Below are 139,708 nucleotides of genomic sequence, written 5' to 3'. Positions count from 1 at the left end.
TGGACCTCAGTTTCTTTTTCTATAAAATTAGAGGCTTAGGTCAGATGACGAGTCCTCATGGAAGCCTACTCTCTAGCTTCCTATTTGAGTGCTAAGCATCTGACCTCCCAGTTCCTAAAGCCCTGTTGATTCGTGCTGGGCTCTGAGGAAGGAACGCAAAAGGGTGAGATCTGCCAGCCTGTTACAGCAACACAGCCATGTAGAGCCCTCGCTGGAGCCTCTCACCCACCCCCTGAAGGAGGCAGCTGAACCATCGGCACCACCAAGAGGCTCAGAGCAGGTCAGTGCCTTGCCCGATGCCAAGCAGATATTAGATGAATGAGCCAGGGTTCCAACGCATGCCTTAGAACTCTAGGTTCAGTGCTCATTCATGGAGCAGAAATCCACCCCTAAGCTGAGCACTGAACAGCTTATTCGGGAGGACAAAATAAGAACGCGTGAAACCAAGGAGGGAGGGACTGTCAGCCCTCTAGGGAGTAGAAGTGCTGTGATAAGTGGGAGGTGGCCCCAGGCACAGAGGCGATGTGGGTCTGCTGCGGGTGGGCAGCAGGCCTGCGAGGGGTCTGAGGGGAAGTGCTACCTATGAGGATAAGCCTGGAGGAACAGAGAGGGTAGCAGAGGCAGAGCCACAGGACCAAAAGCATCACCAGCACAATGACACATCCAGGAGCACTGGGTGCAGGGCTCTTCAGCACAGTAAGTGCAATTGAGAGAGCACGGGAGACTGACACACCTGGGTTCAAATCCCGACGCTGCCCCTTAGGACCCGTGCAACCTTTGGCAAGCTACTTGACTTCCGTGAGCCTCAATTAACTCCTCAGGAAATGATGCCGATGATACAAACCCACCTTGCTTGCTGTTGAGGGGAGGATCAAAGGGGCGACCAGACAGTAACCGGCACGTACCTAGCTCTCACTCAGTCATGGCCGCTGTCACCCTTCACAGGTCCTGCCCTGACAGAACAAGGTCTTGAGAACAAAGACCCAGTTGAAAATGTGTTTCCACAACGACTGCAGGCAAAGCTTCTGCCCTCTGGCCAACACACAGTGCTTACAGCCTGACCGCAACTTCTCACCATCAGGAGGAAGGAGGCCAAGTCACTCTGTCAGGCCTTGTTTGGCCTCCTTTCCTGAAGCACGATTCCCCTCTGCTGTACTTCCTCCTCTCCCGCAGTTCGTCTCTTCCCTCCAGCTGGACTCAGACAAGGGGTGTCCTGATAGGAGTTCTGACTGCAGAAAGTTCCCCTGATGGCGGGTTTTTGGCTGCACAACCCGATTCCTGCACAACAGATTCAACTTCAAAACTGGACCTGACTTAGCCCAACCTTAGGTTACCCTCAACCTGGACAGGCCAGCTGGGTTGCAGAAGAAGGCTACTGAACCTGCCGATGGAAGCAGTGAGCAAAGGGAAAGCTACTGAAAACCTAATGATAAGCACTGCAGTCCATAGGGAGCCTGGGATTTCAACACACTTTCACACTCCTGAATGTCCTGCACTGGGACGCTCCCCCAGGAGGGAATCAAGGCAGCTATGACTCCAGCTTCCCACAGAAGGAATCTGAGGCTCAAGGAGGGTGAATGATTTGCCCAAGGCCAACTGCACAGTTAAGAAGTGGCAGAGCTGGGACTGGAACCCAGGGGCCCAGATTCCTAGGGCCACTGCCCATCAGCAGGTCACTCTGCCTCCAGGGACGTTCATTCCAGAGGTGTGTGACAGAGCAGACCTGAAAACAATGAGGACTAAAGTCCACAGTACCTCTGAATGTTAGACTACTGTGCTGTCACTAAATTGACTGCACGAATTGCAACTCTGTGGAAAACGCTGTGTTTAAAAGAAAATCACGACTTAAAATTATATGCACAGATCTGCAATCAGGAAAATGATGAGCTCTGAACAAGGCGCACATCAAAATACGGCTCTCCTAAGGCTGGTGTGATTGTAAGTGATTTCCATTCAGTTTATACTTTCCTTTTCTGCCAACGTTTTGTCACAGTCGCGCACGCAATTCTTCCATAAGTTGAAAGAAGAGTCTTAACGTTTCTCTGGGCTTCAGCATTCTCATTTTGGCATTCAGGAGAGCCAGTTCATCGGGCAGCCAAACTTTGCTGACAAAGACCCTGGGGTACACCTCCCCATCCAGGGCACTTTGTCCCACCCCAGGAGCCGAAGGAACCGAAACGAACCATGAGGCGTATGTGAAAGGAAGAAAAACTTCTACCCTTTTTCACTGTGGGTGAGGACATGAAGCCAGGTTGAGAAGCAATGTTTTGTAAAAGGCAGCAGTGAATCACGAGGTGTCCACTCAGCCCCAAGACACCTCTGCGGAGACAGCCCCAACCCCAGGAGGAGATCCCCGGACTCGGGCAAGAAACAAAAAGGAACCCAGACTTGTACAGCAAGCAGTACCAGGGTGAAAGACTTTTCCAACCGACATGGTCACGTAGCCATTCTCCTTGAAGTACTGGGGGATGGTGGAGAAGTTTCCAGCGTGTACCCTCCAGTAGGAGTTGAAGTCATACAGGCGTGTGGTGTCGGGTCTCCTCCCGGTGAGGAAGGACACGCGGCTCGGGGCGCACACTGCTTGCTGTTAGGGAGCAGAAGCAGAGGGAATTGCCCTCAGAGGAAAACAAGCTGGGAGCTGAATGTAACCAGGCAACCTCCGGAGTCCTCAGCAAACAGCTGGACAGCTGAGTCATGTGGATCTCAAAGCCAGTCAGTGGGATGTGGGCCTCTCCTACTCAGAGAAGTAAATCTCCCGGGAGAGAGGGAGGGAAGGACTCAGCCCCTCAAACCTGGAGAAGACTGTGTCCTCCTCCTACAGGACACTGTTGCACGGAGCACATAGCAGGCAAGGGACCCAGGACTGGCCCTGTGAGGGGTTCAGGAAGTTGTGCCACCATGGCAAGCTGCCTGGCACTTGCCCAAGGTCAGTCTGCGGACGTGAGGGTGGCACTGTGCGGCACCCCTTCCTTGTCAGCACCAGACAACCCTTTCCCTAGGGAACAAAGCTGCTCAGGACCATCCTGAGCACTTGAGGGCTGGGGCACGCCCTGCACCCGAGGAGGAAGGGCACCCTTGAAAGTACAAACTTCCTTGTCAGTGGATGAACCGCGGTATCGCAAACACCATTCTCCACATGATTCTTCCCTCTGACAGAGAGACGCCTGGCACAAGCAGTGCCATCAAACAACAGCTGAGGGGACCCCACCCCCACCCCACCCTCAGCGCACAAGGCACACATCCACACCTCAAGGGCCCCAGACATACCTGGGCAAAGGCATTCTGGAAGAGGAGACTGCGGGATGCCAGTTGGTCGATGTTTGGGGACCTTATGAGCTTGTCCCCATAACAGCCCAGGGAGGGGCGCAGGTCGTCCACGATGATTAGAAGGACATTCAGAGCATCTGCACTGGAGGGTGGGGCTTCGGTGAGGTCAACTGCACTAACACTGAACCCCCAGCCATGGTAGGTGCTAGGGTACTGGCAGGCCCAAGGAAGTCCCCTGCACCTTGACAGCCCAGCTAGCCAGGCTAGAGAGGGTGGGAGAGGGTGATCAGAGGAAGGCCCAGTCCTGGGTGGCAGGGTTAGGCTTTGACCATGCAGGCCTCAAGCCAGCATGAGGGAGGGACAGAGGGAGGGACAGAGGAAGAGACCAAGGGAGAGACCAAGGGAGAGGGAGGGAGAGAGGGGGAGGGAAGGACAGAGGAAAGGAAAGAAGAATTTAAGGGGAGAAGTATGGCTAGAGGGGGAGAAAGCACTGTGGGTGGGAGGGAGGGAAGGAAGGAAGGAGCAAGAGGATCAGAGAGGGAGCAAGAGAGAAAAGGATGGATATGTACAGGAAAGAATGCAGGGGACCTGAGAGGGAGGAAGCCCTCCTCCCTCTTCCCCCCCACCCTGCAATCTGGGACAGGGCGCAGGCTTCACCTTGGGCGTTGGATGGCACGGCAGACCCTAGCGAGGCGCAGACAGAGCCCAGGACCAGGCCTAGCCAGAGCTGACTCCGACCCGGCGGCGGCATTTTTGCCTCCGTGCGGCAGCTAAGGGTGCGATGGTGACCGGCGACGAAGCCAGCGTCCAGCCGCAGCCGCCACCGCCTCCGCAGCATCGGGCTGCGTGACAGGGAGGCTGGGAGGCCAGGACGCCGCTGGAGCACGATTGCGCCTGCGTGTCTTGGCCCCCACTTTCTGCCCCGCCCCGCACTGCACCTCGGGGGCGGAGCCTGGTGGCCAGCGAGGCCCGTGCACCTGATCCTCCTTAAAGAGCAACTGCGCGGCGTCTTTCCAGGTGTCTCCAAAGATCTGAGATACAACCACTGTCTTTAGCCAACAGTTTCCTGCCTCTTGGGCCTTGGTCGTGCTTTGCTTTTCACCTGGATGCCCTTCTCTTTCCTCATTTCTCTCTCAAACTCACTTTTCCTTGCACACAAGCCCAAATGCCATTTTCCTTCAATCAAGCCCTTTCAGAACCCTCCTGGGTCCATCTCAAAGAACCCCCTTTCCTATGCATTTTTTTCAACAAATACTCTAAGTACTGCAGATGTGCTTACCAAGCACTGCTGGCGGCATGGGGAGTTTTAAGTCCTGCCCTCCGGTAGCTTGCAGACAATAGGTAACCAAATAAACAGAGTGGCAGTGGGCATGCAAGATCTGCATGGGAGGAGTTGTTACTTCCTATGAGGGTGGCTAGTAAAGTGACATGCAAACAGAAACCTGAAGGACGTGCAGGAGCAAACCAAGAGGATGTCTGCACGAAGGGGGCTCCAGGCAGAGGGAACAGCCATTGGGTGGCGCATGCTTGAGAGTGTTAGAGGACCACAGAGGCCAGGTGTGGCTGGCAGGTAATGGAATGGGAGCAATGAAGGTCATGACTTCCAGGCAAGGATCATTCACTGTCTGTGGGGGCCTGAAGGTTGGGAAGGACATCACAGTCCGTGTTTCCCCTCTGACCCACCCACACCCCCAGTAACATAACCTAACACACGCGAGGCAGACTGGAGATCTTCTCCGCATGAGTATTAGTATGGTTATTGGGACTTCCTATGCCCCGGGCAGCATGGTAATTTTCTCCTCACAGCAACACTGCAAGCTACATGCCATCATTCCCATTTCACAAATCCAGAAATTACAACTCAGAGAGGCTGACTCACTTGACCAAGGACACACAGCCAGCAAGTCGAGGAGCAAGGTGTGTCTCCAGGAGAGCCGTGCCTCCTCAAGAGGGAGCCAGAGCATGGTCATCGCCTGCTGCCACTGCTGCTGAGCCTGCTTTGCTGTTTCTTGGGGCTGTGGCAGGGCACCTGCTCACTCTGGAGCCTGGCTTGCTTCCCCCCCCCCGGGAAGGGCCTGCCCCTGCCTGCTTTCCCCAGGCCAGAGCACACTCAACCCCTCCGGGGTTGGGGGAGGCCAGCCCCAGCCAAGGCCCAAAGCTCCCATGCTTCAGCTGGCCCCTCACTGTCCCTCTCTCATCCTCACACTTCCCTGGTTATTGGTGGCTGCTCAGGGTCTTGCCCTTTCCCTCCCAAAATCATGGCCTTAACATTCCAGAAACGTGAGCCCAAAGCCAACAAGGACTCCAGTGGATGTTTAGAAAAGCGTCCTTCCTCTATTTCCTCTTTCCTTGGCATCTATACTACTTGCTCATAGCAATAGGTGCCACCTATGTCTTGTGAACTAATTTTATACTTGTCCCTATCAAAAAACCATTAAGGAAAAATAATTCAGTATACCCCATGGTTGACCAAAGAAGAGAATGAAGCCAAAGTCAAACACACTTCCTGCCTCTGAAAATGTCCATGGTTCTTTGGTGCATGAACTACCTTCCTATCCAGGCCCAGGGGCAGGGTCGGGGGAATGAATACACGAGGAAGGAGGAGGCAGACTGGTCCTCACCTGCCCTCCTCCCCACAGATTGTGCACTTCCGGGGAGGAGGGGCAGCAGCACTACCTGATCGCAGTCACACAGGTGGACTTTTGATTTATCAAAAAGAAGGGTTTCCCCAGAAGAAGCAATGGATGTGAAGACCAGTTCTCCCAGCCCAACACTGATTCAAGCACCTCTGACATGGGGCTGATGTGTTGGAGTCCACCAAGAGGGGGCAGGTGGAGACCCAGTTCTGAACAGCAGCCGGGACTCTGATGACAGATATGAGAGAGCAGACATGCAGTCTCATCTGTATCTTTCTGGGAGAGTTTAGATTTGAATCAAGGTGAACAGCTGATGTTCACTGACAGCTGTGGCAGACACACCCTAAGGTGACCCCAAATGAGTCACGCCCTTGCATGATCCCCTCCCTTTGGGTGTGGGTGGAAGCTGTGCTTCTAACCAATAGAATATGGTGAAGGTGGGATAGGCTATCCACACCTGTGACTAAATCATGATGGACATATGATTCCATCTTGCTAGCAAACACTAGAGAGATTCTCCTGCTGGTCTTTGAAAAGCCATATTGTAAGTGTCCATAGAGAGAGCCACATGGCATGGGACAGCGGGTGGCCTTTAGGACCTGAGGGCAGCCTCTAGCCAACAGCCACTAAGGAGTCCAGAATTCGGCCCAAGAACCACAAGGAAATGGATTCAGCCAACAACCAGGTGAGCTTGACAGAGGAATCTGAAAGCCAGAAGGGACTGCAGCCCGACCAACACTTCAACTGCAGCCTTGGGAGACCCTGAGGGGAGGATGCGGCTGAGCTGTGCCTGTCCTTCTCACCCACAAAACTGTGAACTAATAAGTGTGTATTGTTTTAAGATGCTGAATTTGTGGTCACTTGTAGCGCAGCTATTGAAAATTAACACAACAACATTATTCATTCGTAACATGAATAGACTTTGACCCCAAGGTCACATTTCTTCCAAGGGTGACCCTAACAACACTTAAGTAGATGTAGAATTGGCTTCCTATGCCTATGAAAGCATGGACGCCAAAAAAGAGTCCATGAGAGCAGGTTTGAACAGTTCCACAGAAACTACACCCATTAAGACCAAGCCACGAGCTTCACTGGGGTACGTGTTGCCTACACAATCGTGCAGAGAAAAAAACAGCCTTTCTGTCCTCAATCTACCTATGGCCATAATCAAAGAAAAGATGGAGGGAGAGGGGGATGTCTTCAGGTTTCTGACAAAGCCCAACAAGCCACAGACACAGCTGAACTTGAAGTTGCAGAGCAACAGATTGGCTTGAATGGTCAAATGCAGAAGTCGAAGCAGATGATGATGCAGGAGAAGTGAAAGTGAAAGCTAAAGACTGATTTTTTTGGATACATAACCCTTTGGAACACAAAGCAGCTCCGACTGCTAGAGACATTCTAGACTTCAATGATCCCCACTATTGAAATGTCAAAGATGATATTTTTTCAAAGTACTTGAACCCCCCAACTGACCAGAAGGTGAAACTCCCTCTTAAATATCAGTTGTATTCACACAGTAGATTTCAATGCATGGAGCAGTTTATAAGGGAGTAGCCTACTTTCACTAAATCTGTTTCGCTGAGAGCATCATACAATCAGATTGCCGATGTCTCAAAATTGGCACTGCTTTGTAGATCTGAGCCCACATGACATTTCATACGGGCCTCTAAAGCAAACAGTTCTAATCTGGCTATACAAAATATATACAAGCAAATATTAAATAAACTTCTGGAAAATTCAAGAAATTATGACTGGTTCCACTTCCACTTTGAGTCAATTAACCAGACATACGCATTTATTGTCTCTTATGAATTACGTTCATCAGAAAGCACCTGTGAAGCAGAGTTAAGTGTGCAGGAGGATGTCTATGAGGGGGTGCCTTTGGGGCAAATATCCCTGAAACAGATGGAAATGGAGCAAGACTGGACAGAAGAAGCAAATGAGCTGTGATACAGGCCTGGGCTAACCTCACAGGGCAGTCTGGAGCAGGAAGAGCCATTCAGAGTTGTCTCCAGTTAGGCCGAGATGGCCAGGTATTTCTATATCGCCTTGATAAGTCATTAAATGTGGCTACCCTGCGAGGAGTCTGATTTTGGGCAAGGTGGCTCTCTGAAGCTCAGGCACAACCTGAAGGAAGGGGTGCCCTCTCAGAAAATGGGGCCAGGAGGCCTTCATTGAAAGGGAGTTTAGGTGGCATATGTTTATGTTAACCACTCTTCACCCGTGGCAGGAGCAGACTGCAACCCGCTCAGGGCCTCAGAGTGAAAGAAGCACACAGGGTGGGGAGGAGAGGGACAGCGACCTGCAACGGCAGGTTCTCCGATGGCCCTTGGGGACAGTGTGCTCTGCCAGTTGCTTCCAAGGGGACAAGAAAGGGAGGCCGACTCTCAGCAGGTGCCCGGGGATCAGAAGAGGAGTCGACATCCATGGGCACAGTCCCCTAAAAGAACAAGAGCAGAAATGGCAAGGATATCCTAAAGGGAGAATGGGTTGTGTTGCGGGGAACAGCTTGAGTAGGACCCTCTCTCCCGTCCCGGGAGACCAGGAGAGTGGGAATAGTGTGGGGGGGGGGCAGCACCCCAGGCACAGTGGCTCGAGGAAACAGCAGGGGCCCCGAGAAGGCCCCGATGTCCACTGACAGCTGTCGGGGCTCTGGGACGCCCGAGGAAGGCCAAGCACTGGAAGGTGTGAGGGGGCCGGGGCCGGGAGACGAGGGCTGACCTGCCTGGGGAGATGACCAGAGGGGGAGGGAATGAAGGCCTGTCCCTGTCCCTGCCAGGACTGTGCCTGAGAGGGAATGGAAAGCAACTGGTGAAGGGAATGTCACCTGGAGGTCACAAATCAGATCGTCTTAGGGTTTGGCGCCAACGTCTTATTTGTACTAAAAATCAAGTAGCCACTGAGTAGCCACTTGGTCCCTTTGACAGGGCAGCCCGATACCATGCCACCCCCGCCGGCAGCATGGCCAGGCCACTTCCTGGACCCCCACCCAGAAGGGACCTGGCCTTGCAGCCACTTCCCTGAGACTTACCCCTCATCACACCACACTCCCCACCTTTACTGTTCCGCTGCCCCAGGCAGATTGTCACCTGGTTCTCCGCATACACAAGGGTGAGAAAACGGAGTCCTTCTGGAATGCCATCACTGCTGCCCCACACTGGCAGCCATGGAGTGGATGCCGCTGGCTCACTGGACACTTCTATTTCTCCAGTCCACAGGATTCGGGAGGAACACCAACAGCCCACCATTCAGGGGACCCTCCCACGTGACTTGAAACCCCTAGGAGGCAGTTCTGGGGTGTTCGACAGCGGCTGGTAACCATTCTTGGGGCGAGGATTGAGGACGGGAGGCCGGCAGGGATGGAGCTGGACCTGGTGGTCACTAAGGGCCCTGCAGTGCTGAGGCCCAAAGCCCACGAAGGCGCACTCGGCCCCTCACCTCATCGCCAGCATTGCTGTTGCCTCGAGCTTCTGCAAGGAGAGAGTAGGTGCAGCTCACTGGAAAAGAAAGAAGTCCTCTGCTGATTCCACATTTACTAAGCAACTACTGTGTCTCAGACGCCTGCCTTACAGAAACCAGTAAGACACAGGCCTTGCCTTCCAGGAACTCAGAGCCGAGAGGGGGCCAGATTCTCAGCAGCCAGTAGTTACAACCCTGGGAGATAAGCGCCCAGGGAAGGAAGGTGGGTGAGAAGGTACGGGGTGCTACCAGAGCTGGGAGACCAGAGTGCCCGATGTTTGGGGGTGTGGAAGAGAAGAGATTGTTCAAGTTGTGCCTGGAAAGAGGACAAGAGTTTGCCAGAGCAGGAGGAGGCGGCATTCCAGGCCTGGGCAACCACAGGAGCCAAAGGGGGTGTGCTGGTAGCACACGTGTGTGCGCCCAGGGTGCAGGGAGTCTGCAGCACAGTGACCCAGAGTGGTGGGCGATGAGGGAGAGCGGGGGACACTGGAAGGAGCATCCCAAGGCCCCCAGGTGTTTGGGCTTAAGCAGGAGAGGACGCGGTGGGGTTTTCAGTCCAGGCTTGATGGGCCACTTGTGCAGTTCAATGGCGTGTGGAGGACCCTCTGCAGGAGGAAAGACAAGGGCGTCCCGGCCAGAGCGGAGCCTCGGGTAATAGCACTGGCCCCAGACCATGAGGCCTGAACTCAGAGAGTAGCAGTGGGGACAGGAAGAGGAGCATTTATGGTGACGGGGCATTTCAGAGGCAGGGACACAGGGCTTGGTCATCAAGTGAGAGCGAGGAAGGTGAAGGTAAGAGGACACGAGGAGCAAAGTGTGGAGGCACTGAGAGGGCTGAGCCCTACCTGAGAGGTAGAAGAGAGGAAACAGCTCTGACAGGGAAGCTGGCTTTGTTTGGGACTGGCTCTCAGCTCTGAGGGGCAGCAGGAAACAGTGGGGATTTTCCTCCTGGCCTGCAAAACAAAGGCAATCTGCTGGCAGTCCTGGGGGTGGTGGGGAGCTGGCAGGTAGGACAGCTCGGCTGGGCATCCTGTCCTGAGGTGCAGGACTCAGCCGAGAGGTCCTGCCCTCTCTCCACATCTGTGTTCCCGGGGTCCATTCTGAGGGTCGGCTTAGGTCACTGAGGAGACTGGGCCGCCACTTTGAGTCATGCTTATGGTGCAGTGCGGACTGGGCACCACATGCCACCGCAGTCTAAAGGGCACTGCTCAGCCCTAGCCCACCTGCCATGTAGTTCCCAGGGCCCAAAGCTACCTCGAGGCTCCATCCCCGCTCAGCTCGCTCCTCCTCCTCAGCTTCCCCCAGCTCCACCGTGCTCCCCCCGCAGCTAAACCCAGCTGCATCCTCCTCCTCCCCAATGATCGCCCCGCTCTGCACTGCTCCTACCTAGCTCTGCCACTCCAGCTCTTGCCTAGCTTCGCCTCCTCTTCCCGGAGCTCCGACTCCCCAGCTCTCCTACCCCATCTCTCTCACAGCTCCGCCCACAGCTCCTCCCAAGCTCTTTCTCACAGCCCCGCCTCCTCCTCCCGCGGCTCCTCCTCCCCAGCTTTCTCACAGATCATTCCCCAGCTACTCACCAAGCGCTTTCCCACAGATCAGCCCCTAGGTACGCGTCCGTCCGCGAGCTCTGCCTCCTTCCTGCATGTCTATGGCCAGGCTCACCCACCCCACCCCGTCCCTTCCTCTCGCCACCCTGCCCCGCAGTTACTTTTCCTCCGTCCTGTCACTCTCACAGCCGCCAGTCTGGAGCCCTGGACTTGGCCGGGTCGTCCCGCGCACCTCAGCCTCTGGCGAGTCCAAGAGCGTCTCCTAGCAACCGTGGCCAGCGTGCATATTAGCCTGTGTACGTCTGTGCGAGTGCTGGTCACTCACTGCCTGGCTGCTAGCCAGCTATGGGCGTGTCTGCTGTGGGCGTGTCTGCTGTGGGCGTGTCTGCTGTGGGCGTGCCTGCGAGGGGCGTGCCTGCTGGGGGAGTGCTCCGTACCCCCGTGTGCATTGCATATAGATGGGTAGCACCGCATACCAGAGGGTTTCCTTCCTTAATGGTGGGCTGCGTTGCGTATGGGCATGCTGCATTTTGAACCGCTGGGTTGTGACTCATAAGTAAGGGCACCCTGCGTTGCTTGCGGGCATGCTGAGTGCATATATACATGTGTACGTGCCTTTTGAAGGCACGCAAAAAAGGGGGCATATTTGAACACCATAGGCACCCGTCATCTGTCAGCAGTCCCAGGTCCCTGAGCAGAAAAGGCACAGCCAGGAAGCAGCCTGAATGCTCTATAGTCTCTCTACACCCTGCGTGGTCACCGCACCTAGGCATAGGAGGAGGTAGTTCTGGGGCTGTTGGAATCGCCAGGCCAAGGGGTGGCCGCAGCCCGGTTGGCTCAGCGCATCTGTGACTTGCATGGCAGGTGGGGTAAGGAGACTAGCCTCACCACAAGGGAAGCAGGATGTGCAGTGCTGCTGCCGGCCTGCTAGGCCCTTCCAAGGGACAGTGATTGTGATTGGGAGCGCTCGCAGGACGCCCGAGGGCACACTTTCCTCTCCCTACCTCCCGTCACTTGCCGCCATCCTTGTGTGTGTGCCTGTGACCTGCCACTGCCCATACAAACGCGAGTGTGTTGGTCCGCATGCACAGGTCCGCCCTCTCCTGCCCTCCCCACGGGACCCTTAGGCTGTGCTGGGCTGGGCTCAGCTGGTTGCCCCTGGCACACCTCCCAGTGGGACCTACTCAGGATCACATTGAGAGGAGCTGGATTGTAGGGTGCCCGAATCCATCCCATGTGACGATGTGAGGGGAGGTGACGTTTATCTCCTGTTGGACACGGGGTCTCCTGGGCTAGAAGAACACGACCCACTTAAGGGAAATGATTTTCTAGGCTTGGGGCGGGACAATCACGTGGTCCCTAAGCAGGCAGGGGACCAGAGAGCCACTGGCATGATCAGTAGAACCAAACCATGAGTGAGAGGCCACATGTGTTTCCCATCAGTGGGAAGGTCCTGGGTCCTGGTGGTCTTCAGTCCCTGCTGAGTAGAGGACTGACTGGTGCGTTAGGCGACATTGTTGTCTTGTCCCTAATGACCTGTCGTCTTTGTTCCTCTTGTCTGTGCAGATGCAGAAGCTGACACAGGTGGAAGAGCAGTTGTTCCTCAGGCCGCAAAGCAGGTACTCGGTGTGGTGAGGCAGGAGGGCACTTCCTGGTTTTCCATACAGTCACCTCAGTTCTCTCGAGGAATTCCATCCACACACTTCAGGTCTCCTTGTGATCGTGTGGTGCTGAGGATAAAAGGGCCAAGAACGTGGCTGGTGGGAACCAGGCAAAGCTGCAGTCCAGTCATCGACCCCAGTGGAAGAATTAGAAATGGCCAGGCTACAGGGGGCATCCAGCCTCCCTCATAAAGAATCCAAACCCCCAAACTAGGGTGACCCTTTGCTCCCCCATCAGGTGGGCAAAGGTTAAGCTCAGTGATGCTGCTCAGGGCTGCCAAGCTGGTGAGGAAGTGGCACCCTCGCCCGTGGTTGGTGCAGCATACGTGGGTGAGCCCCAGGGGAAGGCCGTTTGCTGACGTGTACCGGCATCGCAGGTGTGCACGCATGTGACCCAGGCCTCCTCCTAACGTATGTTCAGTCAGCGAGGGTTTGCGGTAATGTCCTTTATAGTGGCAGAAGGTGCAAAGCAGTGCGTGACTCTTCACCCGCAGGGGAAAGTCGGAACATTAGGGGCCAACTAGCAATGGGATACCATACAGTCTTCAAAAACTAGGATAGATGAAGCTGGACAGACATGAAGGCACGTGCTGGATGTGCTGTTAACGGCGAAACCATTCTGCAGCCTGTGGAGATACATGGGAAAGAGCTTACACCTCTGTAGTCGTTTGCTGGGGTGGTCGTATCAAAGTGACACAGCCCTGGTGGCTGAAACGATAAACAGGTGTTGTCTCACAGTTCCGGAGGTTGGAAGTCCGAGATTGAGACATTGACAGAGGATGTGTCTTCTGAGGGCTGAGAGAGAATCTGTTCCATCCCTGTCCCCAAGCTGCTGGTGGTTTGCTGCCAAGATTTGGCATCCCCTGGCTTGTAGATGTCAGCCTCCATTTTCACATCTCAGCCTTCTCTTCCATGCATGTGTGTCTCTCTAGGTTCCCCTTTATATTAGGACAGTAGTCATAGGACGAGGGTCCACCCCAATGAGCGCAGTGCAGCTTGATTACCTCTGGAAGGACCTTTTCATTCTGGGTAAGGTCACGGGAGCAAGGTCCTCGAGAGAGCAAGAGGGGTGGGGTCCAGAGCACAGGGGAGGGCGGCTCAGCCTGAGGAAGGGAAGGAAGGTGGAGGAGCTGGGCGCAGGGATGGGCAGGACGGTGGGTTGGGAAGCGAGTGAACAGCAGGCCACGTTCATCTTCCCGGGCCTTGTCTTCCTGAGTGGGTGGGTTTCCATCAACACAAGGACTGGGTGGGTTTCCATCAACACAAGGACATAGCTGAGGTGAGATTTACATCCTTGCAGATGGGAGGATGGAAGCAAACCAGAGTGGGGGGACTCATGGATGGAGTAGAGAGTCCACGCCCCATGATGGTGATGATGACGTGATGGGTAGCCACCAGGTGTGACTGTCCTGTTAGGGGCCAGGTACTCACAGCCACGTGAACTCTGAGGCTCTGCCAGCTGCTGTGACTGGACTGACATTCGGCCCCGGGGCCCTGCTCGTCGCACTGCACAGCTCTGTCCTCCAGCAAGGAGGAGGGCCTCCCCAAGTACAAGGAAAGAAGGCAAGGACAGGGGGTGATGCAGTCAGGGCCCCTGTGATCATGGGCCATCACTTCATCCCTCGGTGCCGCCTTCTCAAGTGAAGAGTGAGGTGACAGTGGAGCTGCCCCTATGAAGTTATTTGCTGACTGAATTCTTGCAGGTCTGGATCATGCCCATCCCAGGTTCTAGCATGGAGACAGTGCATGTGTACCAGGGCCAGTTGTCCTGCTCCCCTTATTCGTTTCTCTGGGCTCGGGTCGGGGCTGGGGGTATCTGCTGACAGTGGACAGCAGTGGTATGGGAAGGGGATGGAGGAGGGTGGCACCCAAAGGGGCCGGGGGGAAACAAGGAGTTAGATCCCAAGGGTTTGTGCTCAAGAGCCCTGGGGGAGGTACCAGGGAGCTCAGGGACCTGCAGTGCCTTGAGGTGGCAGGGCCACGGAGCTGAGTGTTGGGGTGGTGGGGGAGGGAGAAGAAGCAAAAGCCCAGGATGGTCCCTGTCTGTGCTGGGAGGGGCTAGAACCTGCCCACTGGGTATGAAGCCAAGGGCCCCTCCCTCCCTGCGTCCCTCCTCTGTGCTCCACCTGGGCTCAGGGACCTCCTCTGCAGAACTGACCACACGCTGTGCTGAATGTCTTTCTGTAGCTGTCCCTACCCTGGTCCTTGAGCTCCCCAAAGACTCCATCTGATGGATGAGGCATCCCAGTGACCAGCCCCTTCCTTTGGGCCTGTCAGCCAACTGCCTGGTGATAGAAGAAGGAGCCAGCACTCTCTGCTTCCCCTCCCCAGAGTCAGGGGTTTCAGGGCCCTGAGCTCGGAAGGCTGGTGCCTGATGCTTACTGGCTTTTGTGCTTGTGTTTCCGCAGGCCGCCTGAGCCCCACGGGTCTCCGGGAAGATGAAGTTCTGCTGCCTCTCCTTCCGGCAGCCTTATGCAGGTTTTGTCTTAAATGGGGTCAAGACCTTGGAGACCCTTTGGCGTCCCCTGCTGAGGAGCCACCGGCACTGTACCCTGGCCATCCACATTGCTCGCAGGGATTGGGAAGACGCCTCCTGGAGGGAGCTGCTGCTGGAGAGGCTGGGCAGGACCCCCGCTCAGATCCAGGCCTTGCTTCAGGAAGGGGAGAAGTATGGCCGTGGAGTGATAGCCGGCAAGTGACGGTGCCCTGAGCTGCTCAGACACCTGCAAGGGACCCCAAGGCCTTGCTCAGGAGTTTGCGGCTTGTTTGCTTTTGAACCTTTTGGGGTGGGGCTGTGGTGTGTTTAAGCAGCACAGCTTCAAAAGGGGCAGCAAGGCGCCCTGGGCTGGGGGGTGGTGATCCGAGTTTCCCCGACTTGTGGTGACTCCCTTGTCCACTCGGCCTCAGTTCCCGTTGATGACCTGAGAGGCAGCGAGAGGTCCATGTCTGCATGTGTGTGCGTGTGTGTGTACACGCACATGTGTGTGTGCATGTGACAGATGAGGGGAGGCTGCACAGCACTCACAGAGGGCCCGCTGGCCTCCAGACTAAGGCTGCCAGCCTGACCGCACTCAGCGGCCCCACTCCCACTGCCCACCTCATCCCACCCCTCACTGGTTGAGGTCCCACATCAGCTCCTTTCACCTGATGGCCTGTGGGTTCCCCGCAGCAGCCGAGGCCCTTCTTACCTGTACCTGCGGCTGGCTGCAGTCTGGCTGGCACCTGCCCAGGACCAGGTGGGGTTGTTGAGGACAGGCTCTCTTCTCTTCATGGCTCTGCTCAGCCTCACCCAGAATTCCCAGAACAGAGTTTGGCACGTTGGAAGTGCTCAGAGGGCCCTAGTTCACTCCATGTGCATTGGGTGACACCAGCTTAGTCTCTCGTGGTTGTCACTTTGAATAACCGTGTTCTCTCACAGGTGGGCCTTAGTTTACAGAAGGAAACACAGCTGTATGCTTCTGTCTTGCTGCACAGGGCTCGTTGACGTTGGGGAAACTTTGCAGTGCCCAGAAAACTTGGCTCCAGATGAGGTCGTGGAAAATCAAGCTCTACTGACCAACCTGAGGCAGAAGTACCTGACTGCACTTTCAAACCCCAGGTGGTTGCTGGAGCCCATACCCAGGAAAGGCGGAAAGGATATCTTCCAGGTAGACATCCCAGAGCACCTGATCCCCTTGGGGCAAGAGGCCTGACGGAGGCGGCTCTTCAGAGAACGGGCACTGAGGAAACAGCTGAATCATGACCGTCCACTCACCATCGAGCTGCGGATGGACATACAGATCGGGTTCAATCTCAATTGGCCGCGCTACGGGGAGCACTAACCACCACGTGCTGTTCGTGTACACAGATTTCTCCACTCAGATGCAGGGGACCTTCTTATGGGGTGCCCTTCTGGGCTCATTGACAGTGTCGAGGACTTTGAACTTTAGGAAACAGGGAAAGCTGCTGCCAGTAAATGTCTTGGCGTTGCCACTCATTTTGGTCCTGCTGATTCCTGGGTTGTACAAAGAAATATGTGTTAAGAGAACTGGTTAGTACTCGGGGCTCCCTTACACGTTTTCCCCTCTCTGCTCTGGTCGTACTCCCAGGATGTTTCAGCAGCACCCAGGGAGCGTTGTGGGAGGGCTGGGAGTGGGCGCTGAATGACTGCCTGCCAGAGGGTGACCAGCCAGGGATGGACCGTTCACCGGGAAGAGGCCATCAGACTTGGAGACGGAGCACCTGTCTGTCCCAGCAAGTGACTCTTGCTCTGTTGTAAAAGTGTCCCTGTCTCATGAAGCCATGTGGTAGACATGTCACCCAGCTACGTCATGACCAAAGAAGGATCTGAAATACAGCTCTGATGAAAAAGTAATGACCAGTGTTGTTTGTTTTGTGGACAATCTTTTATTTGTTTGGGGTCAATTCTTGGCAAAGTGATTCGTGGTTACTAGCTGTGAGGATTGTGGGCTCTTCCCCCAGGCGATGATTGGAACCTCCCGTCTTCTGAGCCAGACTGTGGTGGTCATGCACCCCCTTGGCAGATGGCTTGGCCCTGGTTTTAGGGGCTTCTTTGGAAGGCCCCTGGAACTTGGGCTAGAGTCGCTCAGCTGCTGATCAGAAACTCCCTGGCGTCATAGGGGTCCCATGAGGAAAGACACTCCTTTTTCTAGATGCATGAATAATATAGGGGGATTCCCCCAGGTCAGGAGCCAGGCTGTTCTGGGTCCTGAGCAGCAGGTGAGGCTCAGCGGACCAGGTGCTCCAGGGCTTGCCTAAGGGCATCCCCAGCAGATCCTCAGCTGAGTTTGGGAAAGTGCTGCTGCTTCAAAGGAACGAGGACAATGGGGACCAAAGCCTGTCTTGGCCAGGATTCCCAGCCTCCTGGGTCTCATCTGATGAGGTGTGTGTAGCATGGGAACAAAGAACAGACTCACAATTCTCATTGGATTGTTTATTGACTGACACGGAGTTTTGCTTTTCTTTATTAAAGCTGAAAATCATCCACGGTTACACAGTGGTGATTTGATCTGTCACCAGTGGCTTGTGAGCTTAGGGAATTGGACTGTCCTTGACATGCTCGCAGAGTGCACACTTGTAATCTGAGTCGCCCTCCTCTTCCTCGTCCTCCTCAGGGGCCTCGCGCGGGGCCTTGACTGAAAGGGCAGCCAGCAGGAAGAAATAACAGCTGTTATACAAAGACATCACCGAACTATGACCTGGGGGGGGGGTGGGCAGTTCCCCGGTACCATCCCTTACGGCAGTAGCCGTGGGTGCAAACATGATGTTACTGGATGTGCCCTCCCCTCTTGGGCCACCTGGCTCACTTGAGGAAGGGTCTTCCATGTCACGTCCAGCTATATTGCCCATAAACCAGGTATCAGGCAATATGAATGACCGGGTGCCACTGGGTCCCCGAGCATTTGGGCCTTCTTTCTGGGCCCTTTTGTCAGCTTCGTTGGTGCGTTTCTTGAGTTGGATTCTTTGGGAGCGTCGTGTAGGGGGTTCCTCCTTCTTTCTCTTTGGAGGTGTTACGCTCGTCCCTGGGCAGGTTATAATCATCAGATTACATTTTCTCTTGATGTTCTCGACGAGCAGAGGCTTGTGTCTCTGAAAGTTGCAGTGGCGGTAGATCTGAAACAAAATTAATCATGTTAGTCATTCTGGGAGAAAATATATCTATTTGACATTAATTGGCCCCTCAGGGTCTTCAGTCATCTCATCAGGTTATCTCTAAGGGGTTATAGTTTCATAGGAAAACCTAGACTTTCTCATCTTTCGGTAGATATTGTCTCCTGTGAAAAAGAGTTATCCTTGGAAATGAAACCCTTTCAGGATAGCGCTCTTCTCGGATAGCATTGTTCCCTGTTACCCGTACTAAGAACGCGTTCGGGTAACAGAGAACATGGGGAATGGGAGGATTTCTACTTTACCATCATTGTGTTGTTCCCTGGAGAGCAACCCGAAGGGTCGTTTGGGCGTATTTTGCTGAATCCATAGAGATTCAGCAGCCGGATGAAGGTCTTCAAGCTGTCTGTTTCAAAGATTCTTTCTGCGCCCTTCCGGTTAAGAACCTCCGTCTGAAAGAGATCTTTATCGATGATCACGGCGTCTCCATCGTCATTCCAGCACACGGAGGTGAAGGTGTCGTCTTCCACTAACATCCAGAGCTTTCTAGGGAAGGAGAGCCCAAGAATGGTCCTGTTTCCTTCCACATCGGCAGCACCTTCGTTTGGGTCCTGCGGTTGTGGGCTGCCTTGGGGACCTGGACCTTGGCTCACAGCGTTTTCGCCACGGGTCCCCAGAATCTCCCTGGGATCCATATTTGGATCCAGGGATGAGACAGTTGGGACACCTGTCGCTGGCTCTCCTTCCCCTGAAGGGGCCAGCATGACTTCTTCAGTCTCATTGGTACTTGGACTAGCCATGGAGCCAGTCTAGATCAGGAGCTTTTGCCACCTGGGATACTCGGTCACAAATGCCGTTGGTCACAGCAAGGATGCCCAATAAATAGGTTCCCAAAATTCTATTGGCTCGGTCGTGGGGCAACCAGCTGCTTACGTCACAGTCCACTTAGTTTGTCACAGAATGTCATGAAGGCTGGTCTGGAGAGGGGACCCTGGCCAAGTGTGGGGGAGGAGATGGGGTCAGGACCCCAGCTTCTCTCTTTTCCAAAAGTACTGCAAAGCAGGGTTCAGGCTCAGGTACTACTATCTGCGGCCAGGCACATGGTTTCATGTTGCTAGGCAGCGGATGGCTGGAGAAGCCATGACTCTTTCCGCCACTCCCACTCCTACAGATGGGGGAGGCCTGTTGTCGGTCTCTTCAACTGCTCCAGGGCCAGGCCCTGGTTAGTCCCAGCTTGGCTACCCCCAGGACTGCCGGGGTCGGGGGGGCCCCCGGGGAACTGTCCTTCCCTGAAGGTGGTGGTTGGCCCAGTCTCAGTTGGTAGCGCCCCTCTCATACCCCCCTCTGCCTGCTTTGGTCTCTTCTGCCTCCTCCTGCTGGGTGGTCAGTCTTGCTCAGAGGGGCCCAAACAAAGCCTCCTGTGTTTCTTGCCCCTGGTCAAGTTGTCCCCGGAGCAGGGCTCTGCTCCAACATGGTAGAAGCACTCCTCTGGTTCGTCAAACTCAGTGTTACCCCCAAACAGCTCAGACATGGTATGACCCACGGCATCTGCCTCCTCCTGCTGGGTGGTCAGTCTTGCTCAGAGGGGCCCAAACAAAGCCTCCTGTGTTTCTTGCCCCTGGTCAAGTTGTCCCCGGAGCAGGGCTCTGCTCCAACATGGTAGAAGCATTCCTCTGGTTCGTCAAACTCAGTGTTACCCCCAAACAGCTCAGACATGGTATGACCCACGGCAACAGCATGCCGGTGGACAGCCCCACCTTCCGCTGCGGGGGGGGGGGGGTCCCCTCTTGAGCTGTGCTTGCCCCCAAATCTCATCCCTTTCCAGATCACAGCAGGATTGGCTTTGGTTTCGTGTCTTCCTCATAGGATCTCTTCTCTTTACCCAAGTTGGGCTCATTTTGGGACACCTGTGTTTGCCCTTCTCAAATCACACCCCCCCCCAGGCCCTGAGGTTCAGCCTCCCCACGAGCCTCCTCTAGGCCCCATTTCCTTTCCTCACTGAGGTGCTTTGGCTTTTGCTCTCCCAGATTTCTGGCCTCCCACTTCCAAAGTGGGTCTGCTTTGGTACTTCCCCTTTTAATGACTGAGTCGGGGACCTGGCCTACATTCAGCTCTGTTGAAACAAAGCACTTACTGACACGCTCATGCCTGCCCTGTTCTTGCCCAAAGGCCACCCCCAGCCCCCAACTGCAGGGACAGGCAGCAGAGGAGAAACTTACCTATCTGGTGATGTCTCATTTTGTACTTGTCCAAAGCTAAGGGGACTCTAGAAAGTGAATCCTTCGAGGCTAAGAATGGTACCGGCCCATTGGGTGAAAAGGGCTTTTCCGCAGGGACCACGTCCCATCGTCATTAACAGCCAGTCCCCACCACACCCCCTCCTTGTGGGCCCGGAGACCTGATCTCTAGGGATTTCTTCTAGTTTCTACAGTACCTGCCAAACCACCTCTCGGGACATCCCCGACCCCCCCCACCCCCACCCCCCCCCCACTCCCGCAGCCACCACCCAGTGGAGTTGTGGCAGTAAAGTCAGTCTCAAACACTCTGTCTGGAGTAAACTCTTTGTATTAGAAACAGAACAAGTCTCCAGAGGAGTTTTGTGCGGGACTAGCCGGGTTGGTGGCAGTTGGCAGCAAGGACTGACTGATTGCCTGTTTCCTCATGTCTGTCCTTGTTCTCGCACCTGTATTCATGGAGCCGTCGGAGAAAGGCACCGCCTTTTACTCTACCCCTCTCTATGAGACCCAGGTGTCAATTCTTTGGGGTATATACCCAGAAGCTGGATTGCTGGATCATATGCCAATTGTTTTTAGCTTTTTCTCAGGAGCCACCATACTATTTTCAACAGCGGCTATATCATTTTACATTCCCGCCAACCGTGTGCAAAGGTTCTAATTTCTCCACATCTTTCTCAACACTTGAGATTTTCTTTTTTTTTTTTATGGTAGCCATCCTAAGGGGATGAGGTAATATCTCATTGTGGTTTTAATTTCCATTTCCCTAATGATTAGTGATGTTGAGCATCTTTTCATTTGCTAATTGGCCATGTGTGTATCTTCTTTGGAGAAATGTCTGTTCAATTCCTTTGCCCTTTGTGAATAGGGTTGTTTGTCTGTCTTGCAGAAGTGAGGTAGGTCTATGAGTGCTGTCATGGGAATATCCGGCATCCATCTCATTAAGTGGCAAAGGCATCTGACTGATCAACATGTACATCATGGATAATGCCACGTATGTGTATTTCATAGCACATCTGTGTATGAAAAATCCTAGAATAAGTTTAGCAATCCTACACAGCGATCCTTGTGGTGACCTCTGAGGAGGGGCCTGAATTGAGCAGGAATTTTGTAAAGCGAGAAATTGTGATGAAGCTGTATTTTTAGAGGTATTTTTTTTGCAACAAGAATGTATGCACTGTATGGAATACACACTAAATGCAATATATCGTAATCTTTATATTACATATTTATGTAAACCTAATAATAGAAACAGTAGAATAGAATAAATTCTGATGCGGTTTGTCAGGGGCCCTCTGCTGTAGGTGACCCAAGGGTCCAGGCTGCGTCCATCTTGTGGTTCCCCCATCTCAACACACAGTTGCTATGTTTGCTGGTGAACCGAGGCAGAGAGCATTGAATTGGCCTACTGGCTCTCACATGCTTGTATGTCACAAACAATGCTCTGCTCTTGTCTCAATGGCAATGGTCGTCACATGCACTTCAACTCCAAGTGGACTGGTAACGTAGTGTCCCCTGTGTCCAGGAAGGAGAGCAAGACAAGATACGGACGGGCGTTGAAGTCCGTCCCCGCCACACACCGTTACATTGTAGGAGCTCAACAAAAAGCAACCGTTATCATTTTCATTGCTCGGAGGAGTTCCTCTGGTCAGCTGTGCCTGGAAATTCTCTGAATGCTTAAGTGCCTGCTACGTGACCGATGCCTTCAAATACAGAACTCCATGTTATTCTAAGAGGATCAGGGAAATCTCAGCCAGGAGGCTTTTGCCTTCTCCACTCAATGGCACCTTCCTGCCCTTCCCTTTGCAATACGGCCTATAATGTCAGTAGGCTAAGAATTTTCTCCTTCTTTTGGTTGCATGGGTCAAATTTTAACCTGTGAGTCTCTGCTACCCTCCATGTGACTGAACTTGAACACGTGCACGTGTGCCATCAGGCTCACTGAAAGTCAGGACTTTCCTGTGGGGCAGATATCAGAGAGGACACAGGTGGAGGATGGCTAATTCTTTTTTCTTTTAAGTTTGACCTCACATGTTCACCAAGGAACCATTTCGCATCTCTTAACAGCATTCCAGGTTTGTTTGTTTTTCAGAGGAACTTGGTTTTACTCCATGTTTGCTCCTCATCTAACATTTATGATGAGGCGTTAATTTCTGACCACCTAAAGAAGCTCTTTCATCTGGGTATGTATTCAACTCCAAGCTTCAAATAAGAAGCCCATTGAAGTCCTACTGCAAACACCAGGGTGGCTTCAAAAGTCCTGTGTGTAGTCAGGGTTATGTCTCAGGGCCCAGCAGACGATAAGCACAATCGGGCTCCACTCACAGCCCACTGGGAAAACAGAGTGTGTTGAAGACCCCCAGGGCGGGATGACCAGGGATCTACACAGGCTGGTCCAACGTCACACTTTCCACTCAGAGGCTGTGCCTATCACACCGGAGCCACGGTGAGCTCTGGGAGAGCAGGGGACTTGTGCAGGAAATAGGAGTGCTCTCAGTCAGGACGAGGGCAGCAGATTCTGTGCTGCCTTCAGAGGAGGCAGCAGTGAGCAGCAGGTCAGCAGGCCTGGTTCAGGAGGTGGACAGGAAGGCACACAGGGGAAGCCCAGGGGAAGGGTGCTGGCATGTGGGAAAGTGCGGGCACTGGGCAGAAATGCCAGCACCTGGCAGAGTTAGCCCTCAACAAACCTCACACAACCCCCAACTTGTGTTTGATCCTCACTGTCACCTTCCTTCCTTAGGCCTGCTTTTACGACCTGGGCCTCAGGGTCCTACTGTGTCGTCTGAGAGAAGTCATACATAGTACTGGGAAAAGAAATGAACTGTGAGGTAGAAGGTCGGCCACAGGCTGGGATGGGTGGGAACAGCATAGACTCTAGATGAATTCAGGCCAGGGGTCTGTCTCCGACCTGTCACTTACTAGTCACATGACCTTGAGAAAATTACCAGGCCTGTGAGCGTCAGGTTCTTCATCTGTGAAGTAAGTGGGTCTGATGAGGCCTGTCCTGTAGGACTGCAGGAGAGTATGGAGCGTTTGTAAAGCGACTCGCACAGGGCCTGGTGTACATTGCAGCGTTGGTGAGTGGCAGTGATGTCTAGTATTATATCACTCCCACGCCCTACTGCTCTCTACTCTGGAAAATTTGGTTTTTGTTTGGTTGTTTCTCAGACCTCAGAGATTATGCAATGCTCATTTATACAGAATATTAAATTACCCAAAAATACTGCTTCACAAATAAAACTCAGGACAATTTCCCTCCTAGAGGACCTATTATTTAATTTGAGTGTAGGGGAGTCTTTCCCAGCAGGATACAACTCAAAGCTCCTAGAATTTGAGTCAAAGACCAACCTTTTCCCTCCCACCGAGCTGTTCTTACCTCCAAAGCATCATTTTCCTTCATGCACCCTCACCAACATCTAGCCCTTGCTTAGAGTTGTACAAATTACACACAAGATAATGTAATTAAAATATCCTCTTTAATGCATTGTGGCTGGTGTTCCATGGCCAGGGGAAAGACTGTCAGTCTAGAGGCTTCCGGGCATCACTTCAAAGGAGCATGACTGTATTTCTGCAGAAATCCGTGCAGGTGATGGGTGTGAAACATCTAGTTTGTACCCTGTATTCACCTGCACTGGAACAAGCGTGTGGGACCCCTTCCCTATATGCCCCAGGTGGGGATTGCTCTCTGGTTCATCCACTATCCCCCAAATGACTGCTAAGTGCAGTTTTCCTTTCCAGGTTTTCCTCTCACGCCCAAGACACACCAGCTGCCCACTCTGGCCGCTGCCACCACCAGCTTCATCACAATCGTCTCCCCCAGAGGGAACCAGTTTCCCAAAGCCCCAAATGGCCCTGGCTCGGGCCTTTTACACTGGAGTGCTCTCCCCTGGAGGCCCACCGCTTCTCCCCTTCTTTCACTTATTCTCTAGGACTGAGGGGACCCCCTCACCACCTTCCTCATAGGACTAGGGCTCCCACACGATCATTCTATGTGTGGGTGTGTCCTGCTGATCCTAGTGTCCCCGCTACTAACACAGGGCCTTCCAGAGGACAGAGGCTCAGCGAACCTCAGGGGATAGAAATGAGCCACTGAGTGGGGGTCGTCCTTATTCAGATGAATTCTCTCTAATTTTCGTGGATGAACCAAGCACATCAAGGTATGAATAGATAATTTATTTCACAGAACAAATGAGAAGAGATAACAAGCAGAACTGACAGCCTTTTACTTTTATTTCTCTATTTCTTAACCCACAGATTGTACTGCTAAGGTCTTTCACATTTCCAAGGAAATCCTGCTCCAATGCCATGGGATCTAGTTTGGGATCACAGAGTAGGATGGAAGGGGTCCCAATTTCCAATTTGTGTTACACAATAGCACAACTCTTACTTTCAAACTGCTTAGCACAGTGCACGTATGGTCAAAATTATTCACAAACTTAGATGCTGAACCTTATTAAAACTTGTATTAAAAAAGAACAACATTTGAGAAATCCCTAAAGGAAAATAGATCAATTTCTATGTCATCACAGGAGCCAAAAATGTCACACGCATGTTCCCCAACTTGCCCTGGCCCTCACTACCTAGAACACTGAGGACTCTCTACTCAAACACAGAGTGAACAATAGGCCTCACTTCGTGCCCAGCAGGAGAAGCTACTGGACGTGGGCCTGAAATGTGCCTGGATGCAAGTGTGGCTCAGGCCCTCTCTTCCTCATCACTCTCATCCTCTTCAGACTGGAATGGGATGGGCCTGGTATCCATGCTACTGACCCTGAACAAAAACTGAAGGACTTTTAACTTGGTAGTTTCAGCGTAGGCCCTGGGACCCCACAAGAACTCATAACGAGCAGGATCACTGTTGGCCACCTGCCGATACTCCACATATTGTTCCTGTACCCACACCTTGGTGATCAGCTCCCTGGGCTCCCCATAGATGGAATGCTCCACCCCATCATGCACCTGTATATCATTCAGTGCTTCCCACACTTTCTCCTCAGGGACACTGTCGCCCTCCATGAGGATCACAAAGAGGAGCATGACCAGCAGGCCGTTCTTGGGCATACGGCGCCCATCACTCCCCATCCCATCATAGGTGAGCCCCAGCGAGTTGACCAAGACATAGGAATGGTCGCTGGGGTCCACTTCCTTCACATCAATGCCAAAGACCCTCTGCATGCACAGCGAAGCTTGGCGGAGGATCTCAGTGAAGTCGTCCTCGTACTCTTTGATGACGCTGCTCAGCATTTCGGCCTTTGTGGTCAGCTCCTTTGCACGGTACTTCTGGAGCAGGAACTTCACCAACTCGGACATCTTCAAATTCACTGCCCGTCTGAGAGAGGACTCGGATTCATCCAGGTCCTCCATGGTGCTTTGCTGCTCCTCAACTTGGCTGCTGGAGCCCGCTCCCTGGATTTCGCTCAATGGAAGTGCCTCCGTGGCCTCAGGGGAGGGACAGGCGCCTGGTGGGTTCTGAGGAAGACTAGGTACCACAGCAGCAGCCACCTCCTCTGGACTGTCTGGGAATACAACAGAGGGGGAAGAAGATGAGGAGGAGGAAACTGATAGGACATCCTCTTCCATAGCCCAGAAGACTTCCGCCTCCAACAGGTCCTGGTACTGTCTTGGCTCCTGATGGTCTTCCCCAAGCTTGCGTAGCTCATTCATCTGACGGTGAGGCATGATGAGTCCTGTCAGGAGGCAACAAGAGTGTGGGCGATGGGGACCCACACCTGGGGAGAGAGGGAGAGTGAGTGACCTCAGCTGAGAAATGCTCTAGGCGGCTCTGACCAAGGCAACTTACAAAGTCTCCTCTTTAGGGGTGCTCTCAGGCCTCACGGGGTCTCTCCTTTGGGGTGTCCTCTCCTCTAAGAACCTGAAGGAGCAAGACAGATGGTACCTCACGGTGCAGCTGACACAGCCCAGGGTTCTGGGGCTGACAGTATGGTGGGGGTAAATTTAGGCACTGTGGGGTCCCTTTTTCTGGGGTCAGGGAGCCACTGGGTACATTTTCAGGGTAGACACTTCACCTTAACTCCCAGCACTGCCTGGCCTTCCTCTGCTCTGTGACTCGAGGGCACAGACCAATCTGGAAATGAGGGGCTCAGGCTAACAGAACATCTAGGTATTTCCAGGGCTGACAGACAGTGCGAGGCAGATTTCTATGGGGATCCCTCTTTGTTCTGGGGATTCGAGTAAGCTCACGCCTCCCACACCATCCTCACCTTGATTCTTGGCAGGATCTGGGACTCCTCCCACTGTGGACAAGACGTGGCCCCTGGGATGACCTGACGTCGTCCGTTCAGACCAAGGTCCTCACCTTCCAGAGACCTCAGAGACAAAATGAGAAAGAGCCCCGTAAGCCCCACCCCCCGGCCTGGGTTCCCCCAACAACTTACAGTGGGGCCTGGGCCCGTCTGTTCTGGGGTACGCGTGCCGGTATTCTGTCCTCCAGATATGGGCCTCCATTGCTGGCTAGGCATGAACCCTGCCGACCTGATTTCACCCTGAGTAACTGTCCTTAATGAGAACCCCTGATAACAAGTATGTGGCAAAGGGAGAGCAGGTCACATCCAGGCACCCCTGCCTGGGCCCTGAGGATGAGAAAGGGGCTCCCACATGAGGAGTGGCTTCTTTTCTCAGGGAAAACGAAGATGCAGTTCTCTCCAAGGAAGGGTTCAGATACTTCCAACCATGACAAAACCTCGATTCCTCTTTTCATGACCTGAACTCGTCTCTTTTGACCAAGGCCCTCACCTTCCTGAAGGCCCCGAGACAAAAGTGAGGGGGATCCATCTATGTAAACCCATGTCAGGGGTCTCAAAGGGCTGATAGCAGCACACAGCGTGTTTCAGTGGAGCCCCATTGTCTGGGAGGGGTACTCTCGGTCCTCCCCAATTTTCATGTTACTCCCGGAGGGCCTGGGCCCGTTTCCTTCTGCTGCCCTGAGAGGCACAGTGGAGACTAAGGCCACCATCTCGCTGAGACCCCCACACAGGGAGGAAGTAGGGGAGGAGTGCCCTCCCGACCTCCTGCCAGGCCTCCCCTGGATACCTGCAGGGGTTTCTGGTGTATGTGTGGGGAGCCTTCCTGCCTAGGGTGGAACCCCCTCAGTCCTCCCTCAGGGTCCTCACCTTTAAGTCTGTAGGGCCTTGGACTCCTTTCCTCCCTCTGCTGAACGGAGCTGCACCCCTCAGACAAAAGCCCTCATTTCTGTAAGCACTCCGCGGTGGACTTTAGGACACACCGCATCTGCTCCCATGCCCCAGGAACCCAGCTGAGCCCACAGGCCATGAGCTAGCTGGTCCCTGTTATTACCGAGGTGGGCGGTGCCCTCAGGCCTGCCTCAAGGCCACATTTCCATTACTGGCAAGGCCTGGGCCCTTCCCCTTGTTGCCTGGCATCTGGCACCGTCAGGTCAATGCCCTCAGGTCGTTTAGCCACCCCTCAGGCAGAAGAGCAGAAACACCCCAAACCCAAAGCTCTGCCATGAGGCTTCCCCTTGTGGATGACAGGGGTGGGGCCCCTTCAATTTGTGCTAAGGGGCTGGTTAATCCCAATTCGGGTCCCCCCCTTGCGTCCTGGAGGAGCCGGGCCCTGTTCCTCTGCCTCCGTGGAGCCTGACCCCTAAGACCTCTGGTACCAGAGTCCTCCAGTCCTCCCTCAGTGTCCTTGCCTGGACACCAGATGGACCGGGGATCCTCCCCTCTGCTGTCTGAGGCCTTGCTCCTTATACCAAAGCCCCAGAGTGTCTCAGACCCTGATGCAGAAATCGGGAAATGCCGCGTGAGGAAATACCCACACACACATACCCGGTGTAAGGACCACCAGAATCGCTTCTGTTATGGGGGCCAGGGTCACTCAGTCTCCCTTAGGGTGTTGCCCTTGACTCCTGGCAGGTCCTGGGCCCTCCCTCTGCCTGACTGAGGTTGATTCCCTCAGGCCTTGTCCTTGACGCCTGAGTTCGATGAGGTGCGGTAAAGCTGGCGGCGGATGGTGGACATACTCCACAACACAACCCAACCCTGGCGACTGAGAGCCAGGCAAACCTGGATTCTGTGGGGCCCCTCAGCACCCCCGTCAGGGTCATACCTTGAATCTCTGCTGGAAGGGACTAGAATCTGTACCCTCAGACGAAAGATGGATTCCCGAGTTTCCTGAGGAGGAGGGGCTTGGGGGAGGGGTGCTCAGCCCCACGACCCTACCCAGAGTCCACCAGAGCTAACAGTAGCGCCCTCAGATGGATTCTGCAAAGCCTGCTTTGCTGGAGTGCGAGGAAGCCTCAGTCCTTACAACCCTTGCATAGAAGGCTGCAGTCCCAGGACAGATGCTATAGGGGGCGCTGCAGGTTCCACGACCTTGGGGGAGGGTCAGAGAAGAAGCACCTCTTCCCCTCGTGTGTCTTCCCCAGTCCAAGTGAGAATTGGAAACAATGTGTTCTAAAGGTTTACTTTTCCCTGCAGACGCTGAGCAGCGGCAAGGATTTGGGGAGGTCCTGCAGCTTTGCAGTTGTCTAAGTTGGGCTTGTGGAGAACCGCGATTTTCACTTTTTCATCCTCATTCATTGTTAAGTAATACATTTTACACCTCTACGTAATCTGTGTGTCCATTTTATGTGTGTATATAAACATAACATAAACGTAGATTAGATCTGCTTGCATACCCATATGTATACATACCATGTACAGAAACATATATATGCAGCGTGTTTATGTCATACATATTTATATGTACAACACAATTTATTTTATGGAAGACTACATAGTCTTACTATTCATAGCTTGGGGAAGATGAGGCTACCAGCACCCCAGACAATGGGGGCCCCAGTGAAACCCGCTTTATGCTGCTGTCAGCCCTTGGAAACCGCCGTCATGGGTCTCTGGAGGTGGGTTCCCCTCACTTTTGTCTCGGGGCCCTTAGGAAGTCGATTGCCTTGCTCAGAAGGGATGAATTCAGGTCATGAAAAGAAGAACAAGGTTTTGCCATGGTTGGACATTTCTGAACCCTTCCTTGGAGAAAGTTTTGTGTTCCCTGAGAAAAGAAGAAGCCACTCAGCATGTGGGAGCCCCATTACTAGATGGGATCCTGTAACAATAAAAGACTTTTGGGGTGATATTGGTTTGTTAGATGTGACAAATATGTCATACAACGCATGATGAAAATAATCGGGGTGGGGCCTGGGTGTAGGGCCTATGGAAGCTCTCTGAGTTGTTCTTGCAAATTTCGTGCAAATCTAAAACTATTCTCAAATAACAAAGATTATTTTTTTAAAGGCACTGAAAAGAGAAAGGGGGGAAAGCCCCAGATGGGGAGAAAATATTTTAAATCCCGTATCTGATGAAGGACTCATATCCCAAATGAATACAGAACTTTTAATATTAGAAAAACAAACAAGCCAATAAAAATACGTAACTACCAGAGGGTAAAGGGGGAGGGGGGTGGGAGATGAGAGTAAGGGGGATCAAATATATGGTCATTGAAGGAGAACTGTCTCTGTGTGGTGAACACACAATGGGATTTATAGATGATGTAGTACGGAATTATACACCTGAAATCTATGTAATTTTACTAACAATTGTCACCCCAATAAATTAAAAAAAAATACGTAACTAATTTAAAGACACTTCACCAAAGAGTGTACACAGATCACAAAAAAGCATCCAAAAGATGCTCAGCATCACTTTTCATTAGGAAAATGTAAATGTGAACTGAAGAAAAGGTTCAACGACAAACCTATCAGAATGGCTAAGGTACCCAAACCTGAAAATACCAAATTTTGGAGAGGACCTGGAAATCTTCTTCACTGATGATAGGAAGGACAAATGTTACAGTCACTTTAGAAGACAGTTTGGCAGTGTCTTATAAAGTTAAACCTAGACTTACCACTAGACTCAGCATCCCTACTCCTTGGTCTTATCTAAGTGAATTTGGAGTGCACAAAAAGCACCCAAACTGTACATGAATATTTAGAGCAGTTTTATTCACAATTGCCAACCAAGACTTCTTTCAATAGGTGAATCGCTAAATAAGCAGTGGCACAGCTACAGACCTTTGAAACTTGTATTCAAAGCTCAAGCCGCCCTGAAATGTTCCAGAAAAAGGCAATGTTGAAAGCCAGTCCTATCCAATGGTCAGTGAGAACTCATCATCTATGGCAACTCCTCCAAAGTCTATCAAAAGATTGGCAATTGTTCACCTCATCCTCCCAGGCTCTCTCTCCTTTATTCAAAATCCAGATGAGGAATTCCGTGAAAAGAACTCTTAAGACAAGCTCATTTACACAGCAGAAAATATCCTACATATATTAATGGCATGTTCAACACAACATTGAATTAAATGAACAAGCAGCCCATACTCAAGAAATAAAAATAGGGTTTAATGTTACCAAAAAAAAAAAAAAAGGAAAAAACCTGAGTTGTAATTACCTACATACAAAGTAGAGTAGGAAAAATATTTCGTCATATCAGTGGGTACATAGGAAGTCTCGGAAAGAAATTCAATAGAGTTCAAGGTAAAGAGTTTTTTTAATGACTATTTCTCCTTGTACTTTTGTTAATTTTTAAAGTTCTCATATTTGCTTATTGATTTCTAATTTCCATCACTATCTCTTGTAATTTTTTCCACTATAGTTTCTGTATAATATGCCAGCATTTAGAGGCGTCATCAAAATGGCGGCGTGACATGAGCCTCTAGAAATCTCCCCTGGAATTTATAACAAATTAATCAGCTATAACTGCACAAAGGACTCCCTGCACAGCAGACAGGCAAGACGAAGAGGCCCACTACTGAATTCACCGAAAGATGGGCAAATCGCGCGAGCGGGGGAGGAGGGAAGGGAGAAGTGCGGAGATGGAGCCGCGCGGGCGGGTGCAGGACGCAGACCCGGCTCAGTGCTCCGAGCTCGCTGCATCCCGGAGCTACCGCAGCTGCGGGACAGGGAAGAACTCGGGCTGCTAGGGCTCCGCTTATGGCCCACAAGGCTGAGGGGGCAGCACATGACATGGCTGAACCCAATGCTCAAGGCAGAGACCTTGGAGAAAAGACTGAGGGAAGAAGGCTGAAAACGGTGGTTTAAGCCCTCACTGCCGAGCAGAGAACAGAAGCCTTAGGCACTGAGACTAGCCGCCCCCTCCCACCCTCCCAGAGCTCGCCCCGCCCCCGCCTACCCTGTGCTACAAGCGGGAGAGTAGCAGTGTCAGATCAAAAGAACAGAATATTTGCAGTTCTGAGAACTGTGGTCCGCAGACACAGATTTGCAGCCCAACTAGTTCTGGCAAAGGGGAGGGAGCTGTGGAAGCAGGACTGGCTGTGGTGGTGGTGGTCGCCGCCATTGCTCTGGGCCACCTGTTCACAACTCACCCCATCCCTGTCCCCACCTATCTGGGCGGATCCCTGCAGTAGTAAAGAGAACTGCTGAAACACACAGGCACTGAATCTGGTGCAGGAAGAGCTTTGGAACTTCAAAAGCTCTCCGCATCCCCACAGGACATGGCGCCATATGACCCAGGCGAACTGTTAACAGAGAAGAATCCTGCCTTCCAGGGAATACCCCCATTGTGTGCAAAGCTGGAATAGTGCAGAGAAAACATAACACTACAGTGTGAGAGAGAAAAAAGGGCTGCAGTCGGAGCGAAATAAAACATTCTACAAACACGTACTGGAAAATAAAAGAAAGACCTCTTCCTATCAACCTGTTGCAGAACCCACTCCTGTAGATGTCTAGGAAGAGAAATAATAAATCGTTAATTGCCATGAATAACCAAGGTAACTGGACAGCTCAGAAAGAAAGTGAAAAGTCTCCAGAAAGTGAACTTAAAGATATAGAAATATGTGACTTAAATGACAGAGAATTCAAGATTGCAGTTCTCAAAAAACTCAACGAGGTGCAAGAAAACACAGAAAGGCAGTTTAATGAACTCTGAAACACAATCAAAGAACAACATGAACATTTTACCAAAGAGATTGAAATTTTAAAAAAAGAACCAAATAGAATTTCTGGAGATTAAGAACTCAATAGAAGAAATTAAGAATGAAATAGCCAGCTTAGGTAGTAGAGTTGACCAGATGGAGGAAAGAATCAGTGACATCGAAGATAAAAACCTGAAATGACACGGATGGAAGAAAAAAGAGATGCAAGACTTAAAAGAAATAAAAGAATTCTACAAGAACTTTCTGATTCCATCAGAAGGAGCAATATAAGAATAATGGGCATACCAGAAGGAGAAGAAAGAGAGAAGGGAACAGAGAGTATATTCAAACAAATAGTCGATGAGAACTTCCCAAACTTGTGGACAGAACTGGATCCTTGAATCCAAGAAGCAAATAGAATACCTAATTAACTCAACCCCAACCGGCCTTCTCCAAGGCACATTGCATTGAAGCTGTCTAAAATCAACGACAAAGAAAGAATCCTCAAGGCAGCCAGGGAAAAGAAGACAGTAACCTACAAAGCAAACCCATTAGATTATTATCAGATTTTTCGGCAGAAACTCTACAAGCCAGGAAAGAGTGAAACCAAATATTCAAACTATTGAAAGAGAGAAATTATAAGCCAAGAATAATATACCCAGCAAAGATATCCTTTAGATATGAAGTAGGAATAAAGACCTTTCCAGACATACAGAAGCTGAGGGAATTTTCTAATACAAGACCTGCACTACAAGAAATACTAAAGGAGGCTATTCAACTGTGGGGAGCCATGATTTTCTTGCAGACTGGCTCAGTTTTAGTTCCTGAGGCATTGTCTCTGCCTGCAATTGGAGGGTGCTTGCAAGCTGCTAAGGAATGAGGTGGGAACAGCCAGTTCCCGGACACAGATCACTGATGATTATCAGGGTAATTGGTGGGCTTTGTCATTGAGATAATGACTTTGGGAAAGTTTCAGTGAGTCTGTAGTTCATATGTAAAAGTTGAAAATTTTACTTTCAATGAGGCAATGCACATTCGTGATTGCTAAGCTGCACGTACACAGGTGGTTTAAATTGGTAAAGGAAAGTAAACTCCGCGCTTCAGGATCACTGAAGACCGGCCGCATCATCATTTTGTGTGAGTGTCTTTTTTCATTCCCACTCCCCCATTCAGGAACTGTTCGATTTGTGGCGGCTGGCCCGTCACATTCAACCACCATCAACAGGGACAATTTGTAGTGACCAAAACATAAAAAGGGGGAGAATAAATGTATGAACCGGAATATGGGAATGGAGAAAGTAAGCATGCTGAAGAAAATGGAATACTCTAAATATCAAACTTTCTTTTACATAAACTTAATGGTAGCCACTCAAAAAAAATTCAGAACTGAAATATATACTGTAATAAAAGAAGAAACAGAGGGAAACATCATAGAATACCACTACACAGAAATAACACACAACAACAAAAAGGCAAAGAAACAATGGAGACACAGCCTTACCAGAAAACTAAAGATAGAATGACAGGAAATCCTCACATATCAATAATCACCCTAAATGTAAATGGACTGAACTCACCAATGAAAAGCCACAGAGTAGCAGATTGAATCAAAAAACTATTCCCAACCACATGCTGTCTCCAAGAGACACATCTCAGCTACAAGGACAAGCATAGACTCAAAGTGAAAGGGTGGAAATTGACACTCCAAGCAAATGGTATCCAGAGAAAATCAGGTGTAGCTATACTGATATCAGATGAAATAGACTTCAGGGTGAAAAAGGTAATAAGAGACAAAGATGGACATTTCATAATGGCAAAGGGGACTATACAACAAGAAGACATAACAGTCATCAATATTTATGCCCCCAATCAGGGAGCACCGAAATATACCAAGCAACTACTAACAGAACTAAAGAGAGAAATTGACCAAAACACGGTTATACTAGGGGACTTAAATACATAAATGACAGCTATGGATAGATCATTCAAACAGAAAATAAATAATGAAATAGCAGCCCTAAATGACACATTAGATGAAATGGACATAATTGACATTTATAGAGCACTTTATCCTAAAACAATGTACATGGAACATTCTCAAGGAGAAACCATAAATTGGGACATAAAACTAACCTCAGCAAATTTAAGAAGATTGAAATCATACCAAGCATATTCTCTGATCACAAGGCTTTGAAATTGGATATCAACTGCAAAAAGAACGCAGGAAAAAACACAAATACATGGAGATTAAACAACATACTTTTAAAGAACGATTGGGTAAAGGAGAAATTAGAGGAGAGATGAAAAGATACATAGAAACAAATGAGAATGAAAATACATCCTACCAAAATTTTGGGGATGCAGCGAAAGCAGTTTTAAGAGGGAAATTTATATCATTACAGGCCTATCTCAAGAAACAAGAAAAATCCCAAATACATAACCTCACATTACACCTTAAAGAACTAGAAAAAGAAGAACAAATGAAACTCAAGGTCAGCAGAAGAAAGGAAATAATAAAAATCAGAGCAGAACTAAATGAAATAGACAACAAAAAGACAATAGAAAACATCAATGTGATAAAGAGCTGGTTCTCTGAAAAGATTAACAAAATTGACAAACCCTTGGCTAGACTCAAGAAGATAGAAAGAGAGAAGACACTGAATGACAAAATCAGAAATGAAAAAGGGGAAGTTATCACGGGCGCCACAGGAATACAAAGGATCATCCAAGCATACTATGAAGGACTACATGCCACCAAATTCAATAACCTAGAAGAAATGGACAAGTTCTTAGAAACATATAGCCTTCCAAAGCTGAACCATGAAGAATTGGAAAATCTAAACAGACCGATCACCAGTAAGGAAATTGAATCAGTCGTTCAAAACCTTCCCAAAAGCAAAAGTCCAGGACCAGATGGCTTCACTAGTGAATTCTACCAAACCTTCAAAGAGGATCTAATACCAATACTGCTCAAACTCTTCCAAAAAATAGAAGAAGTGACAGTACTCCCTAACTCATTTTATGAGGCCGACATTACCCTGATATGAAAACCTGGTAAGGACAACACACACAAAAAAGAGAACTACAGACTAATATCTCTGATGAATACAGATGCAAAAATCCTAAACAAAATTCTAGCAAATCGAATACAACAATGCATTAAAAAGATTATTCATCACGACCAAGTGGGGTTCATCCCAGGGGCATAAGAATGGTTCAACATTCGCAAATCCATCAATGCGATACATCACATAGACAAAATAAAGGAGAAAAATCATATGATTATATCAATTGATGCAGAAAAAGCATTTGACAAGATACAACATCCATTTATGATTAAAACACTTAATAAAATAGGTATAGAAGGAAAATACCTTAACATAATAAGGGCCATATATGACAAACCCTCAGCTAATTTCATTATTAACGGTGAAAAACTGAAGCCCTTTGCTCTACATTCAGGAACACGACAGAGCTGTCCCCTATCACCTCTGCTTTTCAACATAGTGTTGGAAGTTCTCACCAGAGCAATCAGGCAAGAGAAAGAAAATAAAAGGCATCCAAATTGGGAATGAAGAAGTTAAATTGTCACTCTTTGCAGATGATATGATGCTATATATAGAAAACCCTAAAGACTCCACCAAAAAGTTATTAGAAACAATCAACGAATACAGTAAAGTTGCCGGCTACAAAATCAACGTACAAAAGTCCATTGCATTCCTATATACTAACAATGAAATCTCAGAGAAAGAAATTTAAAAAACAATTCCTTTTGCAATTGCAGCAAAAAGAATAAAATACCTAGGAATAAACTTAACCAAGTTTGTGAAAGACCTATATGCTGAAAACTACAAGACATTTTTAAAAGAAATTGAAGAAGACGGAAAGAAATGGAAAGACATTCTGTGCTCGTGGATTGGAAGAATCAACATAGTTAAAATGGCCATATTACCCAAAGCAATATAAACATTGAATGCAATCCCCATCAAAATCCCAATGGCATTTTGTAAAGAAATCATCCGATTTGTTTGAAACCACAAAAAACCCCGAATAGCCAAAGCAATCTTAAGAAAAAGAACAATGCTGGACGTATCACACTCCCTGACTTTAGCTTGTACTACACGGCAACAATAATCAAAACAGCATGATACTGGCAGAAAAACAGCCACGTAGACAAATGGAATAGAATTGAGAACTCAGAAATAAAACCACATAAATATGGACAGATAATTTTTGACAAAGAAGCCAAAAACATACAATGGAGAAAAGACAGCTTCTTCAATAAATGGTGCTGGGAGAATTGGAAAGCCACGTGCAAAAGAATGAAACTGGGTTGTTATCTGTCACCATGTACCAAAATTAATTCAAAATGGATCAAGGACTTAAGTATAAGACCTGACACAATAAACTGCACAGAAGAAAACACAGGTGCTAAACTTATGGACCTTGGGTTCAAAGAGCGTTTTATGAATTTGACTCGAAAGGCAAGGGAAGTAAAAGCTAAAATAAATGAATGGGACTATATCAAACTTAAAAGCTTCTGCACAGCGAAGGAAGCCATCCACAAAATAAAGAGGAAACCAACTGAATGGGAGAAGATTTTTGCAAACAGTGCCTCCGATAAGGGGCTAATATCCAAAATATACAAGGAACTCATGCAACTCAACAACAAAAAAACAAACAACCCAACTGAAAAATGGGCAGAGGGCCTGAAGAGACGTTTCTCCAAAGAGGACATACAAATGGCAAATAGACATGAAAAAATGCTCAACATCACTAATCATCACAGAAATGCAAATAAAAACCACAATGAGATATCACCTCATCCCAGTCAGAATGGCTATCATCAACAAGACAACTAGTAACAAGTGTTGGAGAGGCTGTGGAGAAAAAGGAACCCTCATACACTGTTGGTGGGAATGCAGACTGGTGTGGCCATTATGGAAGGCAGTGTGGAGGTTCCTCAAAAAATTACGAATAGAATTACCCTATGACCCAGCAATCCCTCTCCTGGGTATCTACCCAAAAAATCTGAAAACATTTATACATAAAGACACGTGTGCTCCAATGTTCATTGCAGCTTTGTTTACGGTGGCCAAGACATGGAAAGAACCAAAGTGTCCTTCGATAGAGGAATGGATAAAGAAGTTGTGGTATATACACACAATGGAATACTATTTGGCAGTAAGAAAAGATGAAATGGTCCCATTTGTGACAATATGGATGGATCATTAGAGTATAATGCTAAGTGAAACAAGTCAGACAGCAAAAGCAGAGAACCATATGATTTCACTGATACGTGGTATATAAACCAAAAACAACAAAAGAATAAGACAAACAAATGAGAAACAAAAACTCATAGACACAGACAATAGTTTAGTGGTTACCAGAGGGTAAGGGGGGTGGGGGTGGTAGATGAGGGTAAAGGGGAACAAATACATGGTGATGGAAGGAGAACTGACTCTGTCTGGGTGGTGAACACACAATGTAATTTATAGATGATGTAATATAGAATTGTACACGTGAAATTTATGTAACTTTACTAACAATTGTCACCCCAATAAACTTTAATTTAAAAAAAGAAATATGCCAGCATTTTAAAAATTATTTTTTTCAGTTCCAGTTGACTTTCAGTATTATTCTATGTTACTTTCAGGTGTACAGTACAGTGCTTAGACATTTTTAAAATTTGTGCAGTGTCCCCAATTAGTATAGTATCCATCAAAGACTACACATAGTTGTGGTAATATTATTGACTTATTGTCTATACTGTATTTTACATCCCTGTGACTATTTTGAAACTACCAATTTGTATTTCTTAATCCCTTCCTCTTTTTCACCCAGGCCCGCAACCCCCCTGCCCTCTAGCAACCATCAGTTTGTTCTCTGTACCTATCAGTCTTTTTTGTTTTTCTTTGTTCATTTATATTGTTCCTTAAATGCCATAAGTAAGTGAGAAAATATGGTATTTGTCTTTCTCAGTTTGACTTATTTCACTTAGCATAATACCCTCTAGGTCCATCCATGTTGTCCCAAGTGTTATGATTTCACTGTTTTTCATGGCCAAATAATATTCCATTGTGTATATGTGCCGCCTCTTCTTTATCCACTCACCTATGGATGGGCGCTTAGGGTTCTTTCTTATCTTGCCTATTGTAAAAGGGAGTTTCCCTTCCTAAAATTGACAGCAATCTACTTGAATGTGAAACGTTAGAAGCATTCCCATTACTGGCAGGGAGAAGTCAGAGATGTAGGCTGTCTCCTCTACCACCCAAGACTGTACAGGAACACCAAGCCAGAGCTATGGGTGTCAAAGTGAATAAGAGACATGAATATTGAAAAGAAACAAATAGTATTTGTTGATCATACAATCATCAATCTAGAAAATGTAAAGGAATAGATACAAGGTTATTCCAATGCATGAGAGACTGCAGGAGAAGTGTATAAAAACCACTATAGCCAAATCAAAAACCTTGCCACACAAAAAGAAAAAACTAATTAGAACATGTACTACAAAAGATCCCATTCACCACAGCAATAAAATCCAAAATTAACTAAGAAGCCTAATAAAAATATACAAGGTCTTTATGAAGGCAAGTAAAAAAGTTTACTGATAGATTCAGGTCAGAAAAAAAAAAAAAAGTCCCAAATAAATGGAGCAGTTACCACCAGATTCATTCAAGGGAAATAGAATATTGCAAATATGTCAATTCAACTTAAATTATTGACAGATTTAGTGCTTCATTGGCAGTTACCAACCTGACAATTAAGCTTGGGTGGTTGTCTTCTACTCCCTAAATCAAAACTAGAAAAATATAGATGGAAGCTGTTCGGGGTGGGTGGAGTAGTTGAACAACAAAAAATCTAAACAATAAACATGAGAAAGGCCTGGGGGAGACTGGAGGCTGTGGTGAGCTGGTCTTTGTGTTTGGGGTGGGGGGGATGGAGGAGAGGTAGCTGGGAGGGGCAGTAGTTTGCATGATGCAGACGACAGGATGGCTAGGAGGAAAGATTTTAAACCTCTAACCCAACTTCATTGCACAGATCTGAGGCCCTCAGACCACACGTGCCGGTAGCCCTGGGACAGACAACAGCAGGACAGCGGGAACATGGGAGCACTGAGGCATTTGGCTCGAGTCTGTGCTAAACCCAGGAGACCATCTTAGTGGGTGAGGACTGGCTTTTCAAAAATTATTGTTTTAATAGAAGGTGAAGAATAGACAAGAATTAGAATAGTAAATATCACAGTGAACCATGCACAGTAAGAGCAGGTATCCTTCCATAAAATAACTTATGTAGCACATATAAATATATATGACATAAACACGCATGCATATATACATGTTTCCCTACGTGGTATGTATACATTAAGGGCATATACAAGCAGATCTCATCTACGTTTATGCTATATGGTTATATACATACACAAAATATACACACACTAGGTAGAGGTGTAAAATGTATTACTTAACTATGGATGAGGATGAAAAAGTGAAAACCCCGGCCATCCACAAGGCAAACACCGAAAACCTCAGGACCTCCGAAAATCCTTGCTTCTGCTCAGCGTCTTCAGGGAAAACTAAACCTTTAGACACACTGTTTCCCACTCTCAGTTGGGCTGGGAAAGAGACACGTGGGAAGGAGGCTTCTTCTCTGACTCTCTCCCAAGGTCGTGGAAGCTGCAGCGCCCCCTATAGCATCTGTCCTGGGACTGCAGCTTTCTCCTTGAGGGTTGTGCGACTGAGGCTTCCTCGCACTCCAGCAAAGCGGGCTTTGCGGAATCCATCTGAGGGCGCTACTGTTAGCTCTGGTGGACTCTGGGTAGGGTCGTGGGGCTGAGCACCACCAATCCCCACCTCCTCAGGAAACTTGAGGAGTCACAGCCTTGGTTTGAGGGCACAGACTCAGGTCGGCAGAGGACGGGGACCCAGGTCCTGCCCGGTCCAGGTTGGAACGACAGGGAGGGCTGCACGACCACCAGGGAACCTAGTCCTGCCCCTCCTATCAGCCCTGGGGAACCCCAGAAATGATGCTTGGACGTGACGTACACTGACTTCCGCCTCAGAATTCTGAGAGCGACTAGGGCACCGGCTGTGGCGCCAGCTTCAGGTCGGCAGAGGGCAGGGGTCCCGTCAGGCAGAGGTTTAAGGTATGACCCTGAGGGAGGACTGCGGGCCTCCACACGATCCAGCCTTGCCCTGCTGGTAGCACTCAGACTCACAGGGACTGGGTTCTGTGGCCGAGTACTACCCCATCCCCCACCCGTCCCGTCACCAAACCGCCACCTCCTTAGACAACTCTGGAGTCGACGAAAAAGTTCAGAGGGGAGCAACCTCAGGTCCACAGAGGGAGGGCCCAAGACCTACCGGGAGTCAAGGGTAGGACCCTAAGGGAGGTTGAGGGACCCTGGACCCCAGAACAGAAGGGAATCTCGTGAGTATTACGGGCAGAGGCCCACACACGGCGTTTCCCGATTTCTACTTCGGCGGCGTCTGGGACACTCTGGGGGTTTGGTGTACGGCATAAGGCCTCAGGCAGCAGAGGGGAGGATCCCTGATCCTGCTGGAGGCAAGGTGAGGATTGGGGGCCCTCTACGCCGATCGGTCAATCCTGGCAGGCCGAGAGGGCAGGATGACCACAAGTGCCGTTCTTGACGAGAGACTCTGGGGGCTCCGTGTAAGAAAAAGGGCCTTAGGTCATCAAGGAGGGACCAAGATCGCCCAAAGTGAAATTGAGGACCAGGAGGGAGGACTTAGGGGACCCAGGACCCCTCAAAAGAAGACTTCACAGAAGCCCATACCTGCTGTGAGCTCTGGGAGGACCCGGGGAGGGAGGACCACTAATGGCCGATTGGAGGTCCCAGGGCTGGCTAGGAAGCCAGCTGAGGTTGCAGACGGAGGACTGAGGGACCCTGGATGCCAGATCACAGGGAACTCCATAGAAGCTCGCTCCTGCTGTGAGCCCTGGCATACCCCAGAGCTGGATGACCATACGCGGTGTTTCCTGAACATTGCATCTCCTTCTGAGATGGAGGACTTGGTATAAGGAGGAGGGCCACAGGTTGGCAGAAGGGAGGGCCCAGGCCCTGCCCTAGCTCAAGATGAGGACCCAGAGAGAGGACAGAGTGACCATATACCCCAGAACAGTCAGTCCCGGAGTCCCCATGGTGGCATGATATGAAGCATGTCCTGAATCCCACATCCGGGTCTCAGACTTAGGACATTGTATGAGGAAGATGGTCTCTGGATAGTAGAGGGGCTGGCCCAGGTCCAGCCAGGAGTGAAGGTGAGGACCCTGAGGGAGGACTGCAGGACTCTGGTGCCAGAAATCTGAAGGTTCAGGCTCTGGGCAGGCAGAGGAAGGGGGCCCAGGCTCTGGCGGGATGCAAGGCGATGACATAAGGTGGGATTACTCAGGCCCCCTAGCACACATTGAAGGTGCCACACTATGCCCCACGCTGCCATCAGCACAGGGAAGCCTCATGGCAGGGCTGTGGATTTGGGGTGTTTGCACAATTCTGCCTAAGGAGTGGCTAAGGGAGCAGATGACATTGACCTGAAGGGGACAAACGCCAGGCAACAAGGGGAAGGGCCCAGGCCTTGCCAGTAATGGACATGTGGCCTTGAGGCAGGCCTGAGGGCACTGCCCACCTCGGTAACAACACGGACCAGCTAGCTCATGGCCTGTGGGCTCAGCTGGGTTCCTGGGGCATGGGAGCAGATGCGGTGTGTCCTAAAGTCCACCGCGGAGTGCTTACAGAAATGAGGGCTTTTGTCTGAGGGGTGCAGCTCCATTCAGCAGAGGGAGGAAAGGAGTCCAAGGCCCTACAGACTTAAAGGTGAGGACCCTGAGGGAGGACTGAGGGGGTTCCACCCTAGGCAGGAAGGCTCCCCCCACATACACCAGAAACCCCTGCAGGTATCCAGGGGAGGCCTGGCAGGAGGTCGGGAGGGCACTCCTCCCCCACTTCCTCCCTGTGTGGGGGTCTCAGCGAGATGGTGGCCTTAGTCTCCACTGTGCCTCTCAGGGCAGCAGAAGGAAATGGGCCCAGGCCCTCCGGGAGTAACATGAAAGTTGGGGAGGACCGAGTGTACCACCACCCCAGACAATGGGGCTCCACTGAAACACGCTGTGTGCTGCTATCAGCCCTTTGAGACCCCTGACATGGGTTTACATAGATGGATCCCCCTCACTTTTGTCTCGGGGCCTTCAGGAAGGTGAGGGCCTTGGTCAAAAGAGACGAGTTCAGGTCATGAAAAGAGGAATCGAGGTTTTGTCATGGTTGGAAGTATCTGAACCCTTCCTTGGAGAGAACTGCATCTTCGTTTTCCCTGAGAAAAGAAGCCACTCCTCATGTGGGAGCCCCTTTCTCATCCTCAGGGCCCAGGCAGGGGTGCCTGGATGTGACCTGCTCTCCCTTTGCCACATACTTGTTATCAGGGGTTCTCATTAAGGACAGTTACTCAGGGTGAAATCAGGTCGGCAGGGTTCATGCCTAGCCAGCAATGGAGGCCCATATCTGGAGGACAGAATACCGGCACGCGTACCCCAGAACAGAGGGGCCCATGCCCCACTGTAAGTTGTTGGGGGAACCCAGGCCAGCGGGGTGGGGCTTACGGGGCTCTTTCTCATTTTGTCTCTGAGGTCTCTGGAAGGTGAGGACCTTGGTCTGAACGGACGACGTCAGGTCATCCCAGGGGCCACGTCTTGTCTACAGTGGGAGGAGTCCCAGATCCTGCCAAGAATCAAGGTGAGGATGGTGTGGGAGGCGTGAGCTTACTCGAATTCCCAGAACAAAGAGGGGTCCCCATAGAAATCTGCCTGGCTCTGTCTGTCAGCCCTGGAAATCCCTGGCAGTTCTGTCAGGCTGAGCCCCTGCTCATTTCCGGATCGGCAGTCTCAGGGTGGGCAGGGTCTTGGTCTGAGGGTCTGGACTCAGGTTAGCTGGGGCAGGATCCCAGGTCCTACCAGGAATCATGGTGAGCACTGAGGGGAACCAGAACACAGAGGAGCCCCAGCCTGCCCTGCCCCTTCTGTCAGCCAAGAGCAAGCTAAGATGCTGCGTGGATTTGCTCTGCTCACTTCCGCTTCCAGTGTCTAATAGAGATGAGGCCTTTTTCTAAGTAGAGTGGGCTCAGTAGAGAGAAGGAGTTTTCCAGGCCTTTCAGGGTGTCCAGGTGAGAAATGATCGAACCCCTATCCCAGCTGAGATGGACCCAAAACTTTGGTGACCCCTTTTTGACTCCTTGGGAGGTTCTGGCAAGGTGAGGTCACGTGTGGGGCCCTTTTACTTCCTTCTGTCTAGTCTCAAGGTGTGTGTTCTCATTATGAGTGATTTGCCTCATGCCAGCGCAGCAGTTGTGGGGAGCTTCTGGCAGGGGAAAGGTGAGCAGCCTTTGTGCACAAGGAAGTGACTGTTCCCCCAGAACACAGGTGACTTTTGGGAATGTGGCCCCAGTCCTGTCAGCACTAGGGACCAGGGCTCTGTTTGCCATCTGTGCACTGAGGTGCCTTTCCTTTCTTCTTACATGGCCTCCAGGAACTTGTAGGTTAAGCCCTTGTTCTGAGTTCCATGTTCTCAGGTCACAGAGCAGTGGAGAGCTAGGCAGGGCCAGGAGTTAGGAGAGGAGCTTTTGCCGAATACGTAAACAGGTGCTCGTGCACCCTTGATCAGAAGAGACACCAGAGTGCCCAAACCTATGACACCCCACTGTCAGCCCCCAAACCTCGGGCTGTGCCACCTGAACCCTGAGACACTATCTCACTTCCTACTTTAGATTCTTAGTGGACAGGCTGCCCGGGAGAGGAGACGCTGTGAGGCCTGAGAGCAACTGTAAAGAGACCTGTAAGTCGCCTTGGTCAGAGCCGCCGAGGGTGTGTTTCTCAGCTGAGGCCACTCACACTCCCTCCCCGCCAGGTGTGGGTCCCCATCGCCCACCTCCTGCCCACACTCTTGTTGCCTCCTGACAGGAGTCGTCATGCCTGTGAATCAGATGAATGAGCTCGGCAACCTTGGGGAAGACCATCAGGACCCAAGAGAGAAGCAGGACCAGTTGGAGGAGCCCCTGTTCTGGGCTGAGGAGGAGGAATCCTCCTCCTCCTCCTCCTCCTCCTCCTCCCCCTCCTACTTTATCTCTCCCTCCCCCTCTGTCCTGTTCCCTCACAGCCCGGTGGCTGCTGGGAGTCTTCCCCATAGCTCTCCGGGGGCCTATCGCTCCGCTTCTGCCATGGAAGCCATTCCATGGAGCCAGTCAGAGGATGAGGGCTCCAGCAGCCAAGATGAGGAGGAGCCGAGAGCCTCGGAGGTCCCGAAAGGGGCCAGTTACTCCCCGAGAAGCACCCAGCGTTTCACCACGAACAGGCTCTTGGCTTACCTGCTCCTGAAGTACCGTGCACAGGAGCCGACCACACAGGAAGAAATGCTGAGCATCATCCGAGAGCATGAGGACCGCTTCCCCGAGCTCCTCAGACAAGCGTCGCTGTGCCTGCAGCTGCTCTTTGGCATTGATGTGAAGGAAGTGGACCCCAGCGACTACTCCTATGTCATGGTCCCCACCCTGGGCCTCACCTATGATGGGATGGGGAGTGATCGGTGCTGCATGCCCAAGACCGGCCTGCTGGTCATGTTCCTGTGTGTTATTGCTGTGGAGGGAGAATGTGCCCCTGAGGAGAGAGTGTGGAAGGCGCTGAATGACATGGGGCTGCATGATGGGGTGGAGAATTCCATCTATGGGGAGCCCAGGGAGCTGATCACCAAGGTGTGGGTGCAGGAACAGTATGTGGAGTATCGGCAGGTGGCCAACAGTGATCCTGCTCGTTATGAGTTCCTGTGGGGTCCCAGGGCCCACGCTGAAACCACCAAGGTAAAAGTCCTTGAGTTTTTGCACAGGCACAGTACCACTGATGCCAGTTCATACCCATCCCTGTCCGAAGAGCCTGAGAGTGATGAGGAAGAGAGGGCCTGAGCCACACTTGCATCCAGGCACATTTCAGGCCCACGCCCAGTAGCTTCTCCTGCTGGGCACGAAGTGAGGCCTATTGTTCACTCTGTGTTTGAGTAGAGAGTCCTCAGTGTTCTAGGTAGTGAGGGCCAGGGCAAGTTGGGGAACATGCGTGTGACATTTTTGGCTCCTGTGATGACATAGAAATTGATCTATTTTCCTTTAGGGATTTCTCAAATGTTGTTCTTTTTTAATACAAGTTTTAATAAGGTTCAGCATCTAAGTTTGTGAATAATTTTGACCATAAGTGCACTGTGCTAAGCAGTTTGAAAGTAATAGTTGTGCTTTTGTGTAACACAAATTGGGACCCCTTCCATCCCAGTTTGTGATCCCGAACTAGATCCCATGGCATTGGAGCAGGATTGCCTTGGAAATGTGAAAGAACTTAGCAGTACAATCGAATGGGTCATGAAATAGAGAAATAAAAGTAAAAGGTTGTAAACTCTTGCTTCTTATCCCTTCTTGTGTGTCATTCTATGAAACATTATATATGTATACCTGGAATTGCTTGGTTCATTCAAGAGAGTCGGAGAGATTTCATCAGAATAAAGAAGACCCCCGCTCAGTGGTTCACTCATCTCACAGACGTTCACTGAGCCTCTGTCCTCTGGAAGGCCCTGTGTTAGTAGCGGGGACACTAGGATCAGCAGGACACACCCACACATAGAATGATAGGGTGGGAGCCCCAGTCCTACGAGGAAGGTGGTGAGAGGTCCCCTCAGTCCTAGAGAACAAGTGAAAGAAGGGGAGAGGCGGTGGGGCTCCAGGGGAGAGCACTCCAGTGTAAAAGGCCTTAGCTAAGGCCTTTCGGGCATTGGGAAACTGATTCCCTCTGGGGGAGACGATTGTGATGAAACTGGGTGGTGGCCGCTGCTGGCATTGGCAGAAGGTGTGTCTTGGGCGTGAGAGGAATGTCGTCAGAAAAGGAAAATTGCTCTGAGAAGTTCCTTTTGGATCGTGGAGAAATCTCACCTGTAACAGGTAGCGATGATGCCCTGCACATTTCTCCCAGTGCATTCGAAAGCAAAGAACAAGGTGTTTTATTCCCATCATCTGCAAGGACTGCCTGAGCAATCAGGGTCTTGGTCCTTGACGGAAGGAAGTCACTGGACGTGCACTCTTCCATCTGAACAGGGAAAGGTAGAACTGACTCCACTGAAATAAGAATTTATTTTGCTTACCTTTAAGTAAGGGCTACATTTCCATGAAGATGAAATGAAATAAAAGTAGTTGTTGCTATGGAAAAGAAGTCGCAAAGGGGTTAAGCAGTTGGTCTTTGACTAGAATTCAGCAGGGTTTGTCAGTTTCACCTTCCTGGGGAAGACCCCGGCACCCACATCGAATATTCTAGCTTCTTGGGGGGAAAGAGACCAAATTACATTTTTGAGTGCTTTTCTGTTTAGATTCCTGTTGAGTTGCAAATTCTGTCATAGGAAAAGAAATTTTCAGAGGAGGGAGTGGTAAGGCCTGGGCTCAAAATAATACTAAAAACAACTACCTATCATTGAAGATCCAATATATGCCAGGCACTTTGCCAGATGTTTTAATACCCCCCACCACATTCCAATAGTCCTACAAAAACGGTTTTATCAAACCCATTTTATAGAGCAAGAACCTAAGGCTCACAGTGCTGGGTAATTTCCCCAAGATCACAGGGTTAGTAAAGGACAAGGCTGCCCTGAATTTATCTTCAGCCACACTGTCCGTGGTCCTCCCAGCCTGTGGTTGACCTTCTGTGAACTAATTCATTCCTCTTCTCACCACTCCATAATGTCTCTCAAGGGACAAAAGGTCAGGACTCAGTTTCTAAAGTACTAAAAGCAGCCCTAAGGAAGGAAGTTTAGACTGGGAACCAAACAGGATGTATGGACAGTCTGTGGCCTGTAATCCTAAGTGGTCAGGCAGAGCTGGCAGGACGTCATTTATCTTCTTGGTGAGGCTCCTAATATCTGGTAAATAATAAACATTGCCATGTGAACCTGTGAGTAAACTCTGTGAATACTAGTTATTTTGAAATAATTCCTTTTGTAACACCCAGACACTTGATTAAACCCATGGCCTTGTTCAGGTGACTATGAGGTTTTGCTGTGTGGGGCAGAGGCAGACAGGGGGGCTGGCGTGTCTTTTCATCCACCCACAGAGTCGGTCAGGACCTTGGTAACCCAAACAGGCAGTTTGAGCAAAGGAAAGGCTGTCACACATGGTAGAGGTATTCACCAGGACTCCCCCTCAGGGCTCAAACATCCCAGCCTCAAATGAGGATTTGGTAAGGGCCTAGACGGCGAGGGCTTTGGGGTCCCAGGAGGCAGACTGTGAAGGGGGTCAGTTGTCCTGGGAGAGGTGGAAGGACCAGTATCTAGATCCCATCTGCATTGCCCTGGGCTGGCCTGGGGAGGGACATGGGGAGAGATGCAGCAGGAGGAGAGCTACTGCCCTGGACCACATCGTGAAATGGGTGCTCTTGGGACAAGTCTCTGGACCAGAACCCTGTGAGACTCTACAGGATGGAAGCAGGGACTCCGAGTGCCTATCTTTGGAGGGAACTGACTGGTGTAGGACAGTGCTCACTCCGGGAGGCTATGGACCGCAGTGTGGCGACAGCTGGGATGGTCCTTCAAGGAGGCATTTTCAGGGTACAGCATCTTGTCAAGCAGCCTGTTTTGGCACACGCCAACCAGGTAGGTGCCTAGCCAGTCCTGACCGGGGGTGGGGGCAGAGCACTCAGGAGTTCCCTGCCCATCAGCGGTAAAGTTCTGACATTCTCTAGATGCCTTGAGCCTGCCCTCTGAGCAGCTGGTGTCACTCACTGGTCTCTGCCATGGTCCTGCTGTCCTGAGAAGTCCCCATTCCCCAACCAGGTCAAAAGCCTGCTCTGAACTCCAGCCTCCTTGGCAAGGTGCTGACCTTCAGCCTGGCTCTCTCCTGCCCTCCTCTGTGGCAAATATCCCTGGCAGCTGTCCCGGGACCTTCGGGAGCAAGTAATTGGTCCTATGTCTCTGCCTGTCCTTGGTTCCTGGGCTGGGGCTGGGGCTGGGGATAGGGCTGGGCTGAGACAGGATGCAGGGTGTGATGCCACGGGATGTCCACAAGGGAGAATCAGGGGCAAAGCCATGTTTTCCCAACACTCAGATAGATGGTTTGTTTGAAACGGCCCCACAGACCCCCACCCATTAGGATGCATGACTGTCATGGGTCCCATAGTCACTGTGCTGTGAACTGCTTGTCTACCATGTGTCCAGCCTGCCCAGGAGCGTGAACCACAGGACAACCTTGCTTTTCGTGAGAGCATCAGTAGAGTACATGGCTGTGCCAGTGATGTTGAAGCGGTTCAGGTACATCTAATTCTTAAAGATTTGGATATGAGGCCTTGGGGGAGTCCCATTTTTCCCATGTATCTTCTTGGACAGGCCTGTGTGCTCCCTCTTGGTAATTTGGCTTGTCAGAGCCAAAGAAACCATTGGCAATTTGTTGTGTATTTGTGTCCTATTTCCTGGGCTAGACAGCCCCCACCCTGGCCATCTCTGGGCCGATTGTGGGCCTGCAGAGCAGTGCTTCATTTCTGGGACTCCCTGGGCCCTTACCAAGTAGTACCTGCTCTCGAGGCTGTGAACTCTGAGCCACCTGCCTCATCTCTGTCTGTGAAGCTCTTAAAAAGGCAACAGTGCCTATTATTCAATTTTTTTAACAAATGAAAAAACTCACTCCTTAATGCCTTTTTGGGGTGAGGCTGCCCATAATTAAGATGGTGCTGGCCTATGTGGCTACTGGCAAGTACCTCTTTCCAGCAGAATGTGGGCTGTAGGTTCAGCCAGACCCCAAGTTGCATCTTTGCTCCTACACCATTACTAGCTGGGTGACTCGGCATTTTCTACAAGCTTCTCTGTGCCTCAGCTTTCCTTCCTGATTTTAAATGTTCATTGGGAACCTCCTCATGGATAGACACTGGACTCCACCCAGAGGATGGGCGGGGTGGTGGACCAAAATCTCGGGAACCGGGTCCTGGTGCTTCAGCAGCTGACAAACTTGATTCAGGTTACTCATCCTTAAAACCAGCTCACATAATAATATCCACTCTTCAGCAGGTTTGGGAAGCCTAATTACTACTTGTGAAATGCTTTCAAGTTCTCAGAAGAAAGGCGATACATCACGGCAAAGCATGACTGTCATCATTGTGATCTCAAGTTGCCCCCAGGGCTAACCCATATAAAACTGCCACTCATGAAACTCTGCTATAGTAACAATGACAATTATCCACGATGCTGACTAATGTGTAAGGTATAGCTGTGCTCATGGAAAACTCTTCAATCAGCCCGAGGTGAAGAAGACAGATTAGGTCACCTGCTGTGAGCTTGTCCTGCTCTCCAATTCCATAAGTAGACTCCTTGAGGAGGTAGGCACCTGAAAGAGCGTCAGATAGCAAGAGCATCCTCGGAGCACCTAGCGTGCATAAAGCAGGGTGTTATGCACACTACCTCACTGAATCTTCCCAACAAGTTTAGGAAGTAGGTTTTTATGCCCATTTTACAGAGGAGAAAAGTTGAGGCTCAAAGATGTTGACTTGCCCAATGAAGATGAACCTGGCAGTTATAAATACGATGGCCTGGGAGGGTGGAAGAGGTCAGGTGTGAGAGGACCAAAAAGTCTCGTCAGGAGTCAAGGAGTCTCTAAACTAGTTCAGCAAAATGAGAATGATTCCCAGGTTTCTAATTTGGGTATCCCCCACCCCCAGTGAATACGTCTGCTACCAAAGGACAGGCAACCCAGGAGGGGATGGCAGTTGGGAGGGAAGATGGCTTTGATGCAGCGTTCCTGAGTTTGGCACGGCCAGCCGTCTCCCTGGAGCTGGGCTGGGCCTTAGGAACGAAGTGGAGACCGACTTTGGAGTCACTGACAGATCTGACAGGTGAAACCTGAAAAGAGATCGCCAAAATGCAACGTATCACCCGTGGCCACCACCTTCCCTTCCCACGCTCCCAGGCTCAGTGCTCACTAGGGGAAATCTTCAGAAGGCAGCGCAAGCCGAGGTGACAGGTGTCCTGGAAGACCTCAGCGCGGGCCTCCTGGGCGGCCCGCTCCCTCCCCGCAGGCCTGCCCCCTGTCCGCGTCCCCACTCGGCTCTCCGCCCCCCCTCCCGACCCGGTTCTCTCCCAGCCTCCAGCTCCCCGCCCACCGCGCGGGGACGAAGGGCCAGGGCGTGGCGTCACGCGCGACCCGCAGCGCTTCCCAGAGCCGGCCGGGCGGGGCGTGGGGCGCATGCGCGGTCGCCGTACGGAAGCCCGGAAGGAGGGGCGGGAGGCGGCGGCTCAGGTTTCGCTGCGCGGCGGAGGCGGCGGGGACACGGCTGGCGCGGGCACCATGAACCCGCTGTAACGCGCAGTCTGCGCGGCGCGGGGGGCGGGGGGAGGAGGAGGCCGCCGCGGTGAAGTTCTCCGCCATGAACCTGAGGGGCCTCTTCCAGGACTTCAACCCGAGGTGAGACCTCGCAGCTCGGTTCCGGGGAGGCGCGGCCGGCGCGGTGCTGCACCGGGCGGCGGGGCAGCTGTGGCCCCCGGCGCCGGCCCGTTTCCTCCTCCTGCGCCCGGTTCCTTCAGCGCCCCGGTTCCGCCGCCGCGCCATCTACAACCTCCCGCCTAGGGCCCCGAGGGAACCCCTTTCCGCTTGGTTTACCCTCCTTCATTGCTGTCCCAACTCCCCCCTTTCCATTCCAGCTTCTTGCAGCCCGCCGCCTGGCTCCCTTTCCCCGCGCCACGGCCATTTCACTTGCCTGCCCACCCTTAACCCCCACTCCAGCTGTTGCCTTCAGGTCCGCTCAGCCCTTGAGCTTTTCGTTGGAGGTAAGCCCATCCTTCCCTTGTTTGCTGCTTTGTCGAACTGATAGCTGAAACGTTGAATCCTTGGAGTTGGTGTCAGGGTATGGTCAGTACCTTACATAATGCCTTTGGGGGTGAACCTGACAATTTTCCATACGCGTTTTCTCCTGTGTTCATTGTAAGTTGATTTGCAGGAAGTAGCTATTGCTGTCCTAGTTCCCAGTTGGGGAATATCCAGTGGACAGTGTGGAGAGAACACTGGCTAAGGAATCAAGTGTCTGTCCTTGCACTTGTCCAAGTGTTCTGTAACTCTGTTCCCTCCCCCAGGCTGTGAGCGCCCTGAAGCAGAGACCATCTCCTGTTCTACTCACTATCCCCAGCGTCTCCCAGCTGGTCTGACAAATAGGAGGCGCTTAGGGAATATTTGAGGAACTAAACGGGGCGCTAAGACCTGGATTGGAGACCAGGCCCTATGCAACTGAGTGATTCTCTGCTCATCTGAAAAGAAGTTGGCCCCATTGAGCGCTTAAGTCCACTACTCTATGAAGGCAGTACCTGTTTCCCTTATTTGCTGGTGGGAAGCCATGCACTCAATAAACCTTTTGTATGCTGGGTTCTATGCCAGGTGCCTTGGATGCTGGGAGGTCCCAGCTTGGTGGTGGAGAAGGGCATGTAAATAGGTGATTTACATACAGCACTATGTGGGAGCCCAGGGGAGACCACTGTCTGGGCCGCTTGTGGGGGCTGAAAGGACGTCTTGGGAGTGGATGCGTGTTGGGAGTGCAGTTTTCTTAGGGACGGTGACATTTTAAGCTACTAGCCCTTGTGATTTCCTGGGTGCTTTTATTCCTCGTTGAGCACTACCGAGTTCATATTCTGATCTGGAGTGTCAGTGTCCCAATCGCAGTGTAGTCATTACCATTGCTGGTCATGAAGGCACTCTGCATAGAGGAGCCTGTTGCGAGCAGGTAACAGAAAACACCCTGCAGTGCCTTCTCCTGCTGCTTCTAGGGGTTAGGACTGGGCTGCAGGGTAGCAGGATTGGTGTTAGAGTTGCACATACCTTGTGTGTCTACCTCGCTTGGTGTGGGTGATGAGAAAGATGAGTAAATTGTGTCCTTCTGCCACTCACTTATCTGTCCATTTGATCTTTAGAATGAGTATAATGTCTCAGTAGGATAGGGAGGCCAAATTAATGATTGACTGCAAAGTGCTTTACAAATAGAAAGTTCCAGGACTATTTGGTAAGGTAACAGATCATTCCAAAGCTACGAAGAACTGCCTCGCGCGATCTAACTGGCTGTCAGAGTTGCCAAATCAAAATAGTACAGCATAGATAACGCCCTTAACCATTTTTTTCCTGTAGCTTCTCTCCGCTCCCCCGCAAAAAATATTGGTGTATGAAAATTAACAGGGAAATATTAGGTATCTGAACAGATTTATAGTCATCATCAGCATATTTATCAATACTTGAAGGATACCTGGATTGAAATGCATGGCTATCTGAAAAATCTTTTATAAGGTACTGTTTTCTTGACACAGTATTGAGTCAATGGGAGTGAGTGACGGCTAAGACAGTGGCCAGGTAATACTGGCAAGTCTGATTTTTTAGCTGGTGATGTGTCAGGTCTCGTGGGCATACCTGGTTTTTGACATTGTTCTTTAGCCTTGTTCCATGATGAGAAGGGCCTTCCAGACAGCTAGAAAGCAAACTGAGGGGTGTAGACAGCAGATACCTTATGCCAGGGCTTCAAACCTCGCTGCTGCTGCCTTGCTCCCTGCCTCTAATTTAGAGCCAGTTCAGTAGCTCCCTCTGACCCCAGGACTTTGACACATACTGTTCTCTTTGCCAGAAATGTTTCCCTCTCCTCGTCTTCTCCTGCTGGACCTAGTTGACTCCAATTTATCCTTGAGATCCCAGCTCACCTGTTAACTTGCCAAGGGAAGCTTTTCTGAGTTCCCCGGCCAGGTCCACTAATCCCTGTTTGTACAATCTCTGTAGCATACTTCACTCCTCCATCATAACGCTTATTTGTACACTTACATTTGTCTGCATTTTTATCTGATTAATGCCTGTCTCCTTACTAAATGCTCCCCTACTATACTCTGCTACTGTAAGTTCCATGGGGCCAGAGTCATGACTATTCATTATGGTATCCTGCATACCTGGAATAGTACCTGGCTCAGTAAATACTTGTGGAATGAATGTATGAATTACTGTCCAGAACCTATAAGAGAAATCTAGAGCTGCTGCTTTCAGTCACTGCTTTCCTGGTGGTCTGTGGCCTGCTTCTCTTTCCTTTCACCCTCCTCCTCCTTCAGAATGCAGCCATTCCATTAGAGAGACGGGAAAGACCATGACACGAAAGAGGAACCTGGCTGCCTTTACTTTGGACATTATGTGTGTCGCAGAAGTAGTCACTGCCATGGTTTGCTGGGTCCCAAGGCATGGGCCATGACTCCAGAGCTCCTTTCCAACCTTTTGGTCTTGGGGAGTTGGACCTGCTGCTGTATTGCCAGCCTCTGAAAAACTGCAGTGACAGAGAATGATTCACAAGTGTCAACACTCAGATGCACAGGGCTACCGGCTGACCCTCTGCCTATTTCCAGCTGGCCCAGAACTGGTTGATCATGAACTTCTTTTTAGTTACACAATAATTAAGACTGGCTGAAACACACACACTGGACCCACCAAGTCCTTCCCGGAATGCCTGAAGATTCCTCACAGCTAGGGAGCCCTGTGCTTTGAATTGGCACTCTATTCGAAGTCTACAGAATTGGCAAACTCAGACTCCCAGGTGTCCCTGGGAGGTAGAGGTCTAGGACTAGGTGGCATTCAGCTGGCACCTTGCCCTCCCCCTGCAGCACTGGGACTTTCTGCTACGTTGGTGGAGTTGCTGGCTCAGGAAAGGACGTTCAGCCCCGGTAGCCAGGCAGTGCTCCAGGGCTGTGAGAACTGCTAGGCCTTTGGAGCCATCCGCAGTGAATGCAGGGCCTCCCACAGGTGTGCTAGGACACAGGCCGAGGAACCCTGCTCCAGGGGTTCCATCAAGTGGGCATGGAGTACTGAGGAGCTTGGTAGTGTTTAGAAACTTCCATATGCTGCCACTTCTGAAGTCATTCTGGAGTCTGTGTAAGGGATCTGTCTCCTATGTGAAGTCATAGGAAGAAAAATGAATGCGATTGCTGGTAATAGTTAACCAAAGGCAGCTACCGGGCCTTTAACAGTCTGTTTGTCAAGTATTTGTATTTAAAGCATTCCTTACTCAAACACCTCCTGAGTTCCTGCTGTGTGCTAGGTGCTCTAAGTACAAAAAGAAACGGGATATGGTCCCTCTCCAGGCTCAAGCCCAGCAGAAGCAGCAGAAATGAATAGAGAAATTCACATTCAACCCAGGATGAGGCATTCCAGAGCCGGGAACCAAAGGCTGTGGGAGCACCAGACACAGAGCCACTGATTCTGTCTAGAGCAGGCAGGGAAGGTTCCACAGCTCCATCTTAGAGGAGGATGTCATTGTCGGGTTTTGTCAGACCAGACGGCAGGAAAGGCATCTTAGGAGGGACGAAGTATGCAAAGGCACGGGGTCCTGGGAGGGTCCCGGCATGTTCAGACAATTGGGGAAAGGTCAGGGTGCTGGGAGCCCTGCAGGCAGCCTGTCAGGTGATTGAAAAATACTGCCTGTATTCTTATGTACGTGTTAGTTTTTAAACAGCACTGAGTGTATGTTGGTATTGTTAAAGAATTACTCCACCCAAATGTCTGTTTACCTGTCATTCTGTCATCTCAAAGCACCTATAATAAGAAAAGGCTCTGATTATGCTGAGGTTGTTATTAATAACAGCTGTCACTTTTGGGGCACGTACCACGTGCCAGGCACGATGTCATTGCTTGGTAATCTAGTATCTGGAATCTTGACAACAACCCTGTAAGTTAGAAATCAGCCTTGTTCTGCGGAGTCTTCAAGAGCTTGTGACCTCCCTAAAGTCATACGGGCAGCAAGCGGCCAAGTCAGGATTCTAAAGCGAGTCTTGGTCTCCTTCTGAAGCCTGTGCTCTTTCCTGCCTACCATGCTACCTCTCTAATTTAGTGACAGCCCCCCCCCCCATGCCACAGTAGGTACGGTATACTAAGGGGCCTTCTATTTATGAGTTGTAAGTGATTAAACAAAACAAAGTTTATTCAGAGTTGACACATCCAAATGAGTATTATCATTCAAAAAAGTTACTTAGGGAAAAGGGGAATGTGTGCATATATATACACCTTTTCCATTGCTCATACTGCTTGTCACACATCTGAAATTTCCTGTGGAGTCAGGTTACATATAAGGAAATCAGTTTTGTCACTTTATAATCAAATAGCATTTTTGAACCAAAATAATGCCACCTAGTTTGATCACACATCTTATTCACTAAACTTGGCTCTGACTGACTTTGGGCCATTTCCAGAAATCGAATCTCCTCTCGGTGAAGATTTGACAGCATTGAGGATATTCGGAAGAACAGACTGCAGCCTCGTGCGATTCCAGGAGGCAGGCTCCAAAGATGGTTTGAGCAATGAAGTGGAATTGGTGCGTTGCCTCCCAGGGGGACTGTTGAATGGAGACAAGTCTCATTTGAATGCATACTTTCTGGTTTTAAAAATCTCGTTCTCATTACTTGGCAATTACACATATATTTTTCTTGGCTGTGAGTTCTTTGAAGGCCAGGATGTTGAGGCATTTCGTAAATGTGCTGATGAGTGATGCTGAGTACAAATAGACACGTACCACTGGAGACTGTGTTGTAGGGAAGAGACAGTGGGGTGGAGGAGTTTTCGATGGTTTCCTAGGACTCGGGTAGTTCAGCTTCCCAGTATTGGGCTTGGGGTTTCTCATTGCCTTCCCTGCTCATAGGTCAGGCCCATACAAGGTGACTAGAATTGAAGGTGAAAGCCTTGAATTGAACTCTAGAGATAGGCTCTTTATAACTAATGATTTGTAGTTTGTCAGCTACAACCTAATAGTACCGTGTTTCCCTGAAACTAAGACCTAGACAGACAGTCAGCTCTAATGCATCTTTTGGAGCAAAAATTAATATAAGAACCGATATTATATTATATTAGACCAGGTCTTAATAGTAAAATAAGACCGGGTATTATATTAATTTTTGCTCCAAAAGACGCATTAGAGCTGACTGTCTGTCTAGGTCTTAGTTTCGGGGAAACACGGTAGCTGCTAAAATAGGTAAAATTGGTTTTTGACACTCCCACCCACGATCACACAGCTTCGCGCCGGCCTGGGCTCTTTCTAGTCCTCCTTCAGAGTGATTTGTTTTTATTTGGCTTCTGTGCTTTCTTACATCTGCTGGTTAGATGCCCTTAAACATTTCTCATCTTAATAAAACCAGTTAAAATCGCCCCAGAAAAGCATTATATTTTGTCAGTAAGGGTCTGCTCAGTGTGGGGGTGCAGTCCCTTTAACAATTTGGGAGAGTGTCAGTTAGCCGTTTGTCAATTGGAGTCACTGTCTGCTGTTAGACAGAGAGGCGTTCACAGGAATGTGTCACCCAGAACACGCACACACGTACGCATGTGCGTGCTCGTGTGCCTGCTCCAGTTAAGTCAGCAGCTTTCACCGGAGAAAACTGAAGGATCTAAAGAGTCCAGGTGCATTCTTTGGATTTGCAGGAAACAGATACTAGAACTTTTACCCTCACAGAGTCGTCTCTTTACTAGGTATATTCCCTCCCCTCCGTAATCCCTTTCCCTTCCCCCCAAAGTAGAAAGGGAATTTGAGCCTCAAGCCAAAGCTCCATATACATTTCAGAGAGGATAGTAGCTTTGTAGTTTGACCCATGTGACTCTCTACTCAGTCAGTGATTGCTTACTATCATTACCAATTCAGATGCGAGTGGAATAAATCCATTTTAAAAGTGTAATTGGGAAAATGAGATTTAGAAGTAGTGGCCAATGCCAAAATACCGGGGTAGAACCTCCATTTGCTGGTTGGTGGAGAATCAAGCGAAGTTTATTTTTATACTTGGACTCTGGTCTGAATATTTCTTGAAAAGTAACTCAAAGTATTATAACTTAGGCTTTGACTGTGACGTTTTTAAAAATAAATTTTCCTGTCACTGTGTTATTGCTGCATCATATTCTTTCCTTGCCAGTCAGGTTTGGGATTTCCTATTTGATATGCAGTCGTCTTTTTTTTTACTCGGTTCTCATCTCAAATGTATTGGTATAGTTGAGATACTATTCGTTCTTCCTCCAACTAAAGCTGTGTGTATAAATTACATCTTTTAAGTTTTCTGATTGTATTAATTTTTTTTATCAACTTTGTAGTTTGTTCATTTTTTCAAAGAACCAGCTGTTGGTTCTACTTACCAATTCCGTTTTTGAATCTGTATTTCCACTTTTAGTTTTATTATTTTTACATTTTGGCTCCTTTTAAAAAACATTTCTTAGAAACTCAGTTCACTAGTTTTCCCTTTGCCTCTTTTTTTTTCTTTTTTCTTTTCTTTTTTGCTTTCATTTACACTTTTGGAGTGGATACGTTTTCTCTGAGTTTTGCTTTGGCAGCAGCCCAGGTGTTTTGATGTTTCAGTTGTGTTTTAGTAGCATGTATTTTAAACATTCCCTGGTAGTGTTGTGTTTCATCCTTGATTGAGTCATTATTTAAGGAAGGAAACTAACATTCATTAAGTATTACCTGCTTGGACTCAAGCCCTTGCTATAAGTGCTTTCTGATAGTTCTTTAATCCTTTCCTCCCTGCTGCCTGGTAGAGGTCGCATTATCTGCATTTTGCTTGTGAGGACCCTGAGGCTCAAATAAAGTTCCACAAATGATCAAAGTATAGTTCCTTCAACGCTACTGTACTAAACAAATGAATATTGAAAAAGATCCATATGGTTAGGCCATTTTCTGTCAGTTTATTATGAATTGGGTAGAAGTTTCGCCTCCAGTCTCTAGCAATTGCAGTCTACCTCACACAGGTATACCTCTGTCAGTCACCCTTTTGCTCAGAAAATCTTCAGTGGCTTTCTATTGCCTACTAATACATTGCAAGTACTTTACTTTGATATTCAAATCCCCTAATCATCTTACCCCAGCCTGCCTTTCCCTTATTTCCTCAGGTGCCTTTTCTCCCGTCTCCCCAGCACCCCACCACCCCAAAATTCACAGAATGTACTCCACATGTCCCAGTCTCCTGGGATACAAAAGGCTGTCTCCTACTTTTAAAAATCTTATCCCCTTCCTCTAGAATTCTCTATCCCCAACCTACTGCCCCAGTCCCACCTCCCTTCCCAGTTTATCTTCCACGTACCAGTTTACCTTGGTGTATATATAGTTAGTTACCTGTGGATTCATCATCCCCCTCTGCTCCTGTTAGTCTTTGAGCATCTTCAGGGCTGAAGCTGTTTTTTTCCTCACCTTTATGTATCCCACACATTGCAGGCACTCAAACAGTATTTTATATTTTTAATTAGATTTATGTTTATTGCGTATCAGTGCCCCAATGATCCCCTTTTCCCCTCTGGAAAAATCTGTATGCATGTAAAAAAAAGTTTCTATATATTTTTTGTCCTGCTACTTAATTCTCTTAATAGAACCATGCTATTTTTATCTACTTGAGTGTTCCTTCCATAGTTTTCTTAGGAACTTTGTGTACTTTATTTGTGATGATTTAATAGTGGTATGTAGAAGCCCACAATGAACATATCTCTGTATATTCTTAAAAGAACACTTGTCATATTATTTCCATATTCGGTGGTCATGTTGCTAGGTTTTCATTATTTAGATTTTTTCCTGATTAGTCATTTTACTAATGCTTTTTGTTCGGAAAGCTAATTTATCAAATTCCTGTACTAGTAAACTGCTTCGCTTGTCCTCACCCGGGCATGATAAACCTTTGTCTTTAGCTTTCTTGTACTTGGTTTGACTTTTGACATTGGTTGCAAGTGTGACTCTTTTTTTTTTAATTTTTTTTTATTAGTTTCAGGTGCTAAGACAAAGTAATACTTAGACGTTTATCATTTATATCCCTCACACTGTGTGAACCCCCCTCCCCCATCCACTATCCCTCTGAGATCGCACAGAGCCATTACATTTCCACTGTCTCTATTCCTAATGCTGTACTCGGCTTCTTGTAAGTATATACACATATATATACATATATATATAAAATTATAGTTGGCATTCATTATTGTTCAGCTTCAGGTGTACAGAGCAGTGATCAGGCATCTACATCATCCCTGAGGTGGTCTCCCAGATGGGACACATGTCCATCGGATACCCTACAAAATCTTTACAACATTATTGATCACATTCCCCAAATTAATTTTCAAAACCCCGTAGCCATCTTGTGGTTACCGACTGTTTTCCAATCCTCTCACCTTCCCCCTTATCCCCACCCCCCTCCCATCTAGCAACCCTCAGTTTTTCCTCTTTGTCTCCAAAACTGTTTCTGATGAGTTCATTCACTTATTCTTTTCTTTAGATTCCGCATATAAGTGAGATCATATGGTATTTGTCTTTCTCTGTCTGGCTTATTTCACTTAACAAAATGTTCTCTAGATCCATCCATATTGTTGCAAATGGTAAGACTTCATTCTTCTTTATGGCTGCGTAATACTCCACTGTATAAATGTACCACAGTTTCTTAATCCAGTCATCTACCGATGGGCATTTTGGTTGTTTCCATGTCTTAGCTATTGTGTATAGTGCTGCAATAAACATAGGAGTGCATAAAGATTTTTGAATTGGAGTTTTGGATTTCTCCGGATAGATACCTAGGAGTGGAATCGCTGGATCATAAGGTAGTTCCATTTTCAGATTTTTGCGATACCTCCATACTGTTTTCCATAGTGGCTGCACCAATCTGCAATCCCACCAACAGTGCACGAGGGTTCCCTTTACTCCACATCTGCGCCAGCACTTGTGGTTTGTTGATTTATTGATGATAGCCATTCTGACTGGGGTGAGGTGGTATCTCATTGTGGTTTTTATTTGCATTTCTCTGATGGCTAGTGAGGTTGAGCATTTCTTCATATGTCTGTTTGCCATCTGTATGTCCTTTTTAGATAAATGTCTCTTCATGTCCTCTTCCCATTTTTTAATTGGGTTGTTTGTTTTTTTGGAGTTGAGTTGAGTGAGTTTTTTATAAATTTGTGGTATTAACCCCTTATCAGATATATCATTGGCAAATATCTTTCCCCATTGAGTAGGATCCCTTTTTGTTGCATTGATGGTTTCCTTTGGTAAGTGTGACTCTTGAATGCAACACATTTAGGTTTTATTTTTCAATCCACTAAGTGACCTTTCTCATTCTCGGCCTGGGATAGGCAGAATAATGAACACACACATACGCACACACACACACACAAATATGCCCTCATCCTAATCCCTGGAACCTGGGAATATGTTTGTTACACGGCAAAGAGAAATTAAGGTAGCAGATAGAATTGTGGTTGCTAATTGAGCTGACCTGAAAATAGGCAGATTATTCCGGATCCTCTGGCTTGGCCCCTAATCACAGGTCTTAAATGTAGGAGGGGGGCCGAAGAGGTCAGAGTGAGTCCACGTGAGGAGAACTGGACTCTCCCCTGCTGGCTTTGAAGCTGGAGCCAGGGGCCATGAGCCAAGGGGCAGGACGCAGCCGCTAGAAGCCGGTAAGACAGGGAAACATTCTCTTCTAGAGCCTCCAGAAGGATCCCAGCCCTGGGCACACCTTGATTTCAGCCCAGCAAGACCCAATTCAGATTTTTGACATCCAGAACAGTAAACATAATGCGTTTGTGTTTTTTAAGCCACTAGGTTACTAGCAATTTCGTATGACAGCAGTAGAAAACTAATACAAGGATATTCCTTCCTATTTCTATTTTTTCCAACCCTAGTGTTTGAATTATGAATTATATTTTTGTATTATTTGTCTTCTTGTAAGTTCATCTTGTTTCTTTCCTATTTTTCGTTTTTCATGTAATAGACCCAGAACTCTTAATTTTCCTTTATGTCAAAAGTAATAAAATAATCACTTTTCCAACATTTAAAACATTTTGGTACTTCTGTTTTCATTATTTTCACTACTCTTTTCCTCTATTAAATAAGCAAACTGTCTTTTAGGGAAGATAATGGATTTAGCTTATAGGGTTTACCTCTCCCCACGTCATCTACTTTTTTTTTCATAGTCTGAAACTCCTTACGAAAAATTTTACGTCTACATATTATCCAATTTATGTATGACCCTATGTTTATCATTGCCCTTGCTTTTGTTACTCTTCTCACTCACTTATTTCTTTTAAATACTTCTATTCTGTCTATTTTCAAGGCCATTGTTTCTGGTAATGATAGGTGTAGCCAAATTTGTTTGACATATGGGTTCTGATTTTCTAGATTTTGCAATATCTCCCTGTGCTTTCAGAGAGAAAAAGTCATTTCAGCTGGTGACTTTCTGTCTTTGTGGTGCTCTCTCCAATTCTCTTAGTTTGGGAATCCCCCCTTTTCTTGTCCAAAGTCTAGGGATGAAGTCATTCTTACGTCGGCATCTTTCAGCGGTAGCTCTCTTTTGATTTGTAGCAGCATGTAAAAGACGCCCCTTGTTTTTGAACATTATTAGTCATCAGTAACATGTATTTAGTGCAGCAGTTATCAAAGTATTTTCCACAGACCCCTGGGGGGGGCCTCAAGGACCTTTCCAGGAGTCTGTAAGGTCAAAACTATTTTCATAGTAATACTAAGTAAGACATTCTTTGCCTCTTCTCTGGGTTGACGCTTGCACTGATGGTGCAAAAGCAACAGTGGGTCAAATGCTGTCACCTGAGCACAAATCAGGCTGGTGACACAAAACTGTACTAGTCGTCATTGCATTCTTCACCACAATGTGCTCGCAGTTAAAAAAAAAACAACCAAAAAAGCTAGCTTCACTTACAATGTCCTTGATAAAGCAGATAAAAAATACTAATCTCATTCAATCTTGACCCTTGAGTACATATCGATTTTAATGTTCTGTGTGAAGAAATAAGAAGAATGTATAAAGGCCGTCTCCTGTATATTGAAGTACATTGGTTGGCTCAAGGAAAAACACTTGTACGCCTAGGCTGCAAGCTGCTGTTTTCATGGAACACCATTTTTACCTGGGAATGTGGTTATTTGTATTAGGGTGTTTGACAGACATTTTCTCAAAAACAATGCAAGTGAACTTGTCACTTCGAGGAATCCAACTGATGGTGTTTTTTGCAAATGGTAGAATTTGAGCTTTCAAGGGAAGACTACAGTTTTTGAAAAGTTATATCCACCACCATGCGCTTGACAGCCTCCCAATAAATAAAATATTTCTGATGAAGTGGCTTGTGCTAATAAGTAATATGGTTTTTTTGCTATTGTATAGTGAAATGTGTCAACATTTGAAAGGTTTAATTATTTAGTGAATCAATATTGTCCAAAAGTTCATTGGTAGGGTTTTAGATTCCACACCATAGTCAACCTTCAAGAAGCTACCACTTGTTGAGTTTCGGTGTCCTATCAAAGAATAGCCACCATTATCTGAAAGAACTGTTAAAATGCTCAGTTCTTTTCTAGTTACGTATCTCTGTGAGGCCAGGTTTTTAAAATATGCTTGAACTAAAACGGCAGTTTGCAACAGAATGAGTGCACATGTACGTATTGGAATTTAGGAGGCTTCTGTGAAGCCAGACATTTGCAAAACTGTAAAAACAATTTTAGAAAATAGTTTTTTATTAAAACTATTTTATTTGTATCATATGAATTAATTTGTAATGATTTAATAAATATATTTAAATAACAGTCTTGCATTTTGATATAGTAAAAAGCGATTGGTGTAACCCATATAAGCAGAGCTCTTTGGGGTCCTCAGTAATTTTTAAGGTTGTGAAGGAGTCCTGATACAAAACATTTTGAGAACCACTAATTTAATGCTTTACACGAAACACTTTTCATATTCACTATCACAACCACTTTATGAGGTACATATTACCTGGATTTTTTATTTTTGTAGATGAGAATACCACAAGACAAAATACCGTGTTTCCCCGAAAGTAAGACCTAGCCAGACAATCAGCTCTAATGCATCTTTTGGAGCAAAAATTAATGTAAGACACAGATATTATATTATATTATAAGACCGGGTCTTATATCATAGTAAAATAACACTGGGAACGCTGGGTCTTATATTAATTTTTGCTCCAAAAGACGCATTAGAGCTGATTGTCCGGCTAGGTCTTATTTTCGGGGAAACACAGTGTGTTTCTGTGTGGAGTCCCTCCTACAGGAACCCTGGGAAAACAGGGAGTTGATTTTAGTCTTCTTTATGTTTTTCTTATCCCCAACACAGTATTTCTACTTCATAGAACTTTTCAGTAAGCGATCGTTGAATTAATGGCTCTTTTCATGTGCTGAAAAATTCTGCTGTCATTACTCCTCATTTCAGTATCACACATTTGTAAATGTGAATCCTCTTTAATCATTTTACTTCTCTCCTAGTAAATTCCTCATCTATGCCTGTCTGCTGCTGTTCTCTGTGCTGCTGGCCCTTCGTCTGGATGGCATCATTCAGTGGAGTTACTGGGCTGTCTTTGCACCAATATGGCTGTGGAAGTTAATGGTCATTGTTGGAGCCTCAGTTGGAACTGGAGTCTGGGCCCGAAATCCCCAATATCGGTAATACTGCGCGGTAAAACCCTTTGGTCTCTATCCTGAGGGAGCAATATCTTGTTTTTCACTTTGGATAAAGTAAGGACTATTTTCTTTTCTACCTATCCAGTGTTTGATAAGAACTATAATACAGGCAAACTGAGCTCTAGTCTTAAGTTTTTTTAAACTTAGGTGTTTGATGTGCACTTTCTTGCAAAAGCGGTGTTATTTTGGGTGGTTCTGTTCCCAGCCAGCCCACAAAAGCCTATGTTACCTAAAATACGTGAAAAATAGAGAAATGTTTTGCCATGTTAGACTCAGAAGTATGAAGCCCCCATGTTAGCGGGAGCAGTTCTACTATCCCAAGTTGTAGCTCTGGTCATCAGGGATATATCCATCTCCAGTTCAGTCCTGGAACTGGGGCTCCCCTTTGCCCAGTTTCCTAGTCCTGGGGTTCTAGGGCTGTTCTTAGTGTGGGGGAGATAGCTCGGCCAGGAAACAGTGAGTCCCTGAGATGGGGAGAGATGAGCCCCAGATGTGTGCAGGAGAGCAGAGCCTTTCTTCTTGGATGGCGCTGCTGCTCCGAGTTCCTGGAGCTGCCTCGCTCCAGTGTGTAGCCTGGAGCTACTGGGGCCTGTGAGAGTCTCCCCTCTCTCCCTCGCAGAGACCGGAACTTCCGAAAGGGAAGAAGGAGGAACTGGGGGGGGGCTATTCTGAACCTTCACCAGGAAGGTGGGGAGTGAAGGAATGCCTAGGGGACAGGTGGGGAAGAAAAAGGGGGACACCTGCAACTGCTCATGTGAGGAAAATGTAGAAGTTGGGGCCACCTCAACTTGTTTAATTCTTGGTTACTGACATTAAAATAAGATTTAGAGCATGTAAAGTACACCACCACATACATATCTAAGAACTTGAAAGTAGCCACACGAGGAGCTTTGGCAGATGGGGGACATTCATGTGTGGCTGTTTTAAAGTTATTGGTTTTTTTTTGGGGGGGGGTTTGTGTTTTTTTTAAGAATTACCAGCCTTGCTGCAAATCTTTTCTTTTTTATGAGATATTTTCAGAAATCTGACATTTACTAAAAGAACGAAACGCTAAATCATTGAATATTTTGGGTTCCAATTATATCTAAATATAATTGATATTTAGATGCTATTTGAACTCTTCTCTCTTGGTTTAAGTTTTTAGAGCAAGGAAAGGAATTGTGTGTGTGTAGTTGAATGTCCCGAGTGTACAGATGTGTCGTTCTGGTGTCAACGATATTCAAGGGAACAGTGTTGGGTCCTATAGAAATCACCACTACCCTCATTTTCTCTGTATCCTAAACTCAATTGTACTTATCATCATCAAGACAGATCATAAATGTTCGTCTACGTTTTGAATGAAACGTGGAAGGCCTTCCAAATGCATTACAGAGCATTTTCCTGATTAGTGGCCTTATGCTTTTTTTATTGTTAATCTGTGAAGTTCATGCATGATACTTAGACAGCTAATTAAATGGATTGTTTTAAAAGAACAGTTTTAACTCTTTTGCTCTTCTCTTTTTTCATCTGCAGGTGTTAATTCATCCTAATGGAATAGAAATGAAAATAAAAAGGCATTCAAACTCTTTATTTGCATTTTGAAATAGCACGTAGCAATAGTGACTGTAACTTTCTTTAAATATAACCCACACTTGTTCGTAAAGCTAGAGTTATTTTTATAGCACTGCATGAAATGTGATTTACATGGTTTTTAATTTGTTAAGAGATGAGGATCCTGAGATTTAAGGGACATTTGTCAGTTTTTAGCAATAGAAGCAATCAGCTTGAATAATCTTGGAAGTAGTTGAATTTAAAGTTATGAACAAAAGTGTGTGTGTACACTGTCAGGAAAATAACTGTAGCCATTACTTCTGAGATCATCCTTATACAGTTAAAACTTTAAGTCCGGTTTGGTTTTAATGCTCACTTCTTGTCGTTCTTTGATGTTGAAAGGTCGCCTATTAAATATTAAGTTTAAGTTAGCTTTCTACTTGATATTTCCTTCACTTTGGTCAGAGTTACAAATACAACTCAGTATCAGCATAAGCTGATGTTTGCCCTGGACTGCTTGCTTGGTACGGAGATTCCGAACTGAGGCTGTTGTTTTCCTTCTTCTTCTGTCCCTTTTTAGAGCAGAAGGAGAAACGTGTGTGGAGTTCAAGGCCATGCTGATTGCAGTGGGCATCCACTTGCTCCTGTTGATGTTTGAAGTGCTGGTCTGTGACAGGATCGAGCGAGGCAACCATTTCTGGCTCCTGGTCTTCATGCCGCTGTTCTTCGTTTCCCCGGTGTCTGTGGCAGCTTGTGTTTGGGGCTTTCGACATGACAGGTCACTGGAGGTGAGATTTCATAGATTTCAGAATGGTCAGTGATTGTAATGTCGATTCCTTGCCCTTTGTTAGGAAGAGATTGATCATTGACTCTAGATCAGGGTATATAAGGAAACAAAAGACCGTGGAAGTCATTGTTTCTCTCTCTCGAGTGAAAACACGGGTTGTTTTCACCCAGGCCATCAGCCTTCTTACAGCTTCACGTCTTCCCCTGTCCACCTGTATCAGTCAAGCTTCTCCTGGGAAACAGCACTAGGAGGAGAGGTGCGGGTATAGGTGCAGATGCAGAGATAAGGTGCTTTATCTGAAGGAGCTGGCTCATGTGATTGGAGGACTGGCAACTCTGAAATCCACAGAGCAGCCTGGCAGGCTGGACACAGGCGGGAGTTGAGGCTCCAGTCTTGAAGCAGAATTTCCTCCTCTCCAGGAAAGCTCAGTTTTTGCTCTTAAGGCCTTTTAACTCATTGGATGGGACCTACGCACATCATGGAGGGTCATCTCCTTTACGTAAAGTCAGTACCTTCGCAGCAATACCCAGATTAGGGTTTGATTAGAAAACCGGCTACTATAGCCCAGTCAAGTGGACACATGAAACTAACCACCACGCTGCCTCAGACCCTGTGCTCCAACACTGCATCTGGTGTCCGGTTAGCTTATCCCATATGTTTATTTACTCATTCAGTAAACGTTTATCAAGGATTTGCTGTACACCAAGCCCTTTTTGCCTAAACGTAGGGGGATACACAGATAAATTTTTAAAAAAGCAATACTAACAATACTAATGCTAGTAATGAAAATAATTGCAGACCACATTTATTGAGCACTTACTGTGTGCCAGGCATTGGGCTAGGCCCTTCGCATTCAGTGATAGCTCATTAAGGATTCACAACAACCCAGTGAAGTCGACATAGTGGTCATCCCTGTTTCCCAGACAAGGTAAGCGATTTGCTCCCGGCCACTCATGTAGGGCAGGAGAGGGATCCCACTGCAGTCAGCTGGACTCCAAATCCTGTGCAGCGAACCACACGGAAGCCATGGGCCTACACCCCTGCAGCTCTACACATGTGGCTTCAGCAGAGAAGTGGACACTAGGAACGTTCTGTTGTGAGCTGCATGGGTAACGAGTGGCAGAAGGAAATGGCCTTGGGCTTCAAAGGGAGGGTAGGAGCTGGCGGGTGGCTCAGGGTACTGAACCTTGAGAGGAAGGCACCTGTGGAGCGGGAGGGTGATGAAGCAAAGGTCTGTGGAAACCGGAGGGAACAGAACCCCAAACAGCAGGATGGGCTTGGTCTCCAAGAGGAAGGGCGATTCTTCTGGTGCTGGGGGAGAGGGTGCTGTGAACTGTGGAGGGGGTACCCCTGAGGGCTCACTCGCACCCTCCCTGCACGTCCCCAAACCTGGACAATCCAGCCACTTTGCTGCACTACCCCCCCTCCCCGGCTGCTTGCCAGCAGTATGAAAATTTCATGAGGGAGTGCGACTAGGAAAACAAATGTCTAAAAAGACTCCTAGGGGGACAGTAATGCAAGCCAGGTTGAAAAGCTCTGAGCTAGATCCTCCCTGCTCTTCTACAACCCCTTCCCCAGCCATCTGTCTCTGCATGGTGGCCCCTCCCGCCCCCTATTCCCCAGAAGTCATTCCCCACCTTGACCTGTTTTCTCTCCTCCTTGCCTGTCCATGCTCCTTCCTGGGGCAGGTCAGGCAAGCTCCCGCTTCAGCTCCTCTCCCTTGTTTCTCTTAGCATCTGCTCCTGAACGTATTGCAGTCTCTCAGGTAACTTTGGTCTGTCTTACCGGAAAGAGAAAACAAAATGACAGCAGTGAAACCCTCTCAGTCCTCTGTTTGGCTGCTGTGCCTTTTCCTTTCATTCACAGAAAGGCTCGCCGCTCAGCCCCTGCACACCCCGAAACGCTCTGAGCACTTCCTGGCCAAATCCAGCAGGCCGTTGTCAGTCCTCATTTTTTTCTGGCCACCGGCCACACTGTAGCTCCTTTGCTGACCAGTCTGGCCACTGTTGTGTTCAGCCTCGATGCTGTTTCTTAGGATTCTAGTCTTGGGCATTTTCTATCCTCACGGTGTGTACTTCCTCTGAATATCTTGTTTACATTTCCTGTCTCCACTGCCACTTATGTGCCGTCATCTCCTAAATTCACATGTCAAAACTCATATTTCTCCTCTAGTTCCAGATTCCGTATCAACCTTCACCCGAATCTGTGTTTCCTACATTCTTACAGATGACATTTGCCCCAGTCATCCTTACCTTTCTACTTTATGCTTCTCTTGCTTGGCATGTGTGTCTGTTACCTGAGCAAACGAAGTAAAGCCAAGCTTTAAAAATCATTTGCAAAAGATTACATTAAGCACAATCAGTGAGATCAAACATTATAGAGATTACTTACTTGGTTCAGCATTTCTCTGGGGCGTGAGGGGGATGCAGTTGACCTTCGGGATAGGAAATGTTTTGTTGAACAGCACTGGCCTATGCGTTGCAGGACCTCTGCCCACTAAATACTAGTGGGGGCGCTCCCTCCCTCCAGTCTTTGTGACAACCAGTAGTGCCCCTGCACGCGCCTAGCCCCTCCCCAAGGGCGCAGCATCGCCCAGTTTCAAAAGCACTGAGACAGTTATTTAAATACCATTGGATAGGGGCTAAGAAGGAGGTTTAAGAAAACTCAAAACTTCCTTCTTTGTTTGTTAGAAAGCCAAAGCATACACAAGGGCTAGGGCTGCATTGATCATGAAACTGTATTTGCCTAATGCAGAGTTGTAGAAAGTACGTCATTTGTGCAGTGATGCTCCTGGCATCCCTACCTACGAGAAGAAACACCTGCCAGGACTTGAGCGCCCCTTTGGTCCCTGTATCCCAGGAGGAGAAGTACCTGCATTTGCGAGGGGGTGACTGGGGACAGGCTCACACAGCGACGTGAAGGAGTGAGGGTAGGCCAGGGAGCCCTATGCAGATAGGGGAGGAAATGGTATTTTCCAGGCAGAGGTAATAACAACGCATATAAAGGCAGAGGCAGGAGAAAATCTGTCGTGTTGAGTGGACTATGGTGGCTCACATCTGACTGAAGCACAGTTTTGCGAACTGCAGAGAGTTCTGGAGGTGGATGGTGGTGAGGGTTGCACAACAGTTTGATGTACTTAATGCCACTGAACTGTACAAAGGTGGGTAAGATGGTACGTTTTACGTCTGTTGTATGTTTTCTACCACAATCAAACGTATGCCTGGAGCATAAAGTGGAAGGGAAGGCATTGTGGCAGTTGGGGGAAAGGGAGGCTGTGTAGACGGATTGGGCAGAGTAGGGGCCCTATTCTCAGTTCCCCAAGCATCGTGGTGAGCTCGCAGTGGCACCACCGAGAGACTGGACATTTGTGAGGAAAAAGCAGTGATAGCTCATATCTGTGGGGACACCACGTGGACTACTAGCTCCAAGTGGTTTACGGTTTTATTATCGGTCACATTCCATTCCTTTCAGTGACATCATGGAAGAAGCTGGGTTGTTGGCAGTTGCTGTCATGAGAAGGTAGTACTATGCAAAAATCCATGTGGAGAACAAGTAGTGAGGGTGGACGTGTCTTGAGAGATGGTGTGGTATCCAGTGGGCGCACACATCCCCTTAGGAATGAGTGGTGCTTATGGAAGAATGAACTAAAAATATTTTTCGTTTGCTTTAGGTGAGGGAATGAGTGGGTGAGTGATTTGATTTGATTTTCATTCATTCGTTTATATATTAATGTATTCATTCATTCATTTATCGATGGCTACTTGGGACACAAATACTAAGTTTAGACCTAATGAGTTCAATCAGTGGAACCGTTAGGTACTTCTTTTGGCCCAGAGGCCTAGGAAGGAATTGCTGAGTCACTAAACGCCCTGTGAACTGAGAACTTTGGAGAAGCTCTGGGCCAGAGCCAATGGCCTCGTTGTGCTTTTCCTTCTGTGGGCAGTGGGAAGTCATCGAACATCAGCTAGCACTGTAGGCAGAAGGCAGACTGTCTGGAGGGCACTGGGGAGCTGAGAGCCCCCAGCACTGGAGTGTTTGGGGGCGTTGGGGATGAGGAGGGCCTGACTAGGCAATAGTAATCAGATGGAGAGCAGGCAGGGGAGTCAAGACAAGTCTGCGTGGTAGAGAGGAAAGGGTGTGGTGACTGACTCGGAGAGCGTGGGAAAAGGAATATAGGATGCTTTCTGGCATGCGGTTTGGGTAACTAGACGACTGTGGAACCTTACAGCGGGATGGGAGCTGTCAAAGCGGGACAGGGTGGAGAGGTAAAGGTACCGGGAATAATGAGCCCCGTTTGGGACTGGCTTCCTCTGAGGTGCCTCGAGGAGATCTGGGTCTGGGCCACAGCACGAAGGCTAGGTTGGAGACACAGATGAGAGAACCAGCCAATAGGAGATAATGCAAACCAGGGGTGTGGATGACATTTCTTCTCCCCCACCCCCAGAGCAGAGCCAGAGTGAACGCATATGTGTTTGTGTCTCTCTAGTGGGGAGGGAAGACTGAGTTGAAGCCTTTGGGGAGCATCACCTTTTCAGGAGACGAAAAGGAGACTGGAAAAGAATTGTCAGAGCACCAGGAGGTGGGTGAGATTGCACACTGGGACCCTAGAAGGAGGAAGGAGTGGTCACCAATATCAGGTGCCGCACAGACGCCCAGTAGGATGCGAACTGAAGTGGTTCGATGTTGCAGAGGTTATTGGCGACCTTGAGGAAAGCAGTTTGCTGGTGGTCACGGGAGCGGAGGCCAAATCACAGTGTGTGGAGCCTGGAAAGGCAGGGAAGGCCATGGGGCTTAAGTATCCATGATGTCTCACAAAGTTTGATGGCATTAGCTTGATGCAAACGTGATAGCAGTTTTTGCAATTATTTTTCACCTTTTAAACCGCAATTACTTTTGCACCCACCTAATAACAGAAAGAGAGAGCTAGAGCTAGGAGGGGATACTGGACCAAGGGAAGCGTGACTTTATCTGGTGTTGCGGTTGTTTTGTGTGTAATGGGAATGCGTTGAACCTGTTTCTATGTTTCTGGGAGGGATCAGTGGAGTAAGCGGGGTTAAAGATGCAGTCAAGAATCTATAACTGATGTCTTGATGTGCCAGGTCCTTGCGGAGCCAGAAAGGAAGGTGTGGGACACAGGACTGAGTCCTGAGTACAAGAAGAAAGAAGTACAGGGATGGTTAGGAAGAGAGGTGTTTGTGGATAGGGGCAGGACGGAAGCTTGGGGAGTCTACCGTGGATTGCCTCCACACTTGGTGAGCCTGGAAACCAGGCCATTGCCTGGGCGAGCATAAAGGACAGGGCAGCCGCTGAGCAGAGGGTACAAGGCAGAAGGCCAGGAGCAGGTTCACACCTCTGGTCCTGAAAATCAGGTGGCCCCAGTGTAACTTAATAAAACTTTTACCGTATTATAATTTGCATTGCCTTTTAGTGTGCTAGCCAAGTAATTGCAGTATCGGGCAAACTTTTACTTTGTTTAACTGATTCTTCTCTTCATTTTTAGTTAGAAATCCTGTGTTCTGTCAACATTCTCCAGTTTATATTCATTGCCTTAAGACTGGACAAGATCATCCACTGGCCCTGGCTTGTATGTAACTTTTTAAATCCTTAAATAAACTTTTCTTTTTTTATTACAAAAGTAATTCGTGTTCATTGTAGAAAACTTGGAAAAGATAGATAAGCCTAGGTAATAGAATATTAACCACCCATAAGCTACTGGGAGATAAGACGGTTAGTGTTTTTTGTTTCCTTGTTTTGGGGTTTATTGTTTTCTAAAAAAAGTTACCATCATATCATGTACATAATTTTGTATCCTGCGTTTTTGTTCTAATGTTGTATCATAAACATTTTCCCATGTCAATAAAAGGTCTTTAAAAACATAAGTGTTTAATTGGTAGAAAATATTCTTCAAATGTATTTACCAAACCACCCTTATTTCTGAATATTTAGGTTGTTACCAGTATTTTACGATTATAAATCGTGCCGCAGCATATATTTTTGTGCATAAAAATCTTTGCCTGATTTTTTTCCCATTGTTTTCTTAGGAGACACTCCAGAAACAGTATTACTGGGGCCAGAGGGTGGGAACTTTTTGAGGTTTTGAAATACATACTGTACTGCCAATTTGCTTTTCACGAAAGCTGTGTTAATTTATACTCCTGCCAAGGGTGAGGTCTGAGTCATGCTTGTAACCTGTGGCTTCAGTTAATGAGTATTTGGTTAATGTTGACTGTGCATATGGAAGGAAGGAAGGGAGGGAGGAAGGAAAGAAGATGGTTGGGTGGATAGGTGGATACACACAGACACACACACACGTGCACACACACACACACACGACAAGCTATTAGGTTGGTGCAGAAGTAGTTGCAGTTTAAAAGGTTAAAAATAATTGCAAAAACCACAATTACCTTTGCACCAACCTAATACAAATTAGAGGCCACGCTATGGTTTCAACTATTAATGCGTAGAAAGATGATGAGAATAAAGGTAGAAAAGTTACATTGCCTCTGAGAGATGAGGCCATGCAGGTGTTTTCTTCCCCCTGCTGCTTGATATGTACTTTTGCACACAAGACATTTTCTGTAATGGAAATGGTTTACGTTTAAAAAAACAAAAGTAAAAAAATATAGTAAAAAAAGAAAATATTCATTTGGTGACAGGGAGGAAAATAAGGGAACGTGTGTTGCCTCTACAATGAATAAAGCAAAACTCATCACTTCTCCCCCAAGTTTTTGATAAAATAATAGAAAAGTGTCTATTATTTTGTCCAGGCACCCATCCTACATCTTCAGGGAACTATATCTTAAGAACTGTAATTTGGGTTTAAAACTTTGTCTTCTGACATGGAGGAAACAAATCTTGGTGAGACCAAATTTTTAGTGTCAGGTACAGTCAGGGGGTAAAACAAACAAGAATAGGAATTGTGAATGTTTTCTGTAGGTGAACAGAGGGATTTTTCCAGGCCCGATCCCGTGCAGGTCCCAGCAGATAAAGCAGCCTGATGGCAAGTTTCCCACAATGATCAAGAGAGACCAAATGAGGTTCTTACGACTATTAACACTCTGTTCACGAGGGCGTGCCACTAAATGAGAGTCTGATCATAGGAAACAGGCTTTGCGTAGACTCGACAGCAAAACCAATGACCAGGAACACCAAGATATCAGGACTAAAAAATCATACACCACCGCAAGTCATTGGTCTCACAAGCAAAAGCCAAGAACTGGTGGAAGAAAACACAGGAGAAAATATTTGGGACTTGGGGTTAGGTGAAGAGTTCCTGGAAATGACACCAACTACATGGTCCATAAAAGGAGCTCAAAAGTGAAATGAAATGAATGAAAAGATAGGCCACAGACTAGGAGAAAATATTTGCAAAGCACACGTCTGACCAAGAACTTGTACCCAGAACATCTAAAGAACTCTCAAAACTTCAAAATAGACACCAGACAACCTAATTTGAAAATTGACAGGAGACCCGAACAGACCATTCACAAAGAGGATATACATATTCTGAATGGGCACGTGGAAAGGACGTCGTTACACGTTAGGGAAAGGCAAATAAAAACCAGGATGAGGTACCATAATACCAAGTGCTGGGGCGGATGCAGAGGCACGGGGACACTCGCACGTCACTAGGGAGAATGCCAAATTGTATAGGTCCTCTGGAAACCGGTTTGTCAATTTCTTACACAGTTAAACATGGAGTTATCATGTCACCCAGCACTGCCAATCCTGGGTATTTCCTACAGAAGTGAAAACATACAGCCACACACAAAAAAAGTGTTTATAGCAGCTTTATTTGTGATAATCAAAAGCAGGAAATCACCCAAATCTCCTTCCACGGGTGGCTAGATGAACAGGCTATGGTACATCCATCCAGTGGAACACCACTCAGCAATGAAAAGGAACAACCTGTCAATACACACAACTTGGAAGAATCTCAAAGATATTCTGCTGATTGAGAAAAGGGAGTCTCAGAAGGAGACGTGCTATACGATTCCATCTGTAGCACATTCTTGAAAAGACAAAAGTGTGCTGATAAAGAACAGATCAGTGGTTCCCAGGGGTTATGGGTGGGGTGAGAGTGTGACATAGAGAAGGGACAGCATTGGGTCAAGGAACTGTGTCCCGCCTGGGGCTATGCAGATCGATGCTTGTATGTATGAAAAGTCAGAACTGTACACCAAAAGAAAACTGTCAGTTTAACTGATTGATAACACAAGACAAAGGGCTAACAGATGTGTCCCAAGTGGGCCATACAAGCGGAGGAGAGATCATAAGGACCCCAGGACTTAGCCTGTGGGCTCGTGGGGGCATAAAACAAGGTCTTTCTGGTACGACAGCACCAGACACGGAACCCGTCTAGGGGAGGTGGCAGGGACCGGGTAGCGGAGCCCTCCCAGCCTTGGTGTGCGACGTAGCAGAGGGCCTGTGTACTCTGGGCAGCTGAAGTTTCCAGGGAGCACGTTCCCCAGTCGGGCCAAAGTACCTCCGGCAGGATGGGGAAATGGCCTGTGAATAGAGGACGTCAGGGTGAGATGCGGCGAGTGTGCGTGGCGCTGACAGCACTGCCTCGTTTCCCTGGGGGCTGACGGCACTGTCTTCCCTGCAGAGATCAAGCAAGGGATTGGCTCTGCCTCCCCTCAGAGGCTGGGGCGCAACTAGACGACCGTAGAGACATTTCTTCTCTCTTCCTTCCCTCAGGTTGTGTGTGTCCCGCTGTGGATTCTCATGTCCTTTCTGTGCCTGGTGGTCCTCTATTACATCGTGTGGTCCGTCCTGTTCCTGCGCTCCATGGACGTGATTGCAGAACAACGAAGGACACATATCACAATGGCACTGAGCTGGATGACCATTGTTGTGCCTCTCCTTACCTTTGAGGTAAGCTCCCAACGCCAGAACTTCCAAGGCCACCCTTCCCTATGACAGCACCATGTGGACCTATTAGGGCAGCCCGTTCTCCCTGGAAATCACCATAAGCCTGGAGAGCATGCCAAGAGAATGACAGATTTAGAATGTCATTTCTTTGGGGAGGCTGGCCACCGGCAGTGAGAAATGCACCTTTCTGGCTAAGATGCATCTCTGTCAATTTGTCTACTTCTAGAAAGAGGAAGTTGGATGTTGTATTTTCATATGTGAGTTCCATGGAGAATTATTGGATGAGCGCTGTTGACTCCTCCAACCAAAACCAGGAGGAGTTTCCCATAACAGTGCTGGCGTTGGGGACTTTCCAGACGGACGGATTTGGTTTCCCTCAGAGGAGAGAGTTTCTGTGGTCTCCTGTGGAGCTGACTCCCCATTCTGAGACCTGACGAGGGAGGGGTGCTCTGGCTTCAGACCTTGTCCATTTTCAGGTGCCATATCAAAGAACCTCAACTGTTGCTCTTTTCTTAGATCCTGCTGGTTCACAAACTGGACGGCCACAATGCATTCTCCTGTATACCAATATTTGTCCCCCTTTGGCTTTCCTTGATCACTCTGATGGCAACCACCTTCGGACAGAAGGGAGGGAACCACTGTAGGTACTCAGCCTTTCAGAAGCCCTTGACCTGTGTGTCTGTCTGTCTGCATGTGTGCATGTAGCCCTGCTCTATGAAAGGATGAGCCTGAGGGCCCCAATTAAGGAGTTTTCATGGGAAAGCTAGCTAGTGCTGAGGAAGGAATCTTCCAAGGGAAGGACGTGCTGTGAACCTTGCTTTCCCGGCCCTGCCCCACAGCCTCCCTAGGAGTACGTTCTGCGATTTGCGGTAGGACTGACCCTGGCAGGTAGCCTCTCTGAGCCCCGTCCCATCCACTGCAGCATGAGAATCAAGATACCTCCTTCTCAGGGACTCCTGAGGATTAGATGAAAATCCACCTCGCCCACCAAACCCCAGGAGTCCTCCTAGGTTCTGTTTCCTTCTCGCTTTCCCCAGTGTCACACCTGACATCACAGATCTTGACGGTGCTGCCCTCATCCACCTCGCCCACCAAACCCCAGGAGTCCTCCTAGGTTCTGTTTCCTTCTCGCTTTCCCCAGTGTCACACCTGACATCACAGATCTTGACGGTGCTGCCCTCCTTGCTCTCTCTTCCTTCACCTGCACACTAGGATACCCAGGTTTGAAGTGATCTTTGAGGAAGCTCTCTTCCTCAATAGACTAAGCTCCTTTACTTGTCATCCTTGAGCATGTTCTTCTGGAAGCCAATGGAACAGGGTATTGTGGCCCAGGAGAGCCAGCACTGAGCTGATAGTCCCCTGGTACACGGACAGGAAGAGCAGGCCTCAGAGAAGAAGCTTTGAGGTGGCCCCATGAGCTCAGGCCGCCTCCTGGCCTGGGCCAACACATGCTTTCCTTGGATGACATTCTTTGTCGTACATGAGTTTATCCCGGGAGGGGAAGGATATCAAGAGAGTCTAGTTGTTGCAGGTATCTGAGGGCAGTTCTCAAACCGGAGCCCCCATAGAATCCCAGGACGGCCTGTGCAAGCGGACTGCCCCACCCGCCAGTTCTGATTCAGGAGGTCTGGGCCGGGCCAAGATTGCAACGCTACCAGGGCCCCAGGGACACTAGCACAGCTGGTGTTGGAACCCCACTTGCAGAACACTCACATGTGACTTTTTGTCCTTAGTGGTATTGAGGCCTTGTTCAGGTTTCATTTCTGAGACAGCAGGAGAAAACTTCTGATTCAGGAAGGAAAAGTAACACGAAATGCGTGGAGGCTAGTGTTTGAAAAAGTACATTTTTCTTTTTCAGGGTGGTTTGGTATTCGCAAGGATTTCTGTCAGTTCCTCCTTGAAATCTTCCCATTTTTGAGAGAATACGGAAACATTTCCTACGACCTCCATCATGAAGATAACGAGGAAACCGAAGAAACACCAGTTCCAGAACCTCCTAAAATTGCTCCTCTGTTTCGAAAGAAGACCAGGGTAGTTATCACTCAGAGCCCTGGGAAGTACGTCCTCCCACCTCCCAAATTAAACATTGAAATGCCAGATTAGACAGCACTTCCTGGGGCAGAACACAAGCGCACCGGGATGCACGCGCACCTCTACCTTCCTTTGCCTCTTTGTTCACCCCCCCAGAACTGGAACTGGAGCTGGGTCTCCAGGTACTTCCATCTCATGCCTTGTTTGCACTCAATGCCTACCAGTGACTCACCACAACGGGACACACAGGTGGTGTGTCTGGTGACTGGAACAGATGGTGTGGGGTGCGTCATCGGATGGGCTGCAGGGAGCGTGTGTGAGAGGGAGAAAGCGCGCTGGCTCATACCCATTGGGAATGGCCGATTAGGTCAGAGAAGGACCATCTACAGAGCTGGTTTGCAAAGTGCTAAAATTCCTCTCGAAAGTGTTCTTTGAAAATGTCATTTGACATCGGGCTGGCCTTGCGCGCGTAGCTCAGATTCTCCTGTTGTGGCACAGTCAGTAGGGACTGTAAATAGGCCTCTGGCACCACGTGTGTATCCACACCGTCATTACGGTTTGTGTTCTCTGCTGTGGAAGTAGTTTCTCTTTGGGCATGCTCACAGCAGTTTTTAATGGCCCCATCAGTGAGCCCTTTCTAATAGAGTGACTCTGTGCCTGTATAGTATTTATACAAATATTTTAGCATTGTAATATACCGTGTGAAATCCTAGTTCTGTACAGTATATTGTGTTAAAGTATTTTTTTACAAGCTTGTACTGGAGACACACGTGTTCTATGGCGGAAGTAGAAGTTGGTGGCACACCTGTCCTGCCCCACTGTGGTGCCACCCCTCGATGGGACATCACCATTTTCCCTCGAATTTCTCCACATCCATGGTAGCTGCTACTGCCAGAACAGCCACAAAGAGCAAGAAATGGTCTGTGCTTTTCTAACATTCTGGGACTATTGCCTTGCTGGAAAACAAGAAAGCATGACTTGAAACTGGAACACTGGAGGAAATGGCTGAGACTAGACACAGCCAGCAGAATTGTGTACATGTGAACATCTGATGCATTTTGTCTGCTCCCAACAAGGATGCTTCTGGCTGGGCTCATGCTTTTAACTGGGAGTGCAGTTGCTCCAAGACTTGGTGGTGGGGCCATGAGTTAAAAGGGAAGAAAGCAGATCCGCCAGGATAGCAGCCTTCTACCTGGGAATAAGGAGGCCGTTTTTTAAAGGAGGGTAAAAGGAACACAGTTATTTTCATCCCGGACAATCATGGATGGTTAAAGGTGGGCAGCTGCTAACTTGTCTAAACTGGGCTCCACTGATGTCCAGTGCATATATGAATCAGCCTGGCCGTGGCCTCCAGCCAGGCTGTTCGTCTGGGGGGGAAGGGAGACATTTGGAGTGGTGTAGCCTTTCCTGCTTGGTGTGTAACAAATGTAGCTCAATCCACTATTTTTGCTCCCTTTAGCTGTTCAATAAACTGGTTCCTCATTTTCCACGTGCACTGTGTCAGTCTTGCTTTAGATATGGTCCAGGACTCTGCAGTTGTTCTCAGCCAGTGGGAAAGGAAACCCCTAGTGTCCACAGGTGGCCAAGACACGCGGGGGCAGGTGAACATCCCTAACGAGTCCTCAGGTACAGCCTGAACATGCCTTATGCAGAAGGAAAGGGGTGTCTCAGAGATTCTGCCATTGGCTAGGGGACGCAGTGCCATAACTGTTACAGCCGAGGGGTCCTTACAAGCGTGTTCTCAGGTTCCAAGATTGTCTGAAGCTGAAACTGACTTCTCAGTGGTCCCGAGGCATTGCTTGGTCACATCAGCGGCTGCATATTGCGTATGATGAAAGAAAATACTCTGATTTCTGTCCTGATAGCCCTAGCTGCCTGTACGATTAATGGGCACTGAACTCAGGAGGTGTTTCAGCCCGTGTTTGCAGCAATAGACGAGGAAGCCCACCACTTGCTGCAGGTGGATGATTTCCTGCAGGAGCCAAAGGCCACAGATGGATCATTTCTGAAGCTCATTCATTTCAGACTTGCTGTTAGACCAGACACCCTTTTTGGTAACCACAGTCGCTATGACTTCAGTGTCATGTATGTGCTACCTGGTGTACGTCCCAATGAATGTTCAGGACCCTGTGAGGCAGGTGCAACCGCGATTATCCCCATGCAGAAATGGAGTCTCACAGAGGTCAAGTAACAGGCCCACAGTCATGCAACAAGGAAATGGCCGGCTACTGCTTAAAGGAACAGTAGGCCTTCCTTCAAAAGGCCTCACACCAACTGATGCGCTGTCAGTGGGAGACAGGGATCTCCTCTCTCTCCCCTTTCCTGTAGAAAAGCATCAATAGCAATCAGTTTGCATCAATTAGGTGTGAAGATGGTGAGATATGCGTAGGTGTCAATGACACTGTTTCGAAAGGAGACTTGGAGAGGGACGGCCCAAAGTGTTTGCAGCGCACCTGTCAGCTTACCCTGTGGAGTGTGCAAAGTACTTCAGGACTTAACACACATCCATCTGCTTTACCACCTTTTTCACTGAAGACCAACCCCTCTATGTCCTGAGCAAGGTAATGGGACAAACCTCCCCAGGGGCTGAGCCACTGGGATCTGGGGTGGGAGGTGGGTCAGAAGCACATCCCAGGACTGCCTCTTGGGAATAGGATGACTATTTCCCCCTCGGGGAGGGGCGTGACGACAAAGAGTAGATGCTGCGACTATTCCCAGAATGCTGCCAAGCATGTTCTTTACTAGCCCCGTGATCTCGTGAAAATTGCCAAGTACCATGAGACTCAGGTTCTTGGTCTGTAAAATGGGTTTGGTAAACCGTTTTTGTAGGACTGTTGCAAAGTAGGGGGTGTATTAAAATACCCAGCAAAATGCGTGGCGTATATTGGATCTTTAATGATAGCTAGTTATTTAGTATTATTTTTGCCACGGACCCTACCACTCCTCCTCTCGAAATGTTTTTCCCATGACATATCAGAGAATTTGCAGCTCAATAGGAATCTAAATAGAAAAGGAGCCAAAAAGGCTGCTTGGTCTATTTCCCTCCTAGAGGCTCGATTATTTGATTTGGGGGTGGGGTCTTCTGCAACCAAACAGTACTTGCTTACAATTGGTCAATGGCATGCAAGGTAAGCGAAATGCATTGTCACTGCAGTGGGGTCAGTTCTGCCTTTCCCTGGCCAGATGGAAGAGTGCCTGTCAGTGACTCACCACATCAAGGACCAAGACACTGATAGCACAGAAATCCTTGTTCTCTGCATTCGAATGCACTGGGATAAATGTGCAGGGTATCATCGCTACCTGTTACACGTGAGATTTCTCCACGATCCAAAAGGAACTTCTCAGAGCAATTTTCCTTTTCTGACGACATTCCTCTCACGCCCAAGACACACCTTCTGCCAATGCCAGCAGCGGCCACCACCCAGTTTCATCACAATCGTCTCCCCCAGAGGGAATCAGTTTCCCAATGCCCAAACGGCCTTGGCTAAGGCCTTTTACACTGGAGTGCTCTCCCCTGGAGCCCCACCGCCTCTCCCCTTCTTTCACTTGTTCTCTAGGACTGAGGGGACCTCTCACCACCTTCCTCGTAGGACTGGGGCTCCCACACTATCATTCTATGTGTGGGTGTGTCCTGCTGATCCTAGTGTCCCCGCTACTAACACAGGGCCTTCCAGAGGACAGAGGCTCAGTGAACGTCTGTGAGATGAGTGAACCACTGAGCGGGGGTCTTCTTTATTCTGATGAAATCTCTCCAACTCTCGGATGAACCAAGCAATTCCGGGTATACACATATAACATTTCACAGAATGACACACAAGAAGGGATAAGAAGCAAGAGTTTACAACCTTTTATTTCTCAGAGCAATTTTCATGCTATTTCATGACCCATTTGATTGTACTCCTAACACATTTCCAAGGAAATCCTGCTTCAATGCCATGGGATCTAGTTCAGGATCACAACGAGGATGGAAGTGGTCCCAATTTGTGTTACACAATAGCACAACTCTTACTCTTGAACTGCTTAGTACAAACACAAGTATGGTCAAAATTAGTCACAAACTTAGATGCTGAAGCTTATTAAACCTTCTATTAAAAGGAACAACATTTGAGAAATCCCTAAAGGAAAATAGATCAATTTCTATGTCATCACAGGAGCCAAAAATGTCACACGCATGTTCCCCAACTTGCCCTGGCCCTCACTACCTAGAACACTGAGGACTCTCTACTCAAACACAGAGTGAACAATAGACCTCACTTCGTGCCCAGCAGGAGAAGCTACTGGACGTGGGCCTGAAATGTGCCTGGATGCAAGTGTGGCTCAGGCCCTCTCTTCCTCATCACTCTCAGCCTCTTCAGACTGGAATGGGATGGGCCTGGTATCCATGCTACTGACCCTGAACAAAAACTGAAGGACTTTTAACTTGGTGGTTTCAGCGTAGGCCCTGGGACCCCACAGGAACTCATAACGAGCAGGATCACTGTTGGCCACCTGCCGATACTCCACATATTGTTCCTGCACCCACACCTTGGTGATCAGCTCCCTGGGCTCCCCATACATGGAATTCTCCACCCCATCATGCACCCCCATGACATTCAGGGCTTCCCACACTTTCTCCTCAGGGACAATGTCGCCCTCCAGGTGGATCACACAGAGGAGCATGACCAACAGGCTATTTTTGGGCATGCGGCGCCAATCACTCCCCATCCCATCATAGGTGAGCCCCAGCGAGTTGACCAAGACATAGGAACAGTCCCTGGGGTCCACTTCCTTCACATCAACACCAAAGACCAGCTGCAGGCACAGCGAAGCTTCCCTGAGGAGCTCGGGGAAGTGGTCTTCATGCTCTTGGATGATGCTCAGCATTTCTGCCTTGGTGGTCGGCTCCTGTGCACGGTACTTCAGGAGCAGGAACTTCACTAGGTTGCCCATCTTCAAATGTAGGGCCTCTTTGAGAGAGGATTCGGTGTCTCCTGTGTCTTCCATGGCGCGTGGGCCCTCATCACATTGGCTGATGGAGCACGCTTCCTCAGTGTGGTTCAATGGAGGGGTCTCCATGGCAGCAGAGGAGAGGCAGGCACCCAGTGGGCTGTGGGGAGGAATGGACGCCACAGCAGCAGCGACCTCCTCTTGGCTGTCTGGGAACAGGACAGAGGGGGGGGAAGCTGAGGAGGAGAGGGGCATGGCTTCCATCTTTTCATCCCTGAACGCCTGCACCTCCAAAAGACCCTGCTTCCCTCTTGGCTCCTGATGGTCTTCCCCAAGCTTGCGGAGCTCATTCATCTGACGGTGAGACATGATGAGTCCTGTCAGGAGGCAACAAGAGTGTGGGCGATGGGGACCCACACCTGGGGAGAGAGGGAGAGTGAGTGACCTCAGCTGAGAAATGCTCTAGGCGGCTCTGACCAAGGCAACTTACAAAGTCTCCTCTTTAGGGGTGCTCTCAGGCCTCACGGGGTCTCTCCTTTGGGGTGTCCTCTCCTCTAAGAACCTGAAGGAGCAAGACCTCAGGGTGCAGCTGGGCTGACAGTATGGTGGGGGTATTTAGGCACTCTGGGGTCCCTTTTTCTGGGGTCAGGGAGCCACTGGGTACATTTTCAGGGTGGACACCTCACCTTAACTCCCAGCACTGCCTGGCCTTCCTCTGCTCTGTGACCCGAGGACACGGACCAATCTGGAAATGAGGGGCTTAGGCTGACAGAACATGTAGGTATTTCCAGGGCTGACAGACAGAGCGAGGCAGATTTCTATGGGGATCCCTCTTTGTTCTGGGGATTCAAGTAAGCTCACGCCTCCCACACCATCCTCACCTTGATTCTTGGCAGGATCTGGGACTCCTCCCACTGTGGACAAGACGTGGCCCCTGGGATGACCTGATGTCGTCCGTTCAGACCAAGGTCCTCACCTTCCAGAGACCTCAGAGACAAAATGAGAAAGAGCCCCGTAAGCCCCACCCCCTGGCCTGGGTTCCCCCAACAACTTACAGTGGGGCCTGGGCCCGTCTGTTCTGGGGTACGCGTGCCCGTATTCTGTCCTCCAGATATGGGCCTCCATTGCTGGCTAGGCATGAACCCTGCCGACCTGATTTCACCCTGAGTAACTGTCCTTAATGAGAACCCCTGATAACAAGTATGTGGCAAAGGGAGAGCAGGTCACATCCAGGCACCCCTGCCTGGGCCCTGAGGATGAGAAAGGGGCTCCCACATGAGGAGTGGCTTCTTTTCTCAGGGAAAACGAAGATGCAGTTCTCTCCAAGGAAGGGTTCAGATACTTCCAACCATGACAAAAACCTCGATTCCTCTTTTCATGACCTGAACTCGTCTCTTTTGACCAAGGCCCTCACCTTCCTGAAGGCCCCGAGACAAAAGTGAGGGGGATCCATCTATGTAAACCCATGTCAGGGGTCTCAAAGGGCTGATAGCAGCACACAGCGTGTTTCAGTGGAGCCCCATTGTCTGGGGTGGTGGTACACTCGGTCCTCCCCAACTTTCATGTTACTCCCGGAGGGCCTGGGCCCGTTTCCTTCTGCTGCCCTGAGAGGCACAGTGGAGACTAAGGCCACCATCTCGCTGAGACCCCCACACAGGGAGGAAGTGGGGGAGGAGTGCCCTCCTGACCTCCTGCCAGGCCTCCCCTGGATACCTGCAGGGGTTTCTGGTGTATGTGGGGGGAGCCTTCCTGCCTAGGGTGGAACCCCCTCAGTCCTCCCTCAGGGTCCTCACCTTTAAGTCTGTAGGGCCTTGGACTCCTTTCCTCCCTCTGCTGAACGGAGCTGCACCCCTCAGACAAAAGCCCTCATTTCTGTAAGCACTCCACGGTGGACTTTAGGACACACCGCATCTGCTCCCATGCCCCAGGAACCCAGCTGAGCCCACAGGCCATGAGCTAGCTGGTCCATGTTGTTACCGAGGTGGGCGGTGCCCTCAGGCCTGCCTCAAGGCCACATTTCCATTACTGGCAAGGCCTGGGCCCTTCCCCTTGTTGCCTGGCGTTTGTCCCCTTCAGGTCAATGTCATCTGCTCCCTTAGCCACTCCTTAGGCAGAATTGTGCAAACACCCCAAATCCACAGCCCTGCCATGAGGCTTCCCCGTGTGGATGACAGGGGTGGGGCCCCTTCAATTTGTGCTAAGGGGCTGCATAATCCCACTTCGGGTCCCCCCCTTGCGTCCTGGCAGAGCCATAGGGGTGGGGGGGTCCGTTCCTCTGCCTCCGTAGAGCCTGACCCCTAAGACCTCTGGTACCAGAGTCCTCCAGTCCTCCCTCAGTGTCCTTGCCTGGACTAGTCATGTACTGGGTCCTCCCCTCTGCTGCCTGAGTTTCCTCCCCTCAGACCTTGTCTTTGATTCCCTAGTTCTCTGAGGAGGTGGGGGTTGGGTGGGAGGATTAGTACTCAGCCACAGAGCCCAGCCCCAGCAACCCAGTGCTGAGAGCCGGGCAAACCTGGATTCCCTGGGGCCCCTCAGTCCCCCCTCAGGGTCATACCTTGAATCTCTGCTGGAAGGCACTAGAATCTGTACCCTCAGACGAAAGATGGATTCCCGAGTTTCCTGAGGAGGAGAGGCTTGGGGGAGGGGTGCTCAGCCCCACGACCCTACCCAGAGTCCACCAGAGCTAACAGTAGCGCCCTCAGGTGGATTCTGCAAAGCCCTCTCCGCTGGAGGGCGAGGAAGCCTCAGTCCTCACAACCCTTGCATAGAAGGCTGCAGTCCCAGGACAGATGCTATAGGGGGCGCTGCAGCTTCCACGACCTTGGGGGAGGATCAGAGAAGAAGCCTCTCTTCCCCTCGTGTCTCTTCCCCAGCCCAACTGAGAATTTGGAAACAGTGTGTCTAAAGGTTTAGTTTTTCCTGCAGACGCTGAGCAGCGGCAAGGATTTGGGGAGGTCTTGCAGCTTTGCAGTTCTCTAAGTTGGCCTTGTGGATGGCCGTGGTTTTCACTTTTTCATCCTCTTTCATAGTTAACTAATACATTTTACACCTCTACCTAGTCTGTCCATTTTATGTGTATACATAAACATAACATAAACATAGATTAGGTCTACTTGCATACCATATGTATACATACCACGTAGAGAAACATGTATATATGCATGCGTGTTTATGTCATATATATTTATATGTGCTACATAAGTTATTTTATGGAAGGATACCTGCTCTTACTGTGCATGGTTCACTGTGATATTCGCTATTCTAATTCTTGTCTATTCTTCATTTTCTATTAAAACAATAATTTTTGAAAAGCCAGTCCTCACCCACTAAGATGGTCTCCTGGGTTTAGCACAGACTCGAGTCAAATGCCTCAGTGCTCCCATGTTCCCGCTGTCCTGCTGTTGTCTGTCCCAGGGCTACCGGCACGTGTGGTCTGAGGGCCTCAGATCTGTGCAATGAAGTTGGGTTAGAGGTTTAAAATCTTTCCTCCTAGCCATCCTGTCGTCTGCATCATGCAAACTACTGCCCCTCCCAGCTACCTCTCCTCCATCCCCCCCACCCCAAACACAAAGACCAGCTCACCACAGCCTCCAGTCTCCCCCAGGCCTTTCTCATGTTTCTGCTTTGAGTTTTTGTTGTTGAACTACCTCCCACCCCTCACCCCGCCTGCTTCCTGTCATGTTTCTCCAGTTTTGATTTAGGGAATAGAAGACAGGCACCCAAGCTTAATTGTCAGGCTGGTAACTGCCAATAGGACACTAAATCTATACGTAGTTTAAGTTGAATTGACATATTTGCAATATTCTCTTTCCCTAAATGACGATGTTAATGGCTCCATTTATTTGGGACTTTTTTTTTCTGACCTGAATCTCAGTAAACTTTTTTACTTGCCTTCATAAAGATCTTGTATATTTTTATTAGGCTTCTTAGTTAATTTTGGATTTTATTGCTGTGGTGAATGGGATCTTTTGTAGTACATGTTCTAATTAGTTTTTTCTTTTTGTGTGGCAAGGTTTTTGATTTGGCTATAGTGGTTTTTATACACTTCTCCTGCAGTCTCTCATGCATCGGAATAACCTTGTGTCTATTCCTTTACATTTTCTAGATTGATGATCGTATGATCAACAAATACTATTTGTTTCTTTTCAATATTCATGTCTCTTATTCACTTTGACACCCATAGCTCTGGCTTGGTGTTCCTGTACAGTCTTGGGTGGTAGAGGAGACAGCCTACATCTCTGACTTCTCCCTGCCAGTAATGGGAATGCTTCTAACGTTTCACATTCAAGTAGATTGCTGTCAATTTTAGGAAGGGAAACTCCGTTTCACGCTTAGTTCGCTGAAAGACTTCACTCTGAACTGATACTGAATTTCTCTCCGAGGCTTTCTCTGTACTCATTGACATGACCAAATGTTTTCCCTACTCTACCTTGTATGGAAGGAATTACTATTAAGTTCTTTTCCTAACATTAAATCGTATTTTTATTTATTTGACATGGGCTCCTTGTTCATTTAATTCACTATTGTGTTGAACATGCCATTAATATATGTAGGATATTTTCTGCTGTGTAAACGAGCTTGTCTTAAGAGTTCTTTTCACGGAATTCCTCATCTGGATTTTGAATAAAGGAGAGAGAGCCTGGGAGGATGAGGTGAACAATTGCCAATCTTTTGATAGGCTTTGGAGGAGTTGCCATAGATGATGAGTTCTCACTGACCATTGGATAGGACTGGCTTTCAACATTGCCTTTTTCTGGAACATTTCAGGGCGGCTTGAGCTTTGAATACAAGTTTCAAAGGTCTGTAGCTGTGCCACTGCTTATTTAGCGATTCACCTATTGAAGGAAGTCTTGGTTGGCAATTGTGAATAAAACTGCTCTAAATATTCATGTACAGTTTGGGTGCTTTTTGTGCACTCCAAATTCACTTAGATAAGACCAAGGAGTAGGGATGCTGAGTCTAGTGGTAAGTCTAGGTTTAACTTTATAAGACACTGCCAAACTGTCTTCTAAAGTGACTGTAACATTTGTCCTTCCTATCATCAGTGAAGAAGATTTCCAGGACCTCTCCAAAATTTGGTATTTTCAGGTTTGGGTACCTTAGCCATTCTGATAGGTTTGTCGTTGAACCTTTTCTTCAGTTCACATTTACATTTTCCTAATGAAAAGTGATGCTGAGCATCTTTTGGATGCTTTTTTGTGATCTGTGTACACTCTTTGGTGAAGTGTCTTTAAATTAGTTACGTATTTTTTTTTAATTTATTGGGGTGACAATTGTTAGTAAAATTACATAGATTTCAGGTGTATAATTCCGTATTACATCATCTATAAATCCCATTGTGTGTTCACCACACAGAGACAGTTCTCCTTCAATGACCATATATTTGATCCCCCTTACTCTCATCTCCCACCCCCCTCCCCCTTTACCCTCTGGTAGTTACGTATTTTTATTGGCTTGTTTGTTTTTCTAATATTAAAAGTTCTGTATTCATTTGGGATATGAGTCCTTCATCAGATACGGGATTTAAAATATTTTCTCCCCATTTGGGGCTTTCCCCCCTTTCTCTTTTCAGTGCCTTTAAAAAAATAATCTTTGTTATTTGAGAATAGTTTTAGATTTGCACGAAATTTGCAAGAACAACTCAGAGAGCTTCCATAGGCCCTACACCCAGCCCCCACCCCGATTATTTTCATCATGCGTTGTATGACATATTTGTCATATCTAACAAACCAATATCACCCCAAAAGTCTTTTATTGTTACAGGATCCCATCTAGGAATGGGGCTCCCACATGCTGAGTGGCTTCTTCTTTTCTCAGGGAACACAAAACTTTCTCCAAGGAAGGGTTCAGAAATGTCCAACCATGGCAAAACCTTGTTCTTCTTTTCATGACCTGAATTCATCCCTTCTGAGCAAGGCACTCGACTTCCTAAGGGCCCCGAGACAAAAGTGAGGGGAACCCACCTCCAGAGACCCATGACGGCGGTTTCCAAGGGCTGACAGCAGCATAAAGCGGGTTTCACTGGGGCCCCCATTGTCTGGGGTGCTGGTAGCCTCATCTTCCCCAAGCTATGAATAGTAAGACTATGTAGTCTTCCATAAAATAAATTGTGTTGTACATATAAATATGTATGACATAAACACGCTGCATATGTATGTTTCTGTACATGGTATGTATACATATGGGTATGCAAGCAGATCTAATCTACGTTTATGTTATGTTTATATACACACATAAAATGGACACACAGATTACGTAGAGGTGTAAAATGTATTACTTAACAATGAATGAGGATGAAAAAGTGAAAATCACGGTTCTCCACAAGCCCAACTTAGAGAACTGCAAAGCTGCAGGACCTCCCCAAATCCTTGCCGCTGCTCAGCGTCTGCAGGGAAAAGTAAACCTTTAGAACACATTGTTTCCAATAGTCAGTTGGGCTGGGGAAGAGACACAGGGAGAGGGAGGCTTCTTCTCTGACACCCCACCAAGGTCATGGGAGCTGTAGCTCCTTATAATCTGTCCTGGGACTGCAGCCTTCTATGCAAGGGTTGTGAGGACTGAGGCTTCCTCGCCCTCCAGCAGAGCGGGCTTTGCGGAATCCACCTGAGGGCGCTACTGTTAGCTCTGGTGGACTCTGGGTAGGGTCGTGGGGCTGAGCACCACCAATCCCCACCTCCTCAGGAAACTCGGACACTCACAGCCTTCTTCTGGGGCACAGACTCAAGTCCCTTCCAGCAGAGATTCAAGGTATGACCCTGAGGGGGGACTGAGGGGCCCCAGGGAATCCAGGTTTGCCTGGCTCTCAGCACTCAGAGTTGCCAGGGTTGCGTTGTGTTGTGGAGTATGTCCACCATCCGCCGCCAGCTTCCCTGCACCTCAGCGAACTCAGGCGTCAAGGACAAGGCCTGAGGGAATCAACCTCAGCCAGGCAGAGGGAGGGCCCAGGACCTGCCAGGAGTCAAGGGCAACACCCTAAGGGAGACTGAGTGACCCTGGCCCCCATAACAGAAGCGATTCTGGTGGTCCTTACAGCGGGTATGTGTGTGTGGGTATTTCCTCACGCGGCGTTTCCCGATTTCTGCATCAGGGTCTGAGACACTCTGGGGCTTTGGTATAAGGAGCAAGGCCTCAGACAGCAGAGGGGAGGATCCCCGGTCCATCTGGTGTCCAGGCAAGGACACTGAGGGAGGACTGGAGGACTCTGGTACCAGAGGTCTTAGGGGTCAGGCTCCACGGAGGCAGAGGAACAGGGCCCGGCTCCTCCAGGACGCAAGGGGGGGACCCGAAGTGGGATTAACCAGCCCCTTAGCACAAATTGAAGGGGCCCCACCCCTGTCATCCACACGGGGAAGCCTCATGGCAGGACTGTGGATTTGGGGTGTTTGCACAATTCTGCCTAAGGAGTGGCTAAGGGAGCAGATGACATTGACCTGAAGGGGACAAACGCCAGGCAACAAGAGGAAGGGCCCAGGCCTTGCCAGTAATGGATACGTGGCCTTGAGGCAGGCCTGAGGGCACTGCCCACCTCGGTAACAACACGGACCAGCTAGCTCATGGCCTGTGGGCTCAGCTGGGTTCCTGGGGCATGGGAGCAGATGCGGTGTGTCCTAAAGTCCACCGTGGAGTGCTTACAGAAATGAGGGCTTTTGTCTGAGGGGTGCAGTTCCGTTCAGCAGAGGGAGGAAAGGAGTCCAAGGCCCTACAGACTTAAAGGTGAGGACCCTGAGGGAGGACTGAGGGGGTTCCACCCTAGGCAGGAAGGCTCCCCCCACGTACACCAGAAACCCCTGCAGGTATCCAGGGGAGGCCTGGCAGGAGGTCGGGAGGGCACTCCTCTGCCACTTCCTCCCTGTGTGGGGGTCTCAGCGAGATGGTGGCCTTAGTCTCCACTGTGCCTCTCAGGGCAGCAGAAGGAAACGGGCCCAGGCCCTCCGGGAGTAACATGAAAGTTGGGGAGGACCGAGTGTACCACCACCCCAGACAATGGGGCTCCACTGAAACACGCTGTGTGCTGCTATCAGCCCTTTGAGACCCCTGACATGGGTTTACATAGATGGATCCCCCTCACTTTTGTCTCGGGGCCTTCAGGAAGGTGAGGGCCTTGGTCAAAAGGGAAGAGTTCAGGTCATGAAAAGAGGAATCGAGGTTTTGTCATGGTTGGAAGTATCTGAACCCTTCCTTGGAGAGAACTGCATCTTCGTTTTCCCTGAGAAAAGAAGCCACTCCTTATGTGGGAGCCCCTTTCTCATCCTCAGGGCCCAGGCAGGGGTGCCTGGATGTGACCTGCTCTCCCTTTGCCACATACTTGTTATCAGGGGTTCTCATTAAGGACAGTTACTCAGGGTGAAATCAGGTCGGCAGGGTTCATGCCTAGCCAGCAATGGAGGCCCATATCTGGAGGACAGAATACCGGCACGCGTACCCCAGAAGAGAGGGGCCCATGCCGCACTATAAGTTGTTGGGGGAACCCAGGCCGGGGGGTGGGGCTTATGGGGCTCTTTCTCATTTTGTCTCTGAGGTCTCTGGAAGGTGAGGACCTTGGTCTGAACGGATGACGTCAGGTCATCCCAGGGGCCACGTCTTGTCCACGGTGGGAGGAGTCCCAGATCCTGCCAAGAATCAAGGTGAGGATGGTGTGGGAGGCGTGAGCTTACTCGAATCCCCAGAACAAAGAGGGGTAACCCATAGAAATCTGCCTCGCTCTGTCTGTCAGCCCTGGAAATACCTAGATGTTCTGTTAGCCTAAGCCCCTCATTTCCAGATTGGTCCGTGTCCTCGGGTCACAGAACAGAGGAAGGCCAGGCAGTGCTGGGAGTTAAGGTGAGGTGTCCACCCTGAAAATGTACCCAGTGGCTCCCTGACCCCAGAAAAAGGGACCCCACAGTGCCTAAATTTACCCCCACCATACTGTCAGCCCCAGAACCCTGGGCTGTGTCAGCTGCACCCTGAGGTACCATCTGTCTTGCTCCTTCAGGTTCTTAGAGGAGAGGACACCCCAAAGGAGAGACCCCGTGAGGCCTGAGAGCACCCCTAAAGAGGAGACTTTGTAAGTTGCCTTGGTCAGAGCCGCCTAGAGCGTTTCTCAGCTGAGGTCACTCACACTCCCTCTCTCCCCAGGTGTGGGTCCCCATCGCCCACACTCTTGTTGCCTCCTGACAGGACTCATCATGCCTCACCGTCAGATGAATGAGCTCCGCAAGCTTGGGGAAGACCATCAGGAGCCAAGACAGTACCCGGACCTGTTGGAGGCGGAAGTGTTCTGGGCTATGGAAGAGGATGTCCTATCAGTTTCCTCCTCCTCATCTTCTTCCCCCTCTATTGTATTCCCAGACAGTCCAGAGGAGGTGGCTGCTGCTGTGGTACCTAGTCTTCCTCAGAGCCCACCAGGCGCCTGTCCCTCCCCTGAGGCCACGGGGGCACTTCCATTGAGCGAAATCCAGGGAGCGGGCTCCAGCAGCCAAGTTGAGGAGCAGCAAAGCACCATGGAGGACCTGGATGAATCCGAGTCCTCTCTCAGACGGGCAGTGCATTTGAAGATGCCCAAGTTGGTGAAGTTCCTGCTCCAGAAGTACCGTGCAAAGGAGCTGACCACAAAGGCGGAAATGCTGAGCAGCGTCATCAAAGAGTACGAGGACGACTTCACTGAGATCCTCCGCCAAGCTTCGCTGTGCATGCAGAGGGTCTTTGGCATTGATGTGAAGGAAGTGGACCCCAGCGACCATTCCTATGTCTTGGTCAACTCGCTGGGGCTCACCTATGATGGGATGGGGAGCGATGGGCGCCGTATGCCCAAGAACGGCCTGCTGGTCATGCTACTGTGTGTGATCCTCATGGGGGGCGACAGTGTCCCTGAGGAGAAAGTGTGGGAAGCACTGAATATTATGGGGGTGCATGATGGCACGGAGCATTATATCTATGGGGAGCCCAGGGAGCTGATCACCAAGGTGTGGGTGCAGGAACAATATGTGGAGTATCGGCAGGTGGCCAACAGTGATCCTGCTCGTTATGAGTTCCTGTGGGGTCCCAGGGCCCACGCTGAAACCACCAAGTTAAAAGTCCTTCAGTTTTTGTTCAGGGTCAGTAGCATGGATACCAGGCCCATCCCATTCCAGTCTGAAGAGGCTGAGAGTGATGAGGAAGAGAGGGCCTGAGCCACAGTTGCATCCAGGCACATTTCAGGCCCACGCCCAGTAGCTTCTCCTGCTGGGCACGAAGTGAGGCCTATTGTTCACTCTGTGTTTGAGTAGAGAGTCCTCAGTGTTCTAGGTAGTGAGGGCCAGGGCAAGTTAGGGAACATGCGTGTGACATTTTTGGCTCCTGTGATGACATAGAAATTGATCTATTTTCCTTTAGGGATTTCTCAAATGTTGTTCTTTTTTAATACAAGTTTTAATAAGGTTCAGCATCTAAGTTTGTGAATAATTTTGACCATACGTGCACTGTGCTAAGCAGTTTGAAAGTAAGAGTTGTGCTATTGTGTAACACAAATTGGAAATTGGGACCCCTTCCATCCTACTCTGTGATCCCAAACTAGATCCCATGGCATTGGAGCAGGATTTCCTTGGAAATGTGAAAGACCTTAGCAGTACAATCTGTGGGTTAAGAAATAGAGAAATAAAAGTAAAAGGCTGTCAGTTCTGCTTGTTATCTCTTCTCATTTGTTCTGTGAAATAAATTATCTATTCATACCTTGATGTGCTTGGTTCATCCACGAAAATTAGAGAGAATTCATCTGAATAAGGACGACCCCCACTCAGTGGCTCATTTCTATCCCCTGAGGTTCGCTGAGCCTCTGTCCTCTGGAAGGCCCTGTGTTAGTAGTGGGGACACTAGGATCAGCAGGACACACCCACACATAGAATGATAGTGTGGGAGCCCCAGTCCTATGAGGAAGGTGGTGAGAGGTCCCCTCAGTCCTAGAGAACAAGTGAAAGAAGGGGAGAAGCGGTGGGCCTCCAGGGGAGAGCACTCCAGTGTAAAAGGCCCGAGCCAGGGCCATTTGGGGCTTTGGAAACCTGGTTCCCTGTGTGAGAGATGATTGTGATGAAGCTGGTGGTGGCAGCGGCCAGAGTGGGCAGATGGTGTGTCTTGTGTGTCAGAGGAAAACCTGGAAAGGAAAACTGCACTTAGCAGTCATTTGGGGGATAGTGGAGGAACCAGAGAGCAATCCCCACCTGGGGCAGATGGGGAAGGGGTCCCACACGCTTGTTCCAGTGCAGGTGAATACAGGGTACAAACTAGATGTTTCACACCCATCACCTGCACGGATTTCTGCAGAAATACAGTCATGTTCCTTTGAAGTGATGCCCGGAAGCCTCTAGACTGACAGTCTTTCCCCTGGCCATGGAACACCAGCCACAATGCATTAAAGAGGATATTTTAATTACATTATCTTGTGTGTAATTTGTACAACTCTAAGCAAGGGCTAGATGTTGGTGAGGGTGCATGAAGGAAAATGATGCTTTGGAGGTAAGAACAGCTCGGTGGGAGGGAAAAGGTTGGTCTTTGACTCAAATTCTAGGAGCTTTGAGTTGTATCCTGCTGGGAAAGACTCCCCTACACTCAAATTAAATAATAGGTCCTCTAGGAGGGAAATTGTCCTGAGTTTTATTTGTGAAGCAGTATTTTTGGGTAATTTAATATTCTGTATAAATGAGCATTGCATAATCTCTGAGGTCTGAGAAACAACCAAACAAAAACCAAATTTTCCAGAGTAGAGAGCAGTAGGGCGTGGGAGTGATATAATACTAGACATCACTGCCACTCACCAACGCTGCAATGTACACCAGGCCCTGTGCGAGTCGCTTTACAAACGCTCCATACTCTCCTGCAGTCCTACAGGACAGGCCTCATCAGACCCACTTACTTCACAGATGAAGAACCTGACGCTCACAGGCCTGGTAATTTTCTCAAGGTCACGTGACTAGTAAGTGACAGGGCGGAGACAGACCCCTGGCCTGAATTCATCTAGAGTCTATGCTGTTCCCACCCATCCCAGCCTGTGGCCGACCTTCTACCTCACAGTTCATTTCTTTTCTCAGTATTATGCATGACTTCTCTCAGAGGACAGGTAGGACCCTGAGGCCCAGGTCGTAAAAGAAGGCCTAAGGAAGGAAGGTGACAGTGAGGATCAAACACAAGTTGGGGGTTGTGTGAGGTTTGTTGAGGGCTAACTCTGCCAGGTGCTGGCATTTCTGCCCAGTGCCCGCACTTTCCCACATGCCAGCACCCTTCCCCTGGGCTTCCCCTGTGTGCCTTCCTGTCCACCTCCTGAACCAGGCCTGCTGACCTGCTGCTCACTGCTGCCTCCTCTGAAGGCAGCACAGAATCTGCTGCCCTCATCCTGACTGAGAGCACTCCTATTTCCTGCACAAGTCCCCTGCTCTCCCAGAGCTCACCGTGGCTCCGGTGTGATAGGCACAGCCTCTGAGTGGAAAGTGTGACGTTGGACCAGCCTGTGTAGATCCCTGGTCATCCCGCCCTGGGGGTCTTCAACACACTCTGTTTTCCCAGTGGGCTGTGAGTGGAGCCCGATTGTGCTTATCGTCTGCTGGGCCCTGAGACATAACCCTGACTACACACAGGACTTTTGAAGCCACCCTGGTGTTTGCAGTAGGACTTCAATGGGCTTCTTATTTGAAGCTTGGAGTTGAATACATACCCAGATGAAAGAGCTTCTTTAGGTGGTCAGAAATTAACGCCTCATCATAAATGTTAGATGAGGAGCAAACATGGAGTAAAACCAAGTTCCTCTGAAAAACAAACAAACCTGGAATGCTGTTAAGAGATGCGAAATGGTTCCTTGGTGAACATGTGAGGTCAAACTTAAAAGAAAAAAGAATTAGCCATCCTCCACCTGTGTCCTCTCTGATATCTGCCCCACAGGAAAGTCCTGACTTTCAGTGAGCCTGATGGCACACGTGCACGTGTTCAAGTTCAGTCACATGGAGGGTAGCAGAGACTCACAGGTTAAAATTTGACCCATGCAACCAAAAGAAGGAGAAAATTCTTAGCCTATTGACATTATAGGCCGTATTGCAAAGGGAAGGGCAGGAAGGTGCCATTGAGTGGAGAAGGCAAAAGCCTCCTGGCTGAGATTTCCCTGATCCTCTTAGAATAACATGGAGTTCTGTATTTGAAGGCATCAGTCACGTAGCAGGCACTTAAGCATTCAGAGAATTTCCAGGCACAGCTGACCAGAGGAACTCCTCCGAGCAATGAAAATGATAACGGTTGCTTTTTGTTGAGCTCCTACAATGTAACGGTGTGTGGCGGGGACGGACTTCAACGCCCGTCCGTATCTTGTCTTGCTCTCCTTCCTGGACACAGGGGACACTACGTTACCAGTCCACTTGGAGTTGAAGTGCATGTGACGACCATTGCCACTGAGACAAGAGCAGAACATTGTTTGTGACATACAAGCATGTGAGAGCCAGTAGGCCAATTCAATGCTCTCTGCCTCGGTTCACCAGCAAACATAGCAACTGTGTGTTGAGATGGGGGAACCACAAGATGGACGCAGCCTGGACCCTTGGGTCACCTACAGCAGAGGGCCCCTGACAAACCGCATCAGAATTTATTCTATTCTACTGTTTCTATCATTAGGTTTACATAAATATGTAATATAAAGATTACGATATATTGCATATAGTGTGTATTCCGTACAGTGCATACATTCTTGTTGCAAAAAAAATACCTCTAAAAATACAGCTTCATCACAATTTCTCGCTTTACAAAATTCCTGCTCAATTCAGGCCCCTCCTCAGAGGTCACCACAAGGATCGCTGTGTAGGATTGCTAAACTTATTCTAGGATTTTTCATACACAGATGTGCTATGAAATACACATACGTGGCATTATCCATGATGTACATGTTGATCAGTCAGATGCCTTTGCCACTTAATGAGATGGATGCCGGATATTCCCATGACAGCACTCATAGACCTACCTCACTTCTGCAAGACAGACAAACAACCCTATTCACAAAGGGCAAAGGAATTGAACAGACATTTCTCCAAAGAAGATACACACATGGCCAATTAGCAAATGAAAAGATGCTCAACATCACTAATCATTAGGGAAATGGAAATTAAAACCACAATGAGATATTACCTCATCCCCTTAGGATGGCTACCATAAAAAAAAAGAAAGAAAATCTCAAGTGTTGACAAAGATGTGGAGAAATTAGAACCTTTGCACACGGTTGGTGGGAATGTAAAATGATATAGCCGCTGTTGAAAATAGTATGGTGGCTCCTGAGAAAAAGCTAAAAACAATTGGCATATGATCCAGCAATCCTGCTTCTGGGTATATACCCCAAAGAATTGACACCTGGGTCTCATAGAGAGGGGTAGAGTAAAAGGCGGTGCCTTTCTCGGACGGCTCCATGAATACAGGTGCGAGAACAAGGACAGACATGAGGAAACAGGCAATCAGTCAGTCCTTGCTGCCAACTGCCACCAACCCGGCTAGTCCCGCACAAAACTCCTCTGGAGACTTGTTCTGTTTCTAATACAAAGAGTTTACTCCAGACAGAGTGTTTGAGACTGACTTTACTGCCACAACTCCATGGGTGGTGGCTGCGGGAGTGGGGGGGGGGTGAGGGTGGGGGGGGGTCGGGGATGTCCCGAGAGGTGATTTGGCAGGTACTGTAGAAACTAGAAGAAATCCCTAGAGATCAGGTCTCCGGGCCCACAAGGAGGGGGTGTGGTGGGGACTGGCTGTTAATGACGATGGGACGTGGTCCCTGCGGAAAAGCCCTTTTCACCCAATGGGCCGGTACCATTCTTAGCCTCGAAGGATTCACTTTCTAGAGTCCCCTTAGCTTTGGACAAGTACAAAATGAGACATCACCAGATAGGTAAGTTTCTCCTCTGCTGCCTGTCCCTGCAGTTGGGGGCTGGGGGTGGCCTTTGGGCAAGAACAGGGCAGGCATGAGCGTGTCAGTAAGTGCTTTGTTTCAACAGAGCTGAATGTAGGCCAGGTCCCCGACTCAGTCATTAAAAGGGGAAGTACCAAAGCAGACCCACTTTGGAAGTGGGAGGCCAGAAATCTGGGAGAGCAAAAGCCAAAGCACCTCAGTGAGGAAAGGAAATGGGGCCTAGAGGAGGCTCGTGGGGGGCTGAACCTCAGGGCCTGGGGGGGGTGTGATTTGAGAAGGGCAAACACAGGTGTCCCAAAATGAGCCCAACTTGGGTAAAGAGAAGAGATCCTATGAGGAAGACACGAAACCAAAGCCAATCCTGCTGTGATCTGGAAAGGGATGAGATTTGGGGGCAAGCACAGCTCAAGAGGGGACCCCCCCCCCCCGCAGCGGAAGGTGGGGCTGTCCACCGGCATGCTGTTGCCGTGGGTCATACCATGTCTGAGCTGTTTGGGGGTAACACTGAGTTTGACGAACCAGAGGAATGCTTCTACCATGTTGGAGCAGAGCCCTGCTCCGGGGACAACTTGACCAGGGGCAAGAAACACAGGAGGCTTTGTTTGGGCCCCTCTGAGCAAGACTGACCACCCAGCAGGAGGAGGCAGATGCCGTGGGTCATACCATGTCTGAGCTGTTTGGGGGTAACACTGAGTTTGACGAACCAGAGGAGTGCTTCTACCATGTTGGAGCAGAGCCCTGCTCCGGGGACAACTTGACCAGGGGCAAGAAACACAGGAGGCTTTGTTTGGGCCCCTCTGAGCAAGACTGACCACCCAGCAGGAGGAGGCAGAAGAGACCAAAGCAGGCAGAGGGGGGTATGAGAGGGGCGCTACCAACTGAGACTGGGCCAACCACCACCTTCAGGGAAGGACAGTTCCCCGGGGGCCCCCCCGACCCCGGCAGTCCTGGGGGTAGCCAAGCTGGGACTAACCAGGGCCTGGCCCTGGAGCAGTTGAAGAGACCGACAACAGGCCTCCCCCATCTGTAGGAGTGGGAGTGGCGGAAAGAGTCATGGCTTCTCCAGCCATCCGCTGCCTAGCAACATGAAACCATGTGCCTGGCCGCAGATAGTAGTACCTGAGCCTGAACCCTGCTTTGCAGTACTTTTGGAAAAGAGAGAAGCTGGGGTCCTGACCCCATCTCCTCCCCCACACTTGGCCAGGGTCCCCTCTCCAGACCAGCCTTCATGACATTCTGTGACAAACTAAGTGGACTGTGACGTAAGCAGCTGGTTGCCCCACGACCGAGCCAATAGAATTTTGGGAACCTATTTATTGGGCATCCTTGCTGTGACCAACGGCATTTGTGACCGAGTATCCCAGGTGGCAAAAGCTCCTGATCTAGACTGGCTCCATGGCTAGTCCAAGTACCAATGAGACTGAAGAAGTCATGCTGGCCCCTTCAGGGGAAGGAGAGCCAGCGACAGGTGTCCCAACTGTCTCATCCCTGGATCCAAATATGGATCCCAGGGAGATTCTGGGGACCCGTGGCGAAAACGCTGTGAGCCAAGGTCCAGGTCCCCAAGGCAGCCCACAACCGCAGGACCCAAACGAAGGTGCTGCCGATGTGGAAGGAAACAGGACCATTCTTGGGCTCTCCTTCCCTAGAAAGCTCTGGATGTTAGTGGAAGACGACACCTTCACCTCCATGTGCTGGAATGACGATGGAGACGCCGTGATCATCGATAAAGATCTCTTTCAGACGGAGGTTCTTAACCGGAAGGGCGCAGAAAGAATCTTTGAAACAGACAGCTTGAAGACCTTCATCCGGCTGCTGAATCTCTATGGATTCAGCAAAATACGCCCAAACGACCCTTCGGGTTGCTCTCCAGGGAACAACACAATGATGGTAAAGTAGAAATCCTCCCATTCCCCATGTTCTCTGTTACCCGAACGCGTTCTTAGTACGGGTAACAGGGAACAATGCTATCCGAGAAGAGCGCTATCCTGAAAGGGTTTCATTTCCAAGGATAACTCTTTTTCACAGGAGACAATATCTACCGAAAGATGAGAAAGTCTAGGTTTCCCTATGAAACTATAACCCCTTAGAGATAACCTGATGAGATGACTGAAGACCCTGAGGGGCCAATTAATGTCAAATAGATATATTTTCTCCCAAAATGACTAACATGATTAATTTTGTTTCAGATCTACCGCCACTGCAACTTTCAGAGACACAAGCCTCTGCTCGTCGAGAACATCAAGAGAAAATGTAATCTGATGATTATAACCTGCCCAGGGACGAGCGTAACACCTCCAAAGAGAAAGAAGGAGGAACCCCCTACACGACGCTCCCAAAGAATCCAACTCAAGAAACGCACCAACGAAGCTGACAAAAGGGCCCAGAAAGAAGGCCCAAATGCTCGGGGACCCAGTGGCACCCGGTCATTCATATTGCCTGATACCTGGTTTATGGGCAATATAGCTGGACGTGACATGGAAGACCCTTCCTCAAGTGAGCCAGGTGGCCCAAGAGGGGAGGGCACATCCAGTAACATCATGTTTGCACCCACGGCTACTGCCGTAAGGGATGGTACCGGGGAACTGCCCACCCCCCCCCCAGGTCATAGTTCGGTGATGTCTTTGTATAACAGCTGTTATTTCTTCCTGCTGGCTGCCCTTTCAGTCAAGGCCCCGCGCGAGGCCCCTGAGGAGGACGAGGAAGAGGAGGGCGACTCAGATTACAAGTGTGCACTCTGCGAGCATGTCAAGGACAGTCCAATTCCCTAAGCTCACAAGCCACTGGTGACAGATCAAATCACCACTGTGTAACCGTGGATGATTTTCAGCTTTAATAAAGAAAAGCAAAACTCCGTGTCAGTCAATAAACAATCCAATGAGAATTGTGAGTCTGTTCTTTGTTCCCATGCTACGCACACCTCATCAGATGAGACCCAGGAGGCTGGGAATCCTGGCCAAGACAGGCTTTGGTCCCCATTGTCCTCTTTCCTTTGAAGCAGCAGCACTTTCCCAAACTCAGCTGAGGATCTGCTGGGGATGCCCTTAGGCAAGCCCTGGAGCACCTGGTCCGCTGAGCCTCACCTGCTGCTCAGGACCCAGAACAGCCTGGCTCCTGACCTGGGGGAATCCCCCTATATTATTCATGCATCTAGAAAAAGGAGTGTCTTTCCTCATGGGACCCCTATGACGCCAGGGAGTTTCTGATCAGCAGCTGAGTGACTCTAGCCCAAGTTCCAGGGGCCTTCCAAAGAAGCCCCTAAAACCAGGGCCAAGCCATCTGCCAAGGGGGTGCATGACCACCACAGTCTGGCTCAGAAGACGGGAGGTTCCAATCATCGCCTGGGGGAAGAGCCCACAATCCTCACAGCTAGTAACCACGAATCACTTTGCCAAGAATTGACCCCAAACAAATAAAAGATTGTCCACAAAACAAACAACACTGGTCATTACTTTTTCATCAGAGCTGTATTTCAGATCCTTCTTTGGTCATGACGTAGCTGGGTGACATGTCTACCACATGGCTTCATGAGACAGGGACACTTTTACAACAGAGCAAGGGTCACTTGCCGGGACAGACAGGTGCTCCGTCTCCAAGTCTGATGGCCTCTTCCCGGTGAACGGTCCATCCCTGGCTGGTCACCCTCTGGCAGTCAGTCATTCAGCGCCCACTCCCAGCCCTCCCACAACGCTCCCTGGGTGCTGCTGAAACATCCTGGGAGTACGACCAGAGCAGAGAGGGGAAAACGTGTAAGGGAGCCCCGAGTACTAACCAGTTCTCTTAACACATATTTCTTTGTACAACTCAGGAATCAGCAGGACCAAAATGAGTGGCAACGCCAAGACATTTACCGGCAGCTTTCCCTGTTTCCTAAAGTTCAAAGTCCTCGACACTGTCAATGAGCCCAGAAGGGCACCCCAAAGGAAGGTCCCCTGCATCTGAGTGGAGAAATCTGTGTACACGAACAGCACGTGGTGGTTAGTGCTCCCCGTAGCACGGCCAATTGAGATCGAACCCGATCTGTATGTCCATCCGCAGCTCAATGGTGAGTGGACGGTCATGATTCAGCTGGTTCCTCAGTGCCCGTCCTCTGAAGAGCCGCCTCCGTCAGGCCTCTTGCCCCAAGGGGATCAGGTGCTCTGGGATGTCTACCTGGAAGATATCCTTTCCGCCTTTCCTGGGTATGGGCTCCAGCAACCACCTGGGGTTTGAAAGTGCAGTCAGGTACTTCTGCCTCAGGTTGGTCAGTAGAGCTTGATTTTCCAGTTCCAGGACCTCATCTGGAGCCAAGTTTTCTGGGCACTGCAAAGTTTCCCCAACGTCAACGAGCCCTGTGCAGCAAGACAGAAGCATACAGCTGTGTTTCCTTCTGTAAACTAAGGCCCACCTGTGAGAGAACACGGTTATTCAAAGTGACAACCACGAGAGACTAAGCTGGTGTCACCCAATGCACATGGAGTGAACTAGGGCCCTCTGAGCACTTCCAACGTGCCAAACTCTGTTCTGGGAATTCTGGGTGAGGCTGAGCAGAGCCATGAAGAGAAGAGAGCCTGTCCTCAACAACCCCACCTGGTCCTGGGCAGGTGCCAGCCAGACTGCAGCCAGCCGCAGGTACAGGTGAGAAGGGCCTCGGCTGCTGCGGGGAACCCACAGGCCATCAGGTAAAAGGAGCTGATGTGGGACCTCAACCATGGAGGGGTGGGATGCGGTGGGCAGTGGGAGTGGGGCCGCTGAGTGCGGTCAGGCTGGCAGCCTGAGTCTGGAGGGCAGCGGGCCCTCTGTGAGTGCTGTGCAGCCTCCCCTCATCTGTCACAGGCACACACATGTGTGCGTGTACACACACACGCACACACATGCAGACATGGACCTCTCGCTGCCTCTCAGGTCATCAACGGGAACTGAGGCCGAGTGGACAAGGAAGTCACCACAAGTCGGGGAAACTCGGATCACCACCCCCCAGCCCAGGGCGCCTTGCTGCCCCTTTTGAAGCTGTGCTGCTTAAACATACCACAGCCCCACCCCAAAAGGTTCAAAAGCAAACAAGCCGCAAACTCCTGAGCAAGGCCTTGGGGTCCCTTGCAGGTGTCTGAGCAGCTCAGGGCACCGTCACTTGCCGGCTATCACTCCACGGCCATACTTCTCCCCTTCCTGAAGCAAGGCCTGGATCTGAGCGGGGGTCCTGCCCAGCCTCTCCAGCAGCAGCTCCCTCCAGGAGGCGTCTTCCCAATCCCTGCGAGCAATGTGGATGGCCAGGGTACAGTGCCGGTGGCTCCTCAGCAGGGGACGCCAACGGGTCTCCAAGGTCTTGACCCCATTTAAGACAAAACCTGCATAAGGCTGCCGGAAGGAGAGGCAGCAGAACTTCATCTTCCCAGAGACCCGTGGGGCTCAGGCGGCCTGCGGAAACACAAGCACAAAAGCCAGTAAGCATCAGGCACCAGCCTTCCGAGCTCAGGGCCCTGAAACCCCTGACTCTGGGGAGGGGAAGCAGAGAGTGCTGGCTCCTTCTTCTATCACCAGGCAGTTGGCTGACAGGCCCAAAGGAAGGGGCTGGTCACTGGGATGCCTCATCCATCAGATGGAGTCTTTGGGGAGCTCAAGGACCAGGGTAGGGACAGCTACAGAAAGACATTCAGCACAGCGTGTGGTCAGTTCTGCAGAGGAGGTCCCTGAGCCCAGGTGGAGCACAGAGGAGGGACGCAGGGAGGGAGGGGCCCTTGGCTTCATACCCAGTGGGCAGGTTCTAGCCCCTCCCAGCACAGACAGGGACCATCCTGGGCTTTGCTTCTTCTCCCTCCCCCACCACCCCAACACTCAGCTCCGTGGCCCTGCCACCTCAAGGCACTGCAGGTCCCTGAGCTCCCTGGTACCTCCCCCAGGGCTCTTGAGCACAAACCCTTGGGATCTAACTCCTTGTTTCCCCCCGGCCCCTTTGGGTGCCACCCTCCTCCATCCCCTTCCCATACCACTGCTGTCCACTGTCAGCAGATACCCCCAGCCCCGACCCGAGCCCAGAGAAACGAATAAGGGGAGCAGGACAACTGGCCCTGGTACGCATGCACTGTCTCCATGCTAGAACCTGGGATGGGCATGATCCAGACCTGCAAGAATTCAGTCATCAAATAACTTCATAGGGGCAGCTCCACTGTCACCCCACTCTTCACTTGAGAAGGCGGCACCGAGGGATGAAGTGATGGCCCATGATCACAGGGGCCCTGACTGCATCACCCCCTGTCCTTGCCTTCTTTCCTTGTACTTGGGGAGGCCCTCCTCCTTGCTGGAGGACAGAGCTGTGCAGTGCGACGAGCAGGGCTCCGGGGCCGAATGTCAGTCCAGTCACAGCAGCTGGCACAGCCTCAGAGTTCACGTGGCTGTGAGTACCTGGCCCCTAACAGGACAGTCACACCTGGTGGCTACCCATCACGTCATCGTCACCATCATGGGGCGTGGACTCTCTACTCCATCCATGAGTCCCCCCACTCTGGTTTGCTTCCATCCTCCCATCTGCAAGGATGTAAATGTCACCTCAGCTATGTCCTTGTGTTGATGGAAACCCACCCACTCAAGAAGACAAGGCCCGGGAAGATGAACGTGGCCTGCTGTTCACTCGCTTCCCAACCCACCGTCCTGCCCATCCCTGCGCCCAGCTCCTCCACCTTCCTTCCCTTCCTCAGGCTGAGCCGCCCTCCCCTGTGCTCTGGACCCCACCCCTCTTGCTCTCTCGAGGACCTTGCTCCCGTGACCTTACCCAGAATGAAAAGGTCCTTCCAGAGGTAATCAAGCTGCACTGCGCTCATTGGGGTGGACCCTCGTCCTATGACTACTGTCCTAATATAAAGGGGAACCTAGAGAGACACACATGCATGGAAGAGAAGGCTGAGATGTGAAAATGGAGGCTGACATCTACAAGCCAGGGGATGCCAAATCTTGGCAGCAAACCACCAGCAGCTTGGGGACAGGGATGGAACAGATTCTCTCTCAGCCCTCAGAAGACACATCCTCTGTCAATGTCTCAATCTCGGACTTCCAACCTCCGGAACTGTGAGACAACACCTGTTTATCGTTTCAGCCACCAGGGCTGTGTCACTTTGATACGACCACCCCAGCAAACGACTACAGAGGTGTAAGCTCTTTCCCATGTATCTCCACAGGCTGCAGAATGGTTTCGCCGTTAACAGCACATCCAGCACGTGCCTTCATGTCTGTCCAGCTTCATCTATCCTAGTTTTTGAAGACTGTATGGTATCCCATTGCTAGTTGGCCCCTAATGTTCCGACTTTCCCCTGCGGGTGAAGAGTCACGCACTGCTTTGCACCTTCTGCCACTATAAAGGACATTACCGCAAACCCTCGCTGACTGAACATACGTTAGGAGGAGGCCTGGGTCACATGCGTGCACACCTGCGATGCCGGTACATGTCAGCAAACGGCCTTCCCCTGGGGCTCACCCACGTATGCTGCACCAACCACGGGCGAGGGTGCCACTTCCTCACCAGCTTGGCAGCCCTGAGCAGCATCACTGAGCTTAACCTTTGCCCACCTGATGGGGGAGCAAAGGGTCACCCTAGTTTGGGTGTTTGGATTCTTTATGAGGGAGGCTGGATGCCCCCTGTAGCCTGGCCATTTCTAATTCTTCCACTGGGGTCGATGACTGGACTGCAGCTTTGCCTGGTTCCCACCAGCCACGTTCTTGGCCCTTTTATCCTCAGCACCACACGATCACAAGGAGACCTGAAGTGTGTGGATGGAATTCCTCGAGAGAACTGAGGTGACTGTATGGAAAACCAGGAAGAGCCCTCCTGCCTCACCACACCGAGTACCTGCTTTGCGGCCTGAGGAACAACTGCTCTTCCACCTGTGTCAGCTTCTGCATCTGCACAGACAAGAGGAACAAAGACGACAGGTCATTAGGGACAAGACAGCAATGTCGCCTAACGCACCAGTCAGTCCTCTACTCAGCAGGGACTGAAGACCACCAGGACCCAGGACCTTCCCACTGATGGGAAACACATGTGGCCTCTCACTCATGGTTTGGTTCTACTGATCATGCCAGTGGCTCTCTGGTCCCCTGCCTGCTTAGGGACCACGTGATTGTCCCGCCCCAAGCCTAGAAAATCATTTCCCTTAAGTGGGTCGTGTTCTTCTAGCCCAGGAGACCCCGTGTCCAACAGGAGATAAACGTCACCTCCCCTCACATCGTCACATGGGATGGATTCGGGCACCCTACAATCCAGCTCCTCTCAATGTGATCCTGAGTAGGTCCCACTGGGAGGTGTGCCAGGGGCAACCAGCTGAGCCCAGCCCAGCACAGCCTAAGGGTCCCGTGGGGAGGGCAGGAGAGGGCGGACCTGTGCATGCGGACCAACACACTCGCGTTTGTATGGGCAGTGGCAGGTCACAGGCACACACACAAGGATGGCGGCAAGTGACGGGAGGTAGGGACAGGAAAGTGCGCCCTCGGGCGTCCTGCGAGCGCTCCCAATCACAATCACTGTCCCTTGGAAGGGCCTAGCAGGCTGGCAGTAGCACTGCACATCCTGCTTCCCTTGTGGTGAGGCTAGTCTCCCGACCCCACCCGCCATGCAAGTCACCGGCACGCTGGGCCAACCCAGCTGTGGCCACCAGGCTGGACAGTCCTCCGTCACGGGTACCGGGAATACAGCCTCCTACGCTCTGTCGCCCAGGGACTCAGGAACTCTGACAGGAGACATGAGCCCGCTGTGGTTAAACACGCCCCTTTTGTGCGTGGCTTACAATACACGTAAACGTGCATATAAACACGCAGCACGCCTGTACGCAACGCAGTCCGCCCTGACGCAACGCAGCTCGCCCTTAAGCAAGGCAGCACGCCGGCACGCACGCGTCTTCCCCGCCGGTACGCAATTAAGCATGCTAGTACGTACCGTAACGCACCTGCCCGTAGGCGAAGCAGCACGTTGGTACGCAACGCAGCATACCCACCGTTACGTAACGCAGCACGCTAATACGCAACGGAACCCGCTAGCGTGCAGCGCGCACGCGGGTACGGAGCACTCCCCCAGCAGGCACGCCCCTCGCAGGCACGCCCCTCGCAGGCACGCCCCTCGCAGGCACGCCCCTCGCAGGCACGCCCACAGCAGACACGCCCATAGCTGGCTAGCAGCCAGGCAGTGACGAGCACACGCACAGACGTACGAGGGTAATATGCACGCTGGCCACGGTTGCTAGGAGACGCTCTTGGACTCGCCAGTGGCTGAGGCGCGCGGTACGACCCGGCCAAGTCCAGGGCTCCAGACTGGCGGCTGTGAGAGTGACAGGACGGAGGAAAAGTAACTGCGGGGCGGGGTGGCGAGAGGAAGGGGCGGGGGGGGTGGGTGAGCCTGGGCATAGACATGCAGGAAGGAGGCAGAGCTCGCGGACGGACGCGTATCTAGGGGCTGATCTGTGGGAAAGCGCTTGGTGAGTAGCTGGGGAATGATCTGTGAGAAAGCTGGGGAGGAGGAGCCGCGGGAGGAGGAGGCGGGGCTGTGAGAAAGAGCTTGGGAGGAGCTGTGGGCGGAGCTGTGAGAGAGATGGGGTAGGAGAGCTGGGGAGTCGGAGCTCCGGGAAGAGGAGGCGAAGCTAGGCAAGAGCTGGAGTGGCAGAGCTAGGTAGGAGCAGTGCAGAGCGGGGCGATAGTTGGGGAGGAGGAGGATGCAGCTGGGTTTAGCTGCGGGGGGAGCACGGTGGAGCTGGGGGAAGCTGAGGAGGAGGAGCGAGCTGAGCGGGGGTGGAGCCTCGAGGTAGCTTTGGGCCCTGGGAACTACATGGCAGGTGGGCTAGGGCTGAGCAGTGCCCTTTAGACTGCGGTGGCATGTGGTGCCCAGTCCGCACTGCACCATAAGCATGACTCAAAGTGGCGGCCCAGTGTCCTCAGTGACCTAAGCCGACCCTCAGAATGGACCCCGGGAACACAGATGTGGAGAGGGGGCAGGACCTCTCAGCTGAGTCCTGCACCTTAGGACGGGATGCCCAGCCGAGCTGTCCTACCTGCCAGCTCCCCACCACCCCCAGGACTGCCAGCAGATTGCCTTTGTTTTGCAGGCCAGGAGGAAAATCCCCACTGTTTCCTGCTGCCCCTCAGAGCTGAGAGCCAGTCCCAAACAAAGCCAGCTTCCCTGTCAGAGCTGTTTCCTCTCTTCTACCTCTCAGGTAGGGCTCAGCCCTCTCAGTGCCTCCACACTTTGCTCCTCGTGTCCTCTTACCCTCACCTTCCTCGCTCTCACTTGATGACCAAGCCCTGTGTCCCTGCCTCTGAAATGCCCCGTCACCATAAATGCTCTTCTTCCTGTCCCCGCTGCTACTCTCTGAGTTCAGGCCTCATGGTCTGGGGCCAGTGCTATTACCCGAGGCTCCGCACTGTCCGGGACGCCCTTGTCTTTCCTCCTGCAGAGGGTCCTCCACACGCCATTGAACTGCACAAGTGGCCCATCAAGCCTGGACTGAAAACCCCACCGCGTCCTCTCCTGCTTAAGCCCAAACACCTGGGGGCCTTGGGATGCTCCTTCCAGTGTCCCCCGCTCTCCCTCATCGCCCACCACTGTGGGTCACTGTGCTGCAGACTCCCTGCACCCTGGGCGCACACACGTGTGCTACCAGCACACCCCCTTTGGCTCCTGTGGTTGCCCAGGCCTGGAATGCCGCCTCCTCCTGCTCTGGCAAACTCTTGTCCTCTTTCCAGGCACAACTTGAACAATCTCTTCTCTTCCGCACCCCCAAACATCGGGCACTCTGGTCTCCCAGCTCTGGTAGCACCCCGTACCTTCTCACCCACCTTCCTTCCCTGGGCGCTTACCTCCCAGGGTTGTAACTACTGGCTGCTGAGAATCTGGCCCCCTCGCGGCTCTGAGTTCCTGGAAGGCAAGGCCTGTGTCTTACTGGTTTCTGTAAGGCAGGCGTCTGAGACACAGTAGTTGCTTAGTAAATGTGGAATCAGCAGAGGACTTCTTTCTTTTCCAGTGAGCTGCACCTACTCTCTCCTTGCAGAAGCTCGAGGCAACAGCAATGCTGGCGATGAGGTGAGGGGCCGAGTGCGCCTTCGTGGGCTTTGGGCCTCAGCACTGCAGGGCCCTTAGTGACCACCAGGTCCAGCTCCATCCCTGCCGGCCTCCCGTCCTCAATCCTCGCCCCAAGAATGGTTACCAGCCGCTGTCGAACACCCCAGAACTGCCTCCTAGGGGTTTCAAGTCACGTGGGAGGGTCCCCTGAATGGTGGGCTGTTGGTGTTCCTCCCGAATCCTGTGGACTGGAGAAATAGAAGTGTCCAGTGAGCCAGCGGCATCCACTCCATGGCTGCCAGTGTGGGGCAGCAGTGATGGCATTCCAGAAGGACTCCGTTTTCTCACCCTTGTGTATGCGGAGAACCAGGTGACAATCTGCCTGGGGCAGCGGAACAGTAAAGGTGGGGAGTGTGGTGTGATGAGGGGTAAGTCTCAGGGAAGTGGCTGCAAGGCCAGGTCCCTTCTGGGTGGGGGTCCAGGAAGTGGCCTGGCCATGCTGCCGGCGGGGGTGGCATGGTATCGGGCTGCCCTGTCAAAGGGACCAAGTGGCTACTCAGTGGCTACTTGATTTTTAGTACAAATAAGACGTTGGCGCCAAACCCTAAGACGATCTGATTTGTGACCTCCAGGTGACATTCTCTTCCCCAGTTGCTTCCCATTCCCTCTCAGGCACAGTCCTGGCAGGGACAGGGACAGGCCTTCATTCCCTCCCCCTCTGGTCATCTCCCCAGGCAGGTCAGCTCTCGTCTCCCGGCCCCGGCCCCCTCACACCTTCCAGTGCTTGACCTTCCTCGGGCGTCCTGGAGCCCCGACAGCTGTCAGTGGACATCGGGGCCTTCTCGGGGCCCCTGCTGTTTCCTCGAGCCACTGTGCCTGGGGTGCTGCCCCCCCCCACACTATTCCCACTCTCCTGGTCTCCCGGGACGGGAGAGAGGGTCCTACTCAAGCTGTTCCCCGCAACACAACCCATCCTCCTTTAGGATGTCCTTGCCATTTCTGCCCTTGTTCTTTTAGGGGACTGTGCCCATGGACGTCGCCTCCTCTTCTGAGCCCCGGGCACCTGCTGAGAGTCGGCCTCCCTTTCTTGTCCCCCTGGAAGCAACCGGCAGAGCACACTGTCCCCAAGGGCCATCGGAGCACCTGCCGTTGCAGGTCGCTGTCCCTCTCCTCCCCACCCTGTGTGCTTCTTTCACTCTGAGGCCCTGAGCGGGTTGCCGTTTGCTCCTGCATGGGTTTTGGAGCACCACCAGCGCTGGGACCTGCTTGACCCAAATTCCCGGTTTCCCTTCTCTCCTTCTTGATAGGTGCAGTTTCCTCCTCTGAGAACTGCGTTTGGCCCATCCTCCTATTGAGCTGCTTGTCTTCTTTTGTGTGGAGTTGTGGGGGCTCTCTGTGAAGTCTGGGTGCTAATCCCATCCTGGTGGTTTGTGTTTCAGATTCCTCCTCCTGCCCCTTGAAGGCTGGTTTCCTCCTCCTTGCAGGCCTGCTTTGGACTCAGTATTCGCCTAGAGCCTCCAAACTGTAAGTGACCCCACAGGGACTGTCTCACTGCCCCTCCCTCTGGAGGCTGGCCGCCACCTGGGATGAGCGGTGCCTGAGGAGGAGGTGCCCTGGCATCCAGCACTCTGCCCATGAGAAATGGCTGCTTGTCTCTGTTATTCCTTTGGTCACAGGTTGGCCTTAGTTCCGAGCCCCGGACTCATGAAGAAGCCCCAAGGAAGCTCTGCAGCTGCCGGAAGAGAGCGAGCCTTGTTTCTTTTTCCCAGGCTCTCCCATTTGACCTCCTGAGCCTCCTCCGGCCTGCTTCCAAGATGCATGTTCCCCTGTCCCCGTTTTCTTCTCTGTCCCCTGAGCAGCTGTTTGGTTGTGTCCCTTTCAGCAGGGCCCAGATCCAGTGGTCCAGCCTGGGATCCCTACTGAATTGTGATTCGTCTTCCTAGCACTCTAAGGCCAGGAAGAAGCTGCATCACAGGGAACCTGCAGAAAGAGGCAGACAACTTGGATGCCCTGGTTAGGTGTGAGGCCTACTGGCACAACAGGGCACAGTGGAGTTGGAACCTTGGGAGTTTTTGTGACTTCTGGCACCCACCGCTTGCATTCATAATATAGACCATTATATCAGCCTTAATGGGGGGCAGGCAGATGCCCATTTCCATGTTTCCATGATTCCTGGGCTCTTCCCTCTACACATTCTTTACTGTCCCCAGTCTCTGAGCACAAGAGCCAGGACCCACACTCCCGGCCCTGCCCAGCTCCGGGGTGGGCTTCCACATGTCACAGTGCAGCCTCGTCCAGCCAATGTGCAGTCCAGCTGGTTTGTTTACTGATTTGGTGGGCAGCACCTAGAACACTTGTGGCCATCCCATAACCACGGTTACGGGGCTCTCATGGGCACACTCATGAGCCCGGTACAGAAGATGCATTCAGCCCCCTCTTGAGTATCTGCATACTCACTGTGGCCACTTTGGAGAGGCTAGAAAGCACCTGAAGAATCAGGACAGGTTGCTCATAAGGCTTTATCTGGAGGCAAGAACGTTCCCAACTTGGGCGCGTTCTTCAGTTCTTTTTCCATGCATTTTCTCTTGACTCAGTTGAGTTCATGCTGTGTTACCATTTTGTCTTGTACTGTTTTCATTTCATGTTAAGTATTATGTCATGTTTGGAAAGATCTCTCAGAAGACATCTCACTAAGCTGAGCACCTCGTTCTGGAGTACATCGGATGTCGGGTTCTCCTTGTTCAAGACAACTGACAGACCCTCGGGACTGGCCTAGGATACCTGGGACCAGTGACATCCTGTGATCAGAAACTCTGGCACAGGGGGTCCTCCTGAAGCAGACGCGGAGACAGAGTGTATTGAGTCTCCCAGCTCAGTGTTAAGTTGGACACTGCCCGACAACCTCGAGCAGTCTGGTTGTCCCATTTCCAAGGTTCAGTCACTCACTGCATAGCCAGAAGTCCCTTTGGGAAGGGCTGGGTGATCATTCCAGTGTCTTCCTGCCATGGTGCTGCAGTGGCCTTTACTTTGGGGACGGGGCCAACTCTGTAGTTTACGGTTCCAGGTCTGGAAACTGGCTCGGGCAGGACCTGGACCTGGGAGCATGACTTGTTTATTGGGATGGCTGCTCTCAGCCTCCTGCTGTCTGTTCTTGCTCTTTTCAGTATCCATTTGAGGCCGTTCCTTGGTCAATTGCCCATCCATTTGGCCACCTGGGGGGCCATGTGGTGGTGACCTCCTCCTCCACTCTGTGGGTCAGGCCTGCTGGTTGGTGGTGTCTGTCATCATGAGCCCCTGGCTTTTGGCCCTTCCGTGCCGCCCCTGGACCTCTACTGCACTTCTGGGGGGTGTTAGGAGATGCAGTCCCTTTCCTCCCTTACCAGGCTGGCATGCTGGGCCTGTGTTGTGCTGTGACTTATCTCTGGTTGGGGGCCTGACATTAGGCCGCCACCTCTTCCTGGCTTCCCTGTGACTCTCCCAGTTGTAGCACTGCTAGTCCTGCAGCAAATCGGGACAGTCACCCCACATCGTGGTATGGAGGGCACCTGTGGGGAAAGGTGTGTGTGTGATTTTTTGCTCCCTTTGGTGGGGTGGGAGCAGTAGCTGTTTTTAGGAAGGGGTGGGCTACTGCTGCAGGTTCACTGGTTTCAGAGACATCTGGGGAGTCCAGATCTTTGCCCAGATGTTTCTGTTCCTTGTGTCAAGGGTGTAGGTTTTCCCAAGTGCGCTTCTGATGTTGGCATGACAAAGCTGCTTGGTTGAATGTTCAGTCACCTTCGATGTTCAGCCACTTTTATGGAGTCCTGGGTTTGGCCTTGGTCCACTGCCTGAGATGGGCCTCCTCTGTGGGCTATTGAGGAGATCCGGGGCTCTCAGTTAGTTTTCACTTCGTTAGTCACCTGAAGGTTCTCATCCCCCTGTGAGTCATCAAAGCACAGAAGTCATCTCCATCTATAGCCATACATCCCATACGTACACCTGGATCTTCTCACCTGCCAGGAAATTCCTCTCCACCTGTCAGTACAGCGAAAAGTCCTAACGTGCGAGTTCTAGCAGCGGGGCTGTGGCCTTGTGCCCGTGGCTGTCTGCACACCACCAGCCTCTGGGATGGGGTCCTTATTTCCAGTGGTTGGGTGAGGAGCAGTGATGTACCAACACCCCATCTTACCACCTGCTTTTTGGACCAGTCCAGAACCAACCATCTCAGGTTAGGTCCTTCCGGAAGCTGATGCTGAGGAAGTTAGGAGAGCCAAAGGCTGATTGGGGACTAACACCCACTAAGGGAGCAGGGAGGAAGTGGGGTTGGACAGGGCTTCCCTTTAGCCTGCGACTGGGACCTGACAGTTCCTACGTGACAGTCCCTCGGAGCTGGAGCTGCAGAGCCAGGATCCTCATCAGAGGCCCACACAGAGCCAGGCAGTCAGGCCCTTGCAGTGCCTGAGGCCTTGCAATCCACGTGGATGGAAGGGGCGAACCAACACCCGGACTGGACTCGCCGGGAATGGGAGTGTGCTGAGCAGCACACATAGGGCGCCAGCTGCCTTGGTACGGGCAGAGCTGGCTGCACCCTGAGGCTGGCAATTGCTGGGCCAGGAAGGGGGTGGGCTTCCAGGGCATCTGTCAGCATCTGCGTCAGCACAGCCCGATGGGAGAGGACATATCTGGGTACAAAACATCCTAAGGCACAGCAGATTGATGTGAGTGGGCACCCGCTCCTGGATCGTGCGGGTACACAGGTGCACACTCCCCTCTGCGGTGCTCAGGCCAGAATGGTGTACCTTTCAGGCCCACCTGTAAACAGAGTGTGAGACTAGGTGGGAGGAGGTTAGGTAAATATGAAGAGGAAGGACCCGCTGGCTCAGGGCAAGAAGCCAATGCTTCAGAGCCAAATGCTTCAGAGATAGGGCCGTTGGAACTGGGCCTTGAAGGTAAAAGGGGTCTCCTTCGTGGGATATGGGGGAAGGACCCCCTGAAAGGGCCAGATACATTTAGAGAACTCAGAGAGGTTTCATGACTGGAGCAGATGCATTTGTGGAGTGAGGTCATCGGAGATGGGACTGGGACACTAGACTGGGCCCACCTCACAGAGGCCACGCTTAGGAGTCCAGGCTGTGCTCCATGCGGCTGGTCAGCACCCTCACTTGCTGGTTTAATGGCAACGTTTTGCTTCTGTCCCTGGGAATAATTCGGTGATCGCTCGGTTGGTATGTTTGTGTGTGTGTGATGAGCCAGGCAGCGTGTAGAGATAGGTCACCCAGGGAAATAAGCTCCAGCCCTGTGTGGCCCAGAAGCGGCGCTCCACGGACGAGCAGGGCTTCCTGCAGCATGCCCCTGTCCTTGCCGATCGGACATTCGGGCCTTTTCCTTTGCTCATTCTCCTGGCTGGTGGTGAGGTTTCCAATTCTTCTTCCTGACTTTGGAAGGAAGTTTGGAGACATGCCCAGTCTGAGCAGAGTGGCTGCTGACGACCCAGAGAAAGAAGGCATGGGGTGGGCTTGGCCAGGTCGGCTCTCAGATGGCCTGAGCTGTGACAGCATCCAGGGCTGGGAGGGATTTGGCAGTGTGGGCCCCTCACTCACTACCTCTGGACATGCGCTCTTTGAAGGAGGAGGGGAGGGGAGGTGTGAAGACAAAGACGAGGGAGTCTCTTTGACATGTTGTGTCACTCAACTATAGAGTGTTCCCAAAAATGACACTTGGAGAAAACTTCAGGACCGGGGCCCGGGAAGTGTCTAAATGACACTTAACTAGGGTTTGACAATAGTAACGTGCTGCAAGCTCGTTGTGCCATCTGCTGGCGGACTCATCCAACTTCACTTTCAATGAAAGTGGATAGGTGAGCAGAGGCTTGATGAAGGAGTAGCTTCTGTAGCAGAAAGCTCTATGCAGGGTAGGGTGGTGGGGGGTGTATGGAGAGTGTAAAAACGAGGGGCTAAGACTAATGTGTGATCCATGGTACAATATCTCCTTTCCCTCCTCCGACCACTCCTGCCTTCTTGATCTTTTTAACTTTCCCAAGGCATAGAAATGTCAGGTATAGAATGATGGATATTAAACAAATTCGTAATGCTTGTTACCATGAAGATACAGCAACCCAGCTTGCATTTTCCTTGTGAAGAGCCTATACTAGGAGCCCAGGTGTTGGCATGGGAGCCCATTGTTTGCAGCCCATGGGTCCATGAGGATGGAAGTGCTCCCTTTTTTGAGTGGGCGTGTGTCTGTGTAGCTCATAGGGCTGGGCCAGTGTGTAGAGCATGCAGACGGGCTGGGGGGATGATGAGTTCTAGAGCCTGGGCTTTGGGGGCCGGGGACCTGGATTGGGATGTCAGCTCCTTTCTTTCTACGTGACCTTGGCACTTACTATCTCCATGTCTCTCTGTCCTCTCTTGTAAGCCAGGTGGCACAGATGCCACACACTTCACAGGGCAGTTTCCAGGGCACAGCCTTCAACATCGTGTCCTCTCCTGGCGGGGCTCAGGTTCTCAGTCTATGCTTCTTCTTTTGCACATTGGAGGTAATTCTAGCAACACTGACTGAAGATTTTCCCTGATTACCAGGCTTTGTAAATTTCAGTGTTTGTTGTTGTTGTTTTAACAGCATTCAGGGGACTATGATGTGATCCTGGCAAAAGTCCTTTATGCTCTTTGGGAGATCTCCGTTTGTGCCATGTAGAAAATGAGATGATTGATCTAGAATAATTGTTCTCAAACCTTTGTGGCCATGGCATATCTTGGTGTGACCAGAGGGTCAACCTCTCAAACGGATCAGGAACACACCGCTCAGCTGAAGTGAGGCCCCATCCCCACACCCCTTCCCATCTCCTCATGGCCCATTCCTCATAGAGGCCCGTAAAGCATGCCCCAAGACAGTGTGAAAACCAGTGCTCTAGATCCGTGATTCGAAAACTTGTGTGGCACATTCGGATCGCTCAGTGATCTTGTCAAATGCAGCAGTTCTGGGGTGGACCTGAGAGTCTGCATGTCTAACCACATCCCAGGTGATGCCCAGATGGCTGGGCCATGGATGGCAAGTCTGATCACAGAACACTGCTTACCTTTTACAGCCTTTGATTTTGGGTTCTTTACTTACTGATACTCTGATTATATCATAAATCGAAAATTTGTGTGGAATGAATGTCTCTATGAAGCACGAAATCCTCGGTTATGCAGATGTGGAAACTGACCTTCTGGGATCTGAGGGAGACAGCAAGTATTTGTTTCTCTCCTAACTTTGAGTGTATGAAGCATCTGTAAAATATTTTGTGAAGAGCACAATTTTGGTTAAGAAGCTGTTGATTTATCCATGCAATTAGGGAGAGTTGCACTTTGGTTTGGTTGCAATTTGCATGCTAAGGAGGTCTATTTATGAGAGGTAATGGACACTTTTCCAAGGTTGCTTCTGGCAGAAACAGGTGTGACCTGCTTTCAGACCCTGGCCAAGGCCTGCATCCATGCTCTAAGTCTAAGGAAAGGTTTAGAATTGTGGATAGCTATCAGTACATCTGGCATCGATATGCTTTCTTGATAATGATATACCATCCAGAAAGAAGCCTTCCTGTAAATGCCCTCCATCCTTTCTATCCAATACTGAGTTGAGTGCCCCAAGTTCAATGTTGGTAGAGTGCTCTGTTTTCTGGATTCTTTGCTGGGACTCCTCCTGTGTGTGTCCTGCTGCTTTGACAGATTATAGGGCTTCGCTCAATCAGGCTTTGTTTCACTTCAGCAATGTCATGGCTAAGATGGGGAGTCCACTTTCATAAGGGGACAAATAACCCAGTTGCTAGAGTGGCCAGTGGGTTTAAATGTTATTTGTCCTATGTGGAATATGGCAGAAGAAAAGAGTATTCTTTATGGCTTTGCCCGAGCCCTTCATTAAAAAGGATGAAGTCTTTCGCATGGTGGCAGAGGTGGTGTGTGCACCACTTGAGAAAGTGAAGGAAGACTGACTGTCAGATAGGCGGGATCCAAACACAAAGGTGTTCCTTTTGTGCCCGATTGGTGAGGAGAACATTCTAGTAGATGTGTGTTCCGGGGGCTTGTCGATGGGCTCCTTAAGTATCAGGCATGTAGGGGGCACAGAAGGAGTGGGCCTAGCTTTTTCTTGCTCTAAAAGCTGACAGTCTGCTGACTGCTCCATCCATTCCACCATCAGTGGCCATCGGTGACAATCATGCCTTCCTTCCTTCCTTCCTTGATCTCTTCACTCTCCGGTGTGTGAGCACCTCCTTTGTGCTGGGCATTGGGTGTAAAAAGATGGAGAAGACAGGGAAGTTGCTCACAGGCCACAGACAGGCAGACAGTGTGAGGGGCCTTAAAGAAAGGCACAGTTCAAAGGTTCTGTAATCTCCAAGGAGACAGACAAAACTTTGGCTGGGGATGGCGGGGTTGGGGCTGCGGAGCTCAGTGTAGGGGGAGGCTTGATACAGAATGCACTGTATTCTCGTCACTTCCCTCAAATATTCAGCTCTCCACAGGTACCTATGAAGGGCCTACAAGTGAGCCTTCCCTGGGCACCTTTTATGAAGCACAGGAATCTCTTTTCCCAGTCACACCCCTTCCACTCAGTTTTCCATCCCTGGGACAAAATCAACAGTGAGAAGTAGAGAGACCGCATATAGAATCCTTAAAGAAAAGTTTCTGGAAGAATCTCCTGTTCTTCTGGTGTTTCCTGAGCTCTCTCAAAGCTGGGGCCTTTGCTCCCATGACAAGCAGATTTCTAATTCCTCTCCGGCCCCCTGGTGATTTCGCCCTCCCTTGTAGCATAACCGTGCTTCCGAAAGCACAACTTTGTCCAGGGGTTGCCCTGGCTCGTGTTGCTTGGCATTCAAGTGCCGGAACCTGTACAGCCTCAGTTTGCCCACCTGTCAAGTGGGAATAATAAAAACGGTCTTCAACTCGTGGGGTTACTATGAGCACTAGATGAGCATGGGCTCAGCCATCATTCTGAGCTTCATCAGGCGATGATCATGACGTGGCTTTGTTCAAGGCAGGCTTCCCCTGCTTCCTGGGTCATAGTGGCCCCTTCCACTGCCCCAGTTTGTACTCTTCCCCAGTTCCTAGCACTCGGTGCCTCTGGCCTCCGTACGTCCCGTGTCCTCGTGAAGCCTCTGAAGTTGACTTCCGGGACTGCTCCTTCTTCCTGACAACCTTCCTGACAGACCTTATGGAAACTCTCGTCCTGTACTGTCGCACTGTACTACTTTTGTGCAAGGTTACACTGGGCAATTTCCGTTCTCTGTGTGCACATGTGTGCCCTGTTACCCCAGCTAGACCAGAATCCCTCTGAGGACAAGGACCCTGCCTAGTTTACCTTTATACTGTCCCCAGAGCCTGCCTCTGCCCGAGGAGACACTCCGGAGATAGTGACGGATGATGGCAATAAACTGTTCAGCATCCATGGATTGTACCGTGACAAGCTGCTGGACCACACTGGACTTGGCACATGAGTGAGATGGGCCCTGGCCTGGCATCAGTGTGTGCTGATGCTAGTGGGGTAAGAAAGACAAGTATGTCCGTAGCTCTCCTTTGAGGCAGGACCAGACACCAAGCACAGAACTACCTGTGACATAGTTGGAGGCCCAGGAGAAGCCAGGACGCATGTCCCTGGTTGATCAGGAATGCTCCAGAGGGAGGCTGGCTGTGCACTGAAGATTGGGCAGGGTTTTGAAGGGCAGGGTGATAGAGGAGTCCACTTCCCCAGAAGTCACCTTCACTGTGGAGGGCAGGAGATGAGAGGCGGTGAGGAAGAGTAGCCCAGGCAAAGGAAGTGGGGCAAAGGGGGTTCCCACATCTTATCTGTCTTTGGTCCTTGAATGAATCTGGCAGTATAGGTGCTGTTAGATCCGTTGGATTGATGAGGAAACCGAGAGCACAGAGGCCAAGAGACTTGGCTAAGTGCTCTCAGTTGGATAGGGAGGGTGGGATTCAAACTCAGGATGGGCCGACACAGAGGCCGTGTGTCCGCCAAACAAGTTGGGAACACGGGGCATGCACTGAGCTGTGCTCCTGAAGTATGGGGCTGGCCCTGGCTCGTGCGTGTGTTCTTGATCAAGTTCCTTTGCTACACATGTCGTTTCCCATCTGCAAAGCAAGGGACTCAGCCTCAGTGACCCCTTCAGGTCCTTTCAGGTCCGGTGCAGTGTGATTCCGGGTTTTGAATCGTGCTGCTTATCTGTGAGCCAGGCCACATCTTCCTTCAGAGCGCAGGAGGCACTTGAATCAAATGAGTATGCATTTCACAGAATATACTTCATGATGGCAACCAAAAGTCAATTCTCTTTATTCATGTCTGGCTGGTCCTCTGTCCAGTGGAAGGGGACGCTGAATCCCAGGGAAGATGAAGGGCCTGCTATGCTGCACAGCTGTCTGAAAGCACCACCCTTAAACTTGCACCCCTAACACCGCAGTTGAGAACAGCCAAATTCAGCCTATGCATTCAGCCCCACACTTGAGAGTCCTGCTGAAGGATTCTCCACAATGACCTGAGGTAACAAGTGTCCACCAAGTCTGTCTCTTGCTTCTGCGGATCTGTGCAGTGCAAGGCCCTGTGACTTTAAAAACTGCATACCTCTTTACTTTGCTGCCAATCCCTGCATGTACATCTTCCTACTGGGGTACAGCAGGGCTTGGAGATGGATCGGGGGGGAGATGAGGGAGTGCAAGTGTCATCTGTAGTCACAGCAAGTCTGCCCTCGCTTTCCTCCCTCTCTTTCAGACATCTGGACGCTTGCTTGTGTCCCCTCCTCCCTCTTTCCTCCCTTCCTGGCAAAACTACTTATTGGAGTACATCCTATTTGTTAAATGACTGCTGTTTATGTCAAATCAACCCCATGGCAGTACTGTCAGTTTCCCCCTGAAATATCAACAAGGCCACCACTTTAAACTGCTTGTACGTTCGGGAGAGGGGAGAGTCAGGGAGAGTTGGTGTGTTCTGAGCATCCCCACTGTATCCAGAGAGGGAGTTCAGCACGCCTGCTGTGCGTCATGTCCACCATAGTACGCACAGCTAAGATTCCTGCAAGGCTTTGCAGCTCACAGCATGCTTGCCCGTGGGTCCTTGCATTCCAGCTCAGGGAGAATGCCTCTCCAGTCCTTTTCCTCATCCTAGTGCTATGTCAGATTGTCCTCAGGCTCCTGGGACTGCATTATCATTCCACTTGAGAGATGAGGCAGCTGAGATTCAGAGAGGGAAAGTGACTAACCTCAGTTTGCACAGTATGTGACCAAGGCAGTACTCAGCCAGCCCTTCTGACTCCAGCTATGGTTATCTGTTCCCTCTACCCACAGAGAACGGAGGGTAGACTGTAGGCCCTTGGGTTTCCCGAAGCCCAAGCTTGGGAAACATTTGCTGCTGTGACTGTACCTTTTGGGAATTCAGTCCTGACCAATTCAGAAGGTTAGCTTTCTTCGCTGTCTCTTTGGTCCCTGGATTGCTCAATTCAATTCTGAGCCTGCCCAGTGCAGCTCCTCTCTGCCTGTGGTTCATGGTTCAGGAAGCCTGACTCTGAACTAGCTCTTCCTCCTGTCCAATCAGTGTCTACCTAACCTCACGCAGATTTCTTACCTCAGCCACGGAAGAAAGACAGCTCTTAGTTTGACTCCTTGTGTTGCGTGCCAGCTCAGGCTGTCATTTTATTTCTAGGTCACATGGGGGTCACTCATTCCCAGGTACGTTTGCGCTCTGGTTATCTGGAATTCATTCTCATTTCCTTATTTCCTTGCTTCTGCTTACGTACTCTCCTTTCTTCTGCATTGTTATCTGGGCCCCAAGCCTTTTATGAGTGTCTGGTTTCCCTTCTGTAACTCTCTGGACCAGACACAGATGCACAGTGAAGCTAATGAAGTTTATGATGAAGCTCCAAGGTCACTGCTTGCACAGGCCTAGAAGGGGCCCTAGCAGTCTGGTTTATGCTAGTCATATGGCTCGTAAAATCTACAAAAGATTTTTCAGCTGCAGTTGGTTCAGGGTACCTCTCTTTCCATTTTGCTGTATCCGTCTCTCTTGCTTTTATGTTGGGTGGCAATACAGTGGCCATGGGCATATTGGGAATCTGGCCAAGGGGAGCTTAAATTGGGATAGGTTGACTTTGAATTTGGAGAGACGTATTTAAGGGTCTCCCAACCAACTCCGCACATAATCAAGTTACTGCTAACTGCCCTATATTGAAGTTGTTTTCAGGAATACCTCCTCGTGTGCCAGCGCACCCAGGATCAGGACAAGGGCAGTGAGGCGGGAGGGCACAGTGTGATGTCACGTGCTTCCCAGCACTAGGCGCCTGAAGGATGTTGGCTGTGGAGAAGGATCAAGGTTTGCAATGTATGGAACCAGAAGCTGATCTGCAAAAAAGTCTTCCAGTCATGAATCAGATATGTGAAACTGACAGACACGTTCTCTCGTGTCCAGAATATACTCAGTGTGCCGTGTACGCGGTTATAAACCCAACAGATTTATGTTAAAATTTGGATGGGGGTTGTATGCAATGGCATTCTTGAAAATTGCTGATTGTGAGGCACGGACGGGTAGCAGGACTACAAACATTGAGTAGTGTGCAGAAAAGAGAGAATTTAGCAGGCCTGAGACTGCTTATAAGGGTGCCACCCCCTGCTGGCATCTGGGGACTTGGCTGTCAGAGTGTCCCCAGTTAACAAAAAACTGATGAGACTAGCTCACTTGTGTTTCGACTGTTTTTGAAAACAATGTGGTTCATGCTGAATCTCTGTTTTCCTTCTGGGGGTCTGGACTTTTGGGCACACTAGGCAGAGGGTGCCTGTGTGACCAGCCCTGAATAACAACCGTGGGCACTGAATCTAGCCTTCTTTGGGCAGAAACATCACACACGTGTCTCTGCATTTTCGTTGCTGAGGGAAGAATGTTCTGCAGCTCCTCATAAGAAGCAGAGAACATACGGAAGTCTGCACATGGGTTCCTCCAGGCCTGTGGTTTTTCCCCTTGTGATCCACCCACGTGTCCTTACTACATTGCCATAATAAATGTTAACTCTGAGTACAATTTGCTGAGTCATGTGAGTCTCAAACTATAGCAGACAAGAAAAGTAGGAATGACATATTACAGAGGTGTGTCAGGTAGTTAATAAAAACTATGCTTGTATCATGTCATTTTTCTTGAATTTTGAGATGTCTAACATTTGTTGACTTTTCAAATGTGTACTCTATTGTATTTCTTTTCTCATTTTAAGTATTTACTTTCATTCCTGATTTTGTATTAGTAATTTTATATTCTTATCCTTAAAGAGGGCCCCCAGCATTATAAGCTTCAGGCCCCACAAAAACTGAATCTGCCTGTGTCATGAATCCAAGACTTGCCACCTCTTATTGACTTTGTTATTGTCACCCCATATTTCATAAGTGGGGTGGTTAAAACCCAAAGGTCTAAGTCAAGCTTACTTGGCAAAACTGGGACAGGATCCAGGTTTTCCAATTCCCAATTTAATGCCCTTTTTCCTCCATTCCATAAAGTGTTTTGACTGTAAACCATGGTCACAGTGCACCAGCCATATACTGAATGGCACTTAGGAGGCTGAAGTTCTAGTCCCTTCTCTTTCAGTAGGTGGGTAATCTTGAATGAGTCCTTTCACTTCTGGGACACATAAAACATGTAAAACAAAAGGGCTGGCCTAGATGTTCTTTATAGGCCTTTCTCTCTCTGATATTCCCTGAGTTTGTCATTCTAGAAATGCTGAATCACATAGTAATAGTTGAAACCTTCATCTTCTTGTCCTTGGTTCTTCACCATCTCTAAAAATGGATAAAATACCTACCTCTCTGCATGTATGTACCACCTCCTCTTTCTCCATTCATCCATCAGTGGACATCCAGGCTGCCTCCATGTCTTGGCCATTGTAAATAATGCTGCAATGAGCATATGGATGCACAGGTCCCCTCGAAGTAACACTTTGGGTTTCTTCACATAAATACCCAGATGGGGGATTACTGGGTCCTTGTCTCTTTTTATAGCCTTTGTTTTAAAGTATATTTTGTCTGCTATAAGTATTGCTAGCATTTTTTTGTTTCTATTTGCATGAAAAATCTTTTTTCATCCCTTTGCTTTCTGTCTCTGTGTGTCTTTCAGTCTGAAGTGGGTCTCTTGTAGGCAGCATATGCATGGGTCTTGTTTTCTTATCCAGTTATCTACCCTATGTCTTTTGATTGGAGCATTTAATCCATGTACATTTAAAGTGATTATTGATAGATACTTAGTTATTGCCATTTTATTCATATTTATGTTCTTCCCCCACCCCCTTCTTAAAGAAGTCTCTTTAACATTTCTTGTAATATTGGTTTGGTGGTGATGATCTTTTTGCTTTTTGTTTTTTTTGGTTTGTGAAGCTCTTTATCGCTTCTTCAATTTTACATGATAGCCTTGCTGGGTATAGTAGACTTAGTTGTAGGTCCTAGCTTTTCATCACTTTGAATATTTTGTGCTGATCTCTTCTTGCCTGCAAAGTTTCTGTTGAGAAATCAGGTGACAATCTTATGAGAGCTCAGTTGTAGGTAACTAGGTACCTTTTTCTTGCTGCTGTTAGGATTCTCTCTTTGTCTTTAACCTTTGCCATTTTAATTATAATGTGTCTTGGTGTGGGCGTCTTTGGGTTCATCTTGTTTGGGACTCTGCACTTCCTGAACTTGTATGTCTGTTCCCTTTGCCAGCTTAGGGAAGTTTTCAGTCATTATTTCTTCAAATAGGTTCTCAATCCCTTGCTTGCTTTCTTCTCCTTCTGGTACCCATATGATGCAAATGTTGTTATGCTTAATGTTGTCCCAGCAGTCTCTTAAACTATCCTCGTGTTTGTTTGTTTTTTTATTCTTTTTTCTTTTTGCTGCTCCAATTGGGTGTCTTCTACTACCGTGTGTTCTAAATCGCGGGTTCGATCCTCTGCTTCATCTAATCTGTTGATTCCCTTTAATGTAGTTTTCATTTCAGTTATTGTATTCTTCATTTCTGACTGGTTCTTTTTTATGATTTCTACGTCCTTTTTTATGCTTACTATTTCTTTGTTGAAGTTCTCACTCAGTTCATCTATTCTTCCCCGAAGTTCATTGAGCATCCTTATAACCATTGTTGGGACTCTATCTCTGATAGGTTGCTTGCCTCCATTTTGTTTAGTTCTTTTTCTGAAGTTTTCTCCTGTTTTTTTTTTTTCATTTAGGACTTATTTCTTTGTTTCCTCATTTTGGCTGTCTCTCTGTGTTTTTTTCTATGTATTAGGTAGATCTGCTACATGTTCCAATCTCGGCCAGGTGGCCTTGTGTAGCAGGTGCACCGTGGGGCCTGGGCACAGTCTCCCCGGTCACCTGCTCCAGGTGTTCCAGGAGTGTCCCTTGTGTGTGTTATGTATGCCCTCCTGTTATAGTTGAGTCTTGATTGCTATTGGCACATCAGTAGGTAGTATTGACTCTCAGGCTGACTGGCTGTGGGTTATGGTCATGTCCACTGCTTATGGGCTGCTGTATGCGGGGGGGCTTACCCCACAGAGCAGGATTCACCCTAGTGCACTCTGCTGCCTGCTGATACTGACCTTCTGGGTGTGCTGCTTGTGTGCTTGTGGGGCTAATTGGGTTGTGCTCTGCTGTGGTCCGAAGTTGACCTCCAGGTATGTTTGTTCAGGGGCTTCTTGGGAGGGGCTCCAGTGCAGGCCAAGGTAAGCCATTCCCTGTGACTGGCTGGGGAGAACCTGGCAGGAGCTGCAGTTAGTCACCCTCTGTGCTGGACCCGGAGGCATGTTGGAGAGGCCACACTGCAAACTAAGGACAGCTGCCAACAGTACTGGGCCTGGGGTAGTTCTGCAAAAATCCTAGTGCACCCTGAGGCCTTCTGTCACCTGCCAGCTCCCATAAGGCTCAACCGCTGATATAGCCTCATGGTATGAGCTGAGTGCGGCAGGGTCCCAGGGAGTCACCAGGGTGGGGCGAGCAGAGCTCACCAGGCCAGTGCAGATTCAGATTTGGCCATGTGGGGGAGGGCTTTACACAGGAAAGAGGGTTCTAGCTGCACAGGAAGAGTGTTCTACACAGAGAAAGTGGCTACTGTCCCTCTAGTCCTTGACCTGAAGTCACACAACTAAGTCTCTCCCTGTATGTCTCTGACTCCTCCCAAGTCACCATACCTCCACTAGAGTCCAGGGTGAGTGCCTGCGAGTAAGTGAGTCTGTGCACTGGCCCTTTAATAGGACCCCTGGGTTTCCCGCAGCCTTCTGTCTCACTCGGATAGTTGGAATCCCTGCTGTTTTTCACAGCCAGATGTGGGGCTCCTCTTTCTGGCACCAGTATTCCAGGCTGGGGGGCCAGGTGTGGGGCTGGGGTCCCTCGCTCCTTCTTGGGGTGGGGCTCTGTGGCTGAGATATCCCTCCCAATTCTCAACTGCTACATGCAAGTGTGTGGCCGGCTGTTTCATGTCTCTGCCCCTCCTACCAATCTCAACATGGCATTTCCTTTATGTTCTTAGTTATAGTACTTCTGTTCAGCTAGACTTCAGATGCTTCTCCAGGTTAATTGTTCTATATTTCAGTTGTAATTTTAATGTGGTTGCAGGAGGAGGCAAGCACGTCATTTATCTGCCGTCTTGGATCTCAGGAATCAGAATTTTTGATGGTCATTGATCTAAGCTGCCTAGCAGGTTTACTGGAGCCTCACCAGATTGATTAACCTGTGAACTCTCTCCTATGTAACTTTAAAAGCCAAGAAGCTAGTCTACAGTATGTGCAGGGCCTCCCTTGGGCACAAACTGGGTCTGAGCCTCTCTGCTACCTCAAAAACCCGGAGAAGGGAAATCCAGACCAGTCCTGGAGTGGCCAGCTTGCACACTGGGCATGTGCAGGGGGTAGACCTCCAGGTTGGCTTAGGGAGCCGTGAGGATTCTGGAAGCTCCTGTGTGCACCCTCTGCATGAGACCTAGTTCCATGTCCTTCAGACTGGAGTGGTTTGGAGAGAACCCTGGGCGGGACCAACCCAGCATCCACCCGCACTGCAGCAGTGTCCAGCAACAGCTTGGCTTACAACGAGCACTCCAGGGGAGGGGAGGCAACCTCAACTATTTCCCATTCCAGTGCCTTCAGCCTCTTTAGCAGTGATTTGAAGAAGTGAGGAGATAGGTTTTAGGTGTGGGGACGGAGGATCCCAGAGGAGCAGGCCCCGGGCTTGGACTCCCCCAGTAGTGTCAGTTTTTAGCTAATGTATTTTTAAGCTCCATTAAGTGCACACACATTTAGGATTTTTATATCTTATTGGTAAGTTGACCTTTTTATTATGTAATGTTCTTCATTTCTAATAATATTTTTTGTTCTGAAGTTTTTGTCTGATGTTACTATAGCTACTCTGGCATCATATTTTGCTATTTTTGCTTTAGACAGTCATCTTTTAGATCAATTAAATATTAAAGATCAATTTATTTTACCTTAATTTATTTATTTTTAGCGTTTTTGACTTATTTGTGAAGATCCACATTTCAGCCTAATATATTTCTTCAGCCTGAAAACTCCTGTAAGATTTCCTGTGGAGTAGTACCACTGGCTGTGATTTTCATTTTTATTTTTGTTTTTCTGAGAAAGTTTATTTTAAAAGTTAGCCTTATGGAGATATAATTTACATACTGTACAATTCACCTTTTAAAGTGTACACTTCAAAGATTTTTAGTGAATTTACAGTTGTGCAACCATCACCCAAATCCACTTTTCAAATGTTGCCATCATCCCAAAGATCCATACCATAAGTAAATCACCTTCCCACCTCTTACCCTGGGGAACCACTAGTCTGCTTTCTGTGCTTATAGATTTTCCTTCTTTGGAATTTCATATAAATTGAATCATACAATATTGAGTCTTCGAGGCTCATCCATGTTGTGGTATGTATCACTATTTTGTTCCTTTGTATTGCTAATAGTATTCCATTGTATGGATGTACCATTATTTGTTGATCTGTTTATTAGTTGATGAACATTTAAATGTTTTCACGTTTTGGCTGTTGTGAATAATACTTTTTTTTAAAATTAAATTTATTGAGGTGACAATTGTTAGTAAAGTTACATAGATTTCAGGTGTACAATTCTGTATTACATCATCTATAAATCACTTTGTGTGTTCACCACCCAGATAATACTTTTATGAACATTTCCTTACCAGGCTTTGTGTGGACGTACCTGGAAATGGGTACACATTTTCTTCCGGTAGGTCTTTAGAGCAGAGTTTTGCGTTAACCTGGTTAGCAATTGGACTGGGTTTAAGGTTCTTATTGGCGTGTCTCTGCTCAGTGCACCACAGGCTTCACATCCTGTAGTGATTCCTCACGCTTAGGGGGAGAGCTGGTTTTCCCTAGCAATGTCTTTTCAACACCGAGCTTTGGATCTTCCCTTTACACTGTGGCTCAGATCATCTCTTTGCATGCTCTTCTTCCTCATCTCTCCCTTTCCCAGTAGTATTCTGCTGTTACTAGTTGCTTCATTTGGTTTGCTTAGTGATTTGGGGAATTGGAAGGGGGGCATTTTCTGTTGTTCAGCTTAAACCTTGGTCTTAGGTACTATGTCCCTTGGCAAGCCTTTTGCCTCATGCCTTGTGTGGTTCTGGGCCCAGCACATATTTCTGACTTTCCCCCAGGAGTAGTTCTTTTTTTGTTTCCTTCTCCTAGGTGCAGTGCATTTCCACCAGTGCCCTATAGGTGACAGAGTTTGTTGTCCTTTCCCCCACAGAGTAAGGCATTCTTCCCTAGGGGAGATGGGGGAATGCATGGGAATCTACCCCTTCTGCATGGCTAGTGTTCCCCTTTCCAAGGTCTGTATCTCGGTGGTCCATTCTTAGGGCTCTTTCTGATCTTTTCCGAAAGCACCCAGTACAATTCATGGAGAAAGAAATCTTCCAGATAATTGAGTGTTCACGTATCCTTTCCTCCTGCAGGGACTGTATCCTCAGATCTTGGGCAAATTTGCTGCTCAGCAACCTCAGTTCTAATGCATTAGAAAAAATTCATGAATTTGAAGTTAGTCTGGCTTTGTTTTAACTACGGGAATGATGTTTCTTCTAGCATCCTGCATACTGCCTCCCAGAGTGGAAGCTGTCTCCTGGCTGATGAATTGTCAGATTTCCTCGAGCCCAGACTTCTCAGCTCCTCAGATCTCTCGTACTTACTCATACAATGGAGTGTGCAGAACTCTTCCTTCTTGTGACTCTTGTCCTAAAAATGTCCTGCCGGGATTTGCAATAAGTACGTGTTGAATATTTTGGGGCACTCCTAGTTTCAGGCATTTCAGATGCTGCTATTTATTCCTCCTGCTTCCTCTCAGCTGATGCTGATACTGTATTGTCTTGTAGATATTAGTGAATTATCTCCACCTGGTCTTATTTTGAGTTTCACAGAGAGGTACCTTTTCACCTAGTTTTGTTGTAGATATTGTTTATGGGTTTGTTTTGCTTATATTGCAGCACTCTGTTTTACGTGGGTGATTTAGGGAGATTAAAAAACTGTTCTGCCACTGCTGCCACTTTCTCCCTAAAATCTTTCCTTCTTTTAGGGAACATATTTTTGCTATGTATAAAATTCTAGTTTGACAGACATTTTCTTAGGTTTTTGGTTATTGCAGTTTCAGAATTCAGTAAATAGCTTGAGGGACAAACTGACAGAATTTTGGCCTCAGTTTCCCCCTTCTTCTCACCAGAATCCCGGCTCTTCAAGCTTCAAATATTTTTACTCTGTTCCCAAAAGACTACCCAAAGCTCTGCTGGTTTCTTTCCTCTTAGTAGAGGCCCTCCGTCCAGGCCCTTGCTCATATTCCCACCCATTTGCCTCATGCCCAGAATGAGCAAATGTCCTGAGGGGGGAAAAAATGATTGCAGTGTTATCGCTTCTCTTTCCCAAAGTCCTGTTGCTGTACCATTGCTCTCGTGTCTTCAAACAGATGTTTTAAAATGTTATCTGGTTTTCCTAGTTATTCTCAGTAGGAATATTAGTCTGCTACAAGCTACTCCAGCACAGTCATAATCAGAGGTCCACCTACACACTAAGTATTTGCAAACTAAAATGTCTTCTTTGTGAACTGGAGAAATTACTGAGGGGAGACATTTTAGGATATTCCTTTTCAGGTAGATTCATCACTACTCTTCAAGATGAAAGACTCTCAAAGATGAACAAACATGGCTGAGACTGAGTTATGTTATTGCATAATTTCCCTGACCTCTGCTTTAGGGTGGAAAAGGTAAGGAAATATTTAAGTTAGTGCCAGATTAATTAGGTTAGAAAACTAGTGTTTCATAGACATTATAAAGATAGATATGGAGCTAACTTCTACACTTGTAGGGTCTGAATGAATGAGGTGCTACTACCTTCTGGTCATTACAAAGCCCACAGTACTGCTGCTATTTAAAATTATTTCCTCTTGGTATGTTTATTGTCCTAGTAAAACACAAATAATCCTCTGTTTACTTCTCAAGGACTCAGACATAAGCACTCACAATAAATCCAGGAGTAGTGTCCCTCTTTGGAGATAGAGAGCTCCATGCTGAGAAATCTAAAAAGGAGCAGGAACTCCCTCGAGAGTAGATTTTACTCTGCTAATTATGCTTTCTGCCATAGTAACATAGACGCCCTTGATCGTGTATTCCACAGCTGCGCAGAAAATTCCCAGAGAAGATTAGATTGTGTCTTCTGCAAGGTCTTCATCTTGGAGTCTCTCCAGAAAGGGTGATAGGGCCACAGGAAAACAGATTATCTTCTGTCCACAGGCCTTGTATTGCCAGGAAAACAGCGTTTGGGTTTTAGCTCTACTGTTCACCAGCTGCATGACTCTGGGCCACTGACTGACCTGTCTGTGAATAAATTTCCCATCTCTAAAATCGTCCTAACAATATTGGCTTCATAAAGGTATTGTGAAGAACAACTGTGATAATGGAGGAGAAAGTTGTTTGTAAATTTCAAAGTGCAGCATACCACTCAGGGATTGGTGTGATCGCTCTTGTTTCATCCCCCTTCAGTGTTCCTGGAGTCCTGGGGCAGGATGAAGTCTAATCCCATATTTCATGCAATGCACTGATCTTCGTGTCTATGTCCCAGAAAGGTGGCGTTTTAGCTTCTGCATGCAGAGCTCTTTCAGACATGGAATAGCTTTCCCTTATGCTTGTCTGGCAACTAATGTGCCAAGTCTTGGGCGATCTGAAATTTATGATCTCTTATGGCTGAGGAGCAAGAGCAATGAAGACTTCCGAAGCCCACTGCTCTGCTGTGTGTTTAGTTTTGCAACTAGTGTCTGATCTGGGAAATAAGCAGCCTCCTGTCGGGATGTATAAGTGGCTCTGAAAATGGGTTTGGTTTCATCTAAACCCCCTTTTCTAAACACGTGGAAATTCCTAAAGGAAACTAAGTGCTAGTTCATCCCTCCAGGGTTTCTGTGGGTCTTTGGAATGGTCCTTCCTCTGAAAGGTCAAAGTGACCTGATTCTGGGAAGAGCTGGAGGCACCTAGTGACCTAAGGAGTTACTCAACAAGATGAGGAAGAAGACATACTTAAGAAGCAGGAGGGACTGTTTCTCACTCAGATTAGCTAACCTATGCTGACCTTTTTTATATGCAAAAGTAGTCATAGAATCTTAAAAAGTTATTTAATCTTATATTGTTTGAGATTGTACACGTGTATTGTTTACTTCATAATAGTTATTTTCATCCGAGGTTACCAAGTGGTAACCTTCTTAACATTAGGCCTACATAAAAGTAGCATAAATCTTTGTTTTCTGTAAAAAGGCTATAGCAAATGATCTCTAGAGGTCTTTTCTGGCTCTGAGATAGGTCTACAATTCTTGGATTCCTTCCTATAATCCTTTTAGAATGACTTGGACTCTTTCCCAGTCTACTTGGGATGGACGGGCTTCTTGTACAGCCTGGAGGCAGAGCAGCAGGCTGCATGGTCTGTCACCTTCCCTTTGCTCTGAGACTCTCTGGTGCCTTATAGACCTCTTATTTACAGTTGCAGTTATAGGCTACGATGGGAATTCTCCACAGACTACTGCTTGGAGAAGTTCAACCTTTTAGAGACAGTTGCAATAAAAGAACTCTATCAAAAAGAACTCACTGAATTGCGATTTTGTGGGGACAAAATGTATATTTGTTTTCCAGTCTCTCCTCCCATTGCTTCACTTATAATCTCTTTGCAGAAAGAAACATTTCAACAGAGAAGGCCATGGAAATTGAGACAGGTTATCTTCTTCGAGTCCTGACCTCCCATCCCTACCCCAGAAGGAACTCCTCTATTCACAGAAGCTAAAGCCAGCTCCAAATCCAGTTCCTTCCCAAGGGCAATTCTGTTTGGAAGTTGGATGCACACCTTCCAAAGCATTGTGGTCTCCCAGTGTAAGTTCAGTAACATCATGTCTTTCTGCAGCCTGAAAGAACTTTATGTCTTTGTGCTATCAAATAATGTGATAGTGTCTCAAATTTTGTTGGTAACATTTAGAATGTTTACTATCATAAGGGAATTTGGGAGTTAGGTTCAAATTGTTTTATCTGGGTTACATATGACTCCTTCATTCTGGGGACAACAAAGTTCTTTATATGCAGCCTGTGTTCTCACAACATCCAGGCTGAGAGACTTGGGGAGAGTAGGAGCATCATTCGTTCTCATTTTGTAGGTGAAAACAATAAAAGCATAGAGAGGCGAACATATTTGCCAAGACAGTGATTCTCAACCCCAATTTTAGGGACATTCCAGAGTGGCTCATAGGATCTCAAAGTGCCTCAAAAAACTGCTCTAAAATTCTCAAAGCCAAATTCATCTGAATTGACTTCATTATATTTTTTGAAGTTATAGCATTTTGGGGGATGGGTCAGTGAGTTTTACGAAAATAATACCCAAAAAATAAGCAAATATGAGAACCAATGAAATGTCAAAACTCAAAAAACATTTGGGAAACAGTGGACTAGTCAGTACTTGAGCATTCATTAAATGACCCAGGTGAGGTGCTGAGAGGTATAAACTCTTGACTCGTCATCCAATGGATCTGTATTTCCAAAGGCAGTGTTTTGTGTGATGGCACTTGTGAAGATACTTCTTTTCTGGGCAGGCCATTTATAGCACTTGAGAATGGTCCTAATGGCCTTTAGGGGTGATTTGATTTTTTTTCACTGCTGGAGAGGTAAAAAAATATATAGTGATACACTTGAAGAGTGAACAATGTAGTTTGTTGGAGCACAAGCTCATCATGGGTAAATGATGTCAAATATTTTTGGCAAGTTAGCTTGGGGCCACATTTTTGAAGCCCTTGAATACTACAAGGCCAGACAATTAAGTTCGCAAAGTCATCCTAGAAAAAGTGCTACATACCTCATTGCCGAATATCACTACGGTCACCTTTGAAGTACTCCCCTTGGGAAGCTATGCACCGATGCCGGCACCTAGTCCACCCTTCAAAGCAATTCTGGAACTCTTTTTCTGGAATGGCCATCAAAGTTGTCATCATATTACCCTTGATGTCCTGAATGTCATCAAAATGTCTTCCTTTCAATAGTTCCTTTATCTTCGGGTAAAGAAGGAAGTCATTGGGGGCCAGATCAGGTGAGTAGGGAGGGTGTTCCAATGCAGTTATTTGTTTAGTGGCTAAAAACTCCCTCACAGACAGTGTCCTGTGAGCTGGTGCATTGTCGTGATGCAAGAGCCATGCATTGTTGGTGAAAAGTTCAGGTCATCTCACTTTTTCACGCAGCCTTTTCAGCACTTCCAAATAGTAAACTTGGTTAACTGTTTGTCCAGTTGGTACAAATTCATAATGAATAATCCCTCTGATATCAAAAAAGGTTCGCAACATCGTTGCAAGAAGTTCGCGAATTTAATTGTCAGACCTCGTAGACTGAGGTGTTTCGACTGTTTTCCATAGGCAGTTTGGAGGCATTGAAGGTTTTTGAACAGTGGTTGGAGGAGAAATATGAAATGGTCAGAATTAGACTTTAAGAATACTCGTATAGTTTTGGCCAAACTAGGACAAGTGAAGACAAAGAATTCAGTCAGAAACTTGCCACAGTCTAGAGGAAAGGTGTTATGGAGGTTGCCCCACTTTACTCTGAGCTCTGTTATTGTGCTGGTTTTTAGAAGCAGGGGAGGTGTTACCTCTTGAGTTTCACAGACTTTCTAGTTATGCCGGCTAGGATTTCTCCTGGCTCAACTAAAAAAGAAAAAAAAAAAAAAGATCCTGTGCGTCGCTTTTCAAGCGTACTTGTCCAGAATGGGCTTCTCAAGCTGTGTATAGGATAGTAGTCTTGACATCATGAAGTCTGTGTGGTTCTGTGAAGCTCCAAGTCCAAATGGACTGCCTCCAGTTCATTGCTTGAAAGAGAGGGCATCGCTTGACACAGGCCAAGTCTGGGGTATTTAACACACACACAATGCTTTCAGGCTTGTTATGTGTGAGCTTGAGTAATGGGGACTCGTTCTACTCTGATGTGAGAGGAAATTGAGAAGTTTCCCTATGCTCAGGTTGACAGCCACTACTTGCCTCATATTTGAAGGGGAAAATATAAGGACTGTGCAGTTTTGACATGAGTTTTCTGTTCCTAAAAGCTTTTTTTCTAAAAACCCTAGTCTGTGGCTTGGGATACCCAGAAAATAGTTAAAGGACTAATTTGTTTTAGTGGGAAAAGTTGTTTTTTCATACCTTTCATTATATGAAATTTTAGCTGAGGCAATTTCTCCCTTTACGTACTTTTTATGATAGACAAATTCCATCATCTCCCTACTAAGTAAGAAATAATGCTGAAAATGGTAGAATAATTTTAAAGTTATGGGAGTACCATAGCATCCACAAAAACCTTGAGTAGGCATTATGAAACTTGATCCTTACGGTTAATTTGTAAGCCCTTGGCAGTGAGATGGGATGTGTTCCTTCACTTTGAAACAAAGGAAACCGATTGTGTCACAGGTAAGTTTGTATATTGATGCCATAGGGACTTCATCACTGCCATGCCCTTACCCAGACAGTGCATTGGTCCCCACTGTTCCACTTACTGTGATGATTTGTATTATTTTTATTTCAACGATCTGTTTGAACACTTTTATCATGGGCAGCCATGCCTACTCCTTTCCACTAGGTGGCAATCTTTACCCATGACACTATCACAGCCATGCACCTACAAGAAGTCGCCAAGCAATGAGCTGGGTTCAAACACTTCAGGGTTGGAAACACACTGCGGGTATCCTTGCCCCTCTATTCCCAAGTCTGGCACCAAGATACCGTTTCATACCTGCCGGCCTTTCAAAGTCTCACAAATGTTCATTGACCACCCACTCTGTTCTATGCCAGGCGCTGTGGTAGAGGCAAGATTTGAGGTAAACTACGGTATGTCCTAGCCCTCCAGGAGCTCACATTCTAGAGGCAGGGGGAAGGTGGCGTAAGAGCCAGAGTAGAGGGCCATGGCAGGGGAGAGATGCGTCTGCCTGGAGACTGCGTGACTGGGGGTTCTGAAGGCCTGGAGGTACATGACCCTGATTTCTGGGGCTGTTGGTGTAGGGTGAGGGACTCCCCAGCATGCAGTGGAATGGAGAGACTTGCATCGTTGCATTATTTAACTGGTAGTGTTCCCATGTTCAGCCCCAGAGGCCAGGGGAGGAAAGCAGCGGCTATGAATGCTCCCTCCTGTTCCAGGAATGAACGGGGCTCTCCCAGAAGATCAAAAATGTCCTTAGCATTCCAGGACCAATGAGCGGAAGTATCCATAGCTCTCTCATTTGGTTTTATTCATCTTACTTTTTATTTTTAGAAAATAAAAAAAACAGAAAATCATACCTCCAAAAGTAACCTTCAGCCATGTTCCTACCAATAAGAATGAGCCGTTCTTAACATCTTGATATATTGGTTTCCAGAGTTTTCTATGTTTATACTTATTGTTATGTTCTACCTTTTCTCTCTCCTTGCTCCTCAAATGCAAACTTAAGGTTTTTTTCCCTCGAGTTTAAAAATAGGTACGTTGTGAAAAAGTGTAAAATGCAGAAAAATGAAAATAAACAAATAACCTGTGATCTTATCACTCGCAGCGAACAATAGTTGTTCATTTTGGTATATTTCCTTTTAGCTTTTTCTACATGGATTTTTTTTTAAATTAGCTTTGTACTATATGTATTGTTTTATAATCTGCTTTTTTCACTGAATTTTAAAATGTATTTAAATATTCTTCTACCTCATGATTTTTAAATTAAATTAACTATTCCATTCTATAGCTATATTGATAGTTGTCATACTTTATAATTAGTATTGCTCAATACTTAGTTGTTGGTGGTTTTTTTCCGCTATTATAATAATGTATGTTCTTGTACATAAAATCTTTATGTGGATGTATGACTATCAGGATAAGTTTATAGAAGTGGAACTTTTGAGTTTAATAGTATAGGCACTAAAAGGCACTCTTTTATTGAATTTTTCTTTAGCAAAGTGATACATATTTATTGTAGACTATGTAGAAAACACAGATATACAGAAAGAAAACGTGAAAGGACATAAAAGTCACCCATATTCTTACCACTGAGAGGCAATCACTATTAACAATTCATTATAACCGTTCAGTCTTCCTCTCTCTATATTCTACATACTTTCATAAGCTTTTTACTTAATGTATTCTGAACATGCTTTTTAAGTTCATTATTCTTCTATACCTTAAATGCTCATATAGAATTTCATTGTATGAAAGTACCACAATTTATTTGACCAACTCACTACTGTTGGACACTTAGTTTATTTCTGGTTTTTTCCTAGTATAAACAATGCAAAGATGAGAATTCTGTGGCTAAGTTTTTGTGAAAATCTTTAATTGCTTCCTTTGAATACATTCCTGGATGTGTAATTGTTGATTCCACATGTATGCCCATTTTTAAGGCTTTGGGTGGGTTTTGCTAAGTAGCCCTATAATAATTCTCATCTTAGAAGCAGAATGTGGGTATGCCCTGTTTTTGCTATCACTGAGTGTTTTTGCCAATTTGACTGCAAAGAAATAGTATCTTATTTTAAAATTTACATCTATTTAATACCAGTGAAGCTGAACTTTTTTCTTTATTCTTTTGTCCAATTTTCTATTCTGGTGTAGATATATTTCTTATTTTTTTAAGGGATTTTTAAGATAGATTTAAGATACTAAATTTTTGTCATTCCTACATGTTTTCTTCTTTAGCTAATTGTTGTGATGAACTATATGTCTAGATTTCCTAATGTTAGATTGCACTCCTAGAATAATCCCGCTTTTCTTATAGTGTAGTATTCTTTTTGTCTTGCCAGGTTTGGTTTGCTGGTATTTTATTTAGGATTTTTGCATCTATACCTGTAACTGACATTAGTCTTCAGCTCTCAATCAATCTCTCTCTCTCTCTCTTCATCATATTTTATGGACAGGATAACTTTAGTTTTATAAAATGAATGGGGTTTATTTCCTTCTTTTCCTTCACACTGGAAACTACTTTTAGAGCATGGAAATTTTCTGTTCTTTGTAAGTTAGAGAAAACTTGCTCAAAAAACTATCTGGGCACTATAATAACCATTGGAGGAAACGTTTTTTAACAGCATAGTTTTCCCCCCATGTTTTCTACTTCTTTGTAATTCCAATTTGCTAAGTTTCCTCGAAAATCATTCATTTTATTGAGATTTTCCAATTCAGTAGCATTTTTCAAGCTTTATTGAGATACAATACATATATCATACATTTCATCCATTTAGAGTGGTTTCTAATATATTCACAGAGCTGTGCCTCCGTCACCACAATACATTTTAGAACATTTTTAAAACCCCCAAAAGAGACCCCATAGCCATTAGCAATTGCTCTCCATTTCCCCATAATCCCCCCCGCCAGCCCTAGACAACCACTCATCTACTTTGTGTCTCCATAGATTTGCCTACTCCGGACCTTTTGTATAAATGGAATCATACAATATGTGGTCTTCTGTGACTGGCTTCTCTTCATTAGCATAATGTTTCCAAAGTTCGTGCAGGTTGTAACGTATACTATAATAGTATTTCATTCTCAGTTTTCTGTTTAATTAATAGACTTAATGTTTTAGAGCAGTTTTAGGTTTACGGAAAATTGAATGGATCACACAGAGTTCCCATATATGCCCCTCTCCCCACTCCCTTGACCATAGTTTTCCCCCAGTAACATCTTGCTTTGGTGTGGTACATTTGTTATAATTGATAAGCCAGTATTCTTACATTATTATTAACTACAATTCATAGCTTACATTAGGGTTCTCTCTTTGTGTTGTGCACTTCTATGAGTTTTGACAAAAGCATGATGCCGTGTATCCATCATTACAGTATGATATAGAATAGTTTTCATGAGTAGTTGGAACACGGGATTTTTAGTGCAGTCCTTCCCTCTTCCCACAAAACCTCGGGCAACCACTGATCTTTTTACTGTTTCCATGGTTTTACCATCTCCAAGATGTCATAGACTTGGAATCATACAGTATGTAGCCTTTCCAGATTGGCTTCTTTCACTGAGTAATATGCATTTAGTGTTCTTCCATGTCTTTTCATGGCTTGACAGAGCATTTCTTTTTAGTGCTGAATAATATTCCATTATCTGGATGGACCACAGTTTATCTCTTCACTTGCTGAAGGACATCTTGGTTGTTTCCAAGTTTTGACAATTGTAAATAAAGCAGCTGTAAACATCCATGTGCAGGTTTTTGTGTGGACATAAGTTTTTCACACATTTGGATAAATACCAAAGAATGTGATTGCTGGATTGTATGCTAAGATATGCTTAGTTTTGTAAGAAAACACCAAACTGTCCTCCAAAGTGACTGTACTATTTTGCATTCCCACACGATGAATGAGCATTTTTGTTGCTCCACGTCCTTGCTTGCATTTGGTGTTTTCAGTTGTTTGGATTTTAGCAATTCTAATAGATGCATAATCATATCTCATTGTTGTTTTCATTTGAAATTCCCTAATGGCATATGATATGGAGCATCTTTTCATGTGCCTGTTTGCCGTCTGTACATCTTCTTCGGTGAAATATCTGGTCAGATCCATTGCCCATTTTTAAATTGGAATGTTTGTTTTCCTGTTGAGTTTTAAGCGTCCCTTGTATATTTTAGATGCAAGTCCTTTATCAGGTATTTATTTTGCAAATATTTCCCCCAGTCTGTGGTTTCTCTTTTCATTCTCTTAACAATGTCCTTCACAGAGCATACTTTTAAAAAAATTTTTTAATAAAGTCCAATTCCTTTTTATGGCTAAATAATATTCCTTCGGAAGGACATTTCATTTCCTGTTTATCCATTCATCAGCTGATGGACACTTGGGTTCCCTTTGGCTATTATGAATAATGCTGCTATGAATATTTGTGTACAAGTTTTTGTTTGGACATATGTTTTCATTTCTCTTGGGTAGATACCTAGGAGTGGAATTGCTGGATCATACGGCTACTCTATGTTTAACTTTTTGAGGCACTCCTAAGCTGTTTTCCATAGAAACTGCCTGACTTTTCCAAAGCATCTGCACCATTTTACATTCCCACTAGCAATGTAGGAGGATTCAGTTTTCTCCATGTCCTCACCAACACTTGTTATTGTTAGTCTTTTTGATTACCGCCATTGTGGTGGATGTGAAGTTATATCTCGTGTTTTGATTTGCATTTCCCTAATGACTCAGTGTTGAACACATTTTCATGTGCTTTTTGGCCATTTGCATATCTTCTTTTCCTCTTCACTTTTGATAGTCTCTCCCATGGGAATTTCATGGATTCCACTAATACCTTCATACAGATGATTTCCAAATATTTACTTCCAGCCCTGACCTTTCTCCTGAGATTGTCTCAGATTCCCATCTGCTAACTAGAAATTGATGTCCTGATTGCGTCTCAGAATTAGTATATCCCAGCTGAAACACAACAGCTTTCCTCCCTAGCTATTTACTCTTCCTGTATTCCTAATTCTGTTAATTATACCATTACTCTTCTAATCACTTGAAACTTGGCATAATATTTGATTGTAAGAGAAATGGAATAGGGAAGAGTCAATTCATTGCCATGTTCTATGTTACTTTCAGAATATTTTGCATCTTTTTTCTTTTCTCTCTCCTTTATCTCTATCCTTTTTTGACTTTCTCGATCCCTCACTCTCCTGGTTCTCTTATGTCTGATCATTTATCTCAGGCTGTTTTTACCTGGCCCCTATGAATGGTCTGCCCCTTTCTTGATCATCTTCTGCAATCAGTGAATACATTCTGCCATGGTTATTTTTATGTAATCCCAAGATATGAACTATCATTTACACACATATAACTCCCAAATATGTATTTCTAGTCCTGAAATATCTTGAGAGCTTCAGACACATGTATCCAACTATCTCTGCTGGACATCTCTTTTTCACAGACCTCTCAAACTCAGTGTATCTAAACTGAATTATTCCCATCCCCGCTGCCCCCAAACTTGTTCCACCTGTCATGTTTCCAATCGTTGGCAACGCCATCCGTCTGGGGTTCTCAGGACAGAAATCTGGCCATCATTCTTCCTCTCTCCCTCTCCTCCAAAGCCAAATAGTCACCAAGTCTATTCTATCCTAATATATATCTTTTAAATCTGTTGTTTTTATCCCCATGCTACTTCTTTGTTGAAGCTTTTGTCATCTCTCATTTAAACTGTGGCAATGATCTTCAATCTTGTCTTTCTATTTCTGGTCTCTCACCATGCCCCCCAAAAACCCTCCACGTAGTCTACCAACATAAAGTGATTTTTCCAAACTGAAAATTTAGTCATGCCATTTCACTGCAAAGAACACACAAAAACAAGAATAGGAGCAACAACGTAAAAAATAAAAAACAAAACAGGAAAATATTTAGAGTCTCCCTGGTGGCGCCTCACTTTCCTAAAGCCTATAGTTCAAGCTGCTTAGATGGCATATTGATGTGCCTCCTACCTGCTTTAGCTTCATTTCTCATTCCTTTCCACCCCATGTTGTCTCAGGCTCCAGCAATATTCTTCTGGTATGTTGAACATCTTCCCTCTGCTCAGACTCTTTTTCCTGCCTTATCTGCCTTCATCCTTTAAAACACTTTGGGTGTTCCCTCCCTTGCAAAGCCTTTTCTGAGGATTCCAGCACAATGAACTACATTTACTTGTGGAATTCTTCTGAACTTTACACAGCATCATATTGCAACTCTTTTGTTTATATGTCTGTCTTCCCTAAGCTGTGAGCTCTCCAGGGATAGATTTTGGCTGATTTTCCAGCTACATAGTAGGTGCTCAGTAAATATTTAGTGAACGAATGGTCAAGATAGTCTATGGGCTGATCTGTGATTCCCTGAAGCCTAACTCTGTGTGGCACTGAATGTACAATAACGTGATAACACAAGTTGCATCTCTTTTATTTTCTGTCAATCAAAGAGGCGAAACCTTGCAATTTCTTGGAGGTAGGTATGATCACCTGGATGGTATCCAGAGGGAATTCTTGATAACAACATGCTTCAGTTAATGTAGACTTATACTTTCTGGGGACTCTGTATATATATAAAAAAATACTTCCATCTCCGCTTTGTCTGGCTCTTGGAATAACTTCTGATAGTTCCCCTACTCTAGGAGTTACTTCTGGACCAATGACAGATCAGATTCCTTTAGGAATATGGGCACTTTGTCATATGTTGTCCTTGCTAGATGCCTGCAGAGCTTGGGGTTCTAAGTAGTAATCTGTGGACTGGATCTTCCCCCTAGAGGGTGAACACCTCTATAGGAGAGAATGGGAGTTTAGGCCGAGGAATTTGGGGAGTTCATGGTCCCTTCTGGGCCTGCAGGATATGAGCCCCCAAGGACAACAGTGTAGTTCGGTAGAGAATAGCCCAGGGCTGCTCTAGGCTCACATTCCCCAGGACTAGCAAGTCAATTTGGTTTCCCGGGGCCCTGTGGGCCTGAA

The 139,708-nt window shown here is 48.7% G+C and overlaps 10 protein-coding genes and 1 long non-coding RNA gene across 28 annotated transcripts in view; 5 read left to right on the top strand and 6 right to left on the bottom strand.

Moving 5' to 3' along the window:
* IDS (iduronate 2-sulfatase) overlaps positions 1-4,198 on the bottom strand; it is a 20,508-nt gene extending 16,310 nt beyond the window's left edge. Inside the window, exons 1-3 of the mRNA XM_033108173.1 lie at positions 3,925-4,198; positions 3,268-3,404; positions 2,407-2,584 (exon numbers count right to left, since the gene is read on the bottom strand). Of these exons, the coding sequence (XP_032964064.1) occupies positions 2,407-2,584; positions 3,268-3,404; positions 3,925-4,105 (496 nt within the window). The 5' untranslated portion in view covers positions 4,106-4,198. The remainder of the gene's footprint in view (positions 1-2,406; positions 2,585-3,267; positions 3,405-3,924) is intronic.
* Positions 4,199-8,997: 4,799 nt separating this feature from the next.
* Positions 8,998-11,200, bottom strand: LOC117028534 (uncharacterized). Its single transcript, XR_004424135.1, has 3 exons — positions 11,071-11,200; positions 10,208-10,315; positions 8,998-9,400 (listed from the first exon to the last, which is right to left on the bottom strand). It is a non-coding gene; the product is annotated as an uncharacterized LOC117028534 (long non-coding RNA).
* Positions 11,201-11,912: 712 nt separating this feature from the next.
* On the top strand, positions 11,913-16,470 carry LOC117023568 (protein CXorf40A). 3 transcript variants are annotated; one of them, XM_033108556.1, is made up of 6 exons: positions 11,913-12,000; positions 12,476-12,528; positions 13,503-13,599; positions 13,871-14,133; positions 14,979-15,261; positions 16,045-16,470. In XM_033108556.1, the coding sequence occupies exons 5-6, from the start codon at positions 15,009-15,011 to the stop codon at positions 16,260-16,262; spliced, it is 471 nt and encodes a 156-aa protein (XP_032964447.1). In that variant the 5' UTR covers positions 11,913-12,000; positions 12,476-12,528; positions 13,503-13,599; positions 13,871-14,133; positions 14,979-15,008; the 3' UTR covers positions 16,263-16,470. The 3 variants fall into 3 exon arrangements, with proteins under 3 accessions (XP_032964447.1, XP_032964617.1, XP_032964535.1); XM_033108644.1 differs by lacking the exons at positions 11,913-12,000; positions 13,503-13,599 and having other exon boundaries at positions 12,468-12,528; XM_033108726.1 differs by lacking the exons at positions 11,913-12,000; positions 13,503-13,599; positions 13,871-14,133 and having other exon boundaries at positions 12,450-12,528.
* A 1,560-nt stretch (positions 16,471-18,030) lies between these two features.
* On the bottom strand, positions 18,031-18,977 carry LOC117025662 (heat shock transcription factor, X-linked member 3-like; the record flags this gene model as incomplete). The annotated part of the gene is made up of 2 exons (XM_033111660.1): positions 18,483-18,977; positions 18,031-18,183 (listed from the first exon to the last, which is right to left on the bottom strand). Coding segments are annotated over exons 1-2 (648 nt in total), but the record flags the coding sequence as incomplete, so codon positions are not given.
* A 6,129-nt stretch (positions 18,978-25,106) lies between these two features.
* LOC117025654 (melanoma-associated antigen 10-like) lies at positions 25,107-26,090 on the bottom strand. Its single transcript, XM_033111650.1, has one exon. The coding sequence runs from the start codon at positions 26,088-26,090 to the stop codon at positions 25,107-25,109; it is 984 nt and encodes a 327-aa protein (XP_032967541.1).
* Positions 26,091-44,293: 18,203 nt separating this feature from the next.
* LOC117025648 (melanoma-associated antigen 10-like) lies at positions 44,294-45,280 on the top strand. Its single transcript, XM_033111621.1, has 2 exons — positions 44,294-44,367; positions 44,482-45,280. The coding sequence occupies exons 1-2, from the start codon at positions 44,294-44,296 to the stop codon at positions 45,278-45,280; spliced, it is 873 nt and encodes a 290-aa protein (XP_032967512.1).
* Positions 45,281-50,624: 5,344 nt separating this feature from the next.
* On the top strand, positions 50,625-78,508 carry TMEM185A (transmembrane protein 185A). 4 transcript variants are annotated; one of them, XM_033111684.1, is made up of 8 exons: positions 50,641-50,788; positions 55,573-55,694; positions 63,603-63,779; positions 65,908-66,115; positions 71,615-71,698; positions 74,815-74,991; positions 75,505-75,628; positions 76,847-78,508. In XM_033111684.1, the coding sequence occupies exons 2-8, from the start codon at positions 55,681-55,683 to the stop codon at positions 77,089-77,091; spliced, it is 1,029 nt and encodes a 342-aa protein (XP_032967575.1). In that variant the 5' UTR covers positions 50,641-50,788; positions 55,573-55,680; the 3' UTR covers positions 77,092-78,508. The 4 variants fall into 4 exon arrangements, with proteins under 4 accessions (XP_032967594.1, XP_032967584.1, XP_032967565.1 ...); XM_033111703.1 differs by lacking the exon at positions 55,573-55,694 and having other exon boundaries at positions 50,625-50,788; positions 75,505-75,632; positions 76,847-77,036; XM_033111674.1 differs by lacking the exon at positions 55,573-55,694 and having other exon boundaries at positions 50,627-50,788.
* A 2,828-nt stretch (positions 78,509-81,336) lies between these two features.
* LOC117025638 (melanoma-associated antigen 10-like) lies at positions 81,337-82,314 on the bottom strand. The gene has a single exon (XM_033111579.1). It carries the CDS (start codon positions 82,312-82,314, stop codon positions 81,337-81,339), a length of 978 nt encoding a protein of 325 aa, XP_032967470.1.
* An 8,182-nt stretch (positions 82,315-90,496) lies between these two features.
* On the top strand, positions 90,497-92,096 carry LOC117025633 (melanoma-associated antigen 10-like). Its single transcript, XM_033111563.1, has 2 exons — positions 90,497-90,569; positions 91,105-92,096. Exons 1-2 carry the CDS (start codon positions 90,497-90,499, stop codon positions 92,094-92,096), a joined length of 1,065 nt encoding a protein of 354 aa, XP_032967454.1.
* A 6,125-nt stretch (positions 92,097-98,221) lies between these two features.
* LOC117025627 (heat shock transcription factor, X-linked member 3-like) lies at positions 98,222-99,168 on the top strand (the record flags this gene model as incomplete). The annotated part of the gene is made up of 2 exons (XM_033111552.1): positions 98,222-98,716; positions 99,016-99,168. Coding segments are annotated over exons 1-2 (648 nt in total), but the record flags the coding sequence as incomplete, so codon positions are not given.
* Positions 99,169-100,274: 1,106 nt separating this feature from the next.
* LOC117029767 (protein CXorf40A) lies at positions 100,275-105,863 on the bottom strand. 13 transcript variants are annotated; one of them, XM_033118999.1, is made up of 6 exons: positions 105,729-105,863; positions 104,646-104,698; positions 103,575-103,671; positions 103,068-103,330; positions 101,941-102,223; positions 100,275-101,157 (listed from the first exon to the last, which is right to left on the bottom strand). In XM_033118999.1, exons 5-6 carry the CDS (start codon positions 102,191-102,193, stop codon positions 100,934-100,936), a joined length of 477 nt encoding a protein of 158 aa, XP_032974890.1. In that variant the 5' UTR covers positions 102,194-102,223; positions 103,068-103,330; positions 103,575-103,671; positions 104,646-104,698; positions 105,729-105,863; the 3' UTR covers positions 100,275-100,933. The 13 variants fall into 13 exon arrangements, with proteins under 13 accessions (XP_032974890.1, XP_032974908.1, XP_032974844.1 ...); XM_033119017.1 differs by having other exon boundaries at positions 105,739-105,832; XM_033118953.1 differs by lacking the exon at positions 105,729-105,863 and adding an exon at positions 105,417-105,651.
* Positions 105,864-139,708: the final 33,845 nt, after the last annotated feature.

This window comes from Rhinolophus ferrumequinum, chromosome X (genome assembly GCF_004115265.2).
Source record: "Rhinolophus ferrumequinum isolate MPI-CBG mRhiFer1 chromosome X, mRhiFer1_v1.p, whole genome shotgun sequence".
Lineage (NCBI taxonomy): Eukaryota > Metazoa > Chordata > Mammalia > Chiroptera > Rhinolophidae > Rhinolophus > Rhinolophus ferrumequinum.
The sequence above is the reverse complement of the archived record's forward strand: the minus strand, read 5'-3'. Positions and strand labels throughout refer to the sequence as shown.

Bases quoted from the DNA above. Each gene is read 5' to 3' on its own strand.
- LOC117023568 (XM_033108556.1), top strand. From the start codon at position 15,009: ATGAAGTTCTGCTGCCTCTCCTTCCGGCAGCCTTATGCAGGTTTTGTC. The intron at 15,262-16,044 runs GCAAGTGACGGT...CTTGCTGCACAG, and splicing joins TGGCCGTGGAGTGATAGCCG to GGCTCGTTGACGTTGGGGAA.
- LOC117025654 (XM_033111650.1), bottom strand. From the start codon at position 26,090: ATGCCTCACCGTCAGATGAATGAGCTACGCAAGCTTGGGGAAGACCAT.
- LOC117025648 (XM_033111621.1), top strand. From the start codon at position 44,294: ATGCCTGTGAATCAGATGAATGAGCTCGGCAACCTTGGGGAAGACCAT. The intron at 44,368-44,481 runs GTTGGAGGAGCC...GTTCCCTCACAG, and splicing joins CCAAGAGAGAAGCAGGACCA to CCCGGTGGCTGCTGGGAGTC.
- TMEM185A (XM_033111674.1), top strand. From the start codon at position 50,751: ATGAACCTGAGGGGCCTCTTCCAGGACTTCAACCCGAG. The intron at 66,116-71,614 runs GTGAGATTTCAT...CTTCATTTTTAG, and splicing joins GACATGACAGGTCACTGGAG to TTAGAAATCCTGTGTTCTGT. The intron at 74,992-75,504 runs GTAAGCTCCCAA...CTCTTTTCTTAG, and splicing joins TGCCTCTCCTTACCTTTGAG to ATCCTGCTGGTTCACAAACT.
- LOC117025638 (XM_033111579.1), bottom strand. From the start codon at position 82,314: ATGTCTCACCGTCAGATGAATGAGCTCCGCAAGCTTGGGGAAGACCAT.
- LOC117025633 (XM_033111563.1), top strand. From the start codon at position 90,497: ATGACGTCAGGTCATCCCAGGGGCCACGTCTTGTCCACGGTGGGAGGA. The intron at 90,570-91,104 runs GTGAGGATGGTG...GCCTCCTGACAG, and splicing joins AGATCCTGCCAAGAATCAAG to GACTCATCATGCCTCACCGT.
- LOC117029767 (XM_033118999.1), bottom strand. From the start codon at position 102,193: ATGAAGTTCTGCTGCCTCTCCTTCCGGCAGCCTTATGCAGGTTTTGTC. The intron at 101,158-101,940 runs GCAAGTGACGGT...CTTGCTGCACAG, and splicing joins TGGCCGTGGAGTGATAGCCG to GGCTCGTTGACGTTGGGGAA.